We start from the raw sequence: 144,179 nt of genomic DNA, 5'->3' as shown, positions 1-144,179 counted from the left end.
ACCAGTTTTTTGGGACCAGTCTTGTCGTTTATGCAGAAATTATTGCAAAATTTTTAAGGCTAGTGTAATATTGCAGCTACTAGTATATACAACCAAGTCATCTGCATACAGATCTGCTTTCAAAGGTAGCTTTATCTCTTGAGCGGTATTATTAATTGCTATTAAAAATAGAGTGGAGCTTAAGGTTGAGCCCTGTGGAATACCGTTTTTAAGACATTCTGTTTTTGAAGTAATTCCATTCACACGTACTTGAAATACTCTATTATTCATGAAATGTTTTACAAAAGCAAGAAAATTTCCCTGGATAAACCAGTTAGACATGGTTTGTAAAATGTTGTATCTTCATGCAATATCAAATGCTTTATTTATATCAAACTATATGGCAATTACTTTCTGGTTATTTCTAGAAGACTCACATATAATATTGTCAATAGCTACTAAGGCATCATGAGTTGATCTGCCTTTTCTGAAACCGCTTTGGATATGGCTTAATAATCCGTTTTTTTTTTAAGAAACCATACTAATCTGTTATTTATAATTTTTTCTAGTAGTTTGCATGTATTGTAAGTGAAATTGGTCTATAGGAAGGAGGGTCAGTTTTTGATTTGAAAGGTTTTAAAATGGGAATAATTGTTGATTCAGACCAGATAGATGTAAATTTTTTATTAAGGTAAATGTAGTGCTAGCGACCGACAGGGAAGACATGCAGTACATGCTAAGAAAACTGATAGAAGAATATAACGACTGGGGAATGAATGTCAATACAACAAAAACCAAATATCTTTGTATTGGAAACGAGTCAGATAACATAGACCTCGAAAACGGACAACATATTTCCTGCTGTCAGAGCTATGACTACTTGGGTGTTGCCTTTGACAATACAGGAACTGATACACGGGAAATAGAAAAACGAATCACTCAAGCAAAGAAAGTCTTAGGATGTCTCAATAGTATACTGTGGAGTAAAGAGATAACGAAAGGAAGGAAATTTAATATATATGAGACCATGATTAAAACTACTCTTCTTTATGGCGCTGAAACATGGAGAATTAGTGAAAAGAACAAAAAGCGAATAGAAGCAGTAGAGATGGATGCAATGAGAAGATCTTTAGGTATTTCCAGACGAGACCGAATCAGAAATGATGTAATAAAACAACGTATGGGAATAGAAGGAAATATAACTCAAGATATAGAGAAGAAACAATTAAGGTGGTATGGGCATGTTCAACGGATGCCAGCATCAAGACTCCCTAAAAAAGTAATAGAATGGCAACCGATAGGTCGACGAAAAAGAGGAAGACCCAGATTAGAATGGCAACACGGCGTAAACAAGTCCATGAGCGAAAGAAATTTAACAACAAACGACTGCGAAGATAGGAAGAGATGGTGTTTAGGTATCGGACAACGTCGAAAGACGTTCTAAACCGATGTATATATATAAATGTGATTGAAAATGTTTAAGAGAATTAATTTTCCTGTGTACGGCAAATTTTTGATAAATATTATTGGTATATTATCAGGACCCGATGACGTGTTTTTTGATTTATCTAGAGCTTCCTCAAATTCTTGATATGCGATGGGAAAATTTAGTGGATGATCACTATCTACTATAGATATTTCTGTCATTTCACGTTTATTTTTGAAATCTAAAAATGCGGGATCGAAGTTTGCATTGCTTGAATTTGTCTTATATATATATATATATACATATATATATATATATATATATATATATATATATATATATATATATATATATATATATATATATACAGATTGAACGAATTTAAAACGGAACATACAATTTAATATATGTCTGTTTGAACTGCATTTGAAATAGTGGACCAATATAAAACTTGGACAAAAATAAATCCATACCCGGTAATAGACATTGTATAAAATATCGTTCAACTACCTGTCTCCTTTAAAGGAAAGAGGAGCTTGCCTAATAGTCAGAGAGATAGAGCCGAAATTTTGAACTGATCAGTAATATGACATTTCTCTATTGGAATATATTCATTGTAACTGGGTTAAGACTTTGCCTTACAGGTGGACGCCCCTCGTGGTACAGGGGGTGGCTATACAGGGATGAAGTTGTAATTTTTTTCGGAAAAATTAACGATCGATAATATGGCTGAAAATTTGCCCAGAGGAAGATCTTGGTATAACTAGACGAAATCCCAAAGGGCGGACGCGAGAGTGGATACATAAGGGGTGGCGGACAGGGGTGAAGTTGCAATTTTTTGGGGAAAAATTAACGATAATATGTCCGAAATTTTCATGGCTCATTATTTAGCCCCTAAAAACTCTAAATCCAAAAGAGCGGACAGCTGGGTTGGTACAGAGAACCATAAAACGGGGTCAAATGTACCACTTGCCTGTGGATTTTAGGACTCGGTAACAATTTTCAAACTGATTTTATCATGATATTTTTATACCGATTGATTTGAAAATTTGTATGCTCACTTCTGTTACTATTCTGAGAAGCGTCAAGTAGAGTTTTCCTCAAAATTTTTCAAAAAAATTTCCGTAAATGAAAATTTTCGTAATTTTTTGAGGTAAAATCTAATTTGTAGAATCCTTTCGATTTTCTGTCAGTTATACCATGATATTTTTCCAAAAATTTTCCAACGATTTTTCCGATAAGAAAAAAAAAATTGTGAAAAACTTTAAAAATTTCTCATTGGTGTCATCACATTCATCATCTTCGTCACTTTCACTTTCAATAATATCACATTCATTATCTGCTTCATTTTCAATCACTACTTCTCGAACTGATTCTGGCATCTGAGGTCCACTAAACCATTTGAATTTATATGTTTCATCTTCAAACTCCCAACCATGTTCTTCAACAATCAATTCTGTTGGTACTTTTTTATGAGCATTTGTCCAAATATTTGAAATATAATGAGCTCGCAGTAGATGTTGGTGTAATTCATCTTGACATGGTGGTAAGATTGAAGCATCGAAATTTTTTAGTTTTTTTTTAAAGGCTCGTTCACATCATGCAACTTATACTGTCGGTTAAATAGTGAAAATCTCACATCGATTACTTTTCTTTTTGGAATTGTTCTCGTCAGTCCTGTTCCATATAAGTGACATATGAAAGTTTCTAAGATTTCAAAAACTTCATTACAACCGAAGTCAGTTTCACCAAGTTGGATAAAAGCATCTTGATGTCCAAACAGAATTTGTTAAATTATAATTAACTAATGAAAAAAAAATTCAATTAATTTGAAAGTTAAAAAAAAATATTAAAAATATCTACAAAGTAAATTTCAAAACTTTTGATAAATAGAAATAGTATATTTTGTATTTGATTATTATTGTAATAATAAATCAAATTTTTCTTATATCTGAACAACCATTATTTATGAAATATAAATTATTTAAAAACCTTTTTATTGTAATAAAAAATAAGTAAAATTACTATTTGTTATACCAAAAATATTTAATAGTTAACATTATAAAATTACTTTAATTTAATAAAATATCAAATATCAAACATTTATTCAATTAAAAATTAATTTGCAAAATATTTATATTTAAGAAAAAAATGTGATTTGTAAAGTAAATGTGACTTTAGTTTGAAAAAAAAAATAACATTATCATAATATCATTTTAAAACTACAAAATATTCTATAAAAGATTCAGATGATGACGTAGAGTTTTATCAAATGTTTTAGAAAAGTTTTTCTAAATTTTTTTTTCTTATCGGAAAAATCGTTTCAAAATTTTTGGAAAAAAATCATGGTATAACTTACAGAAAATCGAAAGTATTCTACAAATTAGATTTTACCTCAAAAAATTACGAAAATTTTCATTTACGGAAATTTTTTTGGAAAACTCTACTTGACGCTTCTCAGAATAGTAACAGAGGTGAGCATACAAATTTTTAAATCAATCGGTATAAAAATATCATAATAAAATCAGTTTGAAAATTGTTACCGAGACGTAAAATGCGCAGGCAAGTGGTACATTTGACCCCGTTTTATGGCTCTCTGTACCAACCCAGCTGTCCGCCCTTTTGGATTTAGAGTTTTTAGGGGCTAAATAATGAGCCATGAAAATGGCGGACATATAACTTATCGTTAATTTTTCCCCAAAAAATTGCAATTTCACCCCTGTCCGCCACCCCTTATGTATCCACTCTCGCGTCCGCCTTTTGGGATTTCGTCTAGTTATACCAAGATCTTACTCTGGGCAAATTTGCAGCCATATTATCGATCGTTAATTTTTCCGAAAAAATGACAACTTCATCTCAGTATAGCCACCCCCTGTACCACGAGGGGCGTCCGCCTGTAAGGCAAAGTCTTAACCCAGTTACTATGAATATATTCCAATAGAGAAATGTCATATTACTGATCAGTTTAAAATTTCGGCTCTATCTCTTGGACTATAAGGAAGCGATAAGTGGTTTGACAGCATAATAACTGCTTGCGTAGTCTAGTTTTCACAGTGATTTTAGGCAACCTATTTGGGTGGAGTTTTGACTTGTTCTTGAATGAGTTCAGAATCCAGCAGCCCGCTGACATATTGGATTTTTATAATATAATTATTTGACAACCTTTTGTTGGCCAACCACCTAGAGCGGAGTTGAGCCGAAATACATTGATTTCGTATGTTTCGTTTTAAATTCGTTCAATCTGTATATATATATATATATATATATATATATATATATATATATATATATATATATATATATATATATATTGTTTTGATGTATTATTTGTGAATGATGAGCAGTGAGTGTTTTTTAATAATATATATAGGGTATTTATCGCGGTTCTCAAAGAATTAGTTTATAAGCACTTTTTAAATTATCTTTATTATATCTATTATTATGAAACACACATATGTATCTAACATAACCAATGCAAAATTTAAAATAAACTATCTTTAAATTGAAATTCTTATGAAACTAATTAAATTATAATTATAGACAATGTAAAATTTAAACAAACTATCTTTAAAGTTGAAATAATTATGACACTAACTAAATTATATTTACAAAATTTTGTACCTTTCTTTCACTGAATGCCTAAATGAAAATGATCTCCAAAATAAAGATTTTAATCACCACTCAATGTCTTCGTTCTCAGCCTCGGTTATCCTTGTTTTTGTGAAATTACTTTTGCCAATTATCACCTTCTACCAATTTAAAATACTTTTTTTCTTAGCTGTATTTATATTTATTCTTCTATTTAATACACCAATCTCCAATCACCAAATATTATATAATTTTAATTTTCAATTGATACTTTCTTCCATTATCCAATTACCATTTTTACATAACATAATTTTTAATCTTCAATAATATTATCTTTATACTGTTTCTTAATCTTCATTGAACTTATTATATTGAACATCTGGACCTTCTGACTGACTTACTGAACAATTGACTTCACTAACTAAATGTGTCTATCTTCTAACTAACTTTCTTACTAACTGACTGGCCTCATAGTAACTGTAACTGATAACTGATGCCAAATCACCGGGTATTTATATCTTTTTCCATGTTCCAGAATCATCTGGCCAGAAATCATGTTCGATTTCCATCTCCTACATGTCTGAATTTTCTGGAACAGTCCATTTCGCAAACAAAGCCATCTCCGGTGATCTAGAGAATTCCTTACTTTTCTATCGAGAATTTTATCGACATTTAGGCTTTTCAGATCAGAATATAAACTTAAATCAGTGACTATATATAAACTAAACATTTTTAAACTAACATATTATTATAACCTCACTTATATTCGTAAATTCTTATCCAACTGTCATTTAAATGTATAGTTGGTTGTCTATGCACATAGCTCACTTAAATATATTTACAATATTATAATTATAAAAAAAAAATACTTTTTATATGCTAATTTCTTAAAAATAAAAATTCTGTTTTCTGTAACATTACTCTTTCTAAGTGAACGAATTAACACTTTGTCTCCTTTTTGAAATGTGATTGATTTTTTTATTTTTCTATTTTGTCTTCTGATATATTTTTCAGCTTTCCTCCTAATTCGGTTATTCACTTTCTGCATTACTTGTTCTAACATATCCTGATGATATTCACTAATCCATTTTCTGTTTCCTATATGGCCAAACATTAAATATTCTGGTACTTCCTCTGTATTGAAATTATGTGTATTATTTAAAAAATATTCTACTTGTGGTATATGTTGCTGCCATGTTTGATGTTGATTCTGGCATACTATCCTTAAATATTATATAACTTCTTTAATATATCTTTCTGCAGGATTTGCCTGAGGATGTCTGATACTTGTAAAATGAATGTTGATTCCCTTTTTCTCACAAAATGCCCGAAATTTTTGGTTGTTAAAATATGTAGCATTATCTATTATGCAATTTCTAAATGGTCCTATTTCTTCGAAAAATTGATTAATATATAATTTCAATGTTTTAACATTTGTTCTGGAGCAGGGATATAGTTTAATAAATTTTGTATATAAATCCACTATCACTAGTATATGCTTTTTTCCTGTTCGACTTGGAACTAAATTTGAGATAAAATCCATGGACACTGTATTTAGTTTTTCATATACAACATTAGATCTATATGTGTTCTGGTTTTTGAAATTCTTTTTTTTTGTTTATTTGACATATTGGGCATTGGGTAGTAATTTCTTTTGCTATACTTATGTCATTCTTTGCAAAATAATTGTCCCTAAATAGCATCCATAGCTTTCTTGAACCAATATGCATGTAATTGTTTTGTAAATTTTTCAATATTTTCCTTGCCAAAGTTCTACTTATTACATATACTTCTATGCCATTTATTATTTTATAATAAACCCCATCTTTCCTAAGGACTTTTTGTTTTTCACTCAAATTGATCTGATCTCTTATAATTTCTTCTTTAGAATATAATCCAGTACTTTTTACTAATTGATTTATTCCAATTTTTATTGTTCGCTGCCCTTTTTGTGATGTATTTTCTAACCTTGATAAAGCATCTGCCACTATATTGGATTTTCCAGAAATGTATTTGATTTCAAAGGAGTATTCACTCAATATTAGACTCCACCGATGTATTCTACTGTTTCCATATTTGTTATTTAATATAGATGTTAAAGCTTGGTGATCTGTTTCTATAGTAAATTCATTACCCAACAAATAAAATCTTAATTTTATGACACAGTGTATGATACTTGCTAGTTCTAATTCTGAAACTGAGTAACCCTTTTCATGTGGCTTTGTAATTCTTGAAATGAATTGTATTGGGTATTCGACCCCATCATGTATTTGTAATAATACCCCTGATAATCTCTCTATGGATGCATCTGTTCTTAATATGAATGGCTGTGTGTAGTCAGGATAGTAGATTTTTAAATTTGACAGAAAAATGTTTTTAATTTCTTGGAATGCTAGTTCTCTTCTCTGATCCCATCTCGATTTTACACCTTTTCTCAGTAGTTCAAGTAATGGAATTTCTTTTATACTTAGATCTGGTATCATCCTTTTATAATAATTAATTATTCCAATAAATCCTCTTAAAGTTTTTAAATTGTGTGGTGTTTTATATTCCTGAATGACCTGTGTCCGTTCTGGATCCATTTCGATTCCCTTAGTGTTAAGTTTATAACCTAGATATTATTACTTCTTTTTGAAAAAATGTACATTTTTCTTGATTTATTTTTAGTCCAACTTTGTCTAATCTGTTGATTATAATTTGTAGGTGTTTCTTATGATCTTCAGCCGTTTTAGAAAAAATTAATATATCATCAATGAAGTGAATTACAAAATGTTCATATTGATCCAGAATATCATGAAGACATCTACATAGAGCACTGCAAGATGATTGAAGTCCAAATGGTACTACTTTGAATTGATATACTACTCCATCTATCTGAAATCCTGTATACTGTCTACTTTTTCTTTCTAGAGGTATTAACCAAAAGCTATGCTGTAAATCGATTTTAGTGAAAAATGACATTCCTGTAATTCTTCCTAGTATTCCATCTATACTCATTGGTGCTTCAAATTGCTTTTCAGTGATCTTGTTAATATTCCTTGCATCCAAACATAACCTGATTTTACCTGATCTTTTACGTACTACTACTATAGGGTTTATGAAACGTGTATCTGCCTTCTCAATGATTCCAGCTTCTAACATATTATTAATCGTTCTGTTTACTTCTTCTCTGTATTTATATGGTATTGGGTATGATTTTGTTTTAAAATCTTTTTCTTCTTTAACTTTTATACTATGGATATAATTTTGTGCAATTCTATTTTCTTTATTGACAAGGCCCTTGTGTTGCTGCAATATGGAAACGACTATTGATTTATATTCTTCAGGGCAATTAACTTTTATCACATCTTCTTCTTCTTTACAAATAAAATTATTCTTCATTATGTACTCATTATTCCTTGCTTCCAATTTTACGCACTCCACCTCGTAGGCATCCATCTGCTTAAAATTTCCATTCCTCAAATATTCACTACAATTATTCTTTACATTTTTTTGGGACATATCCCTATCATCAAAATACATTTCTTCTTCATAAACATCATTATTTTCTTTTAATAATATCCTATCAACTCTTATTCCTTCTTCCACCTCATCTTTTTTCATTAATTTAATTATTTGCCCTTCCAAAGTTACCATTTTTTCTTCAAAATCTATCTTTACTTTCTTCTTTTCCAATTTATCATTTCCCATTAATATATCAACACATAAATCCTTGACAATAAATCCTTGCCTATTAATTTCTTTATTAGGAATATTAATTTTAAAATTGGCTAGTTTATTAATTTCACCCAACTTCTTATTATTTGCACCAACAATTTTAATTTTTGGAATCTTTATTATATCTGATAGTTTTAATGTATTAAAAATAAAATTCTCCGAGACCAAAGTACTTTCTGAACCAGTATCTATCATAATTTTAATCATTTTATTTTTGGCCAAAGCATTTATATAAATTAAATGATTAAATAATTTTATCTTCATCTAAAGAAATAAATTCAGAAGGCATTTCATAATAGCAATTGCCTAACTTGTAATTCAGAAAGTTTACTGAACAAAATTTTGATTATTAGAATTGTCAGATTGTGTCTGACCACTTTTATCTAATGTCCTATTTCTTTCATTACTATGACTTCTCATAATTTCTTTCCTTGTACTAATTCGTTCACTATCTTCACAGCTTCTATTTCTTCGTATATAATTTACCTGTCTGTTGTAATTAGGTCGATCTGTATTTCTTCTTTTGTTAAAATCTTGTCTATTATAACTCGTATTGTTATTAAAATTCTGTCTGTTTTGATTATTGTTATTATTATTGAAATTTTGTAAATTATCACCATATCTAGTATTATTGTATGATTGTCTATATTGTTGATTATCATTTTTATTATATTGAAAGTTATTATTATTTTTTCTGTTGTTGTTATTATTACTTGTCATATTACCTCTTTGTATTCTTTGAATAAAATTAATAAAACTCTCTATTGTTTAAATATTTTGTACAGTTGCTGTTTGCACAACATCAGCATCAAAATGTCTAGATACATTTAAGACTGTTTCATCCTCCCTAAGTGGTGGTTCTAAATATTTTGTAACCGTTATCAGTTTTAATGCATAATCTACCATATTTGATTTTAAATTGTGATTATACTTTCCAAAATATAAAATTTCTCTAAACTTGGCTTGCTCTAGTTCACCCCAATAATATTTTAAAAATTTATTTTCAAAATGTTTGAAGATTATCTAAATCATTTTCAACACTGGCAAACCAAATTGCAGCATTATCACTTAGTGTCATTCTAATATAATCTTTGATATTATTAATATTATTCACTAATCTTAATTTATGTTTTAAACTATTTATGTATACTCTAGGATGCAGATTTTTTATATTACCAGAGAATTTAATCCCAGTCTCATTTGTTAAATTTAAATAAGGTCTCCCTATGTCTCTCATTTGTGAAATATCATCTATTCTCTGTTCCACATTTCTTATTTGATTACTATTTATTTGGATATTTTGTTGTATATCGTCTAATTTTTCTCCTGTGTTTCTCCTGTCTTCGTTAATTTTTACTTCTAAGTTACATTTCTGCAACTCTATTTTCTGTTCTATATCTATCTTATTATCTTGAATAATCCTCTTTACTTCTGTCCTCTCATTTTCTATCCTTTTCTTGTAGTCATTCCGTATATTTTTTATTTCATTTGCTACTTTTTTCTCTGCAGCTTCAATTTTTTTATCCATTTGTTTTTCTATTTGTTTTACAATTTTATTATTATTATCTTCTATTTTTTTTTCTAATTTTCTATAATTCTCTTCCAATTTCTGTTCCATTTTGTTCATGTCTTCTTTGACTTCTTTTGAATTCTCTTCGATTTTTTTCGTATTCTCTTCCATTTTCTGTTCCATTTTTTTCATGTCTTCTTTGATTTCTTTTGAATTCTCTTCCATTGTCTTGTTGATCTGCATCATTATTGACATCAAAGCTGCCATATTGACATTTTCCTCTGTTTCTGGATTCATTTCTGCAGTATCTTGTGGAACTTGAACTAAACTCTCCTCTTGTATAGGTTGTGTTTCTACTTCCACATCTTCTTCATTCTTTTTACTTCTTGTACCTTTTTTTCCTTGAGACAGTTTGAGACTTGTTCAAATATAATCAAAATAAAATCTATAATTTTTTCTTTCTAATGATAATTAATTTAATTATATGAGAGCACTTATCTTCCCAAACTAATTCTTTTAAATAGAGAGCCCCGCGGTGGGCGCCAAATTGTTATGATGTATTCTTTGTGAATGATGAGCAGTGAGTGTTTTTTAATAATATATATAGGGTTTTATCGCGGCTCTCAAAGAATTAGTTTGTAAGCACTTTTTCAAATTATCTTTATTATATCTATTACGAAACACACATATATATCTAACATAACCAATGCAAAATTTAAAATAAACTATTTTTAAATTGAAATTCTTATGACACTAATTAAATTATATAGACAATGTAAAATTTAAACAAACTATCTTTAAAATTGAAATAATTATGACACTAACTAAATTATATTAACAAAATTTTGTACCTTTCTTTCACTGAATGCCTAAATGAAAATGTTCTCCAAAATAAAGATTTTAATCACCACTCAATGTCTTCGTTCTCAGCCTCGGTTATCCTTGTTTTTGTGAAATTACTTTTTCCAATTATCACCTTCCTTCTTCTTCTTATTCTTAAAGTGCCTATCCGTTCCGGATGTTGGCGATCATCACGGCTATCTTTACTTTGTTTATTGCAGCGCGGAACAGTTCAGTGGTAGTTTGCTATACTCATAATTTCCATTTGAGGACTCCAACACAAAAAGCATTCCCTTCTTAGACATGCGTGTCATTAGAATGGGAGATAACACCCTTACTACAAGTTGGTACAGGAAACCAATGGCCTCTAATAGGTTTCTCAACTACCACTCTTGTCATCCCTTTAAATACAAATTAAACCTTATTAAAGCTTTAAGCTGCAGGCTAAATAGACTGATACATCCGATTAATCGAAGGAAATCCTTTCAATTACTTAAAAATATTCTGATTGAGAATTCCTATCCATCCTCCCTTATTAATAAATACCTTTATACTCAAAGTTATGGTTCTTCTTTAAATGACATACCCAATGGTGACCAACTCAGAACAATATCAAATAATTCAATTAATAACACTGTTCTGCCTAATACTGTACTTGGGAATCAAACTACCCATTACTCATCTTTACCTTATTTTCCTCAAGTTACTGAGAAACTCGTTAAACTGTACAAACATAACAACGTACCGGTTAAAATTGCTATTAAGAATGCTAAGACTGTCAGGAATTTGTTTTCTAAAACTAAAACACCTCTGTCCCTTCTGGAACAAGTTAATGTAATATATCATATACCTTGTGCTGAGTGTGACTCATGTTACATCGGTCAGACAGGGAGATCACTGAGAGGGCGTCTCACGACTCACCGCAGTGATATTAATTTATCTAAGCATACTTGTGCTCTTGCCCAACATGCTATCAACACTAAGCACGAAGTAAACTTTAATGAAGTTAAAATTCTTGGCACTGAACGCAATCTCGTAAAAAGACAGTTTTTAGAAATGTGTTCAATATTAAAACATCCTAATACCCTTAATAAGAGAACCGACATTAGTAATTTGAGTCAAATTTATCATGCATTAATTTTACAGAATTAGGCTTAATATGTTGTTTACTTAAAATTTTTGTCCCACATTGGGGTTTTGTTATTACATTTTCATATAATAAATTTAAATAAAAATAAAATAAAATAAATTATTCCTTCCTTAACTTAGTTTTATCAACTTATATGTTATTAATATTTGTCAATATCACTTTTACATAATTAAGTAATTGTTCTTTTTGGCAAACTTGTTTGATAAAACTAAACTGAAATTGATTCATAGAATCTTTCTCATACGGTCCTAAATGTTTGAGCCTTTGGACTGTGGAAATTTGTATTAATCTTCACCTGTTAGCTGGCTAACTAGTGACGTCATAACATTATAATATATGATATTTTGGATTGACTTCGCATGCTTTGTTCTGTGTTGACAGATCAATCACTGTTGGGATGAGTGTTGATTTTAACCACCTTTTCCTTTCATTGCTTGGTTTTTTAACGACAAGCTGTCAACCAAATTTATCACAAATTTTGAATATACCGCCTTATATATAGAAGTTGGTAGGTTGCCTTGCTGTTTATGTCACTCTGACCTCAAGGCCGCCTATTTTCACGTGTTTTCGTGGGTGTTAAACTTGTAAATTCATTTATCGGCGAGTCTCAATAAGCTAAAGACTGGTAACTTCATTTTATCTTATTACTATTATTCTAAATAACTTATAATGTTACCTAAAGTTAAAATTAAAAGCTAATTTATTAAATAAATTTGTTGGAAGTGCATTCGTATAATCTTTTTAGTTCTTTACACTTTAAAATAAACCTTAATGTTTTTTACTTAAGTTTTTATAATAACTTTTTAATACATGTATTTTTATCACATGTTCTTTTGCTGTGCTAATTTTGTTAAATTGCAAACTATACCTAGTTTCTATTAATTATTTTATACAACGTTAACTCTGAATGTCCAGTTTTGTAAGTTTTTTCATATTTTTAACATCATTGACTGCTACATGTCTTTGTAAGGTAACACACTTTTGTTGTAACTTCTCCTTGGATGTTTTGGTTTCATATTGTTCTTTTTAGATGAACTGATGATGCTTTCTGAGCAGAAAGCGAAACGTCTTCAATAAATAGATGAAGTAGCCACCTTCTTTGTCTTTTATTTCTCCACTTTGACCGAAAAACCCACCACTCTTCGAGTGTACCTTAGTTTATTTTGGATTGACGGTCGTACTCCTTTTCTCGATGTTTTCTGTTACAGAGGGGTTTTATGCCACCACCAGGCGCACCCATGGAGAACCAGTAGTGAAAAAACTGAAGAGATGGACGAACCTAACAGAGAAACTAGCAACAGCAGAAGCTAGAAGAACTTTCCTTTTGGAGTGTAGGAGAACTAAGAAGATCCCGAAATTTATCTTAGACACCACTTCCAACATACTCGCATCAACATCAGGCTCCACCAATGACACCTTGTACCGTAGAAGCCAAGCACTAAACAGACAGGTGAGGGCACGATTACTTAATTTCCATATTTCTAAGGTTCACACTGATATTAAATTTATTATTTCTCAAATCAATAATGTCACTTCTTTTCTTGATAATCACCTTCCTGACAATTTGCTGGACACCTTTGAGTCATCCTTACATAGGAAATTTAATTTTGTATATCATAAATCCATGGCACACCTTCGTAAGAAACTTAATAACTTAGACACTCCCCAGTTTAAAAAAATTCCATTTAATCCCAAGTGGATTAAAAATCTATCTAGTACTGAGGTTCCTCAGGACATTCTTAAGTTGTTATCCTTGGGCCCCAAATTTGGCTTACAGCCAACTTTCAGAGATTATTCTGTTAGTAGAATTTTAGCAGATGTGGAAAATATTTTGTCACATGCTGACAATTCTGACCTTTTATCTCTTAGGTCTTCTTCCAATAATATTCTGTTGAACTTTTCTAATCGCCCTAGACAACCCATATCGGAGTTAGATAAGATTTACAGGGAGACGGTATCGTTTTTAAAAACTCACCCTAATCTTCTCGTCCTTACTAGTGATAAAGGGAATGCTACTGTCCTCATGGATAGAGATCAATATCTTAATCTTAGCCAATCGTTGTTAGATGATGATAGATACTATCAACCTCTCTCTACCAACCCTTGCTCTAAATTTACAAATAAAATAAATAAATTCATTACACATTTAAAAAATATTAAGATCATAGATCAACCACTTGCAAAATTTTTACATAATTATGATGGATATGCTCCCAGATTTTATTGTTCTACCTAAAATACATAAGCCCACATTGAGCATGAGGCCAATTGTTTCCTCTATTAATTCACCTAACATTAATATTGCAAAATTTTTAACTGACATCTTATCTAAATCTTATAATTATAATAACAACTTTAATATTGTTGATTCTTTTCATTTTAGTGAATTTATTAATAATTTTGAACTTCCACAAGGTTACATTTTAGTGAGTTTTGATGTGGTATCTCTTTTCACTAATTTACCTCTTTCTAGCGTTATTACCTCCTTAAGAAATCACTGGAACTCCATCCAACCTAACTGTCCTGTATCCTGGGATGTATTTGTAGAACTTTTACAATTAATATTTGACACTAATTTTTTGGTCTTTAATGACAAATATTACCTTCAAATTTTTGGGACACCTATGGGTTCCTCAATCTCTCCCATCCTGGTTAATTATGTACTGGATGATTTAGTATCTGACCGGCTTGGTCGTTTAGATTTCCAAATCCCTTTTATTAAACGGTATGTTGATGACTTATTACTAGCCTTACCTCCAGACAAGATTCAGGCCACCTTGTCTTTATTCAATGAGTTTGATCCTCATTTACAGTTCACTGTTGAACTTGAGGACTCCAACACAAAAAGCATTCCCTTCTTAGACATGCGTGTCATTAGAATGGGAGATAACACCCTTACTACAAGTTGGTACAGGAAACCAATGGCCTCTAATAGGTTTCTCAACTACCACTCTTGTCATCCCTTTAAATACAAATTAAACCTTATTTAAGCTTTAAGCTGCAGGCTAAATAGACTGATACATCCGATTAATCGAAGGGAATCCTTTCAATTACTTAAAAATATTCTGATTGAGAATTCCTATCCATCCTCCCTTATTAATAAATACCTTTATACTCAAAGTTATTGTTCTTCTTTAAATGACATACCCAATGGTGACCAACTCAGAACAATATCAAATAATTCAATTAATAACACTGTTCTGCCTAATACTGTACTTGGGAATCAAACTACCCATTACTCATCTTTACCTTATTTTCCTCAAGTTACTGAGAAACTCGTTAAACTGTACAAACATAACAACGTACCGGTTAAAATTGCTATTAAGAATGCTAAGACTGTCAGGAATTTGTTTTCTAAAACTAAAACACCTCTGTCCCTTCTGGAACAAGTTAATGTAATATATCATATACCTTGTGCTGAGTGTGACTCATGTTACATCGGTCAGACAGGGAGATCACTGAGAGGGCGTCTCACGACTCACCGCAGTGATATTAATTTATCTAAGCATACTTGTGCTCTTGCCCAACATGCTATCAACACTAAGCACGAAGTAAACTTTAATGAAGTTAAAATTCTTGGCACTGAACGCAATCTCGTAAAAAGACAGTTTTTAGAAATGTGTTCAATATTAAAACATCCTAATACCCTTAATAAGAGAACCGACATTAGTAATTTGAGTCAAATTTATCATGCATTAATTTTACAGAATTAGGCTTGATATGTTGTTTACTTAAAATTTTTGTCCCACATTGGGGTTTTGTTATTACATTTTCATATAATAAATTTAAATAAAAATAAAATAAAATAAATTATTCCTTCCTTAACTTAGTTTTATCAACTTATATGTTATTAATATTTGTCAATATTACTTTTACATAATTAAGTAATTGTTCTTTTTGGCAAACTTGTTTGATAAAACTAAACTGAAATTGATTCATAGAATCTTTCTCATACGGTCCTAAATGTTTGAGCCTTTGGACTGTGGAAATTTGTATTAATCTTCACCTGTTAGCTGGCTAACTAGTGACGTCATAACATTATAATATATTATATTTTGGATTGACTTCGCATGCTTTGTTCTGTGTTGACAGATCAATCACTGTTGGGATGAGTGTTGATTTTAACCACCTTTTCCTTTCATTGCTTGGTTTTTTAACGACAAGCTGTCAACCAAATTTATCACAAATTTTGAATATACCGCCTTATATATAGAAGTTGGTAGGTTGCCTTGCTGTTTATGTCACTCTGACCTCAAGGCCGCATATTTTCACGTGTTTTCGTGGGTGTTAAACATGTAAATTCATTTATCGGCGAGTCTCAGTAAGCTAAAGACTGGTAACTTCATTTTATCTTATTACTATTATTCTAAATAACTTATAATGTTACCTAAAGTTAAAATTAAAAGCTAATTTATTAAATAAATTTGTTGAAAGTGCATTCGTATGATCTTTTTAGTTCTTTACACTTTAAAATAAACCTTAATGTTTTTTACTTAAGTTTTTATAATAACTTTTTAATACATGTATTTTTATCACATGTTCTTTTGCTGTGCTAATTTTGTTAAATTGCAAACTATACCTAGTTTCTATTAATTATTTTATACAACGTTAACTCTGAATGTCCAGTTTTGTAAGTTTTTTCATATTTTTAACATCATTGACTGCTACATGTCTTTGTAAGGTAACACACTTTTGTTGTAACTTCTCCTTGGATGTTTTGGTTTCATATTGTTCTTTTTAGATGAACTGATGATGCTTTCTGAGCAGAAAGCGAAACGTCTTCAATAAATAGATGAAGTAGCCACCTTCTTTGTCTTTTATTTCTCCACTTTGACCGAAAAACCCACCACTCTTCGAGTGTACCTTAGTTTATATATATATATATATATATATATATATATATATATATATATATATATATATATATATATATATATATATATATATATATATATATATATATATATATATATATATATATATATATATATACTCAGATGCAAAAAAAACGCAACAGAGAAAATTTTGATCAAATTCAAAGTATTTCAGGTTTTTTATTTTTAGATCTATTTTTTCGGTTGCAACTATGTCTTCTAAATATTATGTTTTTTGTTTTATTTGAAAATATAGATTAGCTCATTTTTAGAAGCGAAATGACTTTGCCACCCACAATTTACGACTTTTCCTATTATTACCATTATCTTTTGTATTAATTTGTAATACGACGATGGATACTTTGGTGACTGATATCATATCGACATCACAGAAGCACTGTATCATGTTAGTAATGATTAAAAGCAACGACATGATCTTGGTTTTAATGAACAATGACAGCAATAACAAAACATAAAAAAATCCACTTGAATATTAATAATAATAATACTTAACCTAAGTACGCAAATAACAAAGAAAAACTACTAAAAAATAACTTAATATTTTGTATTGCCTCCCCTAGCCTCTATAACTGCCTGTACACGTCGACTCGTGCTGTCTATGAGGTTGCGAATATCATCTTGTTGGATGTTTTGCTATTCCTCTTCTAAAGCCAAGCGAAGTCCGTTAATTGAGGCTGGTGTGCCTTCGCGACCTCTAATATTTCTACCAAGCAAGTCCCAAACGTGCTCTATTATATTCAGATCTAGCGAACACACTGGCCAGTTCATTTTATTAATACCAACTTCCTCTAAATATTGCGTGACAGACATTGCAGAGTGTGGTCGCGCATTATCTGGCATTAATAGAAAATCATCACCGATATATTGAGAAAAAAGAACTACGTGATTCGCTAACATTTTCTCAATATACTGGTGTGCAGTCAACGAAACCTCAATAAATACCAATTCAGTGTGCGCCTCTCGGGATATTCCTGCCTATACCATCACCGATCACCCTCCATGGCTAACGCAGGGACTAAAAGCGCACTCCGCAAATCTCTCTCCGGTTCGATGTTATACTCGTTCTCTCCCATCTGATGAGTGAAGACAGTATCTCGACTCATCCGTAAAAATAACATTACTCAATTGTCCTAAATTCCAATGTAAATGTTCCCTAGAAAATTGTAGTCTAGCCACTCTGTGCCGTGAAAATAATTTGGGACCAGTTGCTGGTCTGCAACTTTGCAAACCAAATTCATGTAATCTTCAAAGAAATCTAAATCCTCCTCCTCCTCAGTCCTAATCCCTTTTGGGATGTGGTGACACCATCAGGCCTTTACAGATTTTTCACAATTTCTCTCCATCCTTTTTCGTCCTGGGCTAGTTGTTCGGCTTCATGTAACCCTTGGTTAATAAGTATTTTTTTTGATCTACCCAACGGCTTGGAGATCTTCCCCTAGGGCTCTTTCCTTCAACTCTACCTTCGACTAATAGTTTTTCCATCGTACCTGTTCTTCTAGCAATGTGTCCAAAACACTGCAAATATCTCTGTTGTATTTGTTTAAGCAATATATCCTTTACTTTAAGTTGTTCTAATATCGATACGTTAGTGCAATGATCAATCCAGGATATTCTCAACATGCGGCGGTATACCCACATTTCAAAAGCGTCCAGTTTATTTTTATCCGCTTTCTTTAAGGTCCACGTTTCGAATGCATATGTTGCTATGGGAAAAATGAACGCCCTTACCAGCCTTAGTTTTGTGTGTATTGTTATACTAAAATCTTTCCAAATTGCTACCAGTTTCATCATATCTGTTCTAGCAATAGTCAACTTTCTACGTATCTCTCTGTTACATACTCCGTCATTTGTTATTAGGGACTCCAGGTATATGAAACTATTTACTACTTCAAAGCCCCCAATTTCTTTAATATGTTGAAGATTATTCCGAGCTCTGTCTACTATCATGATCTTTGTCTTACTCCTATTTAGCTGTAGTCCACATGTTTTGCTTTTTTCCTCCATACCTCTCATTATGTCTTCCATTTCTTCTTGATTTGCCGCGATTATTAAAGTGTCATCTGCATATCTCAAGTTATTGATTTTTTGACCTACTACTGATATTCCTCCCTTCCATTCGTCTAGTACTTTCGCATAATATGTTCTCTGTAGGTAGATATTAAACAGAGTTGACGAGATTATGCATCCTTGCCTGACACCTGCCTCTGTTCTGAAATGATTGGAATGGGTGTTGTTTATTTTTACTGTGCACTTATTATTTTCATATAGACTTCTGATTAGTTAAATTAAGTGGTGGAGTGTTCCCATTTCCGCTAGTATGAACCATAGCTGCTGCCATTTGACTTTATCGAAGGCCATTGTTTAATCCACAAAGCACATAAGCATAGGAGTATTAAATTCACGAGTTTTTTTATTAGCTGTCTGACATTAAGGATGTGTTCTCTTGTGCCTTTTCCTGGGACTAATCCCGCTTGTTCTTCTGATATATGAGGCAATAGAAAAGCTTTTAGTCTTTCATATATTTCATGAAGTAGAACCTTGCTTGCATGGGATATTAGGGTTACCGTTCTGTAGTTGCTGCAATCTAGCGAAGTTCCTTTTTTGAATATAGGGATGAAAGTGGATATTTTCCAGTCGTTGGGCCACTCTCCGGTTTCCCAAATCTTTTTGCAGATCATATGCATAACATTTACTCCGACATTTCCAGTCTCTTTTAAAACTTCTAAATATACATACTGAATTCTAAATACACTTACATTATTGCCTCGAACCTCTTAAAGCTGATTTCTTGTTTGCACCGCTGTTAAATGACGATCCCGCAAACGCTGAGCAACGGCTTTCTCACAATATTCGACACTAAGAACCATAATCAATCATGGGTTAACAAAATGTAAGTGTCAATATGACATAATGATAACAGTCACCAAAGCCACCTCGTCGTATTACAACATAACTCCAAAATAATCATAATTAAAAAAGTCCTAAATTGTGGGTGGCAAATTCATTTGGCTGTAAAAAATTAACCAGGCATATTTTGACAAGAAACAAAAAACACAATGCTTAGGAGAGATGGTTGCAACCGAAAAATAAGGTTTTGCCAAAGTTCACAAACATAATTATTTTACAGGATGTTTCAAAATTAGGAAAAAAAAACCACGTTTTAATTATTAACCCTGTACAATAAGTCAAATATAAAATTTTATCAAAAAACTGACTATATCAAATTCTTCTTCTTCTTCTTGTTCTTTTTTTGGGCTATGTACTAGACAAGTTACCCAGTTTACTTCGAGGGTAGACACTTTTTGTCTTGCTTCAGCAATCAGTGTCTACCTACACTTATATTCTTCCTTTGTTTGTTTTAGGTTATTCTACATGTATACTGCCCTACTAAGAAAGAACCCCGTATCTCCAAAATTTGAAAAATTGAGATATTTGCACCATATGAATAGTTATGATTTATATAACATATTCACATAGAGAAAAACCCGTATTTTACATTTCTAAACATTTTATGAAGGAAAATAGTTTCCCCGTAAACGCCAAAAATGACCATTATGCTTAGTATAAACCTGGCATTACCCGCTACGTAGTAAAAACCTGGTATATGCTCAGCAGATACGGGTTTTTAACGTAGGATAAAACAATATGCGAGGTTTTTTCTAAGGAATAGAGCAACGCCGTTAATAGCGCCGTCAGTACAATGTTTTATCTAAGCATATTGACGCAAAATTGGCATTTTATTATCTTGTTTCGACTTGTTAAGACGTTGTGTAGTTGTTAGTGTTGTTATTAACGGCAAAAGGCGGAAAATAATTCGTTTGGTAAGTTTACATTTTTATAATACTTTTTTATTATATTAGAGGTAACCTAAATCCTCTTTTTAATTTCAAATGTTTAAATTCTTTAACAATGGTTTTGTTAGTAAAATCACAAAAAATATTTTTTTGTAATTAACGTATGTTGTGTGTTTATAATATGTACTACAGTGTGTTTAATTAACAATTGGTAATATTTTATGTGTAGAATCTTGAGCTCTTAACATTAAAATTTAACACAAATCACTTAGATAAAATATGGCTCGTTACTGACTTACAGGGTATTTTGCTTGTAGGTTGTTCGTTTTTGATATGTTTATTTTTATATACATATAGGCCTTTATATAAATATTTATATAGAACTATTATTTATTAGATATATCTTCGAGGGCAAAGAAAATTATTGCAATGGCGCAACAGATAACTGAATTGGACCCAACGTCGGATTCCTATATTTACACAGAAGATGATATTCAGCTAAGTGGAGATAATTATCTAAGGATAAGATAATTATCTTATCCTTTAACTTCTTTCACAGAAGAAATAGACAGGGTTGAACCAAATAACACCGACGGGTGTTTTATTAAAATATCGCCTAACATTGATGGTTTTTGTATTCAGTCAAGTACTACTGAAAATGATAATGTGGAATTAACCATGTTTACCAATAATATAGATCTTGGCATAAATGATAATGAAAACTTTTTAGATAAACCTACTAGTATTAAAATTAACGATAATATTTTAATAACAACAGACCAGCCTATTACAAGTAACGGTAAGTCTGCAAGCGATTACTTAAATTCTATATAAAACGGTTATACATTTATAGGTCCACAAGAAGTAAACCAATTAAATCATTCAACAACAGACAACACTATCGAAACTAGTCAAAAAACACCAAATTATGTAGAAAATGAGCCACCAATAGATGTAGATCAAGGTTTGTGTAATTTCTCTATAACTCATGATTTTTTTTCCAATATTATATTTTTTTAGGTGGACCAAGTTTAACAAAAAAAGGAAAAATTAGAGAAAGGAAGAATTTTGACCTATCGTGAGATGAAAGAAAAAAGATAAACTGTTTGGAAATAAAAGAAAAACATAAGGTTCAAATACCATGTAACGCCAGCAAATGTAATACAAAATGCTCTGAGAAGATCGATCAAGATAGACGAATAGCAATAAATAAAATGTATTGGGATCTAAATTGGATGGGGAAGAAAACATACGTTCTTAATTGTATCAACAGGTCTCCGGTAAAAAGAAGAAGATCAGCATCTTCAACAAAACAGAACAGCTTTAAGTACTTTTTGAAGGATTCAGATGGTCAAACACAAAATGTGTGCAAGATATTTTTTCTGACGACTCTTGGGTATAAAAAAAACAATGATTGGGCGATCCAAGGTTTTGTACAAAAAGATGTTTTTAAAAAACTAGAAATCGCCCCCCTTCCCGATAAACGTGGTAGACATGCATCTAAGTTTAAAATTTCTGAAAAAGTTATAGAAGAACACATAGAGTTATTTAACCCAGTAATTTCACATTACAGACGGGAACATGCTCCAAATCGCCGCTACTTGCCAAGTGATCGAAGCATTAATGCAATGTACAAAAACTTTCTAGAAACTCATCCTGATATGAAATGTTCATACAAAGTTTATAGAAAGGTAATTAAAAGTAAAAACATCTCATTTACAAAATTGGGGCACGAGGAATGTGAGCTTTGTGAAGGATTTCAATTACACGACAACTCACATAAAATTGATACAACTTTAGACAAAAATTGTGAAGTATGCCAGAAATGGGAAATACACATTAAAAGAGCAAACAGGTCTAGAGAATTATATAGACAAGATTGTGAAGCAGTTCCTGAACCAAGTACGGTAAGAGTTTCAGCAGATCTCGAAAAAGTAATAATGCTTCCTCGCATTGATATGTTTAAAAAGGATTTATTCACCCAAAGAATAGTGGTGTATAACGAAAGTTTTGTACCATTGGGAACATTGGGAAAAAATAAGCCCTTTGCAGCATTATGGCATGAAGCAACATCAGGTAGAAGCAAGGAAGCGATTATTAGTACTTTTTATTCATTTCTGTTGCACTATCGAGATGCAGAGCATTTTGTATTCTGGGTAGATAACTGTTCCTCACAGAACAAAAATTGGGCATTTTTTTCTTTTTTAATATATATAATAAATTCCAATAAAATTGTAGCTCAGGATATAACTATAAATTATTTTGAACCGGGCCATACATTTATGTCCGCCGATAGTTTCCACCACCAAGTGGAACTATCGTTAAAGAAAAAGAAGAAAGTTTATGATTATCATGATTTCGTCGAGGCCGTTAAAACGTGTAATTTGAATCGTGTGGTGGTGAAAGAAATGGGGGTTTCCGATTTTTTTATCTGGAAAGACTTATCATCACCGTCAAAATTAAAAAAAACAGAGTCACGCATTTACCTATCAAAAATTGTTAAAGTAATTGTGAAGAGAGAGAGCAAGATTTTACTTGTTAAGATTGACGAGAGCGAGGAGTTGATAGAGATGGACTTTTTGCAAGCCAAAGTGTTAAAATCTGGGATAAAGGACCCCACACCTGTGATGAAACCTTCTGGGATTGCTAAGAAGAGAAAAGAACAAATATTAAAAAACTTAGGTCAAATTATACCGGCGAACCGCCATCAATTTTGGGAAGAATTGCCAACTTCCGATTAATAATAATTTTAATTTTGTATTTTTAAATAAACATTTTTCGTAAATACTTAAGTTTTATTTAGCAAATGTTTATAAAAAATATTATTAAAATATTTAAATGTTTTGTCTTTCGAGACAGTCATATAAATTTTATAATAATTACATAGTTAAAACCAAGCTTAAGACCAATTTGGATAATACGTGGTTTTAGCTAAGTAAACTTGACATAATTCTTTGCTTTGTTAGCCCGTATGTCGCATAACTAATGTCGATATGTTAATTTTGCAATTTTTTTTTTGAAAAAAGTTAACTACGATACTACACACCCTACCCTAAATGATTTTGTGTTATTATTGTACTAAAAGCACAAGGGATTAAACAAAAATCTTTAATCGCGTTTTTCTCAAAACTCGCTATAGTGGAGATACGGGGTTCTTTTTTAATAGGGCAGTATACTTGTGCTGTTTTTTTTTTCTTCACAGGCTAAAATATTAGTAAGACAACACAACAAAGGTATAAACTTTTCTCGCTCGGGGGTAGCCTCCAAGCTTTGCACACACCAGAAATGCTACCGACGGATAAAATAGAAGTACTCAGGACTAAAAGAAGGAATATCATAGTTTATAATTTAATAAGGTAGAAATAAAGTTACATAAGGTGTTTATTGTATTTTCGGTAATATTTTTGAGGATTGTACAAATATTTATGGGGGTGGGAAGTTTAGTTTTAGCTAATTCGGCATACAAGTCGAAGTGTGGGTTTTGATTTAAGCGACATTCTAATAAATTATGGTTAATCCTCCCACTTGGCCACATTCGCAATAAGGATTATCTTTTACTCCAAATCTAAATAGATGAACAGGGAATGAGCAATGACCCATTCTCATACGGATGATTGTAGTTAAATGTCTCCTACTGATATATGCGAATTTATTGAACCATGGTAGTGTGTGGATTCGTTTAATATTTTTGGCATAGAATGAACTTGTGCCATATCCTTCGTAACATTCATCTGCCCAGTTAGACCAAATCTCTCTTTTCAAGTAGAGTGTAAAATTTGAAAACTCTAGCTTGATATTCATGGGAATATTCAGAGAACGACCTATATTGGCAAGTTGGTCAGTCTTGTAGTTTCCAGTAATACCTGTGTGTCCTGGGATCCATGCTAGTAAGATTTTGATATTATTGTTCCTTGCTAGGATAATTCCTCTTTTCGTTAAATACGATGTATGTTTTGTGTCTTTAGAAAACCCTGTTTTTTTGATTTTTTGTTGTGCACTTTTGGAGTCAGAAAGGATAATGTCTTCTGTGTTATTTTGTTCCCGTATAATTTGGACTGCATGATTGATCGCGGTTACCTCTGCAGTACAGTTTAGATGAAAATCAATAGTTTATATCTGGGGAAAAACATCAAATCCCGCATTTCCCATTGTGTCCGTTGAGCCATCTGTAAAAAATTTTTTGTATGAATGAAATTTTTTAACTAAGTTTACAAAATTCATAATTAAGATTGAATTCATTTTTTGTAATGTTTTCATTCAGAATTCCTAATGATTGAAGTTGTAGTTCCAGTTCATATTCATGGCAAGGAAGAAGTTTACTGGAAACTGGAATATAGGTTCTGCAAATAAGGTTGGATTTTTCTAATAATTGCTATCAATATGGATTTTTCCTTATTTCTTTAGTATTTATTGTCCGTATTACAAAGTGCTTTTAATTCAACGATTGATTGAATGATAGGGTTGTTTTTAACGCTTAGCTTTTTTAGCAAAAATTTTGTTGTGAGCCATTCTCTTCTGTATTTTTTGGCAGTTCTCCAGACTCTGATAATAAGGCTTGGATTGGAGTTGACTTTATGCATCCTGTGATAATCCGAATGCTTTGGTCGTGCATCTGATCTAGATATATATTTAGGGTATGTAGATAGGAATTGAACCCCATAGTTCAAATGACTTAAGATAAGTGCTTCATGGATCAGTTTTAATATTTTTGGGCCACTGCCCCACCATGTTCCACACAAGGCACGCATTACATTCAGTGCTTTACCAATTTTGACTTCCAGCTGGTTAATATGTGCCTTCCATTTAAGGTTCTTCTGTAAAACTATTACTAGGTATTTATTAACTGATATTTCCAGGCATTATTTTGGTATTACCCTTTGTAAACAGGATAGCTTTAGATTTGCCCACAGAGATGTTCAAATTATGATTGTCCAGCCAGGCCTCAAGATTGGCTAAATATTTGTTTATTTTTAATATTATATTTTTAACATTTACTCCCTTGACTAGAATTACAAAATCGTCAGCATACTGTATGACTTTAGCATTTGTGGGGAACACATCGTGTAATGAGTAGGTATATATATGTTGAATAGCATTGGACTTAATGATGATCCTTGTGTGAGTCCAGTGCTAGTAGTATTTGGGCCATATATTAACCCAGAGTTATCTTTGACAAACAGTTCTCTGCATTTTAAAAAGTCATATATAAGGTTAGGTAAACCATGTGGTATATCCAAATGTATTAAAGTAGAGTACGGTTTGTCAATACTAACACTATCATATGCTAAATGGATATCCAAGAATATTCCTATTATACATTCATTATTACTAAATTATTTTTGAATTTTAGATGTCAAAAAGGATAGACATTCTGAACATCCTTTACCCCTTCTAAAACCTAGCCTCAATGGTCTGAGGATTCCCTTATTTTTTATAAGCCATTCCAACCTATTTTTGATCATTGATTCTAAAACTTTACCTACACAAGAGGTGAGGGCAATAGGCCTATAGTTAGTTGCAGTGACTTTATCTTTCATAGGTTTTAGGTTTGGAATTATTAATGACTGTTTCCATTAAATCGGGATGGTCCCTGTACTTAAGCATTTGTTAAAAATTTGTAACAATAGTAATGATCCTGAATGAGGTAGATTTCTAATCATAGAGTATAAACTTAAGTCAAGTCCCGTAGCAGATTCCTTTTTAGAGTTTATTATGAATGTGTATTCATTTAAGGTAAAAGGGGAACTTGTATTGTTAGCTTGTATACTTTGTTGATGTAAATGTACACTGGGAGGAGCCAACGAATTCAGTATCTCTTGTGCCATATTAGGATCAGGAAGGATGCCCTTCTTTTATCTTTAAGGAATCTTCTAGCTATATCACATTTGTTTTTTACTATTAAATAATTTTGTAAGTTGGGTGTTGATTGGAATTACTTATCATATCCCACCATGGGATATGATACTGTTTATTAACATTTGATTTGTACAATGGGATGGACAAATGTGCAGCTTTATTTAATAAATCTGCAAATGATCAGTAGTTCTCACCTGGAAATGATGTAAATGATGACTCTAATACTGAGGTCTATTGGTCTTAATTAGCTTTTTTGAAGTTTCTGTTATTCCTTGGTGGCATGTGGATGGTAATCTTTTGGACACCAATTTTGCACATTGTGGGTAGATGATCACTAAATCCTAAGTCAGGAATTATTTGCCATGATGATCTGGTAGAAATATCCTTAGATGTTATTGTTAGATCCACCACTGATGATCATTTTGGTGGTGGTTCTATTCTGGTATATGAACCATCATTTAAAAAAACTAGTTCCAGCTCATCTAATGTTGGGGAGATGTTTCTCCCATTGAAATTATTACAGGAGCTACCCCAAGCCTCATGATTGGCGTTCAGGTCTTCCATTATTATTACTGGTTTGTTGATTTCCTGGATCAGTTCTATCCATTTTTGTTTAGATATGGTATTTGCATTAGGGACATATGCATTAAGTAGTTTGGAATTTAGGTAGGAAGGTTGAAACAATTTGTATAACATATTTCATAAAATTTTATTTCATTCCTAATAAGGATGGCTATACCACTATACGAATCATCTCTATCATTTCTAATTACTTGATAGTCCTTGCATCTGATTATATGGTTATTATTTAACCATGTTTCATTTAGCAATAATATGTCAGGATTGTATTCTTTGATCATTATTTTTAAGTTATCCACGTTAGCATTAAATGATTTCATATTCCATTGTATTATCATCAAAGGAGTGAAAGCTTTATTTTTGTTTTTTTTTAGTTTGGGCTTAATATTCTGAAGCATCAGATACTGTCCCATCTTCCATTAAATCATAGGTTATGTTATTTGTTGAGCTGCTTTCAATTGTTTTATATTGTGATACATTAGATGAGTTAGGGGATAAGTTTCTTAGCAAGTTGTTTACAAAAGATAGTACCATCTCTTTATGTTGTGGTGTAATAGTAGTAATGGCATTGTTTTTTATCATATGCTGTCATGTTTGGTTTCCTTCTTTTGGTGGGTTGAGATTTGACGATTTGGTTATATTTTAGTATATTTGTGTCATTCTTTATGGCTTCTATTCTTCTTTCTCTGATATCTGATATCTATCATATTATTAGGCTTGGATTCTGTATGCAAGACAGGAAAATTCTCTTCATTCAAAGAGTATTCCCTGTTTTCATTTTTTGGTATTTGCATGTTTGCTTCGTAATATGAGATATTAGAGAAAGACATTAGGGCTTTTATTTCTTTTTGTCGTTGGAGTTCTTTACATTTTTTATCTTTAGAGATATGATCATGATTTTTGCAGTGTATGCAGTATGTTTCACAATTCAAGGCCTCTCTGTGTTGGTTTTTCCCACAGTTCTGGCACTTTGGGTTCCCTGTGCATTGATTATTGCTGTGACCATATAACAGGCAGTTTCCACACATTAGGACTGGGCTGACATTATAGAATAATCCCCATGGGCAATTCATACACAAGCAGCTACCTGGGCAGTGCTTTTTCTGTAAATGTTACGCATTTGGTGGTTGTTGGTACATAGTTTTGTTCTTTTCCCCCTTCAAAAATATTTCTATTTAGTCTATTTATGTCAATTACTTTACAGGAGACCAATTTTGTTTCAATTGCATTTTTAATTTGCACTTCAGATATTTCTTTACATAAATTCCTTATTATACCCTTACATGTGACATTGTGATTTGGGATAAATACACCATATTGTAAACTTTCCCATCTCTTATCATTCACAAATAGATTTGCTGATTTAAAATCTTTAAAAACAACACCTAACCGGTTTTTCCCTTTACGGTTAAATTTAATAATTTGCTGTAGGTTTAGATTAAATATTGTTTTAGCAATACTCAATATGAGAAAATTTCCTATATTTTTGTCTTTTCCCTGTACATATACTTCGAACGGACCGGAATCATATATATTATTTTGGTTATTAATTTTTTCGCACTTAAATCTGGCAGGGGTCAGGAGGTTTATCAGGATCAAGGTTAATGGTTTCCATTTTTGGTTGGAGGAACTGTGTCGTGTACTTTATTACTTGTTACTATTAGGTATGTATGCGATGGGATCGGGTTACAAACAAAGGATTATTAGTAATAGCCTTATTATCTATAAATACCTTGAGTTTTTCTGCAATAGATGTTATCACAACAACGTTTGAGCACAGAATCCCAACACCAACTATACCAAATTCAAATTTATAAATTTATATACAGTATGCTAAAAAAATCATCAAAATAGGGCTAAAACCAAAAAAATTTAAATACTTTGAATTTGTCCAAAATTGTCTCCGTTGCGTTTTTACTAACTAATTCTAAGCTGAATAAGATCAAAAATAATGTTTCTCAATGGATTCCATCATCGTTAAACAGGCGTGAACAAATTGTGCTTGCGCGTCTACGTCTAGGATATAGGTACCAAGTTAACACACTCTTACCTTTTCACAAAGAATAATCCACCCATATGTCATCAGTGTTACGTTCGATTAACATTTGAACACTTTTTAATAAATTGTTGAAATATAATAAAGAAAGACATCCTTACAATATCTCGAACTCTCTAGCAGAAGCTCTAGGTCAAGAGTATTCCCATGATAATATAATTAAATATCTAATATCTATAAACGTTTTCCATGATTTGTAGTTCTTCTATTTTGTCATTTATATTTTGTTTCGTCGCTAATAACCTTTTGGTGCATGCGATTTTTTCTAATGAAAAAAAAAACTATTTTCAATAATTTCGTAGAGTTTATTCAGTTATAATAATTATTATTTTATGTTCCATACCTATTGGATCCTCCATTTTGGATGTGTATATTTTAGTATCAAATTTGGAATCTGAAACTCCAAAAACCCTATATTAGTATATAATTTTAGAAATATAAACAAAATTAACTTTATTTTCTGGGATTTTCTGCCCCTTTTTCAGGATTATACAGGATTATATCCCACTATGCAAAATAGCAAAAAAATATTTACTAAACAAACTTGGGCGATAAACAAAAAAGTTATCAAAATGTCTTAGCATTTCATTTTTTATGAAACTGCATTAACAATTTAAATAAAAGCATTAATCTTAATTGTTTGTACAAAATATTAATAATCAAAGAAATACAGTTAAGATTTGATTTCAATTTTAATTGAATTTGATTTTGGTATAGTGCCTATGTATATTCGCTTATACGTATTTTATCCTAAAAGGAGTCATCAGAGCGCCTATTTACCGAAGCTCTGAATATGACGAGATATGCTGTGGAATGCAATTTTAGATTTCCATTTCTCTCTTTACATCTTTAGCAACGTCTGTTTTGGCTTGTAATAGAAGGCACAGATTAAAGCAAAAATCTAAATTTTATTTTCGTCAATACAAATCTTTGGATTTTTACTTTCGTTATTTATTAATAATAACATCAATTAATATTATATTTTTTTTAATGATGATAAAGATCTTGATAGTTATTAACTCTTAAATTAATTTTTATTTTTTTTACACCACTAAAAAATTATGCCAATTTTACTTTTACATTTTAGGATATAATAACTTATACCTAGAATAAGCGGCAGCGTCATTTTGACGGCATTACTCAAATAAATTCCTGGTAACTCGAATAGTTGTCGAATCATTACAGTAAAGTAGCTTTATTTTGCACATTTGTTTCATTCCAAATTCGGACTTAAATAGTTTTGTTTTGTTTGAATTTATTTTCTATTTTAATACGAGTTCGCGTAAATTTTTTTAAAAATATATCAGGTGACGAAAGTGATAATAAAAATAACACGGTTTTCCATGATGACTCCCTTGTCCCATGATGACGAGATATTGATTTTGTATCGGAGAAGTTGCGCTCTTCGTTGAGTGAATCAGAGTCAGATAAATCTTTGCTTGAATTACCCGTCTCAAGCACATCCACTGCCTCATCCACTGTCTCATCCACTGAACATAATCTGAATCAACAAGTTATTATGCGAGGTTCTGACAAACGTGGTAGAATGTCTAGACGAGTTGGCCGATCTACACGTAGCGGACAACAATTTACTCCATACAATTTAGTTCCTGCTTTCGGTGATCTCCTTATTTCTAGTGAAGGAACAGAGTGGACTTTATTGATTCCAATGGACTAAGACGTCGCAATCAACAAAGTCTTTTAAGAGAATCTTCGGGTTCAACAGCTTTTGTTAAACGATATGTTCAAGAGAATAATGTGCTAACATCTTGGCGATTATTTATCAAAGATTCAATGCTACTTCACATAAAGATCCACACAGAGACTGAAACCCACCAACAATCGTCTAATGAAACATGGAGCATTTTTCTTACAGAACTAGAAGCTTTTATTGCTTTGCGTTATGCTCGTGTTGCCTCTAACTTGGATATTGATCTCTTGTGGTTCAATGTTTGGGGACCACCAATTTTCAAACAAACTATGAGCAAGAATAGGCTCTAGGACATAATGAAGTACCTACGATTTGACTTGAAAAACACTTGATCCTTGATAATTACCACAGATAAGTTTGCGTCATGGCATCAGAAGTTTGAAACGAATTTTTTGAAAATTGCTAAATGTGCTTACTATATTCCAAATGCAAACTTGACCGGTAACGAGCAGCTATTTCTTTCTATAACTCACTGTCTATTTTTTCAATACATTGCAAATAAACCTCATAAATTTTGGCTCTTAGTGGACGTTGACAGCAAATACCTTTGTAATAGATTTCCGTATTTGGGAAAAGATTACGAACGCAAAACTCAGTCAATACCAGAACACGTTCTGGTTCTAAAACTGCTTCGGTCATTTGTATAAAAAAGGGAGAAATATAACTACCGACAACTTTTTTACATCTTTGTCATTGGCAAAAAAGGTAAAGGGCCAAAATACTAGTATCGTCGGTACGATACGTCGTTCAAGAAAACATAGACCTTATTTATACAAAACGAGTCGAACTCATCTTTATGAGCCATTTATTTTAACCACACAAACCTTACTGTCTACTAAGAAAAACCGAAAAAAAATATACTAATCTTTAGTACAATGCATCCACAAGTTGAAATTGACAAAGATGCTAAAAGCTCCATGAAACGATTGCTTATATATTATATATTATAACGCAACAAAATTTGGTGTTATTATAGTCGATCAAATAGCACCCAAATATACAATGAGAGCTGGTAGCCGAAGGTGACCTGTGCATGTGTTCTATAACGTGTTAGATTTGGCAGCAATTAATTCCTGGATAGGATATGCGAAGGATTGGAAAAGACCCAGAAATTTTGTCAACGATCAAACGAAGAAAACTCAAATATTTGGGTCACCTGATGAGAGAACTAAATATGCATTACTTCAAAATATAATGCAAGGAAAAATAGAAGGAAAACGGAATCCAGGCCGTAGAAGAATGTCATGGTTGCGTAATTTGAGAGAGTGGTTTGGCTGTTCCAATAATGAACTCTTTAGGTCAGCTGTAAACAAGGTCAGGATAGCCTTAATGATATGCAATCTCCGATAGGAGACGCACAAGAAGAAGAAGAAGAATTCGTGGATTACATTTAAAGAAATAACAAAAAAAAAACAAATAGCTCCCCGATTTTATTCTACAAACGATTGGCGAGATTCGAGCAAAATATGTGAAACGGAAAGCGGACTCCAGTAGTATTTAAATTTCTTAAGCACCTGAACATTAGACAGTAGATGAAAGTGCTGTAAATAGAGAAAAACTAAAGTAAAGTAAAAAAGTAAATAAAGAGAAAGCAGTGTCAAATAAACATTAATTGCAAAAAAGATCGAACATGTTAATCATGTAATACTTGTAGAAAATACTTATGTGGCAAATGTACTATTGTTTAATTTAGATATTTAATTATAGGTATTATTATTGTTATACTTTTAGTAAATATAGTTTTCTTTTATAATTTGCAGTTAACTTGAATTAAAGTAAGGAAAAAGTGCTTTTTAAGTCCTACGTCAAAATGATGGCTGCAGAACTTCTAGGTATGCGTCAAGCGCCGGCCCTTCTAGTGTTAAAGCAATTTAATTTAAATAATAAATAACTTAATTGTTTCTAACCTTTTCTTCTGCCATATCGGGTGCGAATGATTTCTTAATTGGACTTTTGGTGGAATAACATTTCTTGGTTTTACTCTCTTTTCTGGCAGTGCTGTCTTTCCTGTCACTGCTGCTACTCTCTGAGTCCTTTTTTATCATTGCTGTTGTAGAACTGTCATTTGGGTATTTCTGTGATGCTTTAACCTCAGATTTATCTACAAATGATGATGAAACTCGTTGCTTACTCGAAATTTTCTTGAGTAAGCCTTTAGATTTTTCTTTGGGAGAGTGTCTTGAGTCCAGAGAACAACTACTAAAAAGATGTGAGGTAGTACCTTATTAGTATATAAATAGAAAGTTTAAGTACTTTAATAAAACCTATACTTAGCATGTGCTCTGCACATTCTCAATAATAATTACGCATATTTACTGTAAAACTGTAAATACAAGTAAAAAAGATCGCATCAAATACTAAGTCAGAAAACTCCCACTTTTTGAAATCATTGACGAAAATATGTAAATGATATTGGAATAAACTTTTACATTCGTTATATCATTGCACATTATGCACATAGTAGCCCACAGACAAGAAACTGGGAAAACCGATTTTCATTCCTATTTTTATGAGTTAGAGACTACAAAATTCAGTTTTTGCTCTCTTTGGGTATCGTACAGGAAAATACATATCAGATGTTTACATGTCATGATTTGACTACAAATTAAAAGTGAGAAAATTATTTTCAATAATTTACAAAAAATAAAAAACTAGTTTTATCTATGGATATATTTATAATAAATTTCAAAAAACAACATACCTAGTCTTTTTTGATTTCTCTCTTTTCGTGAGAATTAGATCTTTCCTTATTTTTTCTGCTTCTTCCTTTATAACTAAAAAAAAAACTGGTAACTTTTATATACTTACAAAAGTATCGTACTTACAATTAGCATTGTTTAAATAGGAATAGTTAGCCAACGCAATGTATAAATTTGTTTGATTCTAATTGAGACAGTCACTAGATGTCACCACTCTTTCTGTCTCAATATATTTTAATATACCATTGTTTGTTTGATATACATTATACTAGATGGTGCTATGTGAAAAAGTTAAGGACTAAACTAAACGTCCATTTTTGATCCACTGAATTAAATTCACCAGCGTTGCAATATTTCACTGACATAGTAGCAACATGTTTACTTACAAATAAAAATGTTTCAAAAAACAGACCATGAATCACAACGTATTCGTTTAAAATAGAGTTATTACTATCAACTAGTAAATATCGTGTCAACTAAAATTGTACATAAACGTACTGTGGCTTCTAAATCTTCCTGTATCTAAATAAGTTTAAAGAATTTAAATATTTTATTTTATTTGGAAGTGTATTACAAAAATTTGGTCCGAGGTAAGTAAAAAATTTTAATTATATGTGTTTAAAACATAAAAAAACATTGTATGAGAAATGAACAAATTAGTTATTCAAAAATAAATTTTACCGGATAATACATACATTCGATAATATTTGAAAAAAGTAATTTTAAACTAAAATAATGTTACTTCCATAATAAATAAATGGTTTTTACAGATGGCCGGAAATATTTGTTGTTATTACAAATGTGGTTTATCACCATACAAAATTCATGGATTAAGAATGTTCAGATTTCCGACAAAAATCCTTCGGCTTGCCAAAGATGGATATTACACTCTGGTAAGTAAATAGAAATTTTTTTTATATCTTATTTTACACCGTTTCCGTTACGCAATTAATTTGAAAAAATGTTTATTTTTTTATTCATTCATCATTTTTTATTATCGCCAGGGTGCACGCGTCATATTCGAGATGCATTAATTTGAATTTTACGTTTTCGTTGGTATTATAATTATGATATAATAAATTTCGGAAAAACAAATTAGTGAATAAATATCAAGTTAATAAACATAAACAAAGTATTAGATATTTAAATATGTATTTCTTTAGCTATTTTTATTTATTGTATTGAAAAGTAGAAAAGTTCATCTTTATCGGAGAACTAATTTATACAAAGGTCCATCTGGGAAAAAATTATTGGTTTCACGTAAAAATTTTATACAGATATTTGAAGGTTCTAAAAGATATATGAGGGTTAGTTAATAATAAATCTGTGAAGATATACAGGTGATTTTGGCTATAAACGTTTTTTATCCAGTTTAGAGAAAAATAGTTAAAATAAAAATTGTAGATTCAAAAATTTCTTCCATTTGTGAGTTTCTCAATTAAAATATATAAAGAATTTACGAAAATAGTTGCAAAAAACCCTTGATTTTGCAGAAATTTATAAATTTTAATAACTTTGTTTTTTCATAATGATATGTAATGTAACCAATAAAAATAGTGACGATTTGTTTATCGTAGAAAGCGATTATGTAAACAACTTTTTGTTGAGCTATCCCAGTTTAAAAAAAATTTATGTTTTACGTGCCACAGAAGCCAAGATATTGCCAATTTTGCAACCGCGCTTCATTGTGAAAAAGTTCAAATCTAAAACAAAACCGAGCTCAAATGGTTCTCCATTCTAGTTTTCCGAAGCGGTATTTTACAAATACCATCATTTTAACGGGTTATAAATTTTTACTTCTTTACCGCATATGCCATATGTAAGTTGGAACGCACAATTCAGATCTTCATTTAGTGTCCCTTCAATTTTCAGCTCTTACTGTTGATAGACAATGGAAGTATGATTTTAGGAATAAAATGCTTTGGTTTTAAATATAAAATGCTCTCTTGCCTAGTAAGGGTCATAGAAGATTCTGTTTTTTTTTAGAAAGTATGTTTTTCACCAGTTTTTCATAAGCCTCTAAATAAGTTTGTGGCATAAACGATATCAACGTTATTATAAATGTAAAAGATATAATCTTTTAGCGAAAGCCGCTATCGCTTTATTAAATTAAATGGCCAAATATATGGCCTAGGAGGACAAATTCGTTAAACTTCCCGTGCTCGAATCGGTATCAATAAAGTGTTATGATCATTTCGGCCTAGCCCAGCCTCATCAGACACTTTGGGCTGATACAAATTCAAACTCGGAAAGTCCAACGAATGTCTCCCAAAACTTCACTACAACAGTAGTTAGCTACAAAGGCGCCACCTGCTTTGGCGGCCGTGAACGAAAACGATATGATAATATCGTTTTCTGTATCCTCTGTAACACTCTATAACACTTTATTGATACCGATTCGAGCACGGAAAGTTTAACGAATTTGTCCTCCTAGGCCATATATTTGGCCATTTAATTTAATAAAGCGATAGCGGCTTCCGCTAAAAGATTATATCTTTTACACATTTCGCATAGCGCAGAGGATACAGAAAACGATATTATCATATCGTTTTCGTTCACGGCCGCCAAAGCAGGTGGCGCCTTTGTAGCTAACTACTGTTGTAGTGAAGTTTTGGGAGACATTCGTTGGACGAATGATGGACTGATGAAGCTGGGCTAGGCCGAAATGATCATAACACTTTATTGATACCGATTCGAGCACGGGAAGTTTAACGAATTTGTCCTCCTAGGCCATATATTTGGCCATTTAAGTTATTATAAATGTTTATAAACAGATTAAATAACCTATAAGCTATTTGCTCTGATTGATATTTAGCGCACTTTAATAACTTATTCATTTACATAATTTCAAGGAGCTATGTTACATGTCTTTGCGCAAAAAAGAGTTATTATAATTTATAAATAACTGCAAAAATAAGGTTTTTTTGCCACTATTTCGGTTAATAGTTTCATGTATTTTAATTTGGATACTCTCAAAAATTACGTAACTTTTTATGGTCTACAACTCAAAAAAGCTGAAAAAATCTTAAACAGATATTTAAAGTCTCTAAAAGGTATATGAGGGGTAGCTGATGACAATTATGTGAAGACTACAGCTAATTTTGCTTTGCTTTTTTATTAAACAATCGTAAAAAGTGAAAAAAGTTTATGCGCATAAAACGTTACTTATTCATGTTAGAGAAATATGATTAAAATAAAAGTTATAGATCATAACATGTTCTCTAATATTGAGATTTTTATAATTAAAATACATAAAGAATTGACCGAGATAATTTAAAAACCCTTATTATTAAAGTAAAATTTATAAATGTTAATATAAATATAAATAATATAAATATAAATAACTTTCTTTTTTGCATAACGATATGTAATACAACTATTTAAAATTATGGCAGTTAATGAGTTTTTAAAGTGTGCTAAATATCATACAGAACGACCATACAGTTTCTGAGTTATTCAATTTGTTTATCCAGGAGACCGATTATTTAAACAACTGTACTTGTCCAAACAGTCACTCTAGGGTTATTTTGTAAATAGAAATCGATTTTTATGGCTTTGTTTTAAATTATTAAAAACAAATATCAAGATTATATTAAATTTGTTTTTAAAAATCAGTTTGAAGAATAACAAATTTTTAGCATATAAAAATTTCTAATAACTCTGACTTTTTTATGTGATACACTTGTATCTAGGCTCAATATAAAGTTAATAAAAAAAACATTTAAAAAAAACCAAAACCTACTGCCCAGAGGAAATCAAATAGCATTTATTTTTCTTGTTTAAGAAATTGCAAATATTTTCATTGTTTATTAACATTAAGAGCTGAAAATTGAACACATTGTGAAAGAATATCTAAATTGTATAATTCGATTTATAAATGGCATACACAGTAAAGAAGTAAATTAGTTTTGAAACATTAAAATAATGGTACTCGTAAAATATCGCCACAGAAAAATGCAAGGGAGATCTATCCGCTGCAATATCTCAGCTTGTTTCTTGTTATTGGTTATGGAAATTTCTGTTTTTTTTAAATTGTGCTTTTACACCAGCTTTTCATTGAGCCTACGTACAGCCATATGATACGAAAAATATCAAAAGTAGTAGAAGCTAAAAAGCACTTTTTCAAACTGTTTTTTTAATAAAATGTTGAAGTTTACAAATAAAGCTTCAAATATTCGATTCAAAAAACGTCAAATAACTGTCAAAGGTTAAACCCTTTTTACAGTTCCTCACGGATTTTAAAGATTTAAACAGGGTTAAACAGATAAAGTAATTCATCGACTAGTTAACAATACGAAGCGAAGTTCTTTAATCACAATGTGATAAGAAAATGAGTATCAAATTTGGTTTTATATTTCAATAGTCGAATTTAATTGGGGCTATATTGGTGTAATTAAAGAAAACCAGTGGAAATCCCAAGAAATAGGTGAGATCCTTTTTTCTTTCTTTCCAGTTTGGGAGAGGGTCTATTAGGTACTCACATTTAGGTATTGTGTTACGGTCTGGGTAACCAGGACTACAAATCATGAACAGCAATTAAATATTTACATTTACACAAAACAACTTCAATTCCAACCCAAAATCATATGTCGTTGCCGCAGTCTCTAGACCTTCCCCGTTCGTTTTCTAAAAGGGAACAAGTTATTGTCATGCACTCCATTTTGAATACTGTTTTATTTAAATATATTAAAGAAATTGGTGAAATAGTTTATCCAAAAAATATTACTTTTACATCTCGCATTTTGAATAATCGAATCTGCGTTTTCCTCACTTCTACCAACATCGTTGATCAACTAATACACCGAACGTCATAATTAATTCCACCGTCATCTTTATCTGCAGGCTTCTTTCTGCGACCAAAAGAATCCTTATTTCAAATGTATCTCCTTCCATCCCGCATTCACTAATCGAGCTGTCCCTAAAAAATACGGAACATCAGATGATCAATAGGCATATATCAGGAGTTTTTCTAGGGTAACATTTGTAATTCCTGACAAGGTGAACTTCGAAGTGCAATCTTCTCTGTTAATTAACCATGAAAATACATCCTTTAAAATATTTTTATTCTCTGAAAGACTATAGTGTTTTCTTTGTAAGCTTACGGGTCGTACCGTGGGGTCTGATTGCAAAGTCTCCAGTTGACCAGATCACACACTCATTGCAGCTAATGCTCCTCCCTCTTCTCCAATTTTAGCTGACTCTAAGGAGTCCTTAATCCTAAATCCTTAACTTCATCAAAAGAATTTCTATCTTCGGAAATTGAGTCCATCTCCGTTAACTATATACCCATCCTGGCTGCCATTATGGATTTATCCATCCCTCGTCGTACTTATTCAATGCCCATGTTGGCAGTAGGACAAAAAAGGGGACACTTCAATGACAGTCCTCCTGATACTCCTACCATTCTATCTTCGTCCGGTATTCTTGCTCTATTAAGTTCTTTTCCTCCTTCGGCATTTTCGATGCCACCCAAACCAGCCAAAAAATGTCCAAATCTAATCTTTGATTGGATTACTCGATGAAACCTTATTATATTTCCGCTATAGAAATGATTTACAAAGATAATCCGACTAATTTTACACTCAATTCCACGCAACTTATTACACTTCTTGAGATCTCTTTTGTATGTATCACCCCACTACAAGAAGCTTAAAAATCCTCCAACATAGATGGTATTCAAAAGGACTTATTGCAGCTCTACATAGGTACAAGGAAAAGATCACTAAAAAATCGTATCATTAGAATCTTAAAAAAGTTAAAAGAACAGCCTACCTCCGACTTACAAGAGTATATATAAGTGCATCCTCTGATAAATCTTCTGATGTCAAATCTAATCACAGCATACATGATAAATAGAATTTCTCTCTTTCTCTCGTATTTATTCATTTTTTCTGCTCTTTGTATATTTTTACTTCATCTTTTGCCAAATTTAGACATGATATTTAATTAAGTAAGAAAACTTTATGTACTTCAAATACTAGCCCAAGTCTAGTGTGGAAAAAAAATTGTTAATAAAAAATAACCTTAAAATATCCAATCTCTATTTTAATCGAAAGGTTATCCTTACCAATTAAGAGACAGCCAAGATTCTGGCAGAAAATTTAAAATAAAAGTTTTGCAACAAATCTGTACCTAACCATGTATACTCTTTTCTTCCTTCGCCCTTTAATTATTCATCCTCAGTTTCACAAGATACCAATTATCCGAACTCTCGTATAAACTATTTCGAACTAAAAGCTGCACTCAAATCCTATAAAAACACAAAAATTAGGGTTTTCTAGAATGATCTTGAAAAATTTATCGAAAATTCTTTAGGCACCAACGACCCTCTAAATGAAGCCAGTAAATTTACCACTGACATACCGCTGACAATCGTTAATGAAAGATCTTTCCCTAATCTATACTAAGATAAAAGAAAGATCATTACAAAATACAAACGAACACAAACGGGTTATGTCATGAAGACAAATCGTTTTCGGAATCCATATTCCATCATCAGGTGTACATTATTTGAGCCACTAAATATCTGGGTAAAAACCCGTTAAAAGTTATATGTTACAATTTAGTTTACATTATTTAGTCTTATATATTAGGATGTTAAAGTTACCTGTGGATATGATAACTCCACTCTCATTTATAAAAAAAAACTGTTTCACAAATCCAAGGCAATAAAACTAACCTTCATCCTATGAATTTAGTCATCCTTCATTCCTATATCCTAACTATTTCTCCTATCATCTTCAACAACACAGTTATCTCTGACAGTCAATTTATTTCCGACACACTCGCTAATGGGGTTGAAGACAGATTCAATAAAAGTAATAATGGCTTTTACTCCCAGTTCTTTACGCGCTCAATCTTTCTCCACCATCTCGTCAACTCCACACGATGTCACGTTTATGAACGCCTTGTTTACCGTAAATAAACTAAAATTTACCTTGTTTTCATGTACAAAATCTGCTGATGATCCCGATGATTTCTTTTATTTATTTTTAAAAAATCTCTCTAATACATCTCTCTCCAAACTTCTCGAAATTTTTATAACCTTATCTAGAACACACAAAAATTCCCAGATGTTTGGCGCAATTCTATAATCATTCCAATTAAAAAACCTGACCAACCATCTATAACTCCAATATCTTTCGTCTGATTTCTCTTACTTGTATTACCTGCAAACTTCTTGAAACAATGATCAATGAAATACTCACTTGGTTCGTTAAACAGTATAATATTATTCCCGACGCTCAATCCGGCTTCCGACGTAATCGGTCTACTATTGATAACTTTTTTATTTTTCAAACACACATTTCTTAAGCAATCTATAATTATTAACAAGTTGTCGTAGCAACTGTACTTAACGTTGAAGGGGCATTTTATTCAATCTCCAGAAAAGCAATCATTGACAAAATCTCCCACTATAATTTAAATGGTAATATTTTCTCATTTGTAAAAAAATTGAAAGAATCTTTAAAGTCCTTGCCAAGGGTAAACTTTTTTAATCTCTTCCTCAAAATTAAGGTGTCCCTTTAGAATCTGCATTAAGTTTAACTTTATTCATTCTTGCCATCAACGAAATTTGCCTCCCATCAAATATGTTCAATACGCTGATGACCTAATCATTTACTGCCATGTTAAATCTGTCCCAACCTCATATAAACTTATACAAAGCCAAGTTAATAAAATTTTCCATGGAGATTTCCACTCCCTTACCCCAAATTTTATTTAACAATTCTCTACTTTCTGTTGTTAATTATTGTAAAATTCTCGGTTTTATGTTTGACTCCAGATTAAATTGAAAAAATCAAATCTCTGAACTTAAAATCAATTGTTTTAAAAGGTTGAACATTTTTAAAACCCTCAGTCATCTTCAATGGGGTGCCAATAAAACTACTTCTAGGTCTGAGCGCTTTTCGCTTTAGTCCTATTGAGAGTGTATACCGTGAATCTAATGAACTTTCTCCTACCCAAGACGATAATCACTTCTACTTTCGTATGCTGCATCAACATCCGCAAATCCATTTAATCCCGTTCATTCCCTAATTGCCACAATGCCGTCTTCTTCCACTAACAATAACCAACACCTTATCATAAAACCTCTACCTCAATTAATTTGTCCACTACTTAAAAATATTGACCTTTTTCTGACTAGTTCATTTCCTCTACCTTTACTTCCCCTCTGGGCTAAAGATCTCCCTTCAATATATACCTGACTCACTATGGTTAACAAACTTGAATCTTCTAACCTTCTTATAAAGAAATCATCATCATCCAGCCTCAAGAGTCCACTGCTGAACATAGGCCTCTTCCTCATGTTTCCAACCCCGTCTATCTTGCGCCGCTCTCATCCAGTTTTTATTGAGTCTTCTTAAATCGTCAGTTCATCTTGTAGGTGGTCGACCGACGCTTCTCTTGTCTTCCCTTGGCCTCCATTCCAATAACCTCTTTGTCCATCGCCCATCTGTCATTCTGGCTATGTGTCCTGCCCATCTCCATTTTAGTGATCTCCTTTATAAAGAAAGCATTTTTAGAATTTAATTCTCTATACAGATGCTTCTAAAACTACCACTGGTATTGGATGTGCAGTAGCCACTAAACATGAACTTGTAAGATCATCTTAGTTACCCTTAATATGCAACGTTTGCACAGGTGAACTATATAGTATTGTGTTGGCTTTTAAATGCATCTCACATCAAGACAGACATATTGTCAATTATTCAGATTAACGCTTATATATCCATTTAGTCAATACAATTTTCACTGAGCACCTATTAGTTCAAAACATTCATGACATAATACCAAAATCTCTCTGCTTACGATGCAACAGTCTCTCTCATATGGCTGCCTTCTCACACCGGAAAAACTGGTAATAAAACAGCAGATCATTTTGCCAAAGAAGCTACCAACCATGGGGTGACTGAAGTCACTCCAATTCAACTAGCTAACGAATCTCGAAATTCGATTTTAAAAAGTCAGTAGAGCATACTTGACAAAACTTAGAACAAAAGAGCAAAACAACTTTTCATAAACTTCAATCTTTTATTGGTCATCTCTCCCTAGACTTCATAACTAGAAGAGAAGCATCGACTATTACAAGACTACAAATCAACCATACCAAACTTACCAACCGCAAACAATTCACCAACCTGTATAAAGCACTGGACTTGAAACCTACTCTAAGGAACTAAAGAATTGTCTACCTCTTTCTCAACTGTAAATTGTATATGTTGATTATGATACTTGAAAATGTTGACTATTTCAATAATTTTGTGTTTAGAAAGTGCCAAAACTAAATCATCTACATATCTTTAAAAAAAGGAATGAAAAAAGTGCAATTGTTGATACAATCACTGATAACATCATCCATGACATAGCTACTTTCCTATCTAAAAAATATCTTTTTTCTTACTCTTATACATACATATATATATATATATATATATATATATATATATATATATATATATATATATCTACGGCATAAAGTGGACTCCGCCCATGTTAAAATGCAGGTTCAATTGAGCTCCGTGGTCAAGTGGATACCGATATACGGAGCTCACTTGACCATTCCATAATATTGGTTCTGTCGATTCATCAACATGTAGAGTTTAATAATTTGTAAACATTTTTTGGAGCCCGTAAATACCCCTGTATCATAAATGTATATCGTTTAGTTCACGTGTATATATTATAGGGGTCGTTCAGATCTTCTTCATTGTATATTTCAACCATACGTTTATCGGTTTAAGTAAGCTCTGAGAGTTTGGCAACTGTGCGATTATACCGTATATTTTCAACATATACCATGAACAGTATATATGGGCTCCTTATTTTTATCTACTGTTTGCAGACAGTGTAATGTCATACGCATTACACTGTGTAACAGAGGATATCGTATTACCTGGTATAACTACTTACTAAAAGGTAACTGGTTCTTTAAAAAACAGGTATATAGATACAAAAGGATTTGGGCTTATTATTTAATGAAATGTTCGCTTGCATAGAAAATTTTATTTTTTCTGCATTTTTAAAAATAATGTTGTTTTTTTATTTTAAATAATTTTATTAGTTCAATGCTGAACTCGATGTTTTTTTTACAGAAATTTCGTAATATATTTTGTTTACGTGAGTATGTCTTTGTACGTTTTATGTAAGCATCCGATTAATAAAAACTACTTTTATTTTATCCAATCTTCTGCAATATCTTGTATAAAGCTTTTTTATTATTTTAGTTTTGCTCTTATTTGTGTACTAAATATGATATCTCGATAGAAGGTTATCTCAAAATAAATATGTTATACAGTGTAGGTGCCTTTATGCTACCCCAAGCGAGACTGTTCTTCAACTGCTATTCTTACCATTATGTGATACAAAAAATTTTCTCTTGTGTAGGTATACGGAGACAATATAAGTGAGTTTTGTTATGTAAGGGGATATCATATAGTTTTTGGAAAAATATTCTGTAATTTAAGGTGTCGTAAGCGGCATTTATAGTGAAAAATACCACCCCTGACACCCGATATTTTTCGTAATGGTCTTTGATTTAGTATTTGTGATGTACATAATCTTCTCTATCTATAGCCACTTTTGCCTTTTAATTTAAGTTTTTCTTCTAATATCGGTGATATCATATTAACGATCTGGTGCAAAAGTATTTTGAATAGCTGACAAAATAAAGATATTGGCCGATAGTTTTTGTAGTCGTTGGAGTTTTTGCCAGGTTAACAAGTTAACAACTTTGGCTTGTCTCTAGACTTTGGGTATCTCCATAATTTGAATACAGTTGTTCATCATCCGGATCAGCCATTGTAGTGTTTTTGGTCCAGATTTCGTAATAACCTTTGTGCTCAGATCCTCAATGTCGGTATTTGTATTATTTTTCATTAAATATGTAGATGGTGGATTCAAGCTCAACATCGTTAAAAGGTTCTCTCAGCTGACTGGTTTTGTCCTTTCTTACTCTACAATATAAGAATAACTCTCTTTTTAGAGTTATTCTTTGCTTCTTTTTCGACAGAAATAGCATGTCTATATCTATAATGTGGTTTTAACGATCAGCTGTTTACCAAATACCCTAGGTTAGGCCCTATATGTGTTTCCTGCACTAGAAATAAGTCAGATTCGTGTTTAGCTCATATATCTGATAAAAAATAAAAGTAAAGTTTCCTGATCTTTAAAAATTCCCTTAACAGTTATAGACATATGTTATTAGAATAGTTGGTCCTAAAAAGGACCAATTTGACAAAATCATATTAAAGGGGTGACTGAAGAATTAGCCAATTAATTAATTAATCATTACCCGGGGTATGCCCGATTGCGGGCATACCCCGGGTAATGGGGTAATTCGTAAAGGCTCGTTCTTTGAACCACAGAAGTAATGCCTAATCTTTTACTTTTTATTAAAAATTTAAATTTTACCTGCCGTGTATTACGTTTTGACGATATTTTTTTAACGACCTGTGTTATTTTTTCAATTGGGTACTTGTCCAAAGCTATGACAAATCCTCTGTCCTCTGCTATTCTATATTAATATGACTGATTCATTATTTTCTCTAAACACTCTGTCCTCTGCTATTCTACATTAATATGATTGATTTATTTTATCTTTCTTGCATCTATTTTAATGATTATCCTGTGTATCTTCTTCTTATTTTTTTTATATAGACATGACTCTGTCTGTTTTTCAATGTGCCTCCAGTAAGTTGCCGTTCCATCGTTTTCGTGGTCTTCCTACTGATCATTTTTCTATGGGTTAACCGTCTCTTACCGTCTGTACTACTCTATTTGTTGTCATTCGGCTTATATGATTATTCCATTCTACTCTTCTATTTCTTAACCAGTTCTTGATGTTCTTTACCTTGCATCTACGTCGTATATCTGTACTTCTAGCTCTCTAGCACTCTCCCATAGTGTCTTACCATCAATTTTTCTAAGTGTTTTCATCTCTGCTGTTTCTAACACCATTTTTGTCCTCTCTGTGTCAGGTCTTGTTTCTGCCGCGTATGTCAATATTGGTCTGATGACTGTTTTGTAAATTCTGCCTTTCGTTTCTTTCCCGATATTTTTATTTCTTCGTATTGTTTCATTTAGGCAGCCTGGGACTCTGTTTGCTCAATTCACTGGATCTTCCACTTCAGTTTCGAGCTTTCCGTAGCTAGATAATGTGATGCCTAGATATTTAAATTCCATCACTTGTTCTATTATCTGACCTTTCAGCTCCAATTAACATCTTAGTAAATTCGCTGTTGTAACCATGCATTTTGTCTCTTTTGGGGAAATTAACATGTTAAATTTTTTATGAAATTGGTGCAGGATACGTTGTAAATCATCTTCACTTTGAAAGAGTAGTATTGCAGATTATTTTAATTTGTTTTTCTTCCATTTAGTATGCTTTTTAAGTTCTTACTTTTTTATTATTTCATCCATAATCAGGTTGAACAATAAATGACTCAGGGAATATCCCTGTCTTATCCCATTGTCAGTTTCAATAGGGTCGGTTAGTTCTTCGTCTACTTTTACTTTTATTGTGTTGTTTTGGTATATATTTTCGATCGTTTTGAGTTTTTCTAGAGGTATCTCTCTTGCGTCCAATAAGTGGATAAAGTTTTTTAATTTATATATCTTCTGTATATCATTATTTCTTCTGTGTATTAAAAGTTAAATTTTGGTTATTATTAAGATTCTCTTAACGTGTTTATTGTCTTGTTTCTGCGGTACGAATATATGTGTATCATAATAGATTGTAATGCATATTTCATTTAATATAATTAAAGTGCTCTTTGCGTTTGCCAATTACTTTCTCACTTCCTCAGCGATAGGTCTTTTTGTTCTCATCAATAACCTTATCCTCGCTCGATACAGCTATTCTAAGATATTCATATTTCACTTTATGCTCTATTATTTGGTTTTTATCTCAAATTTGTACCTATGAAATTTATAATATCTAATATCTGGTGCTTTCATATGAAACTGAAATAAAACACCTGGTAGATAATGTTTATTTGTTTTGAGTACACTTTTTTTAGAACCTAGTACATTAAAGAATAAATATTTGTCTGTTCAGTGTTTTCCAAGTCTGTAAAACTTAAACAGGCTTAAATATTAGATTATACATTTATTAAGAATGTTCAATATCTAAATTGAAGATTTTATATCTTAAAATATGAATAGGTTTTTACATTTTGTTTGACGTTTTAATCTTCGAATCGGAGTTCATTTTTCGAAAAACTATAAAATTGTGAGAACAAATTGCTATATAAAAGTACGAGGCAATATTCTCATGCTGTGAGCTTTGCTGCTCTGGTACTTTTATAACGCTTAAGATATTTTTAATTTATTGTCAACATTTTTGAGGTGTGTTTCCTTAAATGACCATGTCTAAGGTTAGTACGTTTGATTAAATGAAATTGACATTAATTTGATAGTTTCTATTTTATTAGTACTGATTATGCTAGTCATATTAGGTATAATATGACTAGCATCTGTTGATTTTTATATAAATATAAATACTAAATTTAAACAACAAGATGTCACACAGAACTATGAAAGAGAAATAACACAAACACTGACAGCACTAGGTACCGAAGAACATTGGGAAGAAATCAAAACAAAAGTTATTGACGCAGCAAGAAAAATCATAGACAAGAATAACAAAAATAAAAAAAGGGAATGGTTCAATGACTAGTGTAATAAGGCCATACAGAAAAGAAATGAAGAACACAAGAAATATATGGAAAGAAGAACCAGAGAAAGAAGGGCAAGTTACCAAGATTCAAGACGGAGGGCAGATAAAATATGCCGAACAAAGAAAAGAAAATACAAAAACGGAATATACAGAAAATGGAAAAAAATGTTCAGAGCAACAATATAAGACAGGCGTACAGATATCCACGCAATTTAAGAGAAGGATATAAACCCCGAACAAATCTATGCAGAAATCAAGAAGGGCAAATAACCAGTGATCCAAAAGAAGTAAAATCAGTCTGGAAAACCTATTTCCAAACTCTTTTAGGGACACCAGAAAATGAAGATCATATTGACATGCATCACAATGAGGGAGACACCGAAAATATAGAACCCCCAACGATGGAAGACGTAAAACAGGCAATACGAGCACGAAAGATCAATAAGGCTCCAGGTATTCACAACGTCCCACCTGAGCTATATAAATTAGGTGGCGATCACCTAGTACGACAAATGCATGTGCTCATGAACAAGATTTGGAATGATGAAAAGATCCCTAATGATTGGAAAACCGGGATTATATGCCCAATTTATAAAAAAGGGGATAAACTAAAATGCGAAAATTATCGCGGCATAACCCTCTTATGCACGGCGTACAAAATTTTTACTTACATACTAAACAAACGACCGGTTTCCGAGAAGGAAGATCTACAACTGACCAACTATTCACAGTGAAACAAATCTTAAACAAATCGTGGGAATACGACATTGACGTCCACAACATATTCATAGATTTCAAACAAGCCTACTACTTAATTAATAGGAACAAGTTATATCAAATATTACAGAGCTTTAATATCCCCCAAAAATACATCCGACTGGTAAAAACAACAATGGATTCGCCAATAGCAACTGTCAGAGTCCAAAATTAGCTCACTGAAAATTTTAACGATAGCCCAAAGATTAAAGCAAGGAGACGGGCTTGCACCGACACTATTCAACCTGACCTTGGAATATGTGATAAGACAGCTGATTATTGGAAGAGGTAATCTCCTAACAAATAAATCAATACAGATTGCCCTATGCCGCTGATATCAGCATCATGTCTTGCAAAACAGAAGAGGCGGCAGAAATATATTCACAATTAAAATCAAAGGCAAAAGAGACCGGACTAGAAATAAATATTCAAAAGACAAAAAAGTTAACACAGGCAAGAGCTAGGGGAAACAGACGCACAGTTAAATTAGAGGACGATATTGAAACGGTAGAAAGTTTCATATATTTAGGAGTTACATTAAACAAGGATGGAACAGAAGAGCCAGAAATCCAAAGAAGAATAGTAAAGGGAAACAAAGCTTATTTTTTACTTGATCATGTGTTTCGCTCCAACAACACACACTGGAGATCGAAAATCAGGGTCTACAAAACTATTATCAGACCAATAGTATGTTATGGATGCGAGACATGGGTGATGACAGAAGAGACAAAAAGAAAACTGGAAGTCTTCGAAAGAAAAGTCCTAAGAAAGATATTTGGACCTATTAACGAAAACGGAATATGAAGATCCAGGTATAACCATGAACTCTACCAACTGTTCAAAGAGACACCGATCTCAGAATTCGTTAAACTTCAGAGACTTCCCTGGGCTGGTCATGTAGTAAGAATGGAGACAGAAAGATTGCCGAAGAGAGCCCTTGATAGTAAAATGCAGGGCGCAAGACCAAAAGGAAGGCTACGGAGAAGATGGGAGGATGAAGTGGCAGCGGACGCGCAAAATTTGCTAGACGTGAGAACCTGGAGAAGATCGGCGCGAGACCGACAAGGTTGGAGGCATAGTTTGGAGGAGACCAAGGCCCGATTTGGGCTGTAGCGCTATTAAAGAGAGAGAGATGTAGATGGTGGATCCAAGCTCAACATCGTTGAAAAGTTCTCTCAGCTGACTGGTTTTTTCCTCTCTCACTTTGAGTTTTTCTTTGCTTCTTTCCGGCAAAGATAACACTTTTCTATTTATCGCATGGTTTTATCTGCACTAGAAATACGTTACATTTGTGTTAGACACATGTCTTACCTATGAGTTTTAGTGAAGTAAAGTTTCTTTATCTCTAGATATGCCCTCAATTTTTATAAACATAATTAGAATAAGTTGTCCTAAAAGGTTCGATTTGACAAAATCATATTGCACGGGTGATTGAATAATTAGCCAATTAATTAGTTAATCATTCTCCAGGGTACGTCCGATTGCAATGGTCTCATTAGTACTTTAATCTTCGTGAAGCCTCCTTCTTTTGACCCCTTAAGTAATGGCTTATCATTTACTTTTTATGAAAAATTTAATTTTTATATACAGACTATTACTATTCGACGATATTTCGAATCAGATTTGTGTACTAACAACTGTAGGTAATAAAGAATCTCTTTATGCAGAGTAAATAAGTTTGTAATTTCAGTCACAAGTCGTTTATATGGATAATAAACAGTTAAAATAAGTGTTCAAAATTAACTACCTATATCGGCGCTATTGATCTTGACAATGGCTACTTAGACATAGTATTTTTTAGTATGTAATATATTCTGGATTATATTACATACGTGCCAATATGCTGTACTAATACTGTTGAGCGATATTGATATATTTAATGTATGGAGGATATATTGTTCCCATTCCTATTTACTATGCACGTGTTTAAAAATAATATTTGAAAAAAATATATTGAAGGGAAGTACTTTTACCTATGGTAGCGACAATCAAATTTATTTCTTACACTTTAACGTTTCGTGGTAAAAATGATTTTGTGTGAAAATAATGGTATTAAATAGGTGCTTTGGAATATTTATTGAGTTCAATCTAACTGCAAGATTGGTATAATAAATTATTTATCCCTACAATATGTGATGAATTTATTTCTATTGTATTGAAATATCTGCAACTCATAAGAGTGAACAAATTACAGAAAGCGAAATTTTACTCTCTAATTATTGATTCAACACCTGATATAGATCAGCGTACCGTCATTCTTCACTATGTTCTTTTAAGTGGTATAAAAGAGGGATTTTTGAGACTTGAGACTCATCAAACTGATGGTTCGGTAGTCACTACATCTTTTTGCATTTGCTTTTTTAGGTATCGTCACAAAAATCGACAGCCGCCAATCCGTTGGTATATAGCCAGTTTCATAAATTTTATTAAACAGATGAAGGAGAGATATTTTACCTGAACTTTGGAAGCACTTTATTATTTTACTCGGTATTTCATCTGGTCCCGTCGCTTTTCGGGTCTTTGCTAATCGTATTGCTTGTTCAATTTCGTCCATAGTTATGTCAGGTCCTGTAACTACTTCGTTAATTTTAAGCTCGGGCCTTTTATCACTAAACAGTTCCTCAATATACTCTTTCCATCTGTCTATTTTATGCGAATTAGTGATAGTCAGTTTTCCGTCTCTATCAACGTTGTTATTTGCCTGTTTTTTGTTCTGACCTGTCAGTTGTTTTATTTTTTTATACATATTAAATGAATCATGTTTTCCCTGTAATTCTTCAATTTCTGAACATTTGTTTTCGAAGTATGTTTGTTTTGCAGATTTTATTTTAGTCCTTATCTCTTTATTAATTACTTTATACATTTCTACGTTTTGGTTCTTAAAATTGCGTCTTTTTTCGATCAAATTCAAAATCTCATCGTTTATCCACTGTTGCTTTTTTTGACTGTTCTCTTTTAAGTTTGGAGTTGAGTTGCTTATAATCGTTTTGATTTGGTTCCAATGATCCTCGATGGATTCTTGTTGTTCATAATTATCAAAATTGCTCTCTAAATTGTTTGCAATCATCTGGCTATTGTTTCTAATAAAATCCATATACAGTTTGTTATAGGATCGTTGTTGCTTTATCCGTTTAAGTTTTAATTTTATTTTTGCTAACAACAGATTGTCATCAGATGGAACATCGGCATCAGGAAGGGTTTTTACAGACTTTACTGCATTTCTGTAACGCTCACTGACAGTTATGTAGTCAATTTGATTTCTGACGATATTACGGGGAGTGTTTTCTGGAGATTTCCATGTAAATAATCTCCGTTTAGGTAGTTTGAAAAAGGTGTTCTTTATACATAGGTTATATTCTTTGCGGAGCACAGAGCCACCTTCTCTGTCGCTCACGTGGGTAACTCCAATCTGGCGCGTCCATGTCGCGGGGATTGGCATCTATCATTTCAGTAGGCCGGAGTGAATACATGGCCAAGTCCAGATCGGGACCCAGTTCTGTGGGGTATAACACTGACCCCTACCTAGGGATACAGGTGAAGACCACAACGGTAGGCACGGCGGAGAAGAAGATCTTCGGTAGGACGTGGATGGCGGAAGTGGCATCCCTGGATTTTAGGGATGGTATAAAATCAAACCGATAGCGTCTGACCCATATTGGGCGGTTGTCAATAGCGTCTGTACCCATAATGGGCGGCTAAATAACCTAAACGAAGAAATAGTAGATACATTAACACAAGCTCAGGAAAAATCTGGCCCTAAACATGGAAAAGAACAAAAAATTAGTAAAGAAACGAAACAAAAAATGGAAGACCGTAGAATGCTCAGAAGTCAAGGAAATGTTGACTCACAAGATATAAACAGCATCAATAAAGAAATCTCTAAAGCCATCAGACGGAATATTAGAAAATACAACAACAAGAAAATTATAAAAACTATAGAAGACAACAAAAGCATGAAAGCATTGAGGAGAAAAATGGAAAATGGCAAAAAAGAAATCTTCCAACTTAAAGACAAAAATTGAAATATTATCTCAGATAGACCAAGCATATTACATATAGTAGAAAGTTTGTATGAAACATTATATAAAAGTCAAGTTATTCCAGAGCTCATCGAACAACCAATACAAAAGGTACATTATGTAGGATCAGAGGATATACCAGATATATCACGAGAGGAAATTCAACATGCCCTCAAAAATATGAAAAATAATAGAGCTCCGGGGGAAGATGGTGTAGTCATTGAGACAATTAAACTAGGAGGTCCACTTTTGATGTCCCGAATCCAAACACTTTTTAATCTATGTCTGCATAGTGAAGACATTCCAAGTACATGGAAGAATGTGGTTACAATCCTCCTCCACAAAAAAGGGGATAAATCAGATCTCAAAAACTATAGGCCAACTAGTTTGCTTAACCACCTATACAAGCTCTTTACTCGAACACTGACAAACAGATTACAAGCAAAACTCGATTTCTATCAATCAGAAGAACAGGCAGGATTTCGAGCGGGACACAGAACAAACAACCATTTGCAATGCCTTAAAACTCTAGTTGAAAAGTCTATCGAATATAACAGACCCCTTGCTCTTATCTTTGTCGACTTACACAAAGGATTTGACACAGTCGAAACAGTTGCTATCTTAAAAGCACTATCAGAATGCAGAATAGATCACAGGTATGTAAATATTATTCGAAATATATACGAAACAACAACCGTTAACCTCCACTGCATAACTGAGAAGATAAAAATTGCCAGAGGGGTACGTCAGGGAGATACCTTGTCACCAAAACTATTTATAGCAGTTGTGGAGTACGCATTTAAACGGCTAGAGTGGGAATCAAAGGGTATTAGCATCGATGGATAGATATTCAATCATCTCAGATATGCCGATGATATTGTTCTCATAACAGACAACTTAGGAGAAGCCAGAGTTATGCTACAATAACTACAGCAAGTAACCCAGAAAGTCGATTTAAAAATAAACTATGGAAAAACAAAAATTATGACCAATCTCGTCCCCAATGAGCTAATAGAAATCGAAAAGTCGCCCATAGAACTTGTGGAAAAATATGTGTATTTGGGTCACGAAATAAGATTAACGCGAGATAACCAAACATGCAAGCTACTTAGAAGAATAAGTCTGGGTTGGGCTGCATTCGGAAAAATGAGAGACGTATTTAAAACAAATATACCGATCCATTTAAAAAGAAAAGCTTTTAACCAGTGCGTTCTACCAATCCTCACATACGGAGCAGAAACCTTAACTCTCACAAAAACATTAGCTGAAAAATTGAGAAGGACACAACGAAAGATGGAGAGATCAATGCTTGGAATAAGCTTAAGAAATAGAATAAGAAACGAGGAAGTTCGTAGACGAACCGGAGTGGAAGACATTATCGAACATATTACAAGGCAAAAATGGAGATGTGCAGGACATGTTGCAAGAATGAAAGACGACAGTTTGACAAAAAAATTGCTTGAGTGAAGACCACGGACTGACAAGCGAAGCCGAGGAAGACCCCCAACGCGATGGACCGACGACCTCAAAAGAATCGTGACCAATTGGATAGCAGAAGTGCAGAACAGAAGCAGATGGAAAAGTCTAGAGGAGGCCTATGTTCAACAAAGGACAACTCAGGAATGATTGATAATGATGATGATGTTCTTTGCAAAATCTGAGAAATAATCTCCTCTTTCATTTCTATCGCCCCCAGTCCATATCCAATAATGTTACTTTGTCTGCCTTTTCCTATCTTAGCATTAAGGTCACCCATCAGAATAGTAAGATCTCTAGTCTTGAGTTGCTCAGTGACGGTCTTTACATCGGCGTAGAACTTTTCAAGTTCTTCCAGTTCACTTTTAGCTGTCGGTGCATACACTTGTATTAAATTTATATTTCTGGGTTTCGCGTTCAACTGAATTATTATGACCCGTTCAGATACCTGGCATATCGCCCTGTCACATTTGCTAACATCCTTTGTGACTATGAATTCTACACCATTACGATGATAATTACTGTCTTCTCCCGCATAATACACTTCATGATCATCCACATGGCATTGGCCAGATCGGGGCCATCGCATTTCACTAATACCCAGAATTGATATTTGCAGTCTTCTCATCTCATTTATGGCATTCTGTGTTTTTCCGGGTTCATATAAAATCCGCACATTCCATGTGCCTATTCTACAGCTTTTTTCGATATCAAATTTGGCCAAGCCGGACCCATTTTTCGCACCCCTACCTTATTTAAGAGGCGCCCGTACTCGGGGCCATCGTTTAATTCCTCAGCTATATTGATAAACCTCGGAAAAATAGTGTAGTAGTCATTCCCTTGGATTTCTAAACCGCTGTGTATATGCTGTTTAAGTGGGTACCACCGCACCGGGCACTGTTATGTTTTGACCGTTCTGGCCTACATGACTTCCGCTTAATACAAATACTGAAAGACCAACTACCGCTTTCCAGGTTTGATTTTATATAAACCCTAAAACCATTGGGCTGCCACTTCCGCCCTCCAGACCGTTGTAAAGACCTTCTTCTCCGCCCTGGATGCCGTTGTAGTCTTCATCCATAACCCTGGAGAAGGGACCCTTAACAGGTACTAGTTTCCCGGGCCTGGAAACACCTGGAACCTGCAGAAGGCAGGGATTGACTCACTTTCCCTGATAGGACTGTCCAAAAAGGAGTTCCTACCCGCTATCCGCGAATCTCTATATACAGCAGTTTTAATATATTAAAATGAGTGAGTTTATTATCTAAGGGGATGTCATATAGTTTTTAGAGAAATTCCCTTTAATTTAAGATGTCGTAAGCGGTATTTAGATTTACAAATACCACCCCTGATGCCTGATATCTTTCGTACTCGTTGTTACTTTTTGCACTCACGATGACCTCTATTAACATAAGTGACCAATTTAAAAAGTGATTTATAAATTATTGTAATTTAAATTTTATTAATTTATGAAACAAATATTGCACGTCATAAACTGTAGCAATTAGAAAGTTACTAAGATCTCCCTGCTGTACAGAGTTTTCTACAATTTTATGTGGTAATAAATATTAGAGTACTACTACTTTCTTAAACTGTTACACGAAAACTCCACTCGATATACGTACATTTATATGATAAATGTTTCAGTCCGATGCATTAAAAGAAAATACTAATGCATAAAAATGGAAACTTTCCAAGTTTATAATAGACGCTTACTTAAGTTTAAAAATAATTAAAGCAAGTAATATAAATTACTACCTTGCCTATTAAACATAAAAGTAATATAAATTTATATGTCGGTTAACAATTTATATTATAAAAATTTTAACTACGTTAGCCAAGTATCTATGAAATTCCTCGATGCCGAAATTGATGAATATTAATATAAATTTCACAATAAATCCCACAATATACCTGCTGTAAAATTTCAAAATCTACGACTAATAAAATTATTGGCAACATTGCAGGAGCTTAGTTTTGTACCAGACAAGGTGTATACGGATCCCAAAAATGTTTTAACGTATTACGGAGCCTACTTGATCCCATGCGTTGGTCGGAGTCTACATAAAGCGCTACTTAGATAATAATATACTCGGTGTATATTCTCCTAGAGTTCGTATAACACCGTTTTAGTACGGAGCCCACATTAACCGCTAGATCTATATATATATATATATATATATATATATATATATATATATAATATATATATATATAATATATATATATATATATATATATATATATATATATATATATATATATATATATATATATATATATATAAACATATATTGGCATAACTGCCAAGTTATTTATATTTTGAATACAGAACTTAAATTGTTTTTTTACTTTATTGTGCAGAAAGTTGCTTTTTTTTCAGTTGTGTTAATAATAATATTGTTGTAGGTAATGCTTCATTGGAAAGTCTGGAGCTACCCGATTTAAAAAAAAAATTTCTATGCAGTAAGCATTTTGTCCAAAAATATCTAAATGCAAACCAAAAAAATATAGTGAGGTAGAAGAGGAAGGGAACAGGTAAAAATATACTCGAATAGAATCCTGCAAAGAATTAAGTTTCTGTTAATAGTTTTTTAAATTTATGACTAGAGGCCGCCACATAACGGCAGACTAAAAGTCAAACGTTTGTTCCATAAGGATTGTCTAACTAGTCCTATTTAAACAATGCAATTAGACTATTAAATAATGGCGATATGTATTTCAATAATAAAGAAATCAGTCTCGCCTAAAATGAGATTTAAGGATTTCGTTGAATTAAAAGGGTGCTTTAATAATTTTGTGACTAGTTAAATATATTAACATCCACTGAGTGATACTATCTTACTTAATTGTCACTTCTCTGGCAACTTAGATTCGAGATAGTTGATCTGTATCATAAGATGTATCAGATAGTGGTGACACATGAAAATGATCATGTATTTATATATAGTGAAATAAAAAAAACAAGAGAGCAGCGGCAGTGGTGGGATGAATAGTGCACACCTAGTCCAGGGAAACCTGATCATAAAGAACACTATTAGTTGAGATGAAAGAAAAAAGCCAAAATTTAAAAACGATAATAAATGTATTTAGCCCAAACGATGACGACTCAAGTTATAATAAGGATAAATTCAAGGAAGAATTAGCGTTGGTAACATAACAAGAAAAAGAGAATATATATATTTAGTAGGCGACTTTAATAGCAAAATAGACGTAAATAACCAGGAATATAAAGAGGCATTAGGAAAATATGAAGAAACAGCACGAAATGAAAGTGGCATAATAATGCTAAACTTCTGTATGATTCACAATTTAGTAATAACTAATATATTTTTTGAAGACAAAAATATCCACAAGTACACAAGAGAAGTTAAACGTAGATAAGAGAAATTAAAAATGGAATACATGCTAGTAAAAAAAAATAACATAAGAAAAGTAATAGACACAAAAGTTAGAAGGGGTCTAGAAATAGAAAGTCACCACTATTGTATTTAGTGTTATTGAAAATAAAACAAAATGAGTCAGATAATAATAACAATAATACAGTGCAAGAAAAGAAACAAGAATATGAAACTATTAAGTTATATAAATTTAGAAATAAAAAAAATACTGAGAAGTACCAGATGGCCATAAATCAAAAGCTAGGAGTACTTACTAAAGAAAAGTGTCGAAACGTAGAACAACTATGGAACTACTTCAAAGAGGTTTTAATAAATACAGCGACATAAGTACGTGCAACAAGTAAGAAGAGCAATAAAAGAAAGCAAGCTGCGTAGTGGAATGAAGACGTGAAACAACAAATTGAAAGAAAGAAAAATGCTTGGAAATAAATTTACAAAATGAAACATGCTCAGATTACTCCAGTCGTCAAAGACAAAATGCCACTGAACCTCTAAAAATCATACTGACAAGCCAAATTTTGCCGAGTATATTAATTTTGGGACATTAAAAAAGATGCAAAAACAGTTACCACTTTCACGCTCAAACTTCCCCTAAAACCGCCCTCGCAGGGGAGTAAAAACGCAAAAAAATCAATTTATCAAGAATATGTACACTGTAGAAAAATATGTTTCAAATAAAAAGTGTAGCTGAGATAATTTCCAATAAAAATTTTTATAAGCATTTTTTGTGTAGAATGAACCGTTCTTTTAGAAACAATGCTTGAAACGACCATCGATTTTGCATGTCAGTTACGCGAATTATGAATGTTCTTGGGACAAACACTTTTTTAAAAACTGAACTTCACAATTAAAACTTTTATTTCGACTTACAAAGATTTTAGTAACAACAATAATAATTTAAATCAGACTATAATTTTAAATCAGACTTTTAATTAATCAGACTGAGAAATATTGATTTTAACATGGTGTTTTATAATTTATTAATTGCTGATCTTGCTGTTCAATACGTCGCAATTTAGTCCAGAATGTTCAAGCGGTAGCCCCGTGTTGGAATCCACGTGGTGGAACTTACTGGATGGTAGCGGTCATTGTACTGTAACTACTCCATCCCCTGAAGAAGTTTTGTGAGGGACGAACAGAACTGTTGAGTTGGCCTCTTCTGGAGTTTCGTCGCTAGGTTTTTTCGTTATTTGTTTTATACCTGTAACATATATAGAGGCAGATTATTGTAATAAAGATATATAAAGGAGTCATCCAAAAATGGTTATGGCTATGGTTCCATAATTTCGGATTAATTGTCTCTAGATGTTCATCTTCCTTAGAGAATTGATGATTCAAATCCTTAATGATTTGAATTTAATCGCTGTTTGAATATCTATGGTCCTTATTTTGGGAAGCATTAGCGGTTGCTCTGGGATGGTTGTCCTTGAATTTATGTAACTCTGAATTGGGGTTTTGAATTTGTATCTGGGCGGAAGATTGATGAGATAAGTTTGGACGGATAAGTTAAGATTAATAAGATAGGACAAGAAAATGAAGGATAAATATAATACACGAAAAAGGTAATGGCTAAGTCCATTTTGAACTGCTGTGGTCTTTGCGTCGTACTGGTTTCAATTCTGTCAAATTCTTCTTTTATTGGTAGTAGTTTGAAAAAGTATATGAAATCGTGAGTACTAGTATGAATCTTTGCTTGTCCCAGGTTGAGGGGAATTAATCCTGGGTTGTCTTTCAGGTCCTTGATCTTCTCTTCTTCTCTCATCGTCAGGGTGATCCTGTGCGGACGGTTTAGAATTAGTTTTTGATTTAGGTTGATGTTTTATGTTTTTCTTGTGAACTGTAGTTTTTGATGTTTTTACAGTCACTTCGTTATTTCTTTTTATATGTTTTGCGGAATATCGCGGAAGTAATTTATTTCTGGTAACTGTTTTTCGTGTATAGATTTTTGTACTTGGTTTATACGTAATAGGGTCTTGTCTCGATTTATTTCTATTTTCAATGACTTTATTTTTATTCTCTTGTATTTGTTGGTTTACTTCCTTATATAATTCCTTTGTTATCTCTCTATGATTTTGGATATAATTGTTCAGTATTACTTTCTGTATGTCAACGTCAAAGGGATCTTTTGCGTCGATATGTCCGTTTAATATGTCGATGGGTCTTAACTTCGTTGCTGAATGTATGGAATTATTGTACCCAATTATAGCGTATGGCATTTGTTCTTTAATCGAGAGCTTTGCTTTGGTGTTCCTTAGGATTCGAAGATGTTCGATTAACGTAGAATGAAATCTCTCAATCATCCCGTTGGATTTCGGATTCTCTGGTGTTGTATAGTGGATTGAGATTTTATGAGAGTCTACAAATTCTTGTATTACTCCATTTTTAAATTCCGTACCATTATCGGCTACTATCATTGTTGGGAGTCCATGATGTGTTATAAAAATCAATAGGGCGTTGAATACATTGATTGCATTTCCTCCATTTATTGGGTAGGCTTGCCCATACTTCGAAAATGCGTCTATTATGGTTAGAAACTTCTGTCCATCAGCCTGGAATAAATCAATGTGAACTATTTCCAGTGGTTTAGTGGGAGTTGGTGTAACCATAAATTTTGGTTTGGGAGGAAGTCTGTCGTATTTATTTTCTTGACATATATCGCAAAAGTTTATGATATCTTCTATGTCCTTCTTCATATTAGGCCAGTAATATCGTTTCCTTATTTGACTTTCTGTTTCAGCTATTCCTCTATGGTTCGTTTTTCCTTCATGATAGTTTTTTATAATCTCTTTTTGTTGTTCTTCTAGGTTAACATCTTCTAATAAAAGATTGCACTTTACTAAGTCATATGCGTTGTTTTTAAAAGTTTTCCTGATAATTTCGCAAATTTCTGCAAAATTTTCTTCTTCTGCTTCAAATAAAATTGCATATCTCTTTTTCGGGTTGAGGTGTTCCTTAAAAATTTTTATGGTATCAGCTTTTAACTGATCTTTCGACAGCTGGATATGATAACGTCTTTTATTCGGAAAGGTTTGTATAATTGCTGGAGGTCGTGGATTGTAGTTGACGATTTTGACTATAATTTGGTTATTGTAGAAGTTAAGTGGTTTTTCCGAAATAGGTATACCAAGAATTGGGTTTTCTACTGCTGTATGTATTGTTTCATTTCCGTCTTCGTCCATGTTTTGATCTTCGTTTTCAACAGTATCTTCTGGGATGCTTTCTGGAATTAATTCTGTTGCTTTTTCTTCTACAATCTCGTCGATTATGCGATCTGCATCTGGATTATTAGTCGTTGACCATCCATCGTCTTCCATGTCTACTAAATCATCAAAGACTTCCTTAATTTGTGAATCGATGTCCTTAGTTTCCTTTGTGTGTATTTCGATTCGAGAGAGTGCGTCCGCATTTGTATTAGCTTTGCCTTTTTCGTAAATTACTTCGTAGTCAAATTCTTGTAATTTTAATCTCCAACGTACTAGTTTGGAGTTGGGTTCCTTTAGGGAGAATAGATATTGCCAAGGACGGTGGTCTGAAAGTATTTTAAATTTTCTTCCAAATAGGTAAGGTCGAAAATACTTAGTTGCCCACACCATTGCTAACATTTCCTTTTCTATTGTGGAGTACTTGGTTTCGGTTTCATTTAGTGTCCTGGAAGCAAAGGCAATTGGTTTATCACTGCCAACTGATCCTTGAGAAAGTACTGCACCGATAGCGAAGTTACTGGCATCTGTTGTGAGGTTAAACGGTTTGGAAAAATCTGGATATTGCAATAATGGCTCATTCATTAATAGTTTCCTGCAAGTTTCAAAGCATTCTACGAATTCGGGTGTATGTTCGATCTTTGCATTCTTCTTTAAGCATCTTGTTAGAGGTTTTGTGATTTTTGCGAAGTCTCGAATAAACTTCCTGTAATATCCCAGTAGTCCAAGAAATCCTCTTATTTCTTTCGCTGTTTTCGGTATTGGATATTTTTCTATTGCTTCAATTTTCGCTGGATTCGGTTTTATGCCTTCTTGTGTGACTACGTGTCCTAGAAAATTAACTTGTTTTTTTAAGAATTCGCATTTGTCGACTTGGATTTTTAGTCGGGCTTCTCTTAGTCGTTGAAATACTTTTGTGAGATTTACTATGTGTTCCTGTAGTGATGTTGAATATACTATTACGTCGTCCATATAGACGAGGCATATTTCTCCTTGAAGTCCCTTCAATACGTTGTCCATCATACGTTGGAACGTGGACGGAGCGTTCTTAAGTCCAAAAGGCATTCTTAAATATTCATAGTGTCCATTTTCCACATTAAATGCTGTTTTGGGAATGTCTTCTTCAGCCATCTCGATTTGGTGAAATCCGCTTGCTAAGTCGAGGGTCGTAAAATATTGACATCTTCCCAATTTGTCCAAAATATCGCTAATGTGAGGAATTCTGTATCGGTCGTCAATTGTCTTCTCGTTGACCTTTCTATAATCTACTACTATTCTCCACTTTATTTTACCGGATGAATCTGGTTTCTTTGCCACGACCCAAATAGGCGAGGACCATGGCGATTGACTTGGTCGAATGATCCCTTGCTCTAACATTGAAGAGATTTGTTTCTTTACTTCTTCCTTGTGCACATACGGATACCGGTATGATTTCGTATATACAGGCTCCTCATCCTTGGTTCTGATGTGGTGTTTAACTTCGTTAGTAAAGCTGAGAGGAGTGTCTGGTTGGTGAAATATATCGGAGAATTTTCGGCATAGGTGGCGAACTTGTTCCTCTTCTTCTTTGTTAAGATGTTCGGTTTTAATTAAGTCGTCGATATCTTGTCTGTAGTCTGGTCCGGAGGTTGTTTCCATGGAATATATATGGAAATCTTGGATGTCTATTTGATTGCTTTCGAGTGGTTCCATAAGAGAAAGATGAATGGGGTCTGACGTGAAGTTGGCAATTTCGGTCCAGGCAAGGTGGTTCTCGGCGTTAGTAAGGGCTTCTCGTACTACAACGCCTTGTACTTTTTGGGTAGGAATAATGATGGTTCCTTTTTCTTCTTTGACAGGAATTTTCACTTGGTTAATAGAATTTGCTTCCAAATGAATGGAATAAAATTGTGTTTTATTTGTTTCGTAATATTTAATGGGGATTGTAGAATCTTTTGTAACTAGAAGCGATTTAGGGAAGTTTAATTGGGCTTCGAAGAGTTTTAGATTGTCGAGGCCAATAAGACCATCGAAAGTTTTGTGAAACTTAAAGAGGTAAAATTTCATTTTGCTGTCAGAATTAAATTCTGAAAATGATGGAATTTCGGCACAATATTTTTGGGAATAGTTTTGAAAAATTGATGTGACGACAAAGGGTTCATGTTTTATGTAACTTGGAAAATATGAAGAAGCTATTTCTGGGTTAAGAAATGACTTTGTGGATCCTGTATCGATTAAAAGTCGTAAAGAAGGCTTAGAGATTTCGATGTAGGGTAGCTCCTTCTTGTCGGGAAATGAATGAAGTTCAATTACGTTCCGATTGCTTCTGGTGGGTCCTCTCGAAAATTTACGTTTTCTTCGTATTCGGTTGGTTGATTTTCGTATGTATCTTGTAGAAAATTGTCGTATTCAGGTTCGTAGTAATCATTGTAGTTGGCATTCTCTTCTTGCTCATCTCCGTGGCATTGTATATTGTAAAGTTCTTCTACGGTAAATTTTGGCTGTGCTCGGTAATTTGGTGTAAAATTTGGACGGCCTCTGGTTGTGGTTTCTGATATTCCACTCATAGGTGTTGGTCTAGACTGTTTTGACTGTCCAGGTTTGGGTGCCCATACATTTGACTGGTTCTGGGTCCTGAATGCTGGAGGGTTTGAATTTTGTCTAAATTGATCGAAGTTTTGTTGCCGATGTGGTTGCTGAAATTGATTCTGCGGATAGAATTGTCTCATTGGTTGCTGCCATCGTGGAGGTGCAAAATTTGTCTGTTGGTACAATGGTTTTTGGATCTGTACAGGCATCTGCTGTCTCTGAGGTCGGCGTTCTTGATAATTTTCACTTCTTCCTGATGTTGAAGGTTGACTTATTTGATTTTTTTGAAGATATCGAACATTATTTTCTTCCTGTACGTACTGTATTGCCGTGGCTAAACTTCCTGGTCTCATTGCTCTGATAACAGAGCCCATTGGTTCTCGTAGGCCTGCTAGGAATGTTGTAAGAGCTTGTTGACGGAAAAATTCTTGTTTGCTCCTTTTAATATCGGCATTTATCGTATGTAATTCTAGGTAGTTATTAATACAGCTTAAAAGTCCCATGATTTTTTCGTAAAAATGCATAATAGATTCTGTTGAGCCTTGTCTTAAATTTACTAGATCCCTTGTAAGCGAATTTTCGTCTCTCTGGTCTCCAAAATTTTGAATTAATGCGTTTTTTATTTCGTCCCAACTTTCGCATCCATATACAGATATAACTTCCTTGGCTCTACCTGTTAATTTACTGATAATACCATGAAGCAAAAATTTGTTTTGTATATTAGCTGCATTAAGTCTGTCATAATAATGGTTTAGAAGTATTGTAGAAACTTTAATAAATTCATGTAATTCATTTGGATTTCCGTCAAAATTTGGAAGAATGCATAAATTTTTAACGTCAAATTGTGGAACTGCCATATTTTAAAAATTTTCAATATAATATATAGTCAATAGTCAAATCGGTATAGTAATTTTCAATAATCAATATATAAATATATAAATCTTAATCTACTTATTTTCTATCTATTAATCTCTATGTTTATTAATATATAGTATTTATTAAGCTATTCAATTTTGTCTAAATCTGACTCTAAAGTCAATCTAAGGACTTAGAGGAGATATTTTTAAATTACTTTAATCTTTGTTAATCTATTCAATCTTTGTTTTATTTATCTTCTAATTTAGCTCTGATTCAATCTAAGGACTCAGAGGAGTCTGATTTATTAAAAATTCTTTCAAAATCTAATCTTCTTAATTCTAAGTAATAATAAAATCGCTTACAGGATAAAGACGATGCCGATGTGCATTCCTTTGCTCCTGAAGACTTCTTCTAAATTCTAATTCTCTAATTCCCTCGGGTGAACTCTGCAGACGGTTTCCCTGGGGCTGGTTCTTGGAACAGTGGACAAACACTTAAAAGTGACGAGGATCTATAAAGACTCTTCCACTTCCGTACTGACTCTGCGCCAATTATGAATGTTCTTGGGACAAAAATTTTTTTAGAAACTGAACTTCACAATTAAAACTTTTATTTCGACTTACAAAGATTTTAGTAACAACAATAATAATTTAAATCAGACTATAATTTTAAATCAGACTTTTAATTAATCAGACTGAGAAATATTGATTTTAACATGGTGTTTTATAATTTATTAATTGCTGATCTTGCTGTTCAATACGTCGCAATTTAGTCCAGAATGTTCAAGCGGTAGCCCCGTGTTGGAATCCACGTGGTGGAACTTACTGGATGGTAGCGGTCATTGTACTGTAACTCGCGCTCGATTACTTGATTAATCAATGTTCATTAAAATTTATATCAGCTCGACGGTAAAAATTCGATATATTTTGATTCAAGCGACCTTTATTACTTTAAAGGTAAAGAGTTCAGCTTGTGTTTGAAGTTTTTGTAGTTTGACGCAAATAAACTCGATTTTATACAGGTGTTAAATAAATAAACGTGGCGCGATTTTTCCATTTTTTCTGATTCTCACGAGATCAATACAATCGATTCCTTTTATTGACTGGTCACTATAAATTTTCGATTACTACAGCCTTTAAAACCTATAGCATGAAATTTTAGTTTTAAGTTTAGGCAACAAATGTGAAGCATTCGAAATAAGCTTAAAAAACGCTGGAACTTTCACACAACAAGCGATCTAAAACATTTAAAACTTTTTTTTTTCAATTACACTATAATACGTACTATAATTATAGTACGTTTTTCAAAAGAACAAAACTTCTGTAATCAACTACACCCAAAACCGTCTTCTTAATTGCATTTCCCGTGACGTATGATTGTTTGTAATGTAAAACATTAAATTCTGCGGTTTTTATTCATATTTCATTTCAATTACCACAACTCAAAATTGAAATTTTATGTCATAAGTTCTAAAGATTGATCTCTAAAAATGGAAATTTTACTACAACTGGTCAATGAAAGTGATCAATTTTATTGATCTTACGAGAATCGTAAAAAATGCCAAAAATCCTAGTCTTTAAAATGCGTCTTGAGTTTTGTTGATAGGACATTTGGAACAAAAGATATCGAATGTTTACCGTTGAGCTGATACAAATTTTATTGAACATTGATTTCTGGCGCGTAACTGACATGCAAAATCGACGGTCGCTTCAAGTGTTGTTTCTTAGAGAACGGTTCATTCTACAAAAAATGCTTATCAATATTTTTGTTTAAAATTATCCCAGCTACATATTTTATTCGAAACATTTTTTTCTACGGTGTACAGATTCTTGGTAAATCGATTCTTTTTTTTTTTTTGTTTTTACCCCCCTGCGAAGGGAGTTTTAGGGGGAAGCCCGGAGGTCAAAGTGGTAAACGTTTTTGCATATTCTTTAGGGTCCCAAATTTAATATTCTGTGCAAAATTCAGCTTGTTCCTATTATTTTTAGGGGTCAACTCTCGGACGAATTGGCAGAGAAAGCTATTAAAAAAATATAGAAGATTAGTATACGAATTTGTTACAAAAGCAAGAAACCACAAGTGGACATATTTGGACAAAAGATGGAAATAAACAGTAAAAATAAACAGAAATTGTTCTATAGAGTATTTAAATCAATGAAAAAAGGACAAATTCAAGACATAAAAAATAAAGTACAAAACTGGCGAACTTCTCACAAACCAAAATATAATAATAAACAGATATAGAGAATATTTCTAATAGATGCTACAAATACACTTCTATCAAAAATTAAATATTCTGTTGAATCAAAGAATAGCAGATAATACTGTAGATCCAATAACCATAAAGGAGCTGCGAAACGCTATCTCAGAAATGAAAAATGAGAAGGCACCGGGGTATCATAGACTAACTAGTGAAATGATTTTGATGAGTTACTAAAGATACTGAAGATACTAAAGACACTAAAGACACTAAAGACACTAAAGATGAATCCAAAAGATATTTAATACCATAATCGAGAGAAGAACAGATACAAATTAACTGGCAGAAGGTTCAGAGATTACCGATTTATCAAAAAAGGGGATAGAACGTATTGTAACATTACAGAGAAAAAAAAACTCTTAAGTACTGCCAATAAAAATATAGGAAAAAATATTTAACACAAGAATAACCGAAAAACTTGACAGCACACTTGATGAATCACAAAGCGGAGTCAGAAAAGGCAGAAGCACCCATGATCATATATTTACCATCAAGCAAATATTATAAAAATATCAGCAACATAAAAAAGATGAATGTATCGTATATAGACCTTAAAAAGGCTTTTGACATGATACCAAGACAACAATTATGGGACATATTAGAAGAGAGAGGTATTAATAACAAAATGATAAGGGTAATTAAGAATAACTACGATAGCAATATCAACTATCTCATAAGTCAAAACAGAACATCAAAACCATTTACTACAAACCAGAGTCTGACACAAGAACAAGGATGAAGTCCAACGCTATTTATAATATACATTGATAAGATAATTATGGCATGTAACGTAAAAGTGAAAAAAATTCAAGTGAGTTATAAAAATTTAAGAAGAGTAGAATATACCAAAAGGAGCATTCGCTGACGAAGTTGTCATATTAGCCGAAAATGATAAACAACTACAAAGAAATATAGAAATATGGAACGAAGTACTAAAAAAATATAGAATGCCAATTAATAAAAATAAAACAAGAGTTATATTGAGAGGAGAAAATGAAGAAGAAGAAAGGATAAATATCAAAATAGAAGAAGTAAATAGAGAACAAGCACGAAACTTTTAATACTAAGGAGTAGAATTAAAAGACAATGGAAAACAGGAAACAGATATTAATAATAGAATTTAGAAAACGATGAACCTATACTATGACATGAGAAATAAATTCATAAATAGGTCTTAAATTACAAGAATATATAAAAAGAAGGCAACTCAGTTGGTGGGATCATCTTCAGAGAATGGAGAATACAAAAGAAATTTGGCAGACAAAAACACAAAGAGGAAGGAAGAAAGGTAGACCACGACAAACATAAAATAGAACCCAAGAAAATATTATCGAAAAAAGGGAAACAACATGGACAGATGCAAGGACGCTGCCTAGAAATAAGAGGCAATGGGTCAAATTTGTACATAATGAAAATATACAGTAAAATATAGACTACAAGGCCATGGGACATTTTCATGGGGTCATTTGACCAAGCATGAAGCATATACAGTGAGGAGTGTCTTACCACCCGGCAAAATAGCGGAAAGGATAGAAGACAGATTAAGTTGTGAGATAGTACGAGATAAAGCTATTTCTTGACGTGGCTATTTGACTTCGGTCATAATTATACGGATGACCTCGAAAATACTTTATTTTAATAATTTCTGATGTTAGAATAAATGATTGAATAAATTAAGATATATTATAGTAAAAAACATTAATTAGTAGCGATTTTAAATTATAAATCTTTAAGTTTATTTAATAATAAAAATAACTCAACTGAAATATTTGACTTAACTAAAGGTAGGTATGTTCTGTCCGAAAACAATTATTGTATGTGGAATTGGTGTAATAGTTAGAGACGTGATCTATTGTCAAGATGATTGGGGTTCAATTCACACCAAGGATAAAATTTTTGTTTTACTCAATGAAAAAATAATAGAAAATATGATACATATTAGGTAACAAGTTTTCGAAAAACTTATTATTTACAATTTATTCTTATTCCAATGTTATAAAATAGAAATACAAAATAATTCAAATTCAATTCCAGTTTTACAGTCTTCAGTTGTGAAAGCAAAATAATCCGGTGAAGACTGTTTAATGTCAAATCCATTACTAAATTCTCAGTGTTAATATCAATTCCTCTATATAGGTAATGATTTTCAAAACAATTGACAACATTGGAATGGATTATCAGACATGATTAGACAACAATTTATAAATATGTTTCCAAATAGGCCGGCTCCAGCACTATCAACAATTCGGTCTATTATACGTATTTCTTTTTATATATGGATCCGTGTTCGCTCCAAGAAGAGTTCGTAGACGAAAGGAGGTAAATCCAGATTTGGAACTAAGGGACACTTTGGTTTGTGCAAGTATTGAGCAAAACCCTACCCAATCAACATCTCGTCTCGGAGAACAATATGGAATTTCAAGATTTAGAGTAGGTAAAATTTTGAAAAGACATGGATATCGTCCCCATAAACTTCATAAATCCAACGAACAATTCCCTGGGGATCAATATAGACGTTTAGAATTTTGTCAAACTGCAATGGAAATGCCACATGAAGATGAACATTTTTTAGAGAACGTTTTGTTCACCGATGAAGGTACGTTTTCATTGCATGGCCGTCACAATTCAATGAATGCTCGGTATTGGTCTCGAGGAAATCCTCGTCAGATTTATGTCGCTCGTACCCCGCGTCCTCGAAAAGTAAATGTTTGTGGAGGCATAATAGGGAATCATGTCATTGGTCCATTTTTTATAGACGGTATGTTGACTGGAACTTCTGCAAAATCAAATTGTCCCAGCCCTTCGTAATTTACCAATAACTTTCGATTCCATATGGTTTCAACACGATGGTTGTCCTGCACATAATTCTCGCATCGTCAGTGAATATGTCAGTGCGACTTTTTCTAATCGATTGATTAGTGGCCAGGGAGATATTTTTTGGCCTGCAAGATCACCTGATCTTGCACCTTGTGATTTTTTTATGTGGGGTTATATCAAATCCAAACTATATGGAACTGAAGACGATAGGCCTAATTCTCTCCAAGAATTAAGAGAAAAGATCTCTGATTGAATGAGAGGTATTAGTCCAGAAACATTAACTAATGTTACACGAAACTTTTATAATAGATTGAGTTATTGTTCTGTTGCTAATGCAGGCTTATTTGAACATATTGTAAATACATTTATTTACAATATTTTTTTTATTTTTGTAGAATTTCTACTTATTTAAACATTCTTTAAACGTTCTTTTAATTTTGAAGAATTTTTACTTTATTTTCGAAAGTAGACGATACTGTTTTTTCAATAAGATATTTATGTTTAACTTTAAACACTTCTAATACTAGTAACGACTGACATAAATGTTTAGTGATTCAAAGCAAAACGATCTCTGCATAATTTCAAATTATCAAAAAAAAAAATAAAGAAAACTACATGTGGGTTTTGAACTCTAATCGTCTGCGACGTCTGTGTCGCAGTGTCGAATTCTTACCTCTAATCCACGAAGGATTGATAATTATTCCGTGACAAGAGTGTATGAAACTCCTCAAATCATAGTAGAAATTATTCTTGGTTAATAATTTAAAACTTTAGATTAAATAATCACTATTAATTAAATTATTTTATTTACATTTTTGCTGTATTGTGTGATGTCCTCTCGTGGGAGTCACTATCCGGGTAGTTTTTAGACAGTCAGAGACAGAGTTCAAAATAAAAATAAAACTTTATTGTCTTCCTTAAATTAAATTGACAAAAATCTTATGTACATATTTACAATTTGGTTTAGTCTTCTCAGTACCTGGCCTATTTATCCAAATTAAGTTTGACCTTGTCATATGAAATTAGTCTTATCGGCAAGCGAGTGTGTATTTGAAATTTTACGGGAACGTTGTATCGATTTAATAACAGCAGACGATAGGTACAAAGAAAGGAAAGGAACTCAACACGTCCCTTAAGTGATTCGGGTTAATAGGACACTCCTCGACAGTCTCAACACGACTGCTTCAGAGTACGGGTAGTGAAGAGCTCAACACGCTCTTCGGGTAACGGCGGTATGGGACGGAACAACTTGTGAACTCAATACGTCCACAAGCCAGGGTAGGGAAGAAGAGAACCTTCAGTCAACACCTGTCGATTCTCTCTCTATGAGGAAATGTTGCGGTTTATATAGCGGAGTGTCGTCTCCGGTGTAATTAATAAACGTATGAAAAACTGATTGCAACTTGGTGCAAGTTTCCATGTTTATTAATTTGTCCAACTATTGCGCAATATGGTGTAATATTGCGTAGTTGGCCGGTACGCTCTTATTGTGGCATTATCTTGAAAAGACAATGCCATTATGGTTTTATTAGGTGGTGGAAATAAAACACATTCTTTCTAAGAAGAAAAAAACTCAGCTTCAGAGTCTTAGAAAGATTCGGAGCCCTTCGAGCAAAGTGCTCTAGGGAGCTACCCTACACGGGTAAAACCATGAGTTAGACACTACTATCACAACTGACTTGATATCCGAAAATGTTCCATATTTAAAGATAAATTAACTTTTATATGAAACTTTTTCATTTCTCAACCAATTAAATTTAATTATAAGTTCCAGAAGGAATCGCGATGAACATCGAAGTGCGTGATTGGTGGCACTTGATGACAGGAGCTTGGTAATTAGTTTTGCCCTTTCTACTGTCGATACATTCCTACTTCATGGGTTGGTTCGCGCGCACGCTGGTTTAACGGTGATGGCTTGGACTCATCGTTACACCCCCTCTTGCTGGAAAAAAAAATTTTGGAACAAAATTTTTTATTTTTATTCCTTGCCAGGTACTTGGTTACCCTAAAAAAAATTACAATACATCGAAATAAAAAATGTCCGCCCTAAAAAAAAATAAATATCGTCTTCTTAAAAAAAAATCGTCTTCCTCTCTCTTAAAAAAAACGTCTTCCTTCGTGGGGCTTCAATTATTGGTTTTTATCCTCAGCACCCGGTTCGGGAGTCTCAGTCTGTATTTTTTTCCTTTATGCTGCGGCGGAATTAGTGAGAGCAGCGGGATTGACACTGGAATTGACTGGACTTTCTGAATTTTTGTGATGCCCATGGTTGGTTCATCGAAAAGGTTTTTAAATTTGGAAATAGCCTTTATCAGGGGCTCGCAGCCTTTGCCCGGGGTGTTAGGTTTTGATGTGTTCCCCAATGGTGATATTAATTCTGGAACGGTGTATGGTGGCGGCGTAACTGTGCCGTCCATTTCTATGTCACTGTAATATATTTCTAACGTGTCTGACATTATATTTGAAGGTTACTGGTAAACTGTATTAAAATATACTGTCACTACTTGGTGTTGACTGTAAGTGCTTGGACTGATTAAGGAGTAGGGAAATCGGTAAATGCGGGTTTTGGGTCTTTGATATGAGCTGTTATTGTACGGTTTTTATCGTCGTGTTTTAATTTGAATATTACATTAGAACACACTTTTGTTATAGTATATGGGCCTGAAAATTTCGGTGCTAATTTGGCGTTAAAATTTTTGGCGGCATTTGAGAGTTGGTATTCCCTTTTCATGACTTTGTCGTTTATTGTGGGTTTCCACTCTCTTCGTCGTAAGTTGTAGTAATGGCTTTGAGTTGTAAAAGCTTTTGCCAGGTTTGTACGTACTAGTTCAAATGTTTCTCGTAGTTTATGCCATTTTATGTTTTGATCGGTATGTTGTGTGTCGTTTGGGGTTTTTACGACTTTACTTGGAATTTCTAGTTCGTGTCCAAAGTTCAGGAAGGCTGGGGAGAAACCCGTTGAATCGTGTTTAGCTGTATTATATGCGAATAGTAGTTCTGGAACGCTCGTGTCCCATTTCTTATGGTTATTATCGCAGAACTGAGCTATCATTGTTTTGATTACTCTGTTTGTTCTTTCTACTGGATTATTCTGGGGTGAATATGGCGAAATGTTTCTTTTAGAAATCTGGAATTCGTCTAGCAACTTTCGTACTTCCCTGTTATCGTATGTTCTTGCGTTGTCTGATATTAGCTCTTTGGGTGATCCGAATCTCATAATGATTTTATCTTTTAAGTTCTGACAGACTGATTTTGCCGTTGCTGTTCTGATCTGTATGGCTTCGACCCATTTTGAAAAGGTGTCCTGGAATGTCATTATATATTTGTTTCCTTTGCTGGATGTTGGAAGGGGTCCTATGATGTCGGTTGAAACGGTGTGCCATGGATGTGGCGGAATTTGTGTAGATTGCATGCGGCCTGGAGTTAAGCTTTGTTGCGGCTTAAATTTCTGACAGTTCTTGCAGTTCCTGACGAACTTTGCGGCGTCTTTAAACATCCCTGGCCAGTAGTATTTTCTAGCTAGGCGGGTTATTGTTTTGGCTATTCCTAGATGTCCTGCGGTCGGTTGCTCGTGGTTTTCTGCCAGGAGTTGTTGTCTCTTGTGGTTTGGGATGCATAGTTTCCAGGGGTTGGATACCTCTGTCTCTTTTAAATCGTATTTGTCCCAGAAGTGTCGATAGAGAAGTCCATCTTTGATAGAGTAGTCTGGAAATAGTTGCGGATTTGTCTGGATTTTATTTAAAGCTTTATTGTACCATTCGTCGGGTTCTACATCTTCTACGTTTATTATGCAAACCAGATCTACTGGTTCTCTAGAGAGCGCGTCGGCCAGGACGTTCTGGGAGCCCTTTCTGTAAATGACATCGAAGTCAAATTGTTGCAGCAGCATTGCCCATCTAGCTATTCTACCTGTAGGGTTTTCCATTGTTTGTAAGTATCGTAGACTTTGATGATCTGTGATAATTGAAAATGGGTATCCTTCGATGTAGGGTTTCATCTTTTCTACACCGAAGATGATCGCTAGTAGTTCTTTTTCTGTCACGCTGTAATTTTTTTCGGCATTTGTTAGGGTTCGACTTGCGTAAGCGATGACTTGTTCCTGTCCTTCGTCGTTTGTTTGTACTAAAGCTACTCCTAAACCGTGGTTCGAAGCGTCCGATTGTAAAAACAATCTTTTCTGGAAGTCCGGGCAGATCAGTATTGGAGCTTGTGTCAGTAGTAATTTTATTTTGTTAAATGCTTCCTCTTGGTCTCTGTCCCAAGTCCAATGTTGTTTTTTCTTTAGTAGCTTTGTTAAAGGGGCTGTAGTTCGTGAAAAATCTTTTATAAATCTCCTATACCATGAGATGATGCCCAAAAATCGGCGTAGTTGTTTAACGGTTTTTGGCGCGGGATATTCGACTATAGCTTTTGTCTTGTTGTCGTCCACTTTTATTCCCGTTTTGTTTACTACATGGCCTAAATAATTTATCTCTTCTTTGGAGAATTTACATTTGTCTATATTAATTCGTAGTTTGGCCTGTTGTAGTCTGTAAAGTACTTCTTTTAAGTTTTCCATATGTTCCTCAAACGGTTTCCCCAGTACTATTATGTCGTCTAAATAGGCGAATGCATGTGGTTCCATTTCTGGGCCGATTATTGTATCTAGTAATCGTTGAAAAGTAGCGGAGGCGGCGTGTAATCCGAATGGAAGTACTTTGAACTGGAATAGTCCTTTTCCTGGTGCTATGAAAGCGGTCAAGGGTTTGCTTGCTTCGGAAAGTGGTACTTGCCAATATCCATTTTTTAGATCTAACGTGGTAAAATATTTTGCAGATTTTACCTTTTCTAGGATATGATTGATGTACGGTAATGGGTAGGCATCTTTTTCTGAGATGTCGTTGATTTTCCTAAAATCGATGCAAAATCTGTATCCGTTGTTATCCTTCTTTTTTACTAGGACGATGGGGGAACTGTACGGGCTATTAGATTTTTCTATCACGTTCTCTTCTAGCATCTTATCTATCTCATCGTTTATGATCTTCTGCATTGCCGGGTTTCGGGGCCTGTATCTTTGTTTGATCGGTGTATTATGTTTGAGTTTTATTGTATGTTCGGTTAGATGTGTTGTTCCTTTAATTTGTTTAAATTTCTCCAATTCTGTTAGTAACAATTCCTGTAATTGTTTTTTTTTCGGTATTGTTTAGTGTAGTACTGATGTCGAGCTGCTCTCGTTTCGGTCTGTTCGTGAATTCCGGTATGTATGACGGAATATCTTCGATCTGGTCGTCGGCCGCGGTATCGGTCGGTAGTTCGGTATATCTTCGGTCTGGTTGTCGACCGCGGTATCGGTCGGTAGTCGGTATATTTTCGGTCTGGTCTTCGACCGCGGTATCGGTCGGTAGTCGGTAGGCCGTTTTGTTATATATTTTGCTTCTCTGTTGGAGCGGATATCTTGCGGTTGGTGTTTCGTTGACCCTGGAATTGGTCGGTATTCGGTTATTGTCTGCATTGTACGATCTGGATTCGTGTTCTGTCCTGGTTGGGTATTGTTCTCTCCTTCTTACGCGATTTCTATTTAAGATGTTTGATAAATCAAGGCCCCATCTTGTTATTTCATGCATTCCCAGTACTACTTCTGAAGCTAGGTTTGGTAAAAAATGTAGCTTGGCTTTTCTCCAAACGTTGTCTATGGAACATTTTGCTGTAAAACAGATTTCTATGTTGCTGGTTTTTCCATCTGCCAGCGTGATCTTTAAAGCTTTTCTGTCGCTTTTTGTTCCACATTGTTCCAATATTTTTTTACCTTTTTGTTCTATAAACGAATTTTGGGCTCCTGTGTCTATTAGTGCTCTTAACTTTTTACCGTTGCTGAACGTTATCGTTGTGTGGGGTCGTTGATCTGTATAGTGTGGGTAGCTGGAGGTTGTTAGGGAGGACTCTAAATGCTGACTGGGTTGCCTCCTTCTTGTCCAGTCCTGTTGGAGTTTTCCGGTCGGCTTCTACATTGGCAGTTATTGGAAGTTGTTCCTCGGGTTTCGCAATGGCTGCAGAAGAGTACAGCGATAGCTCTGCAGTTTCTTCTATTGTGGCCTCTGCGGCCGCATCTCCAACAACAAGTCTGTCTGTCGAAATTCTGTATTTTGTTATTACGACTAGTTGCCTGTGTCCAGTCACACCTTGTATTGTTTCTGTTATATATTTCTTTTTGGACCATATCATATTCTTCCGCTAGTCTGATGATGTCATGTGTTGACGATACTTCTTGCCTCTTTATATACAACTTGTATTTCGGGTTCATATTGGTGTATATCCTGTTTAGTTCTTCTTGGTGATTGAATTCACCATGTCTTCTGATCATTGTTTAAATATCAATGATGTAGTCTTTTACACCTTCGTTGTTTCGTTGGAGTCGGTTCCGGATTTGAGCTTCCAGAGATTGCGTGAGAACGGAGGAAACGAAGAAATTGCGGAAATCTTTTTCAAAGTCTTTTAATTCGTTCCAATATTTATTATTGTTTCTGTACCATAGTAATGCTTTTCCGTTTAATGTTTCTGGTAGAGCTTGTAAAACGTGGGTGTCTTGTAGGCCGTAAGCTGTCTGGAGTTCTTTCAACCGTTCTATGAATTCTATTGGGTCTCTTGAACCGCCAAAGTGTAACCCCCATTTGCGTACTATTTCCATCTTTCTTTGTCTGTCTTCCATCTGGTTTTCTTCTATTTCCTCTGGGTTTTGGCCTTTTTGAGTTGGTGCCTTGATGATCGCAACTAATCTCGCTCTTAGCTCGCTGAAATTCCCTTCCGCCGGCTGTTCTCTGTTGGTTAATTCGGCTATAAGTTCGTCTTTCTTTAATAGGTACACCCAACTAACCTTCGACGTTTCCGGAGCGTCTGTCATTTTTGAACTGTGAATCACCCTGTATTTGATTAAAATTTGAAATGTAGTACTGTCTCATGAAAATAAAATTCGGAATTCGGTCGGTATTATTGTTTAAAACGTATTTTTCTGCTCGGGCGCCATTTGTGATGTCCTCTCGTGGGAGTCACTATCCGGGTAGTTTTTAGACAGTCAGAGACAGAGTTCAAAATAAAAATAAAACTTTATTGTCTTTCTTAAATTAAATTGACAAAAATCTGATGTACATATTTACAATTTGGTTTAGTCTTCTCAGTACCTGGCCTATTTATCCAAATTAAGTTTGACCTTGTCATATGAAATTAGTCTTATCGGCAAGCGAGTGTATATTTGAAATTTTACGGGAACGTTGTATCGATTTAATAACAGCGGACGATAGGTACAAAGAAAGGAAAGGAACTCAACACGTCCCTTGAGTGATTCGGGTTAATAGGACACTCCTCGACAGTCTCAACACGAATGCTTCAGAGTACGGATAGTGAAGAGCTCAACACGCTCTTCGGGTAACGGCGGTATGGGACGGAACAACTTGTGAACTCAACACGTCCACAAGCCGGGGTAGGGAAGAAGAGAACCTTCAGTCAACACCTGTCGATTCTCTCTCTATGAGGAAATGTTGCGGTTTATATAGCGGAGCTTGGTAATTAGTTTTGCCCTTTCTACTGTCGATACATTCCTACTTCATGGGTTGGTTCGCGCGCACGCTGGTTTAACGGTGATGGCTTGGACTCATCGTTACAATTGTGGTCAATCAGTTTTTACTTTATGCGAAATTAAAAAATGGAAATACGTCATACATACGACGTTACACATAATAATTATGACCGAGATAATTTAACTCGAAGCTAACGTCTAAAGGTGTGAGACTATCGATAGGTAGTGGTAATGTAATGTAATGTAAATTATAGGTTTCTATCGATTATTTCTCACCTCTACGAGTTTCACCTCTTTTTATTTCACAAAATAACTGTGTTTTCTATCTCTTATGTTAAAAAGCCCGGTGCTAAGGCACTCATCATTGTATAAATCAATACTACAATATGTAATAATACTTCAGAAATTATGCCTTCAATTTGTATTGCTACAGATGGCTACACTAGGGGGGGGGGTAATTTGGTTAAACATTTTATTAAAATCTTAAAATCAAACTTAATCTTATTTGTAAACTAAATAGTCTACAAGCTCATGGGATATTTTTAATGGGTCGGTCATTGCATGAAGGTCGTAGCACGAATCACATATAAATCCATATTACAATAGGTAATAACAACTTTGGAAATTATGCCGTCAACTTTTATTGGTATTTTGTACGGCATTTATAACTTATGTAGGTAATACACAAATAATGACCGGTGACCTAATGCCGTACAAAAATATTGGTACCAGTAGCAGGGACAATCTTTGATTTGCGGAAAATTTTGACCTCATTTTCTGTAATTTCATACAGTACGGCATTCGTACACATAGTTTCGTATCGGTATTTATATTACTTTTTTTGCAGTGCCCTACATATCGGGTAGTACGGGGGTGGGAAATCTGGGGCACAAGCCTTGTTTTTTAAGTAGTACAAATAAAGTCATTTGAACCAATATGAAACTTACCGATTTCAATTTAGTTGCATAAAATAATAAAATTTTTAGATATGCCGTACATTTTTCACAGTACATTTGCTTATGAGAGGAAAATTAATTTTCTCCTGATAAGTGGGCAATTACGATCAAAAATTTATGTACGGCATTGATATATTTTGTTAATATTAATATTAATTATGAACAAAAAACAAATACCGTACAAAAAAAGGGTCTAAATGGCTTTAAAAGTGTTATAGTCCAGGTTGCGAGGCCGCTTCCGCAGGAAAAATATTTCTGATTCGGTTTGTTTACTGATTTCTGTTTAAACGTGCCGCCTTTGAACAAATCAGTAGGGTGCCAGGCAAAATTTTTAGGCATAAATATTTTAAATAATTTTTTTTAACAAATTCCAAAAATAACCGGTTTTTGCAACAAAAAACATTTTTTAGATTTCTTATCTTAAATAAAAAAAGTATTTTCATTTTTCTCTAAAGTTAATAGTTTTCAAGTTTTTTTTTATTTAGCTTTACGTGTCTCGACAGCGTAGGTCACTGACACAGGTACAATTTTATTACATTACATTACAAGAATATACAGTAACATTACAATTAATAAAGAAATACATTAAATATTGGTACTATTATTAATTATCAAATTCTAAACTACGTTTCTTCTTCTAAATATCCTGGTAAAGCTTGGTTTCATAGAGGAAATTAGTAAGGTTTTGGAATTGATCTGGCGAACTGAGAATATTTTGTAGGTTTTGACTCAAAAGATTATTTTTTCTTTCGTTGTTAAAGTGGGGACAGTCTACGAGAATATGTTTAACAGATAGAATATTACCATACTGTGTGCATGAAGGTGGATCTTGGGAAGTCATTAAATGTTTATGAGTTAGTCTTGTATGGCCGATTCTAAGTCGGCGAATTAAGATTTTGTTTTTTCGTGTCATGTAAGGAAACTCAAGCTTTTTAACGCTGGGATGGATGTCACGAAGCTTGGAAGGGATTTTATTCCAGTGATCTTGCCAAGACATTTGGATAATATTTTTAAAATGCGACTGCAAATCTGTATGAAGTTGTATGTTTTCAGTCTCCATATTAGAAGACGACGCTTGTTTTGCAAAGAGGTCGGCTAGTTCGTTACCTGGGATTCCTACATGAGAAGGAATCCAGATCATGGTTATGGATACTCCCGTTGAGATTAAACTGTCGAAAGAGTTTTGAATAGCTTGAACCAAAGGATGTACCGTGTACATACTTTTGAGAGAATAGATAGACGCTAAAGAGTCTGGACATATTGCTACTTTTTTATATTTTGGAGATAATAAGTTTGTAGCTTGGAGAATAGAGAATAATTTAGCAATATGTATGCAGCAGAAGAGCGGAAGATTACAAGATGTGATTAAATCGGTGTTTGAAGTTACAGCACATCCAACAGCTGTAGAACTCTTAGAAGCATCTGTGTATAAAATTTGGTCAAATCTGTTGTTAGCAATTAATTCTTTAAAGGTTTGCCTTAGAAATTGTCGATTTGTCTGATGCTTGTCATAATTAGTTAACGAGAGATTAAAATCGGCTATCGATTTATTCCAGGGAGGTTAATATTGGAGTTGTGACTGAAAAATCGATATTATTCAGATGTGGTGAGAGATACTGTGACATAGACTGAAGTTTAATAGGAGAAGGAGAGTTTAAAAGTTCATTACTTAATAATTTATAAGCTGGGTTTTCGGTATTAGCTAAGATTCGAGACGAATATTTTAAAAGGAGTTGCCGGCGATGTAGCCAGAGGGGAAGTTCATTAGCCTCTCTGTATAAACTCTCTGCAGGGCTCGACCTAAAAGCTCCAAGGCATATTCGGAGTGCAGTGTTGTGTACAGAATTAAGAAGTTTTAAATCTGATGGGCTAGCTGACATATAAATGAAACTGCAGTAGTCTATTTTAGAACGAATAAGACATCTATAAATCTGAAGCAATGAGTCTTCGTCTGCACCCCAATGATGATTGGACAGAGTTTTTAATAAGTTAAGATTTGTCATGCACTTAGTTTTCAGTTATTTTAAATGGCATTTCCAAGTAAGTTTACTGTCGAATGTGAGTCCTAAAATCCGCATACTCTTTACTGTAGGTAGACAAGTAACATTTATGGTAATTTTAGGATCTATAGTACTGGCTGTCTTGCGAGAAAACTTAATGGTTTTTGTCTTTTCAACAGAAAAGTTAAATCCACTTACTGAAGTCCATTCAAGCAATTGGTCAGTAGCATTCTAAAGTAGTTTGCAAGTGGCAACAGTGTCTTTGCCTCGGCAGAAAATTATTAAATCATCTGCGTAGAGTGCGAACTTGACCGGAAGCTCAATTTTATTACATATATCGTATAAACAATTTAAAATCTCAAAAAAGCAAAATTACACACTTTCGAGGTTGAAAAACTCATATGAAACTTATTATTTTTTAGGTTAGGAAGTGACTAGATTAAAGAAAAGTTTTGAGATAGTTTATTAAATATGTTTTGTTCTTTAAATTAACAAGAAATTTATCCTTAGATAATTAATAATAATAAGTTTTGTGGTGACGGAAATGGTCGATAATAAATTAAGAATAAAATAGAAATAATGCTAAGAAAACAATAAATTAATTTAAAATGATATTAATTAAAGAATAATAATAAGAAACTAAGTCTAACAATTCATTTTTATAGTATTCTTAAAAATTTAATTATAATTTCGAATTGTTTATAGGGCCCTGCGTCCGATCCTTCTCAATCAACGATGATAAAATAAAATGTTAAAGTCGTGGAGTAAAATATAGTTTTATTAAAAGCTACTGAATGATTACACTATAGTTGTTGTTAAGGTAAAAATTTGTAATAGACTGCGTCTCAAACATACACACAATCACGCTAAGCGATCAACCCAACCTCTAGGAACATGTGTATACCATACTAAGCATGGGATCCACATGTCCGAAGATCAAACCGGTCACACTTCGCTAGTCGAAGTGGTACCTATCTGACCCCCAGGTTTTTCCACCACCCCTCCTCATCGTGTGACATACGTGAGGAGGCTTATGATCTTGAAAGTTACTAGAGTTGCCTTGGGTAATGAGACAACTCCCGTTTTTAATTATTGTGGTTATGCCACCTAACTGTAGGGGTAGCCACATCTAGGCTTTTCTCCCTAATTACTTTACTGATTCTATAGATTTTACTCTAACTGCACTTCGGGACTTGAGTCCCTAAAACAAAAAAGAAAAAGTAGCGTGTGTGTTCCGTCCATGGAGTCGACAGTCTGAGCTGTCGACTTCATGTTCGGAAAGAGTGTGTGCTCGATCACTCAGCCGCCGATTTGGCAAAATAAATTTTGTTCTCCTCGCCGGCTGGGTGTCCGATGTGGGTCCGGCCACTGAGCCCATGTTTGCCGCACATGACCTCAGTGCTCGGGTGTCGCGAGAGGATCAGTATCACTCGATCCGCCTTAAGGGCCTATTCCGCATCAGCGGTATATAGAAGGCCTGAAGGGTCTTCTATATGGAGGAATTAAAGTGACTTTACGTTAAAACGTTTAATGATTAAAATTGATTAAAAACTAACTGAATTTAAAAGAAAACAACCGATTTTTTTTTTTTTTTTTTTTTTTGTGGGGTCTTCCTTGGCGTTGGGACTTTAAAATGCCGGCACAATTCTTACCCTTTTATTTCTTACATGCTAAATTGTGTGGGTGGGTTGGGGTGTGCATTGCAGGGTGTATACGGCCTCCACACACCCCGGTGTATAGTGTCCTTAACTAAGTGCCTTGGCACCTGTATCCTCTCGCCAGAGTCCTAAAAGAGAAGGATTTTTTTGGGTGGTTGTTTTCTGATGACTGCATTCTTTTATTTAGACGTCCTTGCGACCATCTCATTCTTCATTTATTGGTTTGGGACCCTATATCCGGCTATTTGCTGTTTAGGTCTTCTGTGTACCGTCCTGGTGTTTGCGTTGTAGTTTGTCAGCTCTCTCAACATGCTACTTGGGTGGTTATTTAGTCCATTGAAAAGTTCGTATGCCTTTTTGTCCATTGTGTGTAGGATCCTGGTTTGTCCTGAGTCTCTGTATAAATTTCTCAGAGGTACATATCTTGGCAGATTTAGGGCGTCTCTTATTATTTGACTTTGCGCTGTTTGTATTTTCTTCCTGTTAGTTTTACAGGTGTGTCCCCACGCAGCGGAGGCATATGAGAGGACTGGTAGGATAATGCTATTCGCCATCCTAATTTTGGTTTTGAACCTTAATTTGCTTCTTCTGCCAATTAGCGATGAGAGCTGACTTTTCAGCGCTTTGGCTCTATACGTTTGCTGGTTTATGTGCTGCGTAAATGTAAGCTTTTTGTCGAGTAACACTCCTAGGTATTTGGCCTCATTTGTCCATTGTACTGGGGTGTTTCCAATTGTTAGTTCTTGGTTCGGTACACTTTTTCTGTGACTAAACATTACAGCCTGTGTTTTATCTGGGTTTATGGCTATTTTCCATTTGATGCACCATCTTATGAATCTGTTGAGTGCTCTCTGCAGATGATTAGCTGCATGGTTTGGATTTCTCCAGCTAACAGCTATTGCCGTATCGTCAGCGTAAAGACTTAACAGGGATCCTGGTTCTTTTGGCGTGTCGGCCGTATAGATGGTGTACAAGTAAGGCGACAAAACAGCTCCCTGAGGCACACCTGCCTTTAGGGTCCCGACCTCGGACAGGGTTGCCCCTGTCCGAACTCTGAACCTTCTGTTGGCTAGGTATGATCCAAGGAGGCATGTCATCGCCTCGCTGTATCCCATGGTGTTCATTTTATAGATGAGTCCATCATGCCAGACCCTGTCAAATGCTTTACTGACGTCCAGAAAAGCTGTTGCCGTGTACATTTTTTCGTTATATCCTTTAGTTGTGAATTCTGTGAAACGTAGAACTTGTAGTTCGCATGAGTGTTCGCTTCTGAATCCAAATTGAGCTTCTGGTATGGTGCCTAATGCTTCCGATTCTTCATTGAGTCTTTTTAGTATAACTCTTTCCGCTATCTTGCTTATTGATGATAATAAGCTGATAGGTCTATAATTTTGCGGAAAGGTGCCATCTTTCCCTGGTTTTTTGATCATAATTATATGTGCCTCCTTCCATCTGTCTGGGAAATATCTTAATTTGAGCATGTTGTTTACTATGTTCGTTATGTAGACAATAGCTTTGTTGGGTAGGTTTTTGAGTGCCCTGTTTGTGATGTTGTCAGGTCCTGGGGCTTTTTTGGCATTAGAGAGTTTAATTAGCTCTTTAATTTCATCAGGAGATGTATGAGTTATTCCTATTCTACCCTTTCTTCTCTTTAATCTTCTAGCTGTTCTTTCTACCTCTTCTTCGAAGTCTATGTCTTCATTGGGATTTTCGTTGTTTCTGCATGCTCTTTCTAGTTCGTCCTTTAGGACTTCAGCTTTATCTCTCTCCGTATGAACAATCCCGTTTTCTCCGTGTAAGGGAGGTATGGGTTTCTTGTCCTGTCGGAGTATTTTCGATAGTTTCCAGAAGGCGGATTTGTTTGGGTCTAATTCTTGGATATAGTTGTCCCAGTTTTCGCTTCTATGTTCTCGTAGTTGTCTTTTAACTTCCCTGTCTAGCTCATTTGCAATCCTTTTATCTTCTAGAGTTCTAGTACGGTAGGCTCTTCTTCTTTTTCTATTTTTTTCCTTTATTAGGTTTTGTAGTTCGAGACTAATATCTCCGAATCTTCCTTGTTGTCTGGTAGTGTTTTCGATTTTTGAGCTGGCATCGATAGCATTATTTATGGTTGTTTCTAGTTTAGTTACACTGTCTTCTAGTTCTGTGATGTTGTTTATTGTTGGGATGCTACCGATGTTTTCGCTAAAAACCCTTCTGAAGTTTGACCAGTTTGTAATCTTCTTTTGGTGGGGCTGCAAATAGTTTAGTTCTATTGCACCCAGGGTCAGGACGATTAGATTGTGCGTTGAATCGCCTTCATTTAGAGATTGTATCTCGTGTTGTTGACCCACGTTGTGTAGGATTGCAATGTCTAGATGTGTTGGGAGTTGTCCGTGAAAACAGGTCGGTCCTGTTGGTCCGATCACGTAGGTGTTAGGTCTGTTTTCGAGATGGCCGCAAAGTCGTCTCCCGTTGTTATTGGTTGCTCTGTCGAACCATAGGGGAGATCTCGCATTGAGGTCTCCTATAATCACTGTGGGCTCTTCTGTATCGAGGATTAGGCTCAAGTCTTCATCGAATATCAAATCGTTAGGTCTGACATAAGCTGACACTATTTTTAGTGTTTCGTTGTTGGCCTTTAATCTGACTAGCGTGGCTTCCATTGTCACCAGTCCATCTGGTGTGGGTATGTGTTCATGTTCTAAGCCTTTTTTAACTAGTATGGCTGTTCCTCCTGATATCGCTCTATGGTCAGTTCTGTAGATATCGTAGCCTGGAAATTTGGTTTTCTTCCTTTCCACTAATTTGGTTTCTTGAAGGGCTACGATATCGAGCTCTAATCTGTTGATCATCTCATCCAAGAGGTTGAGTTTTTTGAAAATTCCACCGGAATTCCAGGACCCTATGCGTAGATCCTCCGTACGGTTCGCTAGCATTGTCGGTGTATTTCTCCGAATGCAGTCATCATTTTAGTAGCACGGTCCATCATGGACATCATCTCCATCATCTTCCTATTGTACTCCGTATGAAACGAAGCAATAAGTGTGGCATCATCTTGCATGGTAGGAGCTGCTTCTTCTGTAGTTGTTTTGGCAGCTTGAGCATAGCTGAAGCCCGTTGTTGTTGTTGCTAGAGTGATCGGTTTGCTCGCCGGTTTTACGGGGGCAGGGATCTTCTTCTTGGGAGCTTTGGAGCATCCTCTGTAGTTGGCTGTGTGTGCTTGGTCACAGTTGGCACATTTTGGGGCTGTTTCCTTGCTCTTTTCACAATCATTGCTTAGATGGTTTCCACCACACTTTACGCATCTGGAGACGCAGTGGCAGGCCTTAGAACTATGATAGTAGCCCTGGCAGTTAAAACACTGTAGGGTGTCCTTTGTTGTTTTGAATTCATCTTCAAGACGAACTCTCATGAAGCACAAATTTGTGACTCCGCGTATTTTTTGTATGTCATCCTCTTTGAGGGTGATCAGGAAGAAAGGCAAGATCTGTTTTCCTTCTTTTTTAGAGTACATGTTGCTGACTCTTGTTACGTCAACATTTTTTTCTTTTAGTTCGTTGAGAATTACATCTGTTTTAGTATTTGCAGATAGCCCTTTTAATATGACCCTCTTTAATTTTTCATTGTCAATTGGGTAGGCAATATACTCTACCTTAGGTGTGTGTTCTTCTAGTATTTTGACTACTCCTAGGTAGTCTTCCCTTGACTTTGTATTTATTACAATGGTTCTACCAGATCTGGCGAACTTATTGTCTGATATAATACCTGCTTTTGCCGCTTTTTGCAGGATTGCTTGATGTTCTGCGACCGTCTTTAGGATGATCGCAGGAGGTTTCGGTTTTCTTACGTTAACCTCGGCAGGTTTTTGAGGGGTTTCGTCGTTCTCTTTCTCTACTTGGGTTTCTTTTGGAGTCTCCAAGTTTTTGTGGGCTTTTTGCTCACTTCTTTTTTTCAGATCTTTGGCGGCTTTTGTGAGCGCTTCGTCGTTCCTTTCTTGGATCTTTTGAGTTTGTTTTTCTGCAACACTCAAAGATTTTTTTGGTTTCTCGTTACTGTTTGTAGGTTTCTCAGTAACGGTGCCTTTCTTTGCCTTTTCTTTTTTTTGGACTTTTGTCCATCCTGCTTCGTTTTTCTCCGTTTCTTTTTCTTGTGTTTTCCGTTGTTCTTTCGGCTTTACTGCGCCTCCAGACGCGGAAGGAGTGGCTTTTTCCGTCTTGCGTGGAGTTTCTTCTCTAGGCTTGTGAGTTTCCCACAAGGCCTTATCCCTTTCTTTTTCTTCCTGTACCAGCTTTTCATTTCGCTCGGTCAGGGCCATTATATGGCCGATCAGTTTCTTGATTTCTTGGTCCTTCTCTTGATTCTCCTTCCTTAACTCAGTCATCTGAGTTAGGAGATCCTGGATTTGGGCCTGCGTCTCAAACTAGTCCCGAAGCTATATTTATAATCTCACTAAGATGCTACGATTCATCAAATTAGTGTATTGCCCTCTTCATAGAACAAAAATCTTTAACTTTTGAAAGCTAGCAAATATAATTTGAACCGAGCTTAATACCTATTACGCACTCTATATAGTTTGCAGGAAGTTAAACAAATTGTAATTAAGCTACTAATCGATATCTTTTACAATTATACCTACACGTTGAAACTATAAAAATTCAGGCAAGATAATTGTAAGATTACCAGTTAATGGACTAATTTGTGATTAAACATAGTGGCCAATCCTTAAGAACCAGATGACAATACAAAATGTCTAGATACATAAAATATAAAATAATATTAATAGTTTAAAATATTTACAACACTTCATCATATTATAAAACTAATTTACTCGACAAGGAATCTAAGTTCCTGTAGTTGGCTGTATACCATATATAACAAAAATTTTATCAAAAATTCTTTATAAAAGGATTTAAAAATTAATTTAAAAAACCCAATCGGGCTATATCATAAAACGTTTTCGCAATCCATAGTCCATATAGTGCACTAGGTGGGTATACATGTATTGGTTTACATTATATGGTGGTAAATATTTATAACGTCATAATATTTACCACCATATAATGTAAACTAAATTTAAAAAAACAATTTTTAACGGGTTTTTACCCATATATTTAGTGGCTCAATACATGTATACCCACCTAATGCACTGATGATGGAATATGGATTTCGAAAACGTTTTGTGATATAGCCCGATTGGGTTTTTTAAATTATATACCTTTTATAAAGGATTTTTAATAATTTTTTTTTTAATTTACTCGGTTTTTAAATTATTATCTCACCCGAGCAGTGCTACCTATAACCTGAATATTTAGAATTTATAATTCAGTTATACTATCCAATTCAAATCTAAGTTTATTAAGTGAAACTGATCTAGATGGGGCCGTCCTGAAAGTACTACGAAAATTTGGTTGTGATATCATATGTCCTTGAGGGGCTGGATGAAGTTCGATGCAGGAACCTTGATGACTTTGTTTTTTGGCTCTCTTGAAGTTTCGAAGATATCTGACTACCTTCCACATAATGACAATCACATAACAAAGAATATAGTCTATCATGTTCTGTGGTTAAATGAGGAATCCACTGATGGTTGGCAATGGCTTTCCACGTGTGTTAGGATATGTCTTATTCCAACTGCTCTGCCTCAAGTACTATATTTGGCAACTTACCTCCCCGAATGTCTATACTATGTCTGGGAATAATGATCTGTTTTATTCTTGGTCTCTGCATGAACTCTTTAATGGGCCTGACAGGAGTCTTTAAGTAACTTCCAGTTGCTGTTTCCAATCCATCACTGGATGTGAGAAATGTTATATTCCGGGCTTACTATTATATGTTTAGATCGAGAACTATCGCACAATATAGCTAAATTTATAGCGTATGGTGGAATAACTAGCCAGAGGTCTGGTGTGCTCATTTTCAACTAACTGGTTTCCTTTATCATGTACTTTACTATATTGCAGGCGGTGTTAGACGTTCTATCATATAATTCATTTAATATGCAGTTTGGCTGGGTATCCATATTAATGATTGTTATATCTGAACATTTAACTCTCCTTTGTTTAATTCTATACACCTTTCTTTATCTTCATATGTTACTTCAAAATAGTGTAAATTATTATATTCTACTGCAAGTAGATTCCTTGGGACCAATAACGAGCGAACAACGCCACTTGTCACCAACGATGGAAGAGCTGTGACTCTCAGTAGGTTGCATCTAGTGTTGGCAATTATTAGGAAATAGCCAATAATGACGATGTCTCCTTCTTTATTTTGTACAACCGTATCTATTATTATTATTAAGGTTTAATATTTTTTTGCATGTGTTCGTACATTCTCTTGCATGTTCCATTGCACGGTCATAGGCCGCTTCCATTTTCAGTCGTATGTACCCTTTTTCTAATGTGTCTGCTCTATATGAGACATCACTTAGGACTTTACACATTTCCTTTGTTTCTTTTGTCAGTGCTTCTCGAAACCTATTTAAATGTCCATTTATTCTTTCTCATGAAGAATTAATCTAGGCTATTGTTGGTAACATCATCTTCGTCTGATGTTTTAAATTTTTTATTATTTCCTTTGGATTTTCTCAAGAAATCGATATCCCTGTATACTTCATCATTTACTCCACATAATTATGTGGGGACTGTTCCTAGAAGTTCCTTTTCAGGCTTCTTTTAAATTCACACACACACATGAGTTCATCCCAACCCCTAGGAACATACGTGTACCACTGCTATTCAGTGGTACCCCCATGTCCGAAGATTAAACCGGTCTCGGTCCAAGGAAGTGTATCCCTTGGCTCGGTACCTATCTGACCGCCAGGTTTGTCCTCCACTCTTCCCTATGTCTGACATACGCAGAGAGGGCTTATGAACGATTACGTCGGACGATTTGGGAAAACAAAATACCCTCCGTTTTTCATGACTTGTGGTTAGGCCACCTGACTCTAGGGGTAGCTTAATGCAGCTTTTCTCCCTATTTACTTTACTGAATTTATATGTGAGTTGACTTTTGGCTCTGTGTCCCAGAAATATGTGTGTCCAATCAGGGAGTCGGCAGCGAAGCTGACGGCCCCCTGTTCGGAAGTTGTGTGCTTGGTCAAACAGTCGCCAATTTGGCAAAAACAAGTTTTGGTCTCCTTGCCGGCCGAGTAACCGATGGGTCTGGCCATCAAGCCCGTGTTTTTTTGCCTGAGAGCATGCCTGAGGGGCCTTGGCATAACGGGCTTTAAGGAATGTGGATCTGTGTCCAACTGATTTTAATGGCTTTACTAGTTTGATTGTTAGTAGAGGTTTTAGGTGAAATAATAATAGAAAGAAGGAGTTAATGGGTGGAATGTGCATTCTCAAGTGTTTAATGCTTTCACACATTCCGTGTATATGTTTTTGGGTTTTTTTTTGTAGTTTTAACTGGTTAGTGAAAATGAAAATAACTAAAATATTAAAAATAAAAATAAAAATGAGAAATGGGTTAGGGGTTAGGGGTTATTTTTATGGTGAGCTAGGCTCTTTTTTGTTTTTTTTTGCTAAATTTTTTTTTGTATTTTTGTGTTTTTTGGGGCCAAATCTGTTAAGCTGTCATTTGCAGCTTTTTATGTGGATATCCTTACTTTGCGTTCAATCAGGGTTACCCCTGTAACCAGCCAGCTGTTGTTTAGGCCGTCTTAGTACTGTCCTTAGATTTGGATCGTAGTTTGTCAACTCTCTTAGGAAACGGTTGGGATGGTTTCTGAGATTATTAAAGAACACATATGCATATTCGTCTATCATGTTCAGGACTCTCTTTTGCTGCAAATTCCTATATACGTACCTTAAAGGTACATACCTAGGGATTTCAAGAGCCTCCCTAATCATGAAGTTCTCGACTGTTTAAATTTTCTTTCTGTTTGTTTTACATGCATGTCCCCATGCCGCTGAGGCATATGTGAGGGATGGCAGTATGATGGTGTTGGCCATTCTAATCTTAGTTTTGAATCTTAGTGTACTTTTTCTCCCTATTACCGAGGAGAGTTGACTGTTAAGGATTTTTGCCTTGTGTACCGCTTGATTTATGTGGTCTGTAAAGGTAATATACCTATCTAGCGTTACTCCGAGATATTTAGCATGGTTTGTCCATTCGACCGGAGTACTGAAGATAGTTAGCTCCCTGTTTGGGAGTCCTTCACGTCTTTTGTACATGAAAGCCTGTATTTTGTCCGGGTTGACGGCAATTTTCCACGTACCACACCAAGATTGCAGACAGTTTAGGGCCGCTTGCAAGCATCTAGTGGCCAGATCAGGGTTGCTACTGCTAGTAGCTATAGCAGTGTTGTCAGCGTACAGACTGAGCATAGTCCGATGATCACTGGGGGTGTCTGAACTGTATATGGTATACAGATAAGGAGATAGCACGGCTCCCTGTTGCACTCCTGCCTCCATAGTTCCGACTTCGGATAGGGTGGACCCTATTTAAACTCTGAACCTTCTGTTGGCTAGGTAGGAGGAGACAAAGCATGTCATCGCTTCACTATATCCAAGTTCGTTCATTTTATACATCAAACCGTCATGCCATACTCTGCCAAAGGCTTTACTGACATCTAAAAAGGCGGCTGCTGTATATTTTCTTTCATTATACCCTATTGTGATGAACTCTGTCAGTCTCAGTTCTTGCAGTTCACAGGAGTGATTGCTCCTGGATCCGAACTGCGCTTCTGGAATCGCTCCTATTATTTCAGATTCATCTCTTAATGTGGCCAAGATAACTCGTTCTGCAATTCTGCTTATTGATGGTTATAAGCTGATGATAGGTAGCTTTGTGGAAACGTTCCGTTTTTACCTGGTTTCCCTATCATTATAACTTGAACCTCCTTCCACCTGTCAGGAGCGTATCTTAATGTTATTATGTGATTTATTAGGTTCGTTAAGCGAACGATAGCTTTCACTGGCAGGTTTTTTAAGGCTCTGTTTGTGATGTTGTCTGGGCCTTGATCTTTCTTAGCATTGGTCATTTTGATAAACAACTGGATTTTCTCAGGGGTGGTGTGTCTGAGTGCTATGCCGTCTCTACTCTTTAGGAATCTGCTCCTTCTTTCCCCTTCTTCTTTAAAGTCTGGATCTTCATTTGGGTGGTGGTTGTTTCTGCATCCTCTCTCCAGTGTATGTTTCATGACCTCAGCTTTGTCCTGTTCAGAATAAACTAAGCCGTTAGCCCCATGTAATGTGGGTATTGGCTTTTTAACCTTTCTCAAGACTTTAGAAAGCAGATTTGTTAGGATCCATCTGTTGGATATAGTCGTCCCAGTTGTTATTCCTGCGAATTTACAGCTGATTTTGACCTCCCTATTCAGTTCATTAGCATTGTATTAGAGTTTTCAGTTCATTGCTGATTTCTCTGATTGTTGTTGATGGTACCGGTTTCCAGTGCATTTTGTATGGTTCTTTCAAACTTCAACACCTACTCTTCCAGTTTTCGGTTGTTATTGATGTAAGTAACTATTCCTATTGTTTCACTGACAATTCGTTTGAAGTTAGGTTAGCTTGTTTTCTTTTTCTTGTATGGCTGCACGTAGTTTGTTTCTAAGTCGCCTAAAGTTAGTACGATTAGGTTGTGGGTAGAGTCTCCTTCATTGAGTGACTGTATTTCGTATTGTTGTCCCACGTTGTGAAGAATTGCTATGTCTAAATAGGTAGGAAGTCTGTCTCCTCCAATGAAACATGTGGACTCCATAAGTCCCGTGATGACTATATAAATTTTGTTTTCGAGATATCCACATAACAATCTCCCGTTTCTGTTATTTACTCTGTCTAACCAATTAGGTGATCTTGCATTCAAGTCACCAATTATGACGGTTAGTTCGTCTGTATCAAGAATGACGTCCAGATCCTCGCTCAGGATCGGCTCATTCGGTCTGACATAGGCTGAGACAATTTTCAGCGTGTCGTTAATCGTAATGATCCGAACTATGGTGGCTTCAATAGTGACCAGACCATCTGGTATAGGAATTGATTGGTGTTCTATTCTTGTTTTCACCATGATGGCCGGACCTCCTGAACGTGATCTATGGTCGTTCCTATAGACGCTATAGTCCGGAAATTTGGTTTTTACCTTTTTTGTGAGACGAGTCTCTTGGAAGGCTATAACGTCTAAGTTAAGTCTATTGGAGAACTCATTCATATCGTTGATTTTTTGTCTCAGTCCGCCAGAATTCCATGACCCCATTTGTAGATCGTCTAATTGTACTGGCATTATTGATTTGCACCGAAACTGCTCAGAGCGCTCATGACTCCTGTAATTTTCTCAAAAATTGTTGAGAAATTGTTTACTTGCTCTTGGAAAGTAGCTATTAACCTTTCATTTAGCACAATGTTATTTGACGTTTGTTTTGGTGTCTCGTTGTTCGATGTTTGTTTGACCATTTGAGCGTAACTCATATTTTTGTTGGTCGGTGTACTTTGTACATTTCTGTTTTTTGCCTGTTGTGTTTGTGGAGGCTTACGTTTTGGAGCTTTCTTGCATCTTTTGTAATTTGCAGTGTGTGCTTCACCGCAGTTTGTGCATTTAGAAGGAGTACTTCTATCTTTTTCACAGTCTCCTGACTTGTGATTTGCTCCACATTCCACGCATCTAGAGCCACAGTGGCACGCTTTTGAGCCGTGGAAGAAGCCCTGACAATTGTAACATTGCATGCTCTCCATATTATTTTTAAATTTATCTTCCATGTACACTTTCATGTAGCATAGGAGGTAGCATAGTAGGTAGGTACTTTTATTTAATTAAATATTGTCATTTTAAGTAGGCAAAAAAGGATAAAAGTTTATGTTTCTTTAATAATCTTTTTTAAATTATCAAAAAAAAGTTTGCTAAAACTTACAGTTTTATCCCTGCGTTCACTTATGTGGCACCGGGTGGAAATGGAAAACACTGCCTCCCCGTTAGAACTGTAACTAGAACGTAAGCTGGATCCCTGGATGTCGCAAGCTTCTTCATCTTCCAACAGCTGGAACAGTAGACCCAAGGACTGCTATTCAGGTACTCTGTTGCTCTCTGATCTTCTTTTTGTATTGTCTTTCCTCCACACTTCGAATGCGATCGTCGATCTGGTACGGAACTGGCTAACAATTATTCAGGTCGCTAAGGGTCGTTTCCTTTGAAGCTCTAATCCTTAATAACACCCTTCTGTTGTTGTTTTGCTAAGGGACCAATGGAAAACTCGAATGTAATTATAATGTCGAATTGTTTCTAATGCCCTGTGTCCGATTCTTCTCGATTGACGATGATAAAATAAAATGTTGAAGTCGTTGACTAAAATATAGTTTTATTGACAGCTACTCAATTATTGCACTATAGTTGTTGTTGAGGTCCTAAACTAGTCCCAAAACTAAACTTATAATCTAAAATGCTACGATTCATCAAATAAGTGTATTGCCCTCTGCATAAATAGAATAAAAACCTTTGACTTTTAAATGCTAACAAATATAATTTGAACCGATGAAATGATTGCAATAATTTCCTTATTACCTATTAGGCAATTTATAGTTTGCAGGAAGTTGAACAAACTGTAATGTTTCACATTTATACACGATGAAACTATAAATATTCAGAAAATTAAGATTAATTTGACATTACAAGTTATTGGACTAATTTGTGATTGAACGGTAATCAAGAACTCATTCAACTTCGGAGCGCTATAAAGCCCAGAAAAAAATTAATTTTTTTATTTTTCATTTAACACTAAAAATTATTCAGAATAAAGTTGCAGACAATTTAATTTGCTACAAATAATGTGAAATAAAATTTTCTATAGGGTTGCTAGTTTACGAGATACAGCGAAAAATCATTTGTACTACTTATTCCAAGTTGGTGAGTATTCAAGAATCCTGTCAATGTCGGACAGATTTCTGGATTTATAATTTTTCACTGTAAAATCCAGAGAAATTGATGAAATTTAACAAATTTGTAGTGAAAATTATTCTTTAAAAAACCCTCTATAACATTACTTCGATGTAATTTTTTTGTAAAATTACCACAAAAAAAATTTGTTTCAAACATTTTAGTTTTTTTGTTTATAACTTATTTATTTTTCATTTTATGATAAAAAGTCATAAAATTAAAGTTATAGACCAATAAATTTGCTATAAATAATATCTAATATAATTTTCTGTATGATTGCTAGTTTATGAGATACGGCGCGAAAACCCTTTGCACCACTTTTTCCAAGATAGCGGCCGCGGGACAAGGGTGGTAACACCACAAACTTGAACGAACTTAAGCTTATATTTACTTTTCCAATACCTAAAAATAATAAAACTGCGTCCAGTAAAAAATACATGCTGAATCTTAAAAAATGTAACATTTCAATAAACTATTGTTACGATAAATATATACTGGCCTAAATATATGATGACTAATAATATTCTGTTTTGTTGTAGAAATTTGGCGGAGGTTCTAGATTCAAAATTGTGGTGAATTCTCCAACTAGATATTTCTCGATTTTTCGATGCAAGACAAAGCGATCTTTCGATGCTGTTCTAGTATATCAGGATTTCGTATATAAATACAACATTTTTATATGGAGGGCCAGTTAATTCTCAAGACCCGCGCACGCGAATTTGTCACGTACGGATATAATAAATTATTGTCAGATAAGTTAAAATAAATAAAGAAATAAATTAAATCCGTAAGTGTTATAAATATTGAACCTTTTAATAAATTCACAACAAATGGTGTCAGAACAGTGGAATACTTAGATAAATTGCGAAAATAAATTACAAGTGAATATAAAATAAATTGTGAAAATGGCTACGATTTATGAGCTGACAGTGACTAATTTAAGAAGACATCTTGAAGACAGAGAATTATCTTCCACCGGAAAAAAGGCTGAGTTAGTCCAACGACTAAAGAACGCTTTGCTAGAAGAAGGACTAGACCCAGAGACTTATATATTTGAAGACAAACATGATGCTGTCATCTCGTCGATTTCGAAATTGGAGAACAAAGTATCCGGCGACATCGCTTCTTTAGAAAGCAAAGTTTCTAACGAGATTTCTTCTCTGGAAAGCAAAGTCTCTGCTAACATCTCTTCGGAAATCTCTAAAGTCACTTCTGAGATGTCTGCCCTGGACGATAGAATATCTTCGTTAAAAAACCAAGTTGCTGCCGATAAGTTGGCCTTCGAAGAAAAGATTAAAGAGATGGAAAGGAAGATGGAAGAAACAGGGACAGCAGAGAGAGGTAACAATCCGATTACAGTGGAGATAAAAGAAGACGAGACGAAATTTAAGTTGGAGACACGGCCGAAATTTGAAGGAAGTGGAGGTTCTATTCATGTTAAAGTCCCAACTTTCGACGGAAAATCATCATGGAACAACTACATGAAACAGTTCGAATCAGCCGCAAGAGCAAATGGATGGTCTGAAAAAGAAAAGGCTGTAAACCTGACTATCGCTCTTCGAGGAGATGCCTTAGATGTGCTTCAGACCATAGCCGTAGAGGAGACCGATGATTTCGAACAACTGAAGAAGAGGTTAAATATGCGATATGGCCACGAACATTTGGAGCATGTATATCAGTCACAGCTTAAAAATCGTAGACAAAAGAAAGATGAGGCTCTTCAAGAATATGAGGTAGATATTGCCAGATTAGTACGATATGCTTATCCAACAGCTCCCGAAGACATGATGGAAAAATTGGCCGTTCAAACGTTTATTGATGGTCTTCGTGATCATGAAATGCAGAGAACACTGCGATTAGCTCGTCACAAGACGCTGGTTGATGTCCTATCCGCCGCCCTCGAATACGAGTCAGCTACGCAGGCCTCTGGCGGGTACAGTAAAGTTAGGACTGTAAAAGAGGAAGGAGACGAAGATAAACTTGACCAGCTCTTTAATTTGATGAAAAGCATGACATGCAAGAAAAAGAAGACCATAAAATCAAGAAACTCACCATCAGGAAAACCAGAACGAGTCAACCTTAGGGGGGCAGCTTCGACCCGGAACTCTTCCAAAGACCCTCTTATACTAATAGCTTCTTTGAAATGTCGTGAAGATAGTGTATATGTAGATGGAGACATAAATGGTAAAAAGCATACGTTGTTGGTGGATACCGGAGCGACCAGAACCATCATACGCCCGACAGTTATAAACAGCCGAAAGAAACTGTTACCAACGAGGTTGCGACTTCGGACCGCTACAGGTGAAAATGCCAACATTCATGGAGAAATCCAGGTACAATTGGGAATTGGAGCAGAAAAGTTCGTCCATACTGTTATAGTTGCTGACATCGAAGAGGATGTTATATTAGGAATGGACGTAATGAATATGCATGGATTCCAATTGGATTTTAAGAATAAGGTAATCAAAGTTGGCAACGAGGAGGTATTTCTCCATCCACATAATGACAACACTGTGCAAGCAGCCATTACAGAAGATACAGTCGTGCCTGCGAGAAGCGAAACGATCATAGTAGCGCGACTACAGGGAATTGTAGACGAAGGGACACCTGTTATGATGGAGCCTTGGAACCACGACGATGAGGTTGGCCGTGGAATCATAATTGGAAAGGAATTGGTGACTTCGGCTAAAGAAATTCCTGTGAGACTTATCAATGTCAACGACTACCCAGTGACCATCAAGAAAGAGACAAAAGTAGGAACTTGTGTACCTGTGACATCCATAATTCGTCAGGCGACAACATCTGATAATTCCAACGACAAATTCGACCAAATGGTTGCAGTTGCAGGACAGTCTCTAAATCAGATGGAGAAAAGGAAATTAAGGGAATTTCTTCGGCAGTATCGTGATATTTTCGTACCGAAAGGAGGAAAGACGGGAAGAACTACCGTTGTTAAGCATAAAATTGATACTGGTAATGCTAAGCCAATTCGTCAAACAGCTCGACGATTACCACAGGCGAAGAGAGAGGAAGCTGAAACGATTGTTCAGGAAATGAAGAAAGACGGGGTGATAGAACCTTCTACGAGTCCATGGGTCTCTCCGGTGGTCCTGGTTAAGAAGAAAGACGGAACGACGAGGTTCTGTGTGGATTACCGTTTGCTGAACAACGTTACCAAGAAAGATAGTTATCCTCTGCCTCGGATCGATGACACATTGGACACATTGGCTGGAAGTAAATTGTTTTCTACTTTAGATTTAAAGTCTGGATACTGGCAGGTAGAAATGGACCCAGTCGATAAAGAAAAGACAGCCTTCACCACAGGATCTGGATTGTGGCAATTCAACGTTATGCCATTTGGACTTTGTAATGCTCCTGCGACATTTGAGAGGCTTATGGAAAATGTGTTGAGAGGGTTATCTTGGAAAACATGCCTGGTTTATTTAGATGACATAATCGTCTTGGGGGAGACATTCGAAGATCATTTGAGGAATTTAGAAAACGTTTTTAATCGACTTAAAGCTGCCCAATTGATGCTAAACCCCAAGAAGTGCCAGCTATTTCAAGGTAAAGTCAATTATCTGGGTCATATAGTCAGTAAAGAAGGAGTGGCCGTGGATAAGGGAAAAATCGATTCCATTAAGGAATGGCCAAAACCAACTGACAAACATCAAGTGAGAAGTTTTCTTGGACTATGTACTTACTACCGGAGGTTTATTAAGAAGTTTGCAGATATCGCTAAGCCATTAACGCGACTTACAGAGGAAGCAAGAGAATACCGCTGGGATATAGACTGCCAAAATGCCTTTGAAACTTTGAAAAAGCATTTAATAACAGCACCAATTTTAGGGTATCCACTGCCAGAAGGAGAGTTCATCTTAGATACAGATGCAAGTAATGTGGGAATTGGAGGAGTGCTGTCTCAGATTCAAGGAGGACAGGAACGAGTCCTCGGATATTTTAGTAAAGTTCTTTCAAAACCTGAGCGGAATTATTGCGTCACGAGAAGAGAACTTCTGGCAGTAGTGAAATCAGTAGAGCACTTCTATCAATACCTCTATGGAAGAAAGTTTCTAATCCGAACCGACCATGCCGCCCTTAAGTGGTTGATGCAGTTTAAGAATCCAGAGGGTCAGATAGCCAGGTGGATCGAACGACTCCAAGAATACGATTTTAAGATTGAGCACCGGGCCGGAGTTAGCCACAGAAACGCTGATTCTCTTTCCAGAAGGCCATGCTCAGCAGAGTGTTCCCACTGCAACAAAACGGAATCCAAGGAAGCAGCAGTGCTAAGAACGACGATTGTCAACGACGACTGGACGCCTACTAAGATTAGGGAAGAACAAGAGAGAGATCCAGTTATACAGAAAATCCGAAAATGGAAAGAGGAAAACCGTCGACCACCTTGGCAGGAAATATCAAACCTATGCTCAGTAGTTAAGACGTATTGGGCCCAGTGGGACTCATTTATCATCGAAGATGGCTTGCTTAAACGAGTCCTGGAAAATGATGACGGTTCAGAGAAGAGAAGACAGTTGGTGATCCCAAAGAGCAGAATAGCCGAAGTACTTCGTCAGTTACACGACAGTCCATCGGGAGGGCATTTTGGTGTAAGGAAAACCCTTCAGCGAATTCGGGAACGGTTTTATTGGATGAACAGTTCCGACGATGTAAAAGACTGGTGTAAGAAATGTACTATTTGTGCCACGAGTAACGGGCCTTACCGAAAAAGGAGAGCTCCTATGAGACAATATAATGTTGGAAGCCCGTTTGAAAGAATAGCTTTGGACATCGCTGGGCCATTTCCAGAAAGTGAAAATGGAGGCAAGTACATGCTGGTAGTAATGGATTACTTCAGTAAGTGGGTCGAGATTTACGCACTTCCAGACCAGAAGGCCGCCACCGTTGCAGATAAGTTGATCCAAGAATATATCAGCCGATTTGGAGTGCCTTTGGAGATCCATAGTGACCAAGGCAGGAACTTCGAAAGCGATCTATTCCAAGGAATATGTGATAGACTAGGCATGAAGAAAACAAGAACTACAGCATATCATCCGCAATCTGATGGTATGGTAGAACGGATGAATAGGACAGTTGGCAAATATTTGACAAAGATGGTGTCCGATCATCAGCGAGACTGGGACCAATACCTTCCGTTCTTCACAATGGCCTACAGATCTGCTGTTAACGAATCAACAGGCCAGACACCAGCGAAAGTCCTATTCGGACGCGAAATGCGACTACCTTGTGATCTAGAGTTTGGGTGTCGACCTGGAGAAGATGTAGCAGGTGAAGATTATGTGATCGAATTACGAAGAAGAATGGACGATGTACATGAGTTGGTCCGTTCCCACCTTCAGATCGCTAGCGACCGAATGAAGAAACGGTACGATACACAAGCCGAAAAGGGTTGCTTTAAGAAGAACGACAAAGTATGGCTGTATAATCCCAAGAAGCGAAAAGGTTGTTCTCCCAAATTGCAGCAGTTTTGGGAAGGTCCATACCTCATCATGGAGAAGATCAACGATGTCATCTACCGAATAAGCAAGATTCCGAGGGGAAAGCCGATGATAGTACACCATAACCGGCTGGCGTCTTTCGAAGGTGACCACGACGTAGATGAAGAAGTGGAAGTAAACCAAGTCCAAGACGTGTCTGACCTCACGTTTGAGGAATTCATGGGTGCCTATGGAGGTACCGGTAAAGCAAGACATGGTGTTACCACTGAAGAAAAGCAAGATCTACTCGCGCTCCCCGATGACTACTCGCTGGCCCTTACCATCCCGGCCAGTATCAAAGACGCACCAGGGTTGGCATCCGTCTTTCGAAGGAAGTTTGGTCGAGTTGCAGAACTGCAATGCCAGGTGCCAGCTCCCGGTAAAACCTTGAAACTCCAAGATGCATCACGTTACCTTTTCTACCTGGTAACAAAAGACACTGCCCGTGACCAACCTACCTACCGAGATGTATGGGAAGCCTTACTTCAATTGAGAGAGCACGTACTAGAGTCCGACGTGCAAAAGTTAGCCATGCCAAAGTTGGAGTGCCGCCAATTAGATTGGAGGGTTATCCGAAATATGGTGGAGGAGATCTTCAAAGACACCGAAGTCCAGGTGTTAGTCTGTTGCAATCCGCTAAGTACCTTGTGCGGAGAGAAAACCGTCCCTTGTCATTTTTATACAACTGGAAGTTGTAAAAGAGGGTCCAGTTGCCGATACCAGCATACAGTTCCGGTTCCAGTCCCGACAAGGTTCCAGGAGGAACCATCTTTTAAGAGGGGGGCAATGTTACGATAAATATATACTGGCCTAAATATATGATGACTAATAATATTCTGTTTTGTTGTAGAAATTTGGCGGAGGTTCTAGATTCAAAATTGTGGTGAATTCTCCAACTAGATATTTCTCGATTTTTCGATGCAAGACAAAGCGATCTTTCGATGCTGTTCTAGTATATCAGGATTTCGTATATAAATACAACATTTTTATATGGAGGGCCAGTTAATTCTCAAGACCCGCGCACGCGAATTTGTCACGTACGGATATAATAAATTATTGTCAGATAAGTTAAAATAAATAAAGAAATAAATTAAATCCGTAAGTGTTATAAATATTGAACCTTTTAATAAATTCACAACACTATTATCAGCTGTGCAAAATCCATCAATTAAAAATGTACAGCAGTTTTTTTATTTATCTCCTTTTAAATAACTAATAACAGCCACGTATTTAAAATATAACATAACATACACCACAGGGTACTTTAAAAATCTGTTCAATTTTCAAATTTTTGGTTTTTGCTTTTTTTTTTTAATTATTAATTTGTATGTTTTCAATGAAAATTGACTTGTCCGTTTTTCATGTCCAACAACTATTATAATCGGCTATGAATTAGTTTCATAGTTTTTAGTTGTATTTTGTCAAAAGAGTGTTTCCAATAACCTCAAGTAATGGGGATTAAAATCAAGACTTGCGCCTTAGATTTCTCACCCCTGTACCACCCGATATGTACGGTACTGCAAAAAAAGTAATCTAAATAACGATAGAAAACAATGTGTATGACTGACTTTCTGAATGAAAGTACCTAAAATGGGGTCAAGGTTTTCCGAAAATCATAGAATGTCCCTGCTAATGTAATTGTACCACTATTTTTGTACAGCATTAGGTCGCAGGTCATTATTTTTGTATTACCTACGTAAGTTATAAATGCCGTACAAAAATAGCAATAAAAATTGACGGCATAGTTTCCGAAGTTTTTATTACATATTGTAGTATGGATTTATATGTGATTCGTGCTGCGATCTTCATGCAGTGACCCCTTAAAAATATCACATGGGTTCGTAGACTATTAAGTTTACAAATAAGATTAAGTTTGATTTTAATATTGGAATGTATTTGGATTTATATTGTACGTTGTCTTTCCCCATATATATATATATATATATATATATATATATATATATATATATATATATATATATATATATATATATATATATATATATATATATATATATATATTTTTCAAATTATTTTTTCGACCGTACTGTTTTAAATATTGATTTAGAGTATCAGCAATCGGTCAGGAAATAAAACTCTATTTGTTCAGTCTCAATATTTCGTCACGATTTTGTGACTTCTTCAGGAGAAAACTGTAAATTTATTAGAATAATTAATGATTATATGTAAACAAAATGAATATTTTAATACTTACAACTATAAGAATGAAAATTTAAATTTTTCTGGCATATCTAAATAAATGACATATTTTTGTTTGATTTTATTAAGGAGTTATGGTAACCGCAATATGTTATAGAGTGAATTCCCGTTGTACAATTTTCAGCGAGTAGGTTAAAATAAACAATTACTATGACAGTATTATTCATTTTATAAGGTGGAAAGATGGAATTAATAAAATTGAGAAAGAATCAGGAACACGATAAATTGATCTATAAAATGTAATTGATGGTATGTAGTCAGTTACTGCAATACTGATATTTAGGAATGTAATAAAATTATAGGTACAGTTACTAGAGAATTACTATAATAAGTATGTGTTTAAAGGTTAAGATCTATCATATTATATATTGTTTAGTATGTTGCAGTAGATATTGCTTAAATGATTGGTGTCTGTCTTATAATTGATAGATTCAGGAGTTTTATTAATGTGTACCATTTCAAGGAAAAGCCGATTTTTATAATTATCAACTTGTTCCAAGATTTTTACATTATTAAAGTCAAAGTTATGTCCTGTCTTCAAGTGGTGATATTGGTTATATTGGTCAAAGTCAACAGTGGCTTAAAAAACGTGTCACTCAACACAAAAGTGACTGTAACATACAAAAAAACTCTTGTGCCTTAGTGGACCACCTTAAAACTTCGTTTAAACATTCTTTTTTGTTTAGTAACAAAAAGAAGAAGATTTATTCACCCTTGACAGATGTCTGAAAGAATGTGATAGATATATGGAGAATTAAATATGACTTGATCTTTGACTTCTTTATGCAAAAATTTTATGTAGTGAAAGTAATAAATTTAAAAGGACTTTTTTGGAAATGGTTTGTATTAGCAAAAATGATAAGAGTTTAAACAAAAGGTCTGAAATTCAAAATTTAAGCAAAATTTATAATTATATTCTTTCTTTATGATTTATATATAAAGTCATATTTAATTCTCCATATATCTATCACATTCTTTCAGACATCTGTCAAGGGTGAATAAATCTTCTTCTTTTTGTTACTAAACAAAAAAGAATGTTTAAACGAAGTTTTACTTTTGGCAATATAATTGTCAAAAATAAAAATTTTATGTTGGCATTTATGACATTGAGGCTATTTGTAATTGGTTGCTATTTGAACTTATTTATAAATTCAATTATTCTTATATTAAAAAAAATGTTTTCAAAATTATAAAAAATTTTCAGAGAAACATTTATTAGATAAAACATTTTTGTATTAAATATTTTGAACATGTAAGCAGTGATTTTTACTTACCAAACTAATTTTTATTTGGTAAGTTAACAAAAATTGTTTTTTCTTTTTAGTTCAACCTTGTAAGTATTTTGTCTTTTTTAGCTCTTGATAATAATTGTAAACACAATTGAAAGCTCGAGAATAATAAAAAAATAGTTAACCAATAGCCCTATTATTGACTCCAACCCATCCAAAACAGTTATATATATATATATATATATATATATATATATATATATATATATATATATATATATATATATATATATATGTATATATATATATAATGAACCAGAAGTATTTGCTGACAACGTAAGGAAGTAAACGTTAAATAGTGGGTTTGCAGCAATAAAAATGAAATGTGTACTCTTCTAAATTTTTATTCCAAGCTTTCGGACATTGGTTATGTCCTTCATCAGGGAGCTACAAATGTGATTAAGAAATTGTTGGTGTTGGTGTAATTAATTAAAAATTGTTTCTACTTACAAACTTAACGAGGTTGTATCAACAAAGATCTATTATAATATTGATAAAATTTATCATGGTCTCTCATCTATTTTAATATATAAAAACTATTTTTATGTTTAAAATTTAAAAAAAAAATTATTACTGTAAATACAAAAACACTTAATTATTCTAAATAAATACGTGACATTATTTTGACAAAATTCTTTTAAATGTCAATTGATAAATTGTTGTTTATGTTATTATTACATTTATCTAGTAGTAACAAATAGGAGAACATTTCATTTAGATGGCCAATATTCGTTTTATGATTCATTGTATTATTATTTTGGCAAATGTAGGCCATTTCAAGAAAAAGTCTTTTGGTGATGTTACTTTCCTGTTCTACTAACATATAATAGTAGAACAGGAAAGTAACATCACCAAAAGACTTTTTCTTGAAATGGCCTACATTTGCCAAAATAATAATACAATGAATCATAAAACGAATATTGGCCATCTAAATGAAATGTTCTCCTATTTGTTACTACTAGATAAATGTAATAATAACATAAACAACAATTTATCAATTGACATTTAAAAGAATTTTGTCAAAATAATGTCACGTATTTATTTAGAATAATTAAGTGTTTTTGTATTTACAGTAATAATTTTTTTTAAAATTTTAAACATAAAAATAGTTTTTATATATTAAAATAGATGAGAGACCATGATAAATTTTATCAATATTATAATAGATCTTTGTTGATACAACCTCGTTAAGTTTGTAAGTAGAAACAATTTTTAATTAATTACACCAACACCAACAATTTCTTAATCACATTTGTAGCTCCCTGATGAAGGACATAACCAATGTCCGAAAGCTTGGAATAAAAATTTAGAAGAGTACACATTTCATTTTTATTGCTGCAAACCCACTATTTAACGTTTACTTATATATATATATATATATATATATATATATATATATATATATATATATATATATATGTATATATATATATATATATATATATATATATATACAAAACCACAAAACCACAAGTTTATTAGGGCTGCAGCCAGAAGGTTGCTTGAGATGTTAGAAAAACACTCTTTTGACTTTTTGTTGAGCTTTCGGAATGGTTTTATTGCTTTTTCAAGACACTGTAATGTATATAAAAAAATGTGTAAATATTTACAAAATATCACAATTCGTCAGTGTAACTTACTGGTCGTTGAGATTATTTAAAATAAACTTTGACACTCAACATTAAAAACACAAATTTAAAATATAATATTGGACACACACATACATTCTAAAAATTTTGGTCAGGATAGTAAAACTTAGTTTATTTCATGACATATATTAATGATATGTGTTAACTCTAATACATAGAGAACAGAAAGAAAAAACAATGTGATTAAAGTGTAATTATTTGTTCTTAATATTGTATTATTTTTTTTTTTTCGAAAAGCAAAAGGCCCATATTTGGGTAGTTTAGATTTTTAATTATTAACCTGTCTTAATGGTATGCAATCAGTTATGCATACAAGAATATTTGAACATTTATAATTATTTTATTTTTGATGATTGTTCCATTAAATAAAAATAAATGTTGCTCAATTTATCTATGTCAGACTTTTTATTAATGCAAGATATATTGGATATTATGCAAAACATTTCCAAGAAAACACGTTTTGTTTGGTTTTTTTTCTTTTGCCAAAATACAAGAATCCTCGAAATTAAACTCATGTTTCCGAGTTATTGCATGTTCTGCGAGTGCACATCCATTTATTTTGTTGGTTTTTATGTATTGTATAATGTTTTTATGTATGAAGACAGGTTATTAATTAAAAATCTAAACTACCCAAAATATGGGCTTCTTGCTTTAAAAAAAAAATAACTAAATACAATATTAAGAACAACTAATTACACTTTAATCACATTGTTTTTTCTTTCTGTTCTCTATGCAATAAAGTTAAAACATACCATCAAAATACGTCATGAAATAAACTATGTTTTACTATCCTTTACTATAATTTTACCAAAATTTTTAGAATGTATTTTCCAATATTATATTTTAAATTTGTTTTTTTAATGTTGAGTGTCAAAGTTTATTTTAAATAATCTCAACGACTAGTAAGTTGCACTGACAAATTGTGATATTTTGTAAATATTTACACATTTTTTTATATACATTAGAGTGTCTTGAAAAAGAAATAAAACCATTCCGACAAAAAAAAGGTAGACAAAAAGTCAAAAGAGTGTTTCGCTAACATCTCAGCCAACCTTCTGACTGCAGCCCTAATAAACTTGTGTTTTTGTTTATATCGACAGTCACTAATATCCTGTATTTCTTATATATATATATTTATATTTTTTTTCAAATTATTTTTTCGACCGTACTGTTTTAAATATTGATTTATAGTATCAGCAATCGGTCAGGAAATAAAACTCTATTTGTTCAGTCTCAATATGTCATTTATTTAGATATGTCAAAAAAAAATTTAAATTTTCATTCTTATAGTTGTAAGTATTAAAATATTCATTTTGTCATATAATCATTAATTCTTCTAATAAATTTACAGTTTTCTCCTGAAGAAGTCACAAAATCGTGACGAAATATTGAGACTGAACAAATAGAGTTTTATTTCCTGACCGATTGCTGATACTATAAATCAATATATATATATATATATATATATATATATATATATATATATATATATATATATATATGTATATATATTTATATATATATATATATATATATATATATATATATATATATATATATATATATATATATATATATATATACATCCCGCTATCCTTTTAAACTCTTTTCACGTTGCAGTGATTTAGCATCACCAAGAATTGCTATCATTTTCTATTTATAAATTGTGTATGTTCGTAGGCTTGGCACTGTTGTCGGTTTTTCAATATTCCGATTTTTTTTATATATTTAATTTTTTACGTCATACCTACGTTTTAACATCGAGCGGTAAAATCACTGTATTTGGCATCATTTTAGAGCCAATAGATGTTGCCGGTATTAATCCTTAAATTAATATTTTAGATACCTAAATATCGATCGCTTTGGGTTCAAGTTCAAAGAACGACATTGAAACTACCTGCTTACAAGTTGCAGTCTCAACGGGTTTTTTCTTCGTTTAGATGTTATATTTATTCAACCTAGATATTTTTGCCCAGAGAATCGTGTAGGGGAATATTTTACATAAATTTCAATTTACAACCTGTTTAGTCGAAGCTATCGATGAATAGTTTGAGATAAATATTATGGTTTTATGGTATTGAGGCCTTAATTATTGGTTGTGATCCTGTTAATGTTTGAAATTTTGATTTCCATTCCGGAAATCGTTCTCAAAAAACGTTTTTTTGTACAAAATGTGTATACACATGTTTACATAATTTGTACAATAAACAAAGTTATTGTAAAATAATAGTGGAAATCAAAACGTTAAATATTAGTTAATTAAAAATGTAATTTTCATCTCAATAACGACCAATAATTGTGGCTTAATCACATAAAAAAATAATATTTGACTTTGACCATGCCATAAGAAAGTAGTTCACGGAACCTGCTAAATAGTTTAAAAAAATCTTATACAGAAATTTAAATTCTAAATAGTATGAGGGGCAGCTGACGAAAAATTCGTAAAGACGTACACTTGATTTTGCTTTGTTTTTTTAAACAATCTTAAAAGGCAAAAAAAAATTTTTTGCTTATAAAACGTTTTGTATACATTCTAAAGAAAAATAATTCAAATAAAAGTTGTAGACCATAAAAAGTTTTTTATGTAGAGAAATACCAAATTTAAATACATAAATAATTGATATAATTTCAAAAAACCGTCAACTTTAAGATATTATGTTTGTAGTAATTTATAAATGTTAATAACTTTGTTTTTTGCCTAACGACAGGTAATATAGCTACTTGAAATTATGGCAATTGATCAGTTATTAAAGTGTGCTAAATATCAAGCAGATCAAAAAATATTTTACAATTTATTCAATTTGTTTATGACAGAAACCGATTATTTAAACCACCGTACTTGTCCAAACAGTATGACTCTACAAGTATTTTGTAACTTGCAATCGATTCTTTGCGCTTTCAGTTTTAGGGTATATTAAAAAAACTTAAACATATTATTAAATTTTTTATTAAAAACAGTTTGAATAGGGGACTTTTTAGTTTTTAGACCACTTCACGTTTTTTCAGTTTCTTTGACAAGTGAGGATTGTCTATTCGCTTATTTCTTAATATGGGCTATGAGCAATTATCTAGTCAAGTCAACACTATTATAGAAGTTACCCATACTTTTCCAGTACTCATTCAGACGGTTCATCTTAATTGTCCCCATATGGAACATAAGTCCGAGAAAAGTCTTAAATTCTGTTTGTGTTGTCTCTTTCCAAAACGCAATCCTCGATTTTTCTGAACGACTTTGTGCAAATATTTCGTCAGAGTCAATCAGAGTCACTTCCATCATTCATTTAATCTACATCGTCCTCGACAGATGCTTCTAACAATGATTGTAATTCAGCAGTGGTCAATCTACGTTTATGTTCACATCTAGCTTTTTTAGATGTCGAAGGCATATTATTTACATCCATCTTTTTATAAATACTATAACTCACTTTTACGGAGGTAATTAACAATAAAAACGTTCTACTAGAAACTATCAACTTACGACTTCCAATACTATAGGCCACTTGAGGCACAATACGTTTTTACTCAATAATAGTTCCTGTATAAGAAAAATTATTTTTTAATGTGCTTCAATGAAGCACACTAGACATATTGCAGTATTGCCATCACATTCTTCACAGTATGTTTTAACTTTCTACTAGTCATGCTTCTTCTTAAAAGTTTGTAACATCTTGTACACTTTCTTCTCTTTGTATTATCTACATCGCTTTGCCTGAGATGGTATTTTTGGGTGTAACTGGTCATGAGGGTTACAACATTTCTTTAATTGCAAATGCTTTCGCGAACTCCAGTCTGAACATAAGGATAGGTTGTCGCTTTTTTTACGTTTTCTATTATTTAGCAACTTAGCATTGACTACTACGGTATTAAATGCGGCATTAAATATTAATTCCACTGCCACTTTCCGGTACCACTTCAGAATTTTGCGTATTGGGCTTTGGTAAGAAGCCACTTGATCACTAAAATCAACACTCTTTTTCACCAAGTTATAATCGAGAATAGTTTGTGGTTTTAGTACTTGTGTATAATTTTTCTTTTCATTTGATTAAACCAAGATACAACTATTATGTTTAAATGTTGTAAGGATTAAAGCTGGTCTTTTGTCGACCCATTTTATCACTTGTAAAATCAATTATGGGGTTAAGTTTCATCGTGAGTAGCTGGTTGCAACTTTTTTAATCGAGATTTTGGTTTTACATGTTTTTATAGTAAAACATCTGCACATGAATAATTCGTTTCTTGAACAATGATTTCAATTCAACGACCAATATTCTAAAATAAGGTGTTATTACGTCGTCCGGAATATTATAAACTGGTTCTCTTTCACAAAGCATTGGAAATATGGTTTACATTCTATATTTAGAAAAATCTGTTACTGCAACTCTTGTTCGACTAAACTAAACTAAATTAATACACAAAACAAATTAATCTATTTTTTTATAGAAATGCAGATTCCTGTTGGATTTTTATCAGTGCGGCATGAGTCACTGGTGTCTCGTATATCCGGACCTCTTATCGCATTACAAACATAATTCTCAATTAGCAGTGCGGTACAAGATACATTTAGGTCGTATAATCTTAAAGCCGTAATAAGACCATAAGACCGTATGTTATAAATAAATATATTCCTATAAGAATTATCTTGAAAGATGAAAAAATACAATAAAAAAGTGCAATATTAAGTGTTATTTAAAAAATAATAAGTCATTCACGGGCGTACAGTTAAAAACAAAAGTTTTCAGTGTTCTATTGCTTGATTATTATTATCTGGTATTCTGAAAATGTTGACATTTTTTTCTGGTCTGATCTTCCTCAACTAACGTCATCTTTCTTATTTGGTGGGTTGTATTGTTCAGGTCTCTTTAAGTGTTTTTGTTGCTATCCATAGTGAATGATTTTCTTTAGACAATGTACTAATGTAGTGTTCAAATGTAGAATTGCGTGCATCATGTAGCGCTGATCTTAATTGTCTGATTATCTATCTCTTGCTCTTTATTTTTCGACTATTAGTTGTATAATATAATTCTGAGTGTTATTTGTGTTTTCTTGATTTGGAATTGTTAATCGTGTAGCTTCATATGAAATAGTAGAAGATGAAAACGACAGCATATTCATCGATAAAAAAAGGAAACGCGATAAAGATATCTGAAACAACTGTTTTATGTTTTACCAAAACAGATGAACAGAGCACTATAAAGAGGAAGTAGAATTAGCTATGAAACAGCTTGAATGGGGAAAAGAAGTAAGCTTAGACCAAATACCAGCAGGAATTATTCAACTGAGGAAAAAAATTAAATGGATATTTTACGCTAATATTTCACGTTCTGCGACGCATTCCACGTTTGACACACTGTCTTGTTTAGTTTTCTGTCATTCTATTTATTAAATCCTATCTCATTCTCATCACAGCGTCAAGGAGCAGTAAATGTGTGCACTGAACGGGAGGCATATGTCTAACAGTGAACGTTGGAGATTTTTCGAGTTTATCATATCTTCTTCTTTAAGTGCCTCTCCTATCGGAGATTGGATATCATTAGGGCGATTCTAATTTTATTTACTGTTACATGTTTTGAATAATTCGTTAGTGGTACAGCCAAACCACTCTCTTAAATTTCTCATCCAGGACATTCTTATACGGCCTGGATTTCTGCGTCCTTGGATTTTTCCTTGCATTATATTTTGTAGGAATGTGTACTTTTGTCCTCTCATCAGGTGGCCAAACTATTCAAGTTTTCTCTTTTTTATATTCAGTATAACTTTTGGATCGTTATTTATTCTGCGTATTACCTCTTCATTTGTAATTTTATCCACCCAACTTATTTTTAGTATACGGCGGTAGCACCACATCTAAAAGCTTTCAAGATTTTTAACATTCTTCTGTTTAAGAGCCCATGCCTCAACAACCGTAAAGCAAAGTACTGAATAGATACTAAGTAGTTAACTAAAAGTGGACGTATGCAAAGATATGCATGACGTAATCGTATAGTATTCGCTAATAATCCTGTCACGTAATATGTCACACACTTCTGTGCGTTAATTCGTTTTATTGCTGCCAGTTTAAGGTGTTATTACATGCCGCCATGTTTAATTTTTCTCCACCATCGTATTATCTCCGTTAAATCCTATCATTTTAGGCTCCATATGTCATGATTAGACCTATAGGACCGGAGATACGCAACTAAGGCTCTTTTGACATAACATATATAGGAGCAAAGATATATACCTAAGGTCCTTTTGGTGTTAATGTATTTGATTTCTACGTCGTAGTATTCTATTGGTTAAATTGTACCATTTGAGGTACTGTACGTCACGATTGGACTAATAGGATCAAAGATACATAACTAAGGCCCTTTTGCCAGGCTACTCTATTTAATTTTTATATCTCATTGTATTCTATTATTTAAATTCTATCATTTGAGGTACGAAACGTCACGATTGGACTAATAGGACCGCAGATACATAACTAAGGCCCTTTTGACAAGCTGATGTATTTTATTTTTCTATGTTATTGTAATCGATTGGTTAAATCCTATCATTTGAGGTACTGTACGTCACGATTGGGCCACTAAAAACGAAGATACGTAACTAAGGCCCTTTTGACGTGATGCTGTATTTGATTTCTATGTCATTGTATTCTATTGGTTAAGTGCTATCATTTGAGGTATCGTACGTCACGATTGGACTAATAGGACCGAAGATACATAACTAAGGCCATTTTGACATGCTACTCCATTTAATTTTTATACTTCATTGTATTTTATTTGTCAAATCCTTTCATTTGAGGTACTGCACATCATGATTGGACTAATAGAACTAAAGATACACAACTAAGGCCCTTTTGACATTGTTCTGCATTTGATTTTTCTATCCCATTGTATTATTTATGTTAAATCCTATCATTAGAGGTACTATACGTCACGATTGGACTAATAGGACCGAAGATACGTGACTACGGCCCTTTGGACATGTTGGTGTATTTCATTTTTTTATTTCATTGTTTTCAATTGGTTAAATCCTGTCATTTGAGATACTGTACGTCACGATTGGACTTATAGAAACGAAGATATATAATTAAGGCCTTTTTGACATGCTGCTATATTTGATTTTTCTGTCTTATTGTATTTTATTGGTTAAATCCTATCATTTGAGGGGCTGTACGTCGCAACTGGACGAATTGGAGTGAAGATACAATAGGTAGTTGCAATATATCATAACCCGTTAATTTTAACCAAACATGATTCCAAAATGATTTGTGGATGAAAAAAATATATATATATTCTTAAATTTACTATTTCGTTGTGGGCAATATTATATTCAACAGCGATGCCAAATTTCTGATGCTAAAATGATTGATAATGAAAGTGGGATATACATTTTTATGTATATAATGGCAGCGAGTAAACGGTAAAACCCTGAACTAAATATATATAATATTTTCACTGTACCATCATTTTAGACTCAAACATTTTCTGGAATAAACTTATATAACTCAGTAAGGGATAAAAAGAGAAAGCGGATATTTTAAAATACCAACACGGTATCAAAACTCTAATCAATGAGATGGTTAAAATTCTTGTAACAAGTACAGGAAAACAGTTATTGGGGTCTTGTAAAGTAGCGTCGATATACAGATGCTACTTTGCAAGACGATGCTAAATTGATGGGAAAAGCATAATGTATCGATGCGAAAATGATAGTAGGATGTATATATATATATTATATATATATATATATATATATATATATATATATATATATATATATATATATTGAAAAAGTTGTATTTTATTAATTTTATTTTTATTTATAATAAATGTTGTAATTTTTAAAATATGTGGTTCGTTGTTTAATTTAATATATACCTCCGCTAGCTCAATTATGTGTTCTAAGCAATCTGTCACTGTGTGACGTCGACTCCGTAGTCTCCTGGTAGAGTTCAAAAAGAAATTAAACCAAAATTTACTTTAGACTTTTGATAAATTAACCCAAATGAAACACGTTATTTATTAATATTGAACAAATTTAATATAAACAATAAAATTCGTCTGCAACTTGGGTTGCCTTTAAAAAATTTACAAAAATAGGAATCGTATAAATCTTAATGTGGTTTAGTGTCGTGACAATAAAAATTTATTACAAAATGTGGAGACTCTCTACAAGTACCTAAAAACTAAATAAATATTGCAACTTTATAAAGTGTTTAAATAAACTATAAAGAAAAAGAAAATGAACACTTTATTCCGCTGACTTTTAACTTGCATTCAAATATAATCAAAATTTCAAATGATCCCCAAAATTATTATCCAACCTCACTTTAAAACAGTTCTGATTTATTTAAAGAAAACTAACTACTTGCAAAATAATCGGTGAAACTGGAATATCAATCCTCTCTTCGGAAGTTAAGGTACGTACTATTCTATTTTTAATTTATTGATCATTAATATTTTCTATTTTTTTAAGGCCTATCGCAATTATGTTAATTCATGAATTTTAATTTTCTCAATTTAAATGACATTTCTGTACTCCAATAATAATTTATAAGTCAAATTGTTTCTCTTACTCTCTGGAACAAATTCTGGATATCTCTGCTGTGGAAACTGTGGAAAAACTAAAATTCTAATTAGACGAGTTAAAAAAAAAACTCCCGACCTATTCCACAGTTTCAGGGCTCCCCTTCGTCGAAAAATCCTCGTCGGCCTCTCCAAAAAACCTATCATCCGTTACTAACAGCAACCAACGTTCTTTCTCTTCTCAAACAAAATCTACAAATCTTTCACTAATTATATCAACTTCAGAATCAAATTTCCAAGTACTTTCCCAATTTCTTTACTTATTTTCCTGTACTATTTATTTCTTGTACTATTTTCGTAGAAATTCTTATAATTGTTCCCCTATGTACTATTTCATATACTATTTCAGTATCTTTATTCATTGCCGCATTATTATTTATTCTTTTTATATCCGCATATAATATTCATTTTATCATCTCTACATATAACTCTCTATATTTCATATTTCAATATTTCATATAATTCTATTTTTCATCTTATTTCCGCATATACTATTTATCATTATAATATTCTCTATTTCCCAATTTCTACAAAATATCGATTTGCCCATAGTACTTTGCTCATTTATTTATAGTTGTAACTCCTATAAATCTACTTGAAAATAAATCAACCTTTTTTGTTTATATAAATTCATCATTTTTCTGTACATCTGTTCCCAATAAATTATTTAATTATAAAATTTATCTCAAGATATGCTTATTTATTAATTATCCTTGTATTTACAAAACTTATATCTTATAATACCAAATTCGTGTCATAATATTGCCTACCCTTGTATGTTTATTCATAATACTTATAAATTCCCTCTATATTAAATATCCTTCTAATTTTATTAGTTTCTGGATGTCTTAGTTCATAACTGTTTACCCCATGTTCAGTACTAATGACATAAGGTCCTTCAAATGGCAAAAGTAATTTTCCACACAGATTTTCATCCCTTTTAGGCACCTGTAGTGACCTGATAAGTACCTTCTCCCCTTTTTCAAAAGTAACTCTTTTCTTTCTCTTCTTATTGATTCTATTTACATAACGATTAGCATTTCTTATTAAATTTTGGTTCACCTTCTTCATTACTTCTTGAATGTCCCCTGTATTACTGATTTCCCAGGGTCTTTCTGGATACTTTCCAGACATTAGAAAATATGGGCATTGTTTGGTGATTCCATGTGGTGTCTCATTTAAAAATCTTTCAACTTGTGGCAAATTTTCCTGCCATAAATAATGTTGTCTAGCACACAAAATTCTTAAGAATTTTACCACCTCTTTGATGTATCTTTCTGCAGGATTAGATGCGGGTCTTCTAATACTAATGAAATTTAATTGGATTTTCTTTTCTTCACAAACTCTTTTTAATCTTGGACTTTCAAAATATGTGGCATGATCTAAGATAATTGTTTCTGGAGTACCTACTTCCTCTATGTATTTTTCTAGATAGTATTTTACGGTTTTTACATTTGTCCTTTCGCTGGGATATAACTTTACAAATTTTGTATGTATGTCAATCATTATAAAAATATTTTTGCAGCCCTATTCACTTATGGCTAAATTACTGACAAAATCGATAGCAACTAATTTTAAAGGTCTCTCTGCAACTATGGATTTTGCTACATTAACATTGTGGAAATTCTTCTCCTTTGCTAACTGACAAATGGTACAACTTTTAGTGATGTTTTTCGCCATGGATATATCTTTTCTTGTAAAATAATTTTCCCTAAACAACATCCATAATTTTCTGCTCCCTATATGACCATATTCAGCATGTAGATCTCTCATGATTTCTTCTGCTAATTCTTTGGTTACGACATAAACTTCTATGGTTTCCAACTTCTTACACCATACTCCATTGATGTTGATTGCTCTCTTCTTTTCTGCTTTTTCCAATCTTCTCTGATCTTCCAAGATTCTTTCTAACGAATACAGCCCTTTTTCATTCTTCATTCTGTTGATTCCAATTTGATATTTTCTTCCTTCACTTCTTTGTTGTGCTTCTCTGCTTAGTACATCTGCTACAATGTTTGACTTGCCTGGAATATGTCTAATTTCGAAGTCATATTCTTGTAACAAAAGGCTCCATCTATGAATTCTGTTGTTGGCAAACCTGTTTTTAAACAAAGTTGTCAGAGCAGAATGATCCGTTTCCAATACAAAATGTGCTCCTACCAAAAATAATCTTAATTTGGTAACACAGTAGATCACACTTGCCATTTCTATTTCCGTTGCTGAATATCTTTTTTCAAAATCTTTGGTTACCCTAGATACGAAACTTATAGGAACTTTCTTTTCTTCTTGTTGTTGTAGCAACACTCCAGCTAATCTCTCACATGATGCATCCGTTCTTAGTATAAACTCCTTATCATACTGCGGATGATACACTTGCAAATTAGTTGTAAAAATTTGTTTTAATTGTAAAAAAGCTGTATTTCTTTCTGGAGTCCATTCCCATTTCTGGTTCTTCTTTAACAGTTCTATTAGTGGCACTTCCATCCTACTTAGGTCTGGAATTAATCGTTTAAAATAATTTAATATTCCTAAGAAACCTCTGAGTGTTTTGAGATTATGTGGTGTGGCAAATTCTTGAATCGTTTGTATCCTTTCTGGATCCATACTGACTCCTTGTGTATTGAGCACATATCCTAGATATTTGACTTCTTTTTGGTAAAAAAAGCATTTTTACAAATTTAATTTTAAACCTGCTGTTATTACTCCTCCATTAATGTTTTTAGGTGATCCTGATGTGACAACTCATCTTCAGAAAATACCAAGATGTCGTCTATGTAGTGGAGAATGAACCTTTCATATTTGTTCAGAATGGAATGCAAAGTTCTGACCAGTGCTGCACATGAACTCTGGAGTCCAAATGGTACCACACAGAATTGGTACACAATACCATCCACCATGAATGCTGTATAACATCTGCTTTCTTTGGCTAATGGAATAAGCCAAAAGCTATGCCGAAGGTCCAACTTTGAAAAGACTTTAGCTTTAGTGATTCTTCCAAAAATACCCTCAACATTCATTGGACTCTCATATTGTTTTCTCGTATAGCTGTTGATATTACGAGAATCCAGGCATATCCTGATTTCTCCTGATTTTTTTCTTACACATGTGATGGCACTAATATAAGGAGAATTACTTCTTTCTATTATTCCATCCCTCAGTATTTTATCCAGCTCTCGGTACACCTCATTCTTTAATTTGTACGGAATGGGATATGTCTTCATTTTATAATTGTTGATTTCTTTGTTCATTTCCAATTTATGTACATATTGTTTTGCCACACACACCTCTTGATTGAATAACCTCTGATGTTCCTTTAACAAACTTCTTATCTCCATTTCATGTTCCTTTGGCACTAAAATAATTTCTTCTGAACTGTTTACTTGACAAATCTGAAATTCTTCTTTATTCAAAATCTCTTATTTATTTAATTTACAAAATTTAATAGATTCTTGATCAATTTGTAAAGTTTGATTGACATAGTTAATAATCATTTTATGTTTTTCCATTTCATCATTTCCCAATACTATCTCAAAATTTAAGTGATCTACCACTAACATTTGTATTTCATACATTTTATTTCCCAATTTTACATTACAGATTATAGAACTATTAGTATCATATAATTTTTTATTATTCGCCCCTATTAATGATAATTTATTTGTTTTTATCACCATAATATTGTCCTCATTTAAATTATTTACAATGTTTTTGTTGATTAGAGTTACTTCTGAACCTGTATCTAATAATAACTTGTATACTGAATCTTGTATGTCCCCTTCAATAAACTTTAAAGTATTAGTGTTATTATTTTTATTTAATTCCCCAGTATCTCTAATAAACTCCCTTGTATGTTCATACTTTGATAAGTAGACAATATTATGCACATAGGAGCGGTCTAAACAAAATTTCTCCCTTCTGCATCAACACTTGCTTCCCCCCTATTCTCCTCTGTTCTAACTACATTCACCTGTCTTCTCTCCTCATTTTCCCCCCTATTATATCTTGGATTTCCTTCTCTGTAAACTTCCCTATTTCTCGTCTCCTGTGGATAATTTCCCTGGTTCTGTCTCCAATTATTGCCTCTGTCATTTCCCTGGTTCTGTCTCCAATTATTGCCTCTGTCATTTCCCTGTCTCCAGTTATTCCCTCTATCATTGTTTGGATTCCCTTGTCTACGTTCCCAGTTATATCTTCCAATATCTCTCCTGACATTGTTCATATGCTCTCCCCTATTTGTAAAATCCCTGCTTCTATTTTGTCTCTCAAATCCTCTTTCTCTATAATTTTTCCCTCTATTCACATATCCCTGTCTATTTGCTGTGTTATTCCTATATGTCCCTTGCTCTTGTCCATTTCGATTCTGCGTCCCTACACTCCTCTCAATCCTCTGAAGATATCCTGTCAGACTTTCCATCGTCTTTATATTGTGGGGAGCTATTTTTTCCGCCATGTTATGGTTATATTGCCTGGCGATGTATAGGACAATCTCCTCTTCTCGCATAGCCGGTTCTAAGTATTGTGCTGTCTGGAATAACTGCATTACGTACAGATTGTAGTTGGTACTTTTTTCATAATTGAATTTCCCAAAATACAACCGCTCCCTGAAATTAGCCTGTTGGTTTTCTCCCCAAAAATAGTTAATAAACTTGGCCTCAAATTCCTGCACATTATTTATGGAATTTTCATTATTGCAAAACCAGAATAATGGCATGCCCACTAACATGTTTCGAATATTCAATTTCATTTCTATCTGATCCCTTACATTCTTTACCTTATTTTTGATGATATCTACAAATATTCTAGGATGTAAGTGATTCAGGTTTCCGTCAAACTTAATTCCCCCATCATTATAACTCGGCATCACAGTACTCACTCCCCTTGTTTGTCCTAGATTTGATTCCAAACGCTGAATCTCCTCACTTGCATTTTAAAATTTCTCTCTCAATTCCTCAACTTGTCCCTGTAATACTCTATCTCCCTTTTCCGCCTGATTTGCATGCCTACCCATTTCCAGTTCCAAATTCTGCAATCCCATCTTTATATTGTTTTTGATAATGGTAAGTTTTCCCTCATGATCCTGAGTTTGCCTTTTAACACTTTCTACCTCCCTAACAATCTCTTTATTCTGCTTATTAACTTCTTTGTTTATTTCCCTTGGTAAATTCTCTTGAATGGATGTTCCCAACTCTACAAATCTGCTCCCAATTTCCTGTCCTATTTCCGCTCTAATTATGGCCTTTTCTCTGGATATCTCCTCCTGTACATTCCTCTTAAAATTCTCACTTTCTCCTCTGACCTGTTCTACTTTCTCTTCTAAACCTTGGGTAATGTGTAGCATCTCTTCCCTGACTATCTTCACTTCTTCTTTGATTTCTTCCCTCATTTTAATTAACTCTCCCCTAAGTTCTCCTTTAATATTATTTTCCATTTTCTTCATATCCCCCCTAATATTGTTAATATTACTATCCATTTTGTGCATATCCCCCCTAATATTATGATCCATCTGTTGTAGCATCCGCATTATTTGCCTCATATCCATCTGTGTCATCCCTGACTCTCCAACATCTCCTTCCCTGCGTCTCTCCTCCTGCACTCTACTTTCATCCTCACTTTCATCACGTCTATCTCTCACTGTCTCATCCAACTCCTCTCTCAAACTATCTGTTAGACTTCCCTCTCTATCACCTTGTCCTGCTTCTTGTATGCCTTGCTCTAAATATACTACAACTTCTCCTGATCCTCCTCTGCTTTCTTCATATACCTGTATATCCTGTTCCTGTTCTAACACCTGTTCTCCTTTACTCTCTTTCGGTACGACTTCTTTTCCATTTCTTAAAGTCATTCGGTCTGCCATTTTATCCCAATATCTATTTATTCTCAAATTTAACTTTAACTGCCCCAGAATCTCTGCAACACTAATCACACCAATTTATTTTTACTTTAATCTGTGTAATATTATTAATAAATCTGCTTAAAAACACCCTTATTTCTGTTTTCCGAGAGGCCCCACGTTGTTAGCGTCAATTGAAAAAGTTGTATTTTATTAATTTTATTTGTATTTATAATAAATGTTGTAATTTTTAAAATATGTGGTTCGTTGTTTAATTTAATATATACCTCAGCTAGCTCAATTATGTGTTCTAAGCAATCTGTCACTGTGTGACGTCGACTCTGTAGTCTCCTGGTAGAGTTCAAAAAGAAATTAAACCAAAATTTACTTTAGACTTTTGATAAATTAACCCAAATGAAGCACGTTGTTTATTAATATTGAACAAATTTAATATAAACAATAAAATTCGTCTGCAACTTGGGTTGCCTTTAAAAAATTTACAAAAATAGGAATCGTATAAATCTTAATGTGGTTTAGTGTCGTGACAATAAAAATTTATTACAAAATGTGGAGACTCTCTACAAGTACCTAAAAACTAAATAAATATTGCAACTTTATAAAGTGTTTAAATAAACTATAAAGAAAAAGAAAATGAACACTTTATTCCGCTGACTTTTAACTTGCATTCAAATATAATCAAAATTTCAAATGATCCCCAAAATTATTATCCAACCTCACTTTAAAACAGTTCTGATTTATTTAAAGAAAACTAACTACTCGCAAAATAATCGGTGAAACTGGAATATCAATCCTCTCTTCGGAAGTTAAGGTACGTACTTTTCTATTTTTTTAAGGCCTATCGCAATTATGTTAATTCATGAATTTTAATTTTCTCAATTTAAATGACATTTCTGTACTCCAATAATAATGTATAAGTCAAATTGTTTCTCTTACTCTCTGGAACAAATTCTGGATATCTCTGCTGTGGAAACTGTGGAAAAACTAAAATTCTAATTAGACGAGTTAAAAAAAAAACTCCCGACCTATTCCACAGTTTCAGGGCTCCCCTTCGTCGAAAAATCCTCGTCGGCCTCTCCAAAAAACCTATTATCCGTTGCTAACAGCAACCAACGTTCTTTTTCTTTTCGTCTTCTATTTTTTTTAAACCATAAAACTGTCCTGTTCTGACACATTTGTCAATCCACATTAATTTCTCATAATCACTTTAATCACATCTAATTTGGGAATTTATAAAAAAAAATGTTCAGATATAAAACTTATTCTATTACAATGCTAATACAATTTATTCTTTTCATCTCCACATCATTGTAATTTCTTATTTAACAAAACCCCTATTAATTTAGCTCCCACAGACTTGCTTGACAGTTTATTTTCTGACGTTTTTTTAAAATTTCTATGTTTAAATATTTTTTAAGAATTCTTACTTTTTTGTTCTTTTTAAGGTTTAGACGATTCACCTATACACTAGGCAACTATACTATTCAGAAATTATTAACACTATACCAGGTAAGTCAAAATTAATTTATTTAACAATTTACTAATCTTTTTCTCTCTTTTATTTCAGAGTCGAATCCACATTGTGATGGCTTCATGAAATTCATGAACAACAAACTCATATAAAAATCCATTTAAGTTGTATCCTTTTTAAGATATTGAAATCATTTCAATATATATATATATATATATATATATATATATATATATATATATATATATATATATATATATATTATTGTGATATTTAAAGTCTTGGTGCGCCAAGCAATAATTAGCTAATTCATTTTTTGATTAATTAAAATTATTTAAATGATATGTGATGATGAGTGAAAAACATATCACCATCAATTTTTCGGAAAATCAACTGGAAATCAGAGCAGAACCAGACAACATAGAAGAAGAAAAGGAAACAGATAGGAGAAAATTTTCTGAAAGGATAAATGGACAAGAAAAACATAAAGAAATCAATATGACGGTAGAGGATAAATCGAAAGCTCAAGAAAAAAATAAATCCGAAGAGGAAAAGAGAATAAAAAAAAAGAAGAAGAGTTCGAAAAGAAAGCAGAAAAAAAAGGAAGTTATGAGCAGAAAAATGGAAGGAGCCGAAACATGGTGCTCGGAATACCAGATAGAAATTAAAGATAAAGAAAAAATAAAAGAAGAAATAACGGAAGAGGACAGAGAAGAAATGGCAATTATGGACGAGAATCCAGAATTTTGTGAAGAAGTAATACGGACAGTGAACACATGTGAACAAACTGAGGATGAAAGAAAAATAATATGTGGAGAAAACATGGAGAAGGAAATAGAGAAGATTTTAGAAAATTATGGAGATCTTATTAATGAAGAAAGCCGAGTGGCTAAAAATTATGAACATTCTTTTAAAGTTAAAAACTTAGAAAATTTTAAATCGAAAACATATCCAATCCCGTATAAATACAGGCAAAGCGTCGGACAGGAAATTGAAAATATGATCAAAGACAAGGTGATCGAAAGATGTGACTCTCCATATATCAACCCGATAGTATGCGTAAAAAAATCAAATGGTGATTTGCGATTATGTTTAGATGCAAGAAACATTAATTCGCACACAATCGCGCAATACGAAGCGCCTTTGAACATAGAAGCCATTTTTGGACGAATCACAGGATCACACATTTTCTCCAAAATCGATTTGAAACACAGTTTTTGGTTAATACCTTTGGCAGAAAAGTGTCGAAATTATACCGCTTTTTCTATCGACGGAGTGGTGTACCGATTTAGGGTAGTACCATTTGGACTACAAAGTGCATGCGCTGCTTTGGTTCGCGCATTACACACAATTTTAAATAGGCATGGAGAATTTGTTGTACATTACATAGATGATTTATTAATTTTCTCACCGGATATAACAAGCCATCTACGACATATTCATACTGTTCTCGAAGAACTTGATCAAGCCGGATTAAAATTAAATATTCAAAAGTGTCAGTTTTTCCAAAAAGAGGTATTGTATTTAGGATTCAAATTAGACACAAAAGGGATTAGTCTTGCAGAAGATAGAATCGAAGTCATAAACAACTACCCTAGGCCAACCAATTTAAAAACTTTGCGGGGATTTTTAGGAATGGTAAACTATTTCAAAAAGCTGATACCAGACCTCAGTACAAAAGAAATACCGCTAATAGCATTACTTAAGAAAAATGTCAGATGGAAATGGGGAACTGAACAAGAAATCGCTTTCAAAAATTTAAAAGGAGCGTTTTCCACAGCTGTAAGAGTGCACCACCCAAGATATGAGCAACCTTTCATTCTCAGGACCGATGCTTCCATAAAAAAATTTGCAGGGGTGTTATCACAGATACAAGACGATATAGAGGTGCCAATATGTTTTGTTTCCCGTGTAACCAAAACGTATGAGAGAAAATACAGCGTTACTGAATTAGAGTTTGCCAGTGTGTTATTTTGTGTAAACAAATTACGTTTTTACCTACTTGGGGCAAGATTCACCATTGAAACGGACCATGCAGCGTTGGTACACATAATGAAAAATAGGTTGGTAAATAATAGAATTCATAGGGGCATTCTTTTACTCCAAGAATATGATTTTGAATTTAAATATATCAAAGGAACGGACAATATTTTGGCTGATGCGTTGACGAGAGATGAACAATTCCGCAAAGAGGATCACAAAACTCTCCACGTAGGCATGAACATAATGAGAGAAGAAGCAGGCTTATTTTCTTTGGCCAAAATCAGGGAAAACCAGGAAGAATTGAATGAAAGAGAAAAGCAAAGGGCTGAACAAGAAAATAACCTATATTTTAAGAGGGTCGATGGTAAAGAACTCTATGTAATCACGGAGCAAATGGCAAAAGAAGTTTTTTTAAAGTTACACTGTGACAACGGACATATTGGAAGTAGAAAGGTGTGGCTTATGTTCAGGGAGAACTACATTTGTCGACAGGACTATACAATAGCCAAAGAGGTGACTCGAAATTGTGTGACATGCCAAAAGTGTAAAAGTAGGAACTTTAAAAATGAAAACGTCACAAAAAACGTCGTAGCTCGGAAGAAACTGGATATTGTTGCTATTGATACGTTGAGCGATTTGATACCAACAACTCAAAGGAATAAACACATATTAGTTATGGTGGATCTTTTCTCAAAATATGTTAAATTGTACGCATGCAGAACCACAAAAGGAATTGAAATACTTAGGAAGATAGACAATTTTATAGAAACGGTGGGAAGACCAGACAATATTTTATTGGACAATGCGACATATTTTAGGAACGAACGTTTTAAAAGGGAATTAAGAGAGAGGGGCATCGATACAAAATTTAAAAGCATCCGTCATCCACAGAGCAACCCATCGGAGCGTTTTATACAAGAAGTCACAAAATTTCTACGAATTGCCGCGGAAGAACATCATCGACATTGGGACAGAAAAGTGTTTGAGATCGAGACCTATTTGAATTGTGCTCCAAATACGGTTACCAAAGAGACGCCTTTATATATAATGAAAGGAACAATGCCTACAAGACCGTGGGAAGACACCGCCCCCAGACAATACGAAGAAGTGATCGAGTTGGTTCAAAGAAGATTGAGACGAAGTGGAGAGAAATATCTCCAAAGACAAGAGAGAACCCGAAGAAGAAGGCCGATCAAATTCCAGAAAGGAGATAAAGTCTTAGTGAAGGCACTGAGGGTGTTGAATTTACAAAATGGTATTTGTGCTAAATTGATGCCGATATTTGAAGGTCCATATAGGGTCAATACGGAAAATGGGGTAAATAGTTATGAATTAGCGCACATAGAGACAGGAAATATACGGGGTATTTTTAACATTCACGACATCTATCAATATCATGAATAGATTTTAATAACATAGTGAAATAATTTGATCCTGGAAAACTTTTGTCATTTTAAAATTTAACAAAGAGTTTTCGGCAGATCAAATGGCGGGGATTTGTTATGATATGTAAAATCGAGAAAAATATTGGGTTGATTAAAATATTTCAAAGTTAAAAAACATTAAAATAATTCAGATAAGTAGGATAATAAACAACAAAAATTTCGAAGAAGGAAAGTTATTAAATTCTTGGATTACCTGTACTAAACAAAATGTAAGCTATACATAAATTATTTATTTGTTATACTTGAGTGACCCGCATAATTTTAAGTGAAATCCAAAGACAATTGAAACGGGTTTTCCAAATACATTAAATGCAGTGAGTAAAGACAACAGAAGGGATTTTAGAAAGAGGTTTTTGTTAGTTTTTAAGAATGATAGAAAAATATTATTTGTAAATAAGTTTTAGGAAATTTATAATTATAGGTAAAAATTTGTTTGTTATCGAAATGAAAAAATGGGGGAATTGTGAAGAGTTTTGATTGGCGGAGATTGAAAAAGGTGGGATAGGTATGTAGGAGTGAGAGTTTGGCTAGATTTAGGAGAGAAAAAAGATAATCAGTTGGTTTTCCAAGTCTGTAAGACGAACAGTAATTGTTCTCTGGCGATTCCCGAGAAGTAGCAAGCAGTAGTGTTGAATGTTAGTGAGTTTATGTGGAGTTAGTGTATCTGACAGAAGCTGAAGCAACAAAATATTGTAAGTCATATTTTTCTACTTATATTCCAAGAGTCACTGTTCAGGCCAACGAGAGATTCAGTTTATCGTAAAGAGAAGATATTCCAAGAGTCATTGTTCACTCGGGCCAACGAGAGATTCAGTTTATCGAGAGGAGAAAGGCTATCATAATTTGAATGATTTGTGCTTTTGAAGGAGATCATTAAGGACGATATACTTGCAACAATCTGTTGTAAGATTGCTGATTACATAGGAACAAGGATTTGGACCACTCATCATCAGAGAGAGATATTTTTGTTTTCTGCAGTTTTTTCTTTTATTGATAACACAATTTTTACACTTAATTTAGAAAGGATATAAATATTTTGATTAGGAGAGTTAGAATAGTTTGGGATTTTGAGATTTCAATTAATATTGTTTGTACCATTAATTTTGATTGTTCACGTACGTAGAACACAATTTTGAGAATCATTATATGAGATTTGTTTATTGAAAACTTTTGAATGTGAATTATTTCATTATTTTTATTTCAATATATAGTGTTAGATCATATGTGTTTTTTATTATTCCGGTATTCTTTGGACCTTACCTTTCACATGTAATAGCATAGATATTAAAGCACGAATTTAACCCTGAGATAAAATAATTAAAAATTGTGATAGAGTCATAATCATATCATTTAAATAATTTTAATTAATCAAAAAATGAATTAGCTAATTATTGCTTGGCGCACCAAGACTTTAAATATCACAATAATATATATATATATATATATATATATATATATATATATATATTGTGTTCTACGTACGTGAACAATCAAAATTAATGGTACAAACAATATTAATTGAAATCTCAAAATCCCAAACTATTCTAACTCTCCTAATCAAAATATTTATATCCTTTCTAAATTAAGTGTAAAAATTGTGTTATCAATAAAAGAAAAAACTGCAGAAAACAAAAATATCTCTCTCTGATGATGAGTGGTCCAAATCCTTGTTCCTATGTAATCAGCAATCTTACAACAGATTGTTGCAAGTATATCGTCCTTAATGATCTCCTTCAAAAGCACAAATCATTCAAATTATGATAGCCTTTCTCCTCTCGATAAACTGAATCTCTCGTTGGCCCGAGTGAACAATGACTCTTGGAATATCTTCTCTTTACGATAAACTGAATCTCTCGTTGGCCTGAACAGTGACTCTTGGAATATAAGTAGAAAAATATGACTTACAATATTTTGTTGCTTCAGCTTCTGTCAGATACACTAACTCCACATAAACTCACTAACATTCAACACTACTGCTTGCTACTTCTCGGGAATCGCCAGAGAACAATTACTGTTCGTCTTACAGACTTGGAAAACCAACTGATTATCTTTTTTCTCTCCTAAATCTAGCCAAACTCTCACTCCTACATACCTATCCCACCTTTTTCAATCTCCGCCAATCAAAACTCTTCACAATTCCCCCATTTTTTCATTTCGATAACAAACAAATTTTTACCTATAATTATAAATTTCCTAAAACTTATTTACAAATAATATTTTTCTATCATTCTTAAAAACTAACAAAAACCTCTTTCTAAAATCCCTTCTGTTGTCTTTACTCACTGCATTTAATGTATTTGGAAAACCCGTTTCAATTGTCTTTGGATTTCACTTAAAATTATGCGGGTCACTCAAGTATAACAAATAAATAATTTATGTATAGCTTACATTTTGTTTAGTACAGGTAATCCAAGAATTTAATAACTTTCCTTCTTCGAAATTTTTGTTGTTTATTATCCTACTTATCTGAATTATTTTAATGTTTTTTAACTTTGAAATATTTTAATCAACCCAATATTTTTCTCGATTTTACATATCATAACAAATCCCCGCCATTTGATCTGCCGAAAACTCTTTGTTAAATTTTAAAATGACAAAAGTTTTCCAGGATCAAATTATTTCACTATGTTATTAAAATCTATTCATGATATTGATAGATGTCGTGAATGTTAAAAATACCCCGTATATTTCCTGTCTCTATGTGCGCTAATTCATAACTATTTACCCCATTTTCCGTATTGACCCTATATGGACCTTCAAATATCGGCATCAATTTAGCACAAATACCATTTTGTAAATTCAACACCCTCAGTGCCTTCACTAAGACTTTATCTCCTTTCTGGAATTTGATCGGCCTTCTTCTTCGGGTTCTCTCTTGTCTTTGGAGATATTTCTCTCCACTTCGTCTCAATCTTCTTTGAACCAACTCGATCACTTCTTCGTATTGTCTGGGGGCGGTGTCTTCCCACGGTCTTGTAGGCATTGTTCCTTTCATTATATATAAAGGCGTCTCTTTGGTAACCGTATTTGGAGCACAATTCAAATAGGTCTCGATCTCAAACACTTTTCTGTCCCAATGTCGATGATGTTCTTCCGCGGCAATTCGTAGAAATTTTGTGACTTCTTGTATAAAACGCTCCGATGGGTTGCTCTGTGGATGACGGATGCTTTTAAATTTTGTATCGATGCCCCTCTCTCTTAATTCCCTTTTAAAACGTTCGTTCCTAAAATATGTCGCATTGTCCAATAAAATATTGTCTGGTCTTCCCACCGTTTCTATAAAATTGTCTATCTTCCTAAGTATTTCAATTCCTTTTGTGGTTCTGCATGCGTACAATTTAACATATTTTGAGAAAAGATCCACCATAACTAATATGTGTTTATTCCTTTGAGTTGTTGGTATCAAATCGCTCAACGTATCAATAGCAACAATATCCAGTTTCTTCCGAGCTACGACGTTTTTTGTGACGTTTTCATTTTTAAAGTTCCTACTTTTACACTTTTGGCATGTCACACAATTTCGAGTCACCTCTTTGGCTATTGTATAGTCCTGTCGACAAATGTAGTTCTCCCTGAACATAAGCCACACCTTTCTACTTCCAATATGTCCGTTGTCACAGTGTAACTTTAAAAAAACTTCTTTTGCCATTTGCTCCGTGATTACATAGAGTTCTTTACCATCGACCCTCTTAAAATATAGGTTATTTTCTTGTTCAGCCCTTTGCTTTTCTCTTTCATTCAATTCTTCCTGGTTTTCCCTGATTTTGGCCAAAGAAAATAAGCCTGCTTCTTCTCTCATTATGTTCATGCCTACGTGGAGAGTTTTGTGATCCTCTTTGCGGAATTGTTCATCTCTCGTCAACGCATCAGCCAAAATATTGTCCGTTCCTTTGATATATTTAAATTCAAAATCATATTCTTGGAGTAAAAGAATGCCCCTATGAATTCTATTATTTACCAACCTATTTTTCATTATGTGTACCAACGCTGCATGGTCCGTTTCAATGGTGAATCTTGCCCCAAGTAGGTAAAAACGTAATTTGTTTACACAAAATAACACACTGGCAAACTCTAATTCAGTAACGCTGTATTTTCTCTCATACGTTTTGGTTACACGGGAAACAAAACATATTGGCACCTCTATATCGTCTTGTATCTGTGATAACACCCCTGCAAATTTTTTTATGGAAGCATCGGTCCTGAGAATGAAAGGTTGCTCATATCTTGGGTGGTGCACTCTTACAGCTGTGGAAAACGCTCCTTTTAAATTTTTGAAAGCGATTTCTTGTTCAGTTCCCCATTTCCATCTGACATTTTTCTTAAGTAATGCTATTAGCGGTATTTCTTTTGTACTGAGGTCTGGTATCAGCTTTTTGAAATAGTTTACCATTCCTAAAAATCCCCGCAAAGTTTTTAAATTGGTTGGCCTAGGGTAGTTGTTTATGACTTCGATTCTATCTTCTGCAAGACTAATCCCTTTTGTGTCTAATTTGAATCCTAAATACAATACCTCTTTTTGGAAAAACTGACACTTTTGAATATTTAATTTTAATCCGGCTTGATCAAGTTCTTCGAGAACAGTATGAATATGTCGTAGATGGCTTGTTATATCCGGTGAGAAAATTAATAAATCATCTATGTAATGTACAACAAATTCTCCATGCCTATTTAAAATTGTGTGTAATGCGCGAACCAAAGCAGCGCATGCACTTTGTAGTCCAAATGGTACTACCCTAAATCGGTACACCACTCCGTCGATAGAAAAAGCGGTATAATTTCGACACTTTTCTGCCAAAGGTATTAACCAAAAACTGTGTTTCAAATCGATTTTGGAGAAAATGTGTGATCCTGTGATTCGTCCAAAAATGGCTTCTATGTTCAAAGGCGCTTCGTATTGCGCGATTGTGTGCGAATTAATGTTTCTTGCATCTAAACATAATCGCAAATCACCATTTGATTTTTTTACGCATACTATCGGGTTGATATATGGAGAGTCACATCTTTCGATCACCTTGTCTTTGATCATATTTTCAATTTCCTGTCCGACGCTTTGCCTGTATTTATACGGGATTGGATATGTTTTCGATTTAAAATTTTCTAAGTTTTTAACTTTAAAAGAATGTTCATAATTTTTAGCCACTCGGCTTTCTTCATTAATAAGATCTCCATAATTTTCTAAAATCTTCTCTATTTCCTTCTCCATGTTTTCTCCACATATTATTTTTCTTTCATCCTCAGTTTGTTCACATGTGTTCACTGTCCGTATTACTTCTTCACAAAATTCTGGATTCTCGTCCATAATTGCCATTTCTTCTCTGTCCTCTTCCGTTATTCCTTCTTTTATTTTTTCTTTATCTTTAATTTCTATCTGGTATTCCGAGCACCATGTTTCGGCTCCTTCCATTTTTCTGCTCATAACTTCCTTTTTTTTCTGCTTTCTTTTCGAACTCTTCTTCTTTTTTTTTATTCTCTTTTCCTCTTCGGATTTATTTTTTTCTTGAGCTTTCGATTTATCCTCTACCGTCATATTGATTTCTTTATGTTTTTCTTGTCCATTTATCCTTTCAGAAAATTTTCTCCTATCTGTTTCCTTTTCTTCTTCTATGTTGTCTGGTTCTGCTCTGATTTCCAGTTGATTTTCCGAAAAATTGATGGTGATATGTTTTTCACTCAATTCATCAATTCCCGGTATCATATCATGATTTAGATCTTCGATCACCACACATTGCATAATATAGAATTGGTCTCCCACTCTGATCCGTACTCCTAAACCTTCGTTTACTGTCGTCAATTTTTTATTATTTGCACCCACTAAAGCAACCCTCGGAATCTTATACACAAATCTGTCCATATTTAATTCTTTTACTAGTTTTTTATTGATTAACGAAATTTCCGATCCAGAATCAATCAGAATTTTAATCGCTTTATGTTTTATAAATGCATCTAAAAAAATTAGATTGGAATTGGAACTCTCTCGGGTGACAAAATATACCGGAGAGTTTTTTACTTTTGTTTAGTGGATGCCATATTGAAAATCCTGTCTGGATTCATTGAATACTTCTTCTTCCTCCTTTTCTATTGCTACATGATTCATCTCTCTTCTGTTTTGTCGTTGGAATCTCTGATTATTTCTATCGTCCCTTTGTTCGTTCGTGTTCCTATTCGGAGGATTTTGTGCATCTCTATTCCTGTTGTGATTTCCATTTGTTCTATTTTGTGTATTATTCCGGTTATCGTAATTTTGTTGTCTATTGTAATTATTGTAATTTCTCGGCCTATATTCGTTTGTTGATCTGGGATGTCGGTTTCTCTGGTCATAATTTGATGAATACCTTCTTTGCGGTTCATTATATTGGTCATGTTGTCTTCTATTTCTCATTTCTTTTCTTTTCGCTTCTTTTAATTGAAGGAATTGGCACAAACTATCAATATCTTGATAGTTTCTCAAAATCACGTGATCTTCCAACGTTTCCTCAAAATGTCTGCTGATCATTTCTACCAGCTGTTCGGTAGAATATTTGTATTCTAGATATTTTGAATTGTTATATATCTGCAAAGCATATCTTTCTTCAGATATTCCCATTTTTTCGTGATATTTTCCATTCTGTAGCTCTTGGTTGATTTCTCTCTGTTTATTTTTCCCCCAGAAATAGTTGAGAAATTTATTTTCAAAATCTGTCCAATTTTCAAACTCATCTTCCTTGCTTTCATACCATAACGCTGCTCCTTCTTTCAAATGGTTTCTAATTGTTTCTTTGCAATCGTCAAAATATCTAATATGTTGTAATTTGGTTTTCAGATTTTTAACAAACGGTACTGGGTGTGTTTTCCGAATATCCCCGCCAAATTGTATTTTCGCCTCGCTTGTTCCATGGATGATAACTTCTTTTCTCTCTACCCCTCTTAGTTCAATTTCTGCCATTTGTTTTTCATTTTGCTTTAATCTTCTTTCTACTTCCTTCCTGTCTTCTTGTAGCGCCATTTCAAATTTTTCTTCTAACTGTTCTAATTCCTTTTTCTGGACAATCTTTATTTCCTTCATCGTATTTTGGATATCTTTTATCTCTGTGTCTTGTTTTGCATTCTTTATGGTTATTTCTTCTATCTGTTGTATCAGTTCTTTCTTTATCCCCTCAACACATCCTTTAATTTCTTGTTCATAGTTTTCCAAACGCTGCTCTATATTCCTGTTATTTAGTTCTATTGCTTGTCTTGTTTCCCGTTGGTTTTCTTCCATTGTTTGTTTTGTTTCTTGTTGATTTCTATCCATTTTCTTTGATGTTTCATTCATTGTTTGTGTCTGTATTTGCATCATTGCTAATAATTTCTCTATTCCTGATAATTCTTTTTTCTCCTCAACTATTGTAACATTTCCTTCATTATCCGATCCTTCTTCAACAATTGTTTCCTCTTCTCTGTTATCCTCCTTCCTTTCTTGCATTTTGCTTTGACTCCTTGTGGTCGACATGTTGTTTCTTTTCGTTACTGTTTTTGTCCCCGCCAAATGTGAAATTTTACAACACTCTATATGTTTCAGAACACGACAATATTTCTCCCCAAATGTATTAAATTTTGACGACAAATATCAAATATGCAATCAGTAAAATTCAAATAATTCAAAATAAATATCAAATGTACGATTGGTAAAGAAAATAAAATCAAATAATTCAATAGCAGTAAATATCCACTAACTACGATCAATCAATAAATCAAATTTATATTCCCTGGAAAAATTGTCAAAATACTTTCAAATTCAAATTCCCTCAATGTTATATGTTTTTATCTCTGGATCACCTGTACTTATTCCAGATCTCTTTCCCTTCCTTCAAATGTAAAGCTGCGATATTTTCAAGCCCCACGTTGGGCGCCAGTTATTGTGATATTTAAAGTCTTGGTGCGCCAAGCAATAATTAGCTAATTCATTTTTTGATTAATTAAAATTATTTAAATGATATGATTATGACTTTATCACAATTTTTAATTATTTTATCTCAGGGTTAAATTCGTGCTTCAATATCTATGCTACTACATGTGAAAGGTAAGGTCCAAAGAATACCGGAATAATAAAAAACACATATGATCTAACACTATATATTGAAATAAAAATAATGAAATAATTCACACTCAAAAGTTTTCAATAAACAAATCTCATATAATGATTCTCAAAATTGTGTTCTACGTACGTGAACAATCAAAATTAATGGTACAAACAATATTATTTGAAATCTCAAAATCCCAAACTATTCTAACTCTCCTAATCAAAATATTTATATCCTTTCTAAATTAAGTGTAAAAATTGTGTTATCAATAAAAGAAAAAACTGCAGAAAACAAAAATATTTCTCTCTGATGATGAGTGGTCCAAATCCTTGTTCCTTGTAGACTATATTATCTCCTCTCAAACGCTCCCTATGTAATCAGCAATCTTACAACAGATTGTTGCAAGTATATCGTCCTTAATGATCTCCTTCAAAAGCACAAATCATTCAAATTATGATAGCCTTTCTCCTCTCGATAAACTGAATCTCTCGTTGGCCCGAGTGAAAAATGACTCTTGGAATATCTTCTCTTTACGATAAACTGAATCTCTCGTTGGCCTGAACAGTGACTCTTGAAATATAAGTAGAAAAATATGACTTACAATATTTTGTTGCTTCAGCTCTGTCAGATACACTAACTCCACAAAAACTCACTAACATTCAACACTACTGCTTGCTACTTCTCGGGAATCGCCAGAGAACAATTACTGTTCGTCTTACAGACTTGGAAAACCAACTGATTATCTTTTTTCTCTCCTAAATCTAGCCAAACTCTCACTCCTACATACCTATCCCACCTTTTTCAATCTCCGCCAATCAAAACTCGTCACAATTCCCCCATTTTTTCATTTCGATAACAAACAAATTTTTACCCATAATTATAAATTTCCTAAAACTTATTTACAAATAATATTTTTCTATAATTCTTAAAAACTAACAAAAACCTCTTTCTAAAATCCCTTCTATTGTCTTTACTCACTGCATTTAATGTATTTGGAAAACCCGTTTCAATTGTCTTTGGATTTCACTTAAAATTATGCGGGTCACTCAAGTATAACAAAGAAATAATTTATGTATAGCTTACATTTTGTTTAGTACAGGTAATCCAAGAATTTAATAACTTTCCTTCTTCGAAATGTTTGTTGTTTATTATCCTACTTATCTGAATTATTTTAATGTTTTTTAACTTTGAAATATTTTAATCAACCCAATATTTTTCTCGATTTTACATATCATAACAATATATATATATATATATATATATATATATATATATATATATATATATATATATATGTATATATATATATATATATAAATATGGAATGAATAATTTACCGGAACATGAAAAAGACTTCGCTTCTAAATGTAAATTAGCAGGTTGTAGAGGATGGTTTTGCAAATAAAATGCGCTAAATGATACATACACTTATGTTTAAATTAAAAGAATAAATAATAGTTAAAAATTGTATCATCGTCATAGTTTTGTTATAAATATTTTTAATTTTTAATTAACCATCGACTCATGGTGTAAACACACACACACACACACAAACACACATACTCGCACAACCCAGCCTCGAGGGAAATATGTGTTCCATTGAACAGTGGGATCGACATGTCCGGAGAAAAAATCGGTCACCGGATACCTATCTGACCCTCAAGCTATTTCACCACCCCTCCCCATCATGTGACTTACGAATGGGGGAGGGGGGGCTTATCTACTGGATATTACTTTGGATGCCCTGGGTAAGCGAACATCCTCTGTTTTCCTTGGTAGTGTTTAGACCACCTAATTTTAGTAGCTCAAAGAGAGCTTTTCTCTCTATGATTGACTGAATTTAATTTTATATCTTGACTCTGGTCCCTAAATACATGTGTGTTCCGGATAGAGAGCCATCAACGACTTGTCTGTTGAAGTTGAAGAACAGAAGGTTATTAGTTAAGGTGAAGTTAAAATATTAATAGAAAGAAAAGAGTATTGAGTGGTAAAGGTTATTTTTTTAATGAGCAGTGATCTTTTGTATTTTTTGTAATTTTTTTTTGTGTTTTTTAGTCCTTCTGTTATTGCGTTGTTAGGGTGGCTTGTGGTTACCTTAGGTTATCAAGCGATCGTTTGGCCGTCTGTATACTGTCCTCACGTTTGGATCGTAGTCTGTCAACGCTCTTAGTGTTTGGATCGGATTGTGACTATGGTTGTTAATGATTTCATGTGCACGTTCTTCACTCATTTTCAGGACTCTCTTTTGTTGAGAATCCCTAAATAAGAACTTTAAAGGTACGTATCTACGAAGATTGAGAGCCTCCCTAATTATAAAGTTTTGCACGATTTGAATTTTCATCTGATTTGGCTTGCACGTGTGACCCCATGCCGCTGAGGCATATGTAGGGTTGGCAGAATTATAGCATTTACAATTTTGATCTTTGTTTTGAACTTTAGTCTACTTTTTTACCCTATTAGTGACGAGAGTAGGAGTAGACTACTAAGAAGCTTGGCCTTATGTACCGTTTGGTTGATATGCTCGGTGAATGTTAGTTTTTTATCTAACGTATTACCAAGGTATTTGGAATTATTTGCCCATTCAATTGGAGTATTGTTAGGTTGCACCTTTTTTGTACATGACAACCTGAGTCCGGGTTATCCGGGTTGATCGCGATTTTCTACTTAATACACTAGAATTGCATACGGTTAAGTGTCGCTTGTAAGTATCTCGCTGTCAGGTCAAGATCGCTACTACTAGCTACTATTGCAGTGTCGTTAAAGTACAGGCTCGGTATCAGTCGTGAAAATTGTGTATAGGTAGGGCGACAACAATGCTCCTTGTGGCACTCCGGCCTCTATGTTTCCGACCTTAAATAGTGTTGGTTCTATGCAAACTTAGATCCTTTTGTTGGCCAGGTAAGACGAGATAATGAAGAAATATGTCATCGCTTCGCTATATCCAAATTAGTTTGTATTTCATGTATTTTATACAGCAAGCCTTCTTACCAGACTCTGTCAAAGGCTTTGCTGTCATCAAGAAAATGGCTGCTATATATTTCCCTTCTTTTAAGATGTATTCACCTAGTCTCAATAACTGTAGTTTGTATGCATGCACTTTTGAATCCGAACTGCGCTTCTGCTATTGTCCCTATCATCTCGAACTCCTCTTTTAACCTAACTAAGATAACTCGCTCTGTAATTTTGCTTATTGCTGGTAGGAAGCAAATGGGCTGAAAAAAATGTACTGAACTAAATTATAGCATGACTATCTGGATGCTTTAAACACATATGTCTTGTAAGGTTTAAAGTTGACCACTTGAGAAAATTATATATTTGGTTTGTATATGATCTCTGCTGACCCGACTGACCCGACTAGTAGTTTCTGCCATTCAGGGACGATTTTTAAAAAATAATTATTTAATTTACAAATGGGAGAGAACTTTATTGCGTTCTTAAAAGTTACAATATTAAAATCAGACTTCACTGTACAAAGTTTCAAATCAGACTGAATAATAATTAATTAAAATGAAATACATTACACATTGGAAAATAAAATAATAATTCGCAAGTTGCACTTTTATATTCAGGTCTTAGTTTCTGGAATTTTTCATGGAATTGAAAAATGACCTAGGTTGGGCTTGTGGTAGGTTTTCTTTAGGATCATCTTGGATGTGAACACTCTCCATGGGACTATCATCTTTTCTTTGCGAATTCGTTTTTCTTATACATTTAATACCAAAATATGCAAAAATTATTATAATCAAAAATATTATTGATAGGTTCCAAAAGTTAAAAGGACTAGTAGCTTCTGAGTTTTTAAGTATCAATGTTTTAATTTCTTCTTGTTTCTTCTTAACTAAATGAATCTGGTCCAGTTGGACATCTTCGATATGAACTTTGGGAATCTCTTCTTAATGAGGATGAGGAATAACTATATTCGGAAGTAATAGTGGCTGACTTTCAGAAATGAGGCGATTATTGCTAAATGTTTGGTCTTCTGTGCTAAACTGGCATTGGAAGGGAACTGTGATGAGACAATTTCCAGAAATTAATTGAAGATCTGTGTTGGTACAGTTCATTTGGATTTTGGTTTTGGTTACCAAAACAGCGATGTAGTGGGACTCATCTACTTGTTGGATCATATTTTTTTAAATCTGAACTTCTATTCTTTGGCATCTCGTAGGATTAGATTTCAGTTTAAGGAGTTGGAATAGACAGTCTTCTTCATTTTTACTTTTCAGATGATTCTCGGGACAGAAGAATTTTGGCTTCAGATTGGAGCATGGTACAGATGTGTATTGGTAAAAATTTTCATTCATTATCAGATAGGTGTTAGGGGGTGGTAGTTCGATTTACAGTAGGAATCGAGTATAAATGATAGTAGAAGTATTCGTCGGGATAAGCTATTGGAACATGGACAATAAAAACAATTGTCAAGTTGGAGTAGTACGCTTCTGTTTCTAAGATATTATAATATTTATTTATGTCTGATGTGATATTCGGATAAATTAGTTCGTTTCTTCAATGATATTTCATAATTTGAGTTAATATTGACTTTAGTTCATTAATCTTTACTATACTACTATTTAAAATACCTAGTCTCGCAAATGTTATAGAGTTTTCTATTTCTGTTAGCAACTGTAATATAATATTTATCTTCTTCTTCATGTGCCATCTTCGTTCCGAAGGTTGGCGATCATCAGGGCTATACGTATTTTCGAAACTGCTGACCGAAACAATTCGTTGCTGCTACAGCTATACCATTCCCGTAGATTCTTTAGCCAGGAGTTTCGTCTTCTTCCTATAATATTTATACTTATACTTAATTGATCTAAAATATTTCAAATTATAAGGAAATCTTCAAAATTAAAAATAAATTTATTAAGGTTTGAACGAATAGATTCTAAACCAGAGAAAATTACTTTTTGGTTACTCTTTATGAGAGAAATAGTATTATTAAAATTCTGTACAATATCTGTCGATAATAAAATTTGTTTATTAAGTCTTTAGTCTCGGCTTGTTGAAGGCCCAGGACTATCATCGTTGTCATTAGGAACCTGCAAGAGTTTTTTCCGGTTAGTTTTTGGTCGTCTTAAGTTTTGTTTATGTAAAAGTCTTTTTTGAGTAGCAACTTTAATTTTTGTATCTTTAACAACTCTATCTTTCATAAATTTAGGGTTAAGTTTATTTCGTACAAGTGTAGTGTTTTTCCTGTAAATATCACTGAAACACATCACATCATCCTGTCTTCTTCGTATGTAAATGGTTCGTGTCGATCCTTATTGTGATATTCAATACATTTTTCTTTTTGTTCGGTCAATTTTTTATTAAGTTCTTTATAGATCTCTTTGGTCATATCTCTATGTTTCTGCATATAATTATTAATCAGTTTTTGGTCTATGTTCATATCAAATATTTCTTTAGTGTTAATGTGTCCATTTATAATATCTATAGGCTTTTGTTGAGTTACGGAATGTATTGAGTTATTATATCCTAAAATAGCATAAGGCATTTGATTTAAGATATGAATTTTTCTATCTGATTTACTTCTAATTATTCGTAGGTGTTCTATTAGAGTAGAATGAAATCTCTCTATAGATCCTTTAGATTGGGTACTATTTGTAGTAACATAATGAATTTTTACTTTATGTATGTCGAAGAATTCTTGTACAACAGAGTTTTTTAATTCTGTGCCTCGGTCCATAGTTACGAGATCAGGAATTCCATGATGTGTCATGAAGGTTAGAAAAGCTCTTACAATTTCAGTACTTGTCAAAGCTGAAAGTGGGTATGCTTGACCGTATTTAGAAAATGTGTCTATTATAGTAAGAAATTTTTGGCTTTGACTTTGAAAAGTGTCTGCAAATATTATTTCAAACGGTTTCGTAGCTGTGGGTGTAATCATTAATTTTTGATTTGGCGGATTACGATCATATTTATTTACTTGGCAAATATTACAATTATTTATAAAATCTGTTACATCTTGTTTTATTCCTGGCCAATAGTAGGTACGTTTAATTCTAGTTTCTGTTTCTAGAATGCCTCGGTGATTGGTTTTTCCTTCATGAAATAACCTTATTTTTTCATGCTGTTCATCTTTGTCTACTAAATCTTTTAAGATGCTCTTACATTTTATTAACTTGTAGGCAGAATTTTTAAATGTGTTTTTTAACGTTTCTAATATTTCTGGTATAAAGGTGTCTTCTTTGAAGTACACAGCATATTTGTATTTTGGGTCAATGTAATTTTTAAATATATTAATAGTTTCTTGTACAATATTATTTTTTGAAATTTGGATATAAAGTCTTTTTCTGTTGGGAAATATTTTTTCAATTTTTGGTTTGGCAGCTGAGTGTAAAACAAAATCAATTACAATTTGGTGATCAAAAACATTGAGATGTTTATCAGAAATGAGCATTCCTAGTATTAAATCTTCTATACTAGTATGTACAGTTTCTCCATCATCATTGTTATCTTCAATGTCATTATCTTGGTCATTTCCTTGTTCTATGTTTTCTTCGTTAATGTCATCGTCGATATTTACAGCCATCGAAACGCTATCATCATCGTCGGAGTCTTATTTTGTTCTTCCATGTATTTTAAAAATTCATTACAATGAATCTCTATTCTAGATAGGGAGTCTGCATTTGCATTGCAACTTCCTTTCTTGTATTTGATTATGTAATCAAATTCCTCTAATTTTAAACGCCATCTTACTAATCGTGAATTTGGTTCTTTTAGAGACATAAGCCACTGTAAAGGTTTATGGTCTGTCATAATTTTAAACTGTCTTCCAAATAGATAAGGCCTAAAATATTTAGTTGCCCATACTATCGCAAGAAGTTCTTTTTCTATAACACTGTAGTTTTGTTCGGACTAGTTTAATGTTCTCGAGGCATAAGCTACTGGTTTGTCTTGACCATTTACCAGTTGAGATAATACGGCTCCTACTGCTACATTACTTGCATCAGTAGTTAATATAAAATCTTTATCAAAATCTGGATACTGAAGTATAGGTTCATTAATTAATAAATTTTTGCAATCTTCGAAACATTTTACAAATTCTGGAGTGTGTTCTATCTTAGCATCCTTTTTTAAACATTTCGTTAATGGTTTAGTTAATCTGGCAAAATCTTTTATAAATCTCCTGTAATATCCTAACAATCCTAAAAATCCTTTTATTTCGCATGCTGTTTTAGGAATTGGATATTTGACAATTGCATTAATCTTTTCTTTGTTTGGTTTTACACCTTCTGTAGTTACAATATGACCAAGATACGCTACTTCTTTTCTTAGAAATTCACACTTATCTAGTTGTATTTTAAAATTATTAGCTTGTAAACGTTTAAAAACTTTTTCTAAATTTACAATATGCTCTTGTAGTGAGGTAGAAAAAATAATTATATCGTCTAAGTAAACAAGACAGATGTCATCTTGAAGACCTCGCAGAATATCGTCCATAACTCTCTGAAAAGTTGCAGGAGCATTCTTGAGTCCAAATGGCATATGAACATATTCATAATGTCCATTCTCAATATTGAAAGCTGTCTTGGGAATATCGTCTGGGTGCATCTCAATCTGATGAAAACCACTAGCTAGATCAAGTGTACTAAAATAGTTGCATCTGCCTAATTTATCAAGTGTATCGATAATATTTGGTAATGGGTATTTGTCTGGAATTGTTTTCTCGTTCAGTTTCCTATAATCTACGACAATTCTCCATTTCTTTTTTCCTGATGCATCTGCTTTTTTGGGTACTACCCAGATAGGCGAGGACCAAGGTGAGTTGCTTGGTCTAATAATTCCTTGTTCCAACATTTTGTTTATTTGACTATTTACTTCTGGTTTATGAACAAAAGGGTATCTATACGATTTACTATAAATAGGTAGTTCATCCTTAGTTTTTATAAAATGCTTAACTCTATTTGTAAATTAATCTTTTTCATAGCGAGGTTTATCCTCGCTATGAAAAAGATTAGAGTATTTATTACAAGTTTTTAGAATATTTTGTTTTTCTTCAGAGTTCATATGAGATGTACGGATTAAATTTTCAATATTAAATTTTTCGATTTCGTCTGCAGGCACTATGTCTGCATGGAATAATTTATGACAATTTTCGTCAAAAGGAACAGTATCAATTGGAGCATCTAAGGTGATAAAAATTTCATCTTGGGTTCGGTTATAGATTTCGACTAGAGCAAAACCGTCTATTGCGTGCGAGAGACATGCAGGGATTTCACATTTTTGAATAGTTTGGTCAGGGATAAATATACATCCTGATTTTTGAGAAACTGGAATTTTAGCTACACTACAAGATAAGGGGTCCAATTTTTGTTTAAAGATTATTTTTAGGTCAGATTTATAGTATGTTATAGGTATACTAGAATATGGAGTAGTTAATTGGGAATTTACGAAATCTAACTTAGCATTAAGATATTTTATGTTATCTAGTCCTAAAAGACCATCGAAACTTCTATGAAAATCAAAAAGATGGAACTTAATCTTACCTTCCTGATTAAATTCTGAAAAAATGGGGATTTCTGCACAAAAGTCTTTCTTTGTACTTTGAAATACTGCGGAAACAACAAAGGGTCCATAAGATATAATTTTTGTAGAAAAGGTTAGCTTTTTCGGGGTTTAAAAAAGATTTAGAGGAACCTGTATCTACCAGTAACTTTAATGGAGGATCATGAATCTGAATATATGGCAGTTCTCTTTTATTTGTGGAAAAATTTAATTCTATTAAGTCGGTTGGTTTTGAAAGATGCCGTCTTGAAAATTTTGATGATGCTGTTCGTTAGCAATATCATAAGTTTGTTGATGAGAAGTCTGAGGAGTATTTTGGTAATCACTATTATTGATCGATTCGTATTCAGTATTATATAGTTCTTCGAATGTAAAATTTTGATTTGGATTTCTAGGGTTGTGGAAATTATTCCTGAATTGGGGAGTACTATTTCTAGTAGTTGTACTCATAGGAGTAGATGTGTTTGGAGTAAAATTGGGATTTGATCGCCAAGCGTTCTGAGCTGGCTTGTTAGAGTTTTGAAAGCTATTTCTGAACTGGGGAATACTATTTCTAGTAGATGTACTCATGTTAGTGGGTCTGTTGGGAACAAAATTTGGATTTGGTCGCCAAACATTTTGGGTTGGCCTATTAGAATTTTGGACATTATACTGATAGTTTTGGGGAGTGTTTCTTTGATACTGATGTGATTGTGAAGGTTGAAAATGTCTATCATTGCGAGAATTTATTTGGGAATTTAAATGAAAGTTATAGTTTGGTTTTCTAGAATATTTGTTACTATTATTATTATTATTATTAGTATTAAAATTTTGACTTTTTTGATAGTATTTAATATTATCTTCTTCTTTAATGAATTGTATAGCTTGCTCGATAGATTGTGGTCTCATTGCACGAATTATGGGTCCTAAAGGTTCTCTTAAACCTGCTAAAAATGTTTTCAATGCTTGTTTGTTAAAGAAATCTCGTTTATATGTACGTTCCTGACCAAGATGGTGTAAATCTATATAGCTACAAATAGAATTTAATAAATCTAGCACCTTTTCATGAAATTGATAAGGTGTTTCGTTTGGCTTTTGTTGAAGATTAACTAGATCCTGGTTTAGACAATTTTCGTCTCTTTGATCAGCAAAATTTAAAATTAATGTATTTTTATACCATCCCAATCAGTATTGCCGCTAATCGCAATTATTTCTTCAGCTCTTCCTTCTAATTTATTTAATATACCGTTCAATAATAAACAATTTTGAAAGCTATTAGGATTAGTTGTATCAAAATAATGTTGTAAGATTGATTCGGTAGCATTTATAAATCTATAAAGTTTATTGATATTGCCATCAAAACGAGGAATAATGGCTAAATTTGCGATATCTAACTTAGGTACAATAATAGTAGCATTTGAAGTACTTGGTGAAGTCATTTTATTTTTATTTAATACTTTTTTTCTTTCTTAATTATATTCTTATCTATCAAAAATAATAAGTAAATAATACGTACTCTTGACTATTATTTTCACAAAAGGATTTAATAGGCAAAGAGGAGTCTGAATATGAATAAAAATTATTAGCTTACCACATTTATGTACTTCTGCTTGTTTATTCTGATATCCCTGGAAATTCTGGATGTCCTGATGGAGCCCAAAATCACTGACAGTTCGAAAAGTTTATGAAAAACGGAAACCGGTTCTTTTTTCGTCAAAGAGTTAAAACTCACGAATATCCGCAATGGAATTCTACAAAAAATCCACTAAGACTGCGCCACTGATAGTTTCTGCCCTTCAGGGACAATTTTTAAAAAATAATTATTTAATTTACAAATGCGAGAGAACTTTATTGCGTTCTTAAAAGTTACAATATTAAAATCAGACTTCACTGTACAAAGTTTCAAATCAGACTGAATAATAATTAATTAAAATGAAATACATTACACATTGGAAAATAAAACAATAATTCGCAAGTTGCACTTTATATTCAGGTCGATCATAGTTCAGGTGGTGACGCATCGGATTTAGGGTATTGGCTTATGGGGTCAACGACTATAACTCCCGTCACCTCACAAAGTGATGCGGTTCTCTAAAGTGAGCTGGAGCCGGTGAGTCGAATCTTAGATGACCGGGAACTCCCGACACACCTATAGCTCTAGTTAATTTTTGATAACTGTAAATAACAGATGTCAATGTCGGTAGGTTTGTTACGATGTATTAGTAGCTAATATTTCAAAAACTTCGAAACAGAAGGTATTTCTTGGTGTCCTATCTGTGATGAATGTTGGCGATCATCCTGGCAACCTTTGTGTTATCTTGAGCAGCGGTAAAAAGCTGCACATATGTTGTGTTGAACCAGGTTCTGAAGATTTTCAACCAGGATGTTCTTCTTCTTACTGCATCTCGCTTTCCAAATATTTTTGTTGCAGGATGGCTTATAGGTAGTCGACTACTTCAATAAAATTTGAATGTAAATTTCGAAGGACGCGGTAAAATTTTCGAGTGCGATATACGATCGAATCGTATAAAAATGCTCTTTAAAAGTATGTGCCACTAAGTAAATCGACATTTTTATCGATTCGGAAGAAAATTAGAATTAAAAGTACAAGAGAAGTGTGGAGTATAATTTTACATTAACGCATGAATTTTTTATTTATAAAACCTAATGTGTTATACAAGAGAACATAAATGTAGCGTAAAATTTATTTTGTCCAACTTTACACAATTTTCTTTCTTTCTCTATTTCTTTAAGTTTACAGTTTATTTTTAATAATCAACCTTACCTAATTTTAATTTTCTAGATATTTCAGCAAACTCCGCTTCATATATTTGCCTTCTTTTTCTAATTTCAGCTAGTTCCTCGTCCTCCGATTCGGACCTCGGTCTTTTTCCAACTCTTTCTCTTGAATTGGATCTACTTCTAGATGTCTTACTTTCTAGCAATCTCTTTTGTTCATATTTATTAAATTTTTCGTATTTATTGTCTTTAACATTTTTCTGAGATTTCGAGGGCTGCTTAGAGAATATTGGATTAATAGATGTGTTTGTTTTCAAATTAGACATTTTTTCGGGTTTGTTTTTTGATTTTTCTGTTCTTGTCTTCTTGTCGTTTTCAGAAGAGCCAAAAAATATTATTATTTAATGATAAAATTGTAGGCATAAAACTGTATTATAATATTGATGATGAAAGAATCTAACAAAAATACTATAAATAAGGATACAAGGAAATAAACTTTAGCTTTTTTAACTATCCTGAGGTTACAATATGTGAAGACCCAACAAGGGACCCATGTAGAAGTCATACAAATATCCCTGGCACATTATTTGAGGAACCCCTCTTTCAGTTGAACTAATATCAGAGCATGGGAGAAATGAATACCATCATCTAACTAATCTCCTATAGTAACGGGTATTAAATATAGAACAAACAACTAATACTATATTAACTTAATTACTAATAACTAATTCAAGATTCAGAATGATTCTACGGTGTCACAATTTGTTAGAAATAAAATAAAAAGGTGGTTGAAAAAGTATAAAAATAAATGGAGTGCAAAAAAGAAGCACACCCATTTAAAGAAAATTATTAACAACATTGACAAAAGACTTTTGGCTAATCTAGTTGATCATATCATAAGAGAGATGAGAAATGGGCACTTTCATTTGAGGAAACATCTTTGCAACATAGGTAGAGTGAATCATGTTTCAGAAAATGAAAAATAGAGAGAAAAACGTATGATAAAGTGACAACTGTACATGGAACGCCATAAGATAAGGCAGGTATTCTTGTCTTGTCTCTATAAGCCGGTCGTGCATCTCTGGGGGTTCTAGTCTTCGTAATACGGAGCGTTGTAAATATATGTATAAATCTGTTCTTACATTCTTACATCTATTGCTACATCTCACTATTTACAGATTAACGGTTATTGACTAACAACAGACTTAGTTGACGATGATAGGAGGTTAACTTTAAATTCGTCTGTTGTGACTATTCACTACGAGTAATTGAGATTACATATGTTTAATTACAATTAACGATTGAATAGTGATCTATTGTTATTGACCTTGACTACTCTTCTAGCTACTTTTGTATTATATCAATCTGTGACGAATCGCCTCGTTACTGCGGCAATTATTGTTAATAATATTATGCATATCTGGCAAGGTTCCACTTAATTGCAAAGAATGTGTTTTTTACATATCTGATATACAAGGACAAAACAAATATTGAGCCAGAAGAAATCTTTATACTCTTCATAAAGTTGCTTGTTTTTATTAAGAGCACAAAACTTTTTGCTGGAGTTTAATCAAAGATTATTTAGTATAAAGGTCTTATGATCAAGTACTAGAAGCAGGTAGTGAATTATCTGATATAAATCGAAAAATGTAGAAAAATTTAGAAAATGTTCATCAAATTAATTGTATAATGCACATTCTATACAGAATAGGACTATTCGATTTAATATTAGTGAATGCACATTGACATTGAAAATAAATATAATTAAATATAATTATTCAATATTATATAATATTGAAAATATACTTGAAAATAAATATGATATTGAAAATAAGGATTCATATTCAGACAATGATTCAAATTAAAATTTCCCTAGCGAGAATACAATATTAAACTCTGGAGATAGTTCAGAGTCGCATAGTAATATTGAAAATGTTAACAAATTAGTTAGTTCTGAAAATTTTCATATAAATCTAACAGTTATCTAGTGTGGTAGTGTCTAGTGAGGTAGTGAGTAATGAAAATTTCGACAACATCGCGACCAAAGTGATACCATACATACCACCGGTATTTCCCATAGCAGTGATAGCAAAAC

The 144,179-nt window shown here is 33.5% G+C and overlaps 1 protein-coding gene across 2 annotated transcripts; it reads right to left on the bottom strand.

Moving 5' to 3' along the window:
* Positions 1-29,726: 29,726 nt before the first annotated feature.
* On the bottom strand, positions 29,727-142,447 carry LOC140452585 (uncharacterized). 2 transcript variants are annotated; one of them, XM_072546900.1, is made up of 4 exons: positions 142,131-142,447; positions 33,803-33,875; positions 33,009-33,300; positions 29,727-29,784 (listed from the first exon to the last, which is right to left on the bottom strand). In XM_072546900.1, exons 1-4 carry the CDS (start codon positions 142,408-142,410, stop codon positions 29,734-29,736), a joined length of 696 nt encoding a protein of 231 aa, XP_072403001.1. In that variant the 5' UTR covers positions 142,411-142,447; the 3' UTR covers positions 29,727-29,733. The 2 variants fall into 2 exon arrangements, with proteins under 2 accessions (XP_072403001.1, XP_072403002.1); XM_072546901.1 differs by having other exon boundaries at positions 33,009-33,297.
* Between the last annotated feature and the right edge of the window lie 1,732 nt (positions 142,448-144,179).

This window comes from Diabrotica undecimpunctata, chromosome 11 (assembly GCF_040954645.1).
Source record: "Diabrotica undecimpunctata isolate CICGRU chromosome 11, icDiaUnde3, whole genome shotgun sequence".
NCBI lineage: Eukaryota > Metazoa > Arthropoda > Insecta > Coleoptera > Chrysomelidae > Diabrotica > Diabrotica undecimpunctata.
The sequence above is the reverse complement of the archived record's forward strand: the minus strand, read 5'-3'. Positions and strand labels throughout refer to the sequence as shown.

Excerpts from the sequence above, each read along its gene's own strand:
- LOC140452585 (XM_072546900.1), bottom strand. The coding sequence starts at position 142,410 with ATGTCTAATTTGAAAACAAACACATCTATTAATCCAATATTCTCTAAG. Across the intron at positions 33,876-142,130 it reads ATCTAGAAAATTAAAATTAG|TTATAAAGGAAGAAGCAGAA; the intron begins GTAAGGTTGATT and ends TTTTTTTTTTAG. Across the intron at positions 33,301-33,802 it reads GAGAAATCAAAAAAGACTAG|TAGTTGTTCTCTGGACTCAA; the intron begins GTATGTTGTTTT and ends ACATCTTTTTAG.